At 33.9% G+C, this 144179-nt stretch overlaps 2 protein-coding genes across 2 annotated transcripts; one reads left to right on the forward strand and one right to left on the reverse strand.

Moving 5' to 3' along the window:
- The first annotated feature begins 4873 nt into the window (after positions 1-4873).
- LOC129222010 (techylectin-5A-like) lies at positions 4874-23522 on the forward strand. The gene is made up of 8 exons (XM_054856428.1): positions 4874-4995; positions 8127-8311; positions 13228-13278; positions 14324-14365; positions 15782-15978; positions 16800-16905; positions 17522-17686; positions 23063-23522. Exons 2-8 carry the CDS (start codon positions 8128-8130, stop codon positions 23368-23370), a joined length of 1053 nt encoding a protein of 350 aa, XP_054712403.1. The 5' UTR covers positions 4874-4995; position 8127; the 3' UTR covers positions 23371-23522.
- Positions 23523-59107: 35585 nt separating this feature from the next.
- On the reverse strand, positions 59108-73234 carry LOC129222284 (protein OPI10 homolog). Its single transcript, XM_054856770.1, has 4 exons — positions 73067-73234; positions 69785-69914; positions 67214-67321; positions 59108-60783 (listed from the first exon to the last, which is right to left on the reverse strand). The coding sequence occupies exons 1-4, from the start codon at positions 73109-73111 to the stop codon at positions 60464-60466; spliced, it is 603 nt and encodes a 200-aa protein (XP_054712745.1). The 5' UTR covers positions 73112-73234; the 3' UTR covers positions 59108-60463.
- Between the last annotated feature and the right edge of the window lie 70945 nt (positions 73235-144179).

The following is a 144179-nucleotide window of genomic DNA, read 5'->3' on the forward strand; positions in this document are numbered from 1 at the left end:
TCATCGGATTATTCAATATCCTTATATATTATTTCTGTAGCCTGTTTTTGTTTTCTACGCCAAATTTCCCTCAATTCTTGATCGATTTCTTTGATTTACGGCTTATTTTATAGCTTATGGTGCTGGCTACTGACGAAAAATAGACCCAAGGTCTGAAAATTGTTTCTTTTAGCCGAAAAACCTGTTTTAAAGAACCAGAATAAGGTTTTCGGTCAAACTTATAACTTTAATTTGCGCTATGATCGACAGAGCTGAGTAGCTTGATCGGCAGAGCGTTCTCTTCATAACCAGAAGATTACGTGTTCGGGCCCACGTCCGAACAATCTGCAACAAAAAAATTAGAGAAATATCGCGCATTACATGAACACTGAATTAAATGCATAATTACTATGAGGGAATAGAATAAATGAGAAGGAAATGCTCCTTTCTGATATGAAAACATTCAGTGATTTTGTGCTAAATTACTTCGAAATTTCACGTGTTTTTTTTTTTTTTTTTTGAAGCTTTGGCTCAGGAAAGAAAATTAAAGCATAATATAAGCGAAAATATAAGTAACAGGTTTAAGATTTCAGACTACAAAAGAATTGCTTTTTGTTCAGAAAAGAAATAATAAATCGTATATTGAAATACATATTCTTCTAATGAGTTTTTGACTCTTTGTACAAATAAATAAAATACTACCTCAATTTGAAGGGTAAAATATATATTTTTTCTTCTTTTTGCTAAAAAACAAATAGCTTATCACATTTTTACTACATTCTAAAGCATAGTTCAATTTATTTTGTATTTTAACCGTGCTGTTAAATGATGAACACGTGCTGCCATCTAAGTTATAACGGTTTAAGCAGCCTGCGATAACAAATTGTAAAAAATTTCAAAAATAAAAACATTTTTCTTTAATATCTTATCTTATATATTGATCCCCTCTCATTTTAAAACTTATCAGGCTGGCCAATGACGAAAAAAAGACTTACGGTCGAAAATTCAAGTTTTCGAAATCGCCTCTTGCTGTTTCAAAACCTTGATGCTGCCTGTAGTTCTTATGCATTTTTTAAAGCAAATTTCTAATGCAGTTTTCCATTTTTTACGTCGCTTTCGGCAAAAAAATAAAAGCCTTTGTGTGTGTTCATATTTTAATAAAGCTTAACAGCACTGGACTTAGTTGTTCGGTTTAATTGATAAGTTTTTTTCGGTAGAGCGTTCGGCTATAAACTATCTGAACTTCGGGCAAGCTTGGGCTGTCCGACATAATATCAAATTTATATTAGTATTACGCATTACATGTGCTCATAACATACACACCTAATAAAATAAATGCAGTGGGAATGCTACTTGGTGTTTCGACTCCTTTATGCAGGCTACAGTTATCATTCGGATAAGTTGATTGTTAATCGAACTGTGTTCTTTGACTACATCCAGACCACTCAACATAATGTAAGCATAAAAAAGTATTAGATTTACCTAAAGAAATCCTTTTTGTGCAGAAAAACATTTTTATTGTATGCTAAAATGTAGATGTTTCTAATAGCAGTGTTCGACCTTTTGTACAAATGAAAAAATACTACGCCCGATTAAAACTACGAGTTTCACTCAGTAAACCTTTAATTTTTTATTCGCGCGAATACGATATAAAGCATTAAAAGTATTATCAACTTCATTAGCAAGAAATTATTTTCTACTCCTCTGCTTTCTGCTGAAAAAAAAACATTTTGTCTACGTTCGAAAAATTACACTTAAGAACGGACTTAGTTCAACTGGTTTTGGTTTTGAATTTTAAGTGTTCGATTAAAAGAGAAACATGTGAGGGCATTTAAGCCGTAACGGTTAAAGCAACCTTCTATGTGAAATAGTTCAATATTCAAAGATAAAAACACTTATTTTCAATTAAATTTATTACTTCTCTAGAATGCTTATTTCAATCGCTACGTGAGATCTTCGTCATTCTTTAATCAAATTCCATGCTTTGAGAATAATTTTAAATCGTATCATGCTGGTTAATGACAAAACATAGAAGCATGATCTTATTATTATTATTATTATTATATTTTTTTTTTGGCAAAAAGCTTTTTTGCTGTTTTTTACTACGCATTCCTTCAATGAATAGCTTTCGAAAAGGAAGGCGCAATTGCTAGGTTTGTTGGGGTGTCGGGCTGTTAATCAGAATGGCGCCAATTCGAATCCGTGCCAATAAATATCTCTTTAATGTTTCTTTTTTCCCGTCAGATGCTCACATGGGCAGGACTGTATTTGCCACAACCTGTTTTTTTACATGCACTTTTATTGCTTTTTCACGAGTCACTACTCAGCCACTTTTAATGAGATTTATGTTTGAATTGAAAATATGTACGATTAAAAGGGGAGCTATGATCAAATTATCACAACGCTGTGTTTAACGAGGTTTTGTTACTGATGTCTTTAAATTACATGCCTTCTCTTCTGTGCTTACTTTATTTTCGGTTCTTCTTCATAATGTTCTTCCTTTGAAATTCTTAAAGAGCGAAAACCCTTATGAAACTATTCGAAGCACAGTGCGGAGTTCCGCACGGGTCGACTAGTTTAAATATGAAAGGAGGATGTAAAACCTCCACTATTCTCAAACCACCCATGTTTACCCTCTTAATAATTAAAACCTGGAAAGTTGTGTTCTAAAAATTATAAGAGTTTTACATTTCGAGAATCTGAAGTAATTTATATTTATAATTTCGCAAGAGCGGGAAGAAACTTTTTTTTGTGGCAAGAGAGCTATCTCACAAACGGTTTTTCTTTTTCTAATTTTATTTCTTTTCTTTTTTTATTGATCATGTGTAGAAAATTAAGTACTTTAATTTTATTTTATTCCCTCGGGATCTGCGCTTGATTGCCGATGTATTCAAAGACGTACTATAGTAATGAAGCTTTTTTGACACTGGGATAATTCCTTTTAAATATTTTCATCGTTCTTAGATCGAGCGTTTCTCAACCTTTTTTGATTCACGGACTGCCAAGAGCTTTTGCAAAAAAAAAAAAAAAAAAAAAATCGCGAACCGATACTGTTTTTTTCCTCCTTATTCTTTTCTTTTCTTTTTTACTTTTCATTTCTTCCTTTCTTTCTTTCTTTTTTTTTCAAAAAAGAAAAAAAAGAAACCTTGCATTTGCTGACCGTTAAAGGCACATAAATGTTTTTACGGACCGGTGAGGTTTCTTCTCTTTTTTCTTTCCTTTCTTTTTTTTTCTTTTCTCAAAAAAAAAAAAAAAAAAATCTCTCCTTGGGAGACCGTTAAACACATGTAAAAATTTTTACGAACGGGTGATTATTTTTTCCCCTTCTTTACAAAATAATAATTAAAAAAAATAATAAATGTATAAAAAAAACTTTACTTGGTGTTAAAGATCTATTACAAAATAAATAAATAAATCTTAAGAATAAGATAAGTATTTTCAGTACATAAGTTTTCAACAGTGCTGAAAAATCATAGAAACCAACGTAAATTAATCACAAAACTCACGAAAAAGATGTCGTAAAAGATGTTATTATTATTATTTATTACTAGCGGTACCCGCACGGCTTTGCCCGCAGTAGAAAATTAAAAGGTCATTTGGTTCGCCTGTATATTTACAAATAATGGATGATGAATTTCTCGCCAATTTGCTATGCTCATTTGCTCGCCCATGGTCGCATGTGGTAGTTTGCTCGTCCACGTTATGGTAATTTGCTAGTCCACGTTATGGTAATTTGCTAGTCCACGTTATGGTAATTTGTTCGTCCACGTTATGATAATTTGCTCAGTAAAATGTTTTTAAAATTGGAATAGGAAAAAAAAAACAAAATCGAATCTTTGAAAAATCGGTTCGAGGTGCTCCCTCCTATGCGAAGAACTAAATTTGTGCCGAATTTTATGAAAATCGGTCGAACGGTCTAGGCGCTATGCGCGTAACAGACATCCAGACATCCAGAGACACAGACATCTAGATACACAGATATCCAGAGACACTGACTTTCAGCTTTGTTATTAGTAAAGATTATGGTGTTTTTTTTTTTTTTTTGGTAAAGAAATTTTTTTTCAACATGCAGAGCAAAAATCTCTGTGGACCGTTCAAGTTTTGCTGCGGACCTGTCTCAGTTCGCCGGACCACCGGTAGAGAATCGTCGGTTCAGGTCCTTTTCTTTATTATCTGTTTCTCTTTTTCGGATTGACATGATTCATTTAAAACCCGTTCGAAGCAAGTGCGCCCCCATGCGAAATTTTAAGGGGGGGGGGAGGGCTCAAAAAATTTCCCCATGGTTTAGCAGAATATTTTCCCCATAGAAACCGATTTCAGAACAGATTAAAAATATTAAAAGTTGACATTTTTAATAACTTATTCATTAATGGCTGGAAATGAAATTTTTATACATTTTTGCGAAGAAAAAAACACTAAAAGCAAGGAAGTTCTCATTTATAAGGGAGGGGGGGGGGGCTTGAGCCCCCACTTACCCCCTTATATGGGCGCCCTTGGTTCAAAGGCGGGTTAAACCCGCGCAAACGCATCTGTTAGTTAAAAATATATTAAGGAAATTCACAAAATGAAACATAAAATCATTATGACACATTTATATTGTATTGACTCAAGATTATGATCTAACGAGATACAGATGGACACTGCGGAAGTTAAACCGAGAACTTCCGTCCACAAACTTACAATGACCGGAAGAGACGTTGATAGCTCTTCATTATGAGAGGAAATCTGCGCTGAGCTTGGTAAAGCGCTTGACTGATCGCATGAGAGTTCTAAATGAAGAACAATATTTGCACTTGGGGGAGGGGAGAGAAACTGGGCACCGAATTTGACAGCTGTGCTCACATAACTTTTTAATATATTTGCTGAGAAATTGCAAGGAAATTATTGGACCAGCTTGAGAATTCATTTATGATTTCATTTCGAATTTCAGACGTTATTAATTTTTCAGTCCAGGAGGGGGTTTTTATTCGAAGGTTTACCTCAGAAATAACTGTGCCGTGATATTTAAGTTCTTAGGTAAGTTCTATTTATTTTTTCTCAAAAATTTCAGAGTAATAAGCAAAAAAGGCATTCACTATCAGTATGCAGCAAGAGTATCTCGTGTGGTCTAGTTTTTATTGCAGCTGTCTTCTACGCAGATAATCGGCTTAGTCTCGATCGCACGCCATGGACCGTGGAAAGAGCCTTACAGTGATAAACGGAAACCTATCTTCTCGTTAAAAGATAGAGTGTTATTGGGGAAAAGTACATTGTGAAAAATTCAATAGATATCTTTGTACATTAAAAACATTAAAAAAGCACAAAATTTCAGTTTCGTGTTTCGGGGTTATTAGAAATTTTTTTCTCAGTGGAAAGAAATGAGTTCGTGGATAAAAAGACATCAAAAGAATTACTTGTCAGTCCTTTATGTCCAGAAATACATATCTGGAATATTATTTTGAAAATGTGTGCTTTTTTGAAGCAGTTGTTCATACTTTTATGGGTCATTCTTCAAAAAGTGTAACTTTTCAGTCACACGCCTTTTACAGTAAAAACTGTAAGGAACAATTCATTCAACAATGCTTTTTAATTTCATCCAAATTATATCTTTTTGAACCTGCCAACAATTGTTTAATGAAATTTTTTATTTTAGTATATTTTTGGTGATTTTTGGTGGTATGTGAATTTTCACCTCCGTGGCATGTCACACACCTTGTGTGACTGTTTATGTTGCTTAATAAATTGTTTAATTCAAAGTATATGCTTATTTATTTATTATTCCTTTCACAAGTGTCTCAAATATTAACTGTTTAAGTATATTTAATTTTTTAATATTGCGTTTTAGTTCGTTTTAGTAGAATAAGGAGTCATGTCACACAATAAATTCTCACCTCCGTTACCTAAACACAAAATGTCATTCCTCATTAACACGTGGCAGTAATGACATCAAATTTTATTTTCCATGATACATGGGAGCCCCGTTGTTTATTTTCAGGCATAAAGAAGTTGTGAGATTTTTGTCGAAAAACAAGAAGATAGATTTTGGTTTAAAAACTAAGTGTGGTCATTGTTACTTCTCGCCTCCGTGAACTTGAATTTCAGGGTTGTAAATTAATGTAAAAAAGAAGTGAACATGTTTTCATATGCTTAACTTGTGCAGATTGTAGCAACGAAGAAAAAAAATGTTCCCTGAAATATATTAAGCCTATATTAATGGAAAATTCCTCACCTCCGTGACAGACTTTATCAATGTCATTATTTCTGAGGCGAAAATAAATGATGGTGGGGAAATACATCAATCTTTGACATTCTAACAAAATTATGAATTGCCAGTATATTCTCAAATTTACTAAATACTATTTTTTAAACATACATTTGAACTAAAAGGATAACTACTAACTAAGCCGTACTTTAATCAAAAGAGCTTAGTATTGGATTCCCACTAATCATTAAAATAGCTCATTGTATGAACAATAAACAAAATTACCACTTTGATATTAAATTGTCCTCGAATGTAAAACAATAAAAGTTTTTTCCTTTTTTTTATTTCCGCGAACAAAGCATTTTTTTTTTATTATTTTTATTTATGAGTAAAATAGTCGGAACTTAGCTGAGCCATTGTTTAAGGTTACTTCTAGTAGGTAACACTTTCATGTAAGAATGAAAAAAAATAAATAAATAAAAGGCTTCGAAATTGAAAAATATTTGCTTTCAAAAGTTACGTTTTCTGGAGAATGACCATTATAGTATGTAACAGTTTTTATGAACTAGTCTCATCGACTTCGCAAGGCTGTTACTGGGAGGCCAGGGCCGTAATGGGCTAAACATGTACATGTTACTTTGTGACTTTCTTTGCTTAAAAAAAACATATATATATATATATATATATATATATATATATATATATATATATATATATATATATATATATATATATATATATATATATTTCTAAGTTTATGTTCTTAATTTATCTTAATTGTATAGCCTGCACCATTGGAAATATTTAAGAACAAATTTTTGTGAAAGACAAAAAATGGATTAAAAAGTTTGGTACACCAAAAACGAGAAAAATATTTAACATTCGTACACGTACCCCTTCGCATACTAGCCCCAGTCTCCCCTAAACATTGTAGCACAGTTAACTGTAGCATTGCATTTTGATTTGCTCAAACGTTAATATCACTATAATTTTCGTGGCTCTGAATTTCTTGTGATTAAATAAATTGCGTACCTTCAGATTATATGCTTGCAATATTACTATCGCAGTCAAATTTAAAAGTTTCATTGCTATCTAATCAAGATATCCCCATCAAAAGAGCGCGTGACACAAGGGCGTATCCAGCTCACCGTGAAAGGGAGGGCAGGCCCAGGGGAGCCCCGTTGGGGGGTCACGGGAGGTCACTGTGGCCTACCAAAATTTTCCTTACTCGGCAAATTGTTCAGACGATTCGGTAAAAATATCATCATTCGGCAAAGAGTGGAGACATATTCGGCAAAAGTTGGAGATATATTCGGCAAAACTATCATCATTCGGCTACAATTTGGAGTTCCATCCTGAAAATTGAGAGACTTCATTGATAAAATTTAGAAATTGAAGCAATGTGAAGTTTTTTTTGCGTTTTGGTTTTATTTTAAATATTTTTTACTCTGGAAGGGGGGAGGGCAGGTGCCCTCCCTTGCGCCCCTCTGGATCCTCCCATAACTTGAAAAAACACAGCGTCTAAAATGTCGCCATTGCAAAATATCAGTTTCAAATTGCGCCAGTGAAATATCGCCAATGTCCTGTGGTTGGTATTACTTCACTTTTTTTTCATTGCATGAAGCGTTTAGTCAATGAGTTTTTAATCAAAAATATATATCTTTTGCTAGTTTTAAAACTAATGAAATGAAATAAAAAAGAATATTGATTTTCAAAAGCTTTATTTTTTATGCTACAGTGGACGGCAGTTAATTGAATCTGTGGTAATTGAATCAACCAATTTAATGAATTAAATTGCCAAAAGCAGAAAAAAATCCAGCTTTATTGAATCAGACGCTTTATGGAATCAAAACTGTTTAGAACAAACGTGATTCATATAAACAGCGGACACTGTAGCTTCATTTTTTACTTGTCTTTATTAATAACTTGACTTTTTTATGACGTGTTATCTCTACATATTTTACAGGATGCTGTATAGTGTGCTTCCAGGTTTATCACTTTGCATGACGTTATTTGCAAACAGCACGAATGTTCCTCAAGTCAACGTTGCATTTGATACCAACAACGGAATTGAGATTCCACAATACAACAAATATTTAGATGCTGCTATGATACTAATAAGGGCAGCAAAAGAACTAAGAAATAAACAAGGTAAATCGAAAAATTACATACATTTCAGTCAAACTCATTGCATTGTGCGTTTGCCAGATGCAATACTTTCAAAACTAACTATAACCCATTATTCGTCGTTGAACTAATAATACAGTCGGACCCCGATTTAACGAACCTCTGTTAAACGAATTTCACGATTTAGCGAATTTTTCTTTTCCTCTGACAAAAATGAAGACAAAAACCCCTATTTACCCAGGGCCGGATCATGGAGTCGGAGGCCCTTAGGCATTAGAAGTGATGGGGCCCCCTAGAGCCATCGTGAGGTCAGAAAACAGGAGCGGGGATCGGTAGCGTCTAAATTTTTCACACCCAACGCGCAAGCACATATATTTTTATTGAATACAAACAAGGAAGGAACCAGCCCCCTCTTTTTTTTTTGAAGAAAATATACCCTTTTTTTTTGTATTTGCAACTTTGATATTTCTCCGGGGCCCCTAGGCTACTGCCGACAGTGCCTATTTTGCAATTCGGCCCTGTATTTACCGAATAATAAACCCCGAATTAACGAATTATTTGAACAGCCGATTTTTTTTTTTAAATTGTTAGTTTGAGTTAGAAATATTGGATTGTTTTTCAAATGATATTCAATCTTGTCCGAAGCAGAAAAAGACTTTTCTTGGTATCAGCGATTTTTGACGTGTGAGTGGGCAACCAATGAACAGCGATTCTGATGCAGAAAGAGAAAATTGAACTCCCATTTCAACTTACTTTTTCTAATGCTTTACATGGCCTGGAAACGAAAAACATCCCTCATGCAGCAGGGTATAAATGACCCAGTAATTTCTTCTCTCCATAAAGTTGAAAGTGAAATATTTTGACGCAATTACCAAGGAATTGTCAAACATGTATTACTCAGTACTTTAAAATTTCAAATTAACTGGTGTGTAATAAGTCGCGGAATGCTGAATAAAAAGAGTATAATTTCTAATTATGAATATATGTTTGTGCAGTTGCTTATTAAGACTTTTAGGTAAGGGAAGTGCAATTTTTTTATATACTTTTTTCGCACCCTGATGTTACGAATAACCCCGATATAACACATAAAAGTTTCGGTCCCGTTGAATTCGGTAAATCGGGGTCCATCATAGACGAGCGCTTTGAAATTTGCTTTATTCAACTTTGTCACTCCTGAGATTTAAATTTTATGTTAATTAACACGTGAAGTTACCGGCGGTGGGAAGCCTAGTGGTTAGGGTATTGGACTTGGGATTGCAGGATCCCGGGCTCGATGCCCGAGTATATAAAGACAACCCAAATACATGGAGGGGTACGTGCTCGAGAAATCTGTGGGCCGAAAAGTTCGGTATGTCGGTCGTTGAGCAGTTATCAAGGGTACGACAAACTGGAGAAAATTTAATTTATTTTCAGCTCGTGTTTAAATTATGGAAATGAAAATGACTGATGGATCCATTTCTTAATGATTAAGCTATTTATCATTCAGTCAGTTTGAATTCTAACCTTTCCACACAATCGCAGTGAACGCGACAAAAATAACAACAAGAAGAAGCTACTTCAATTTGAATGCTTGGATTAGTTATGTTTTTTATTTCAACAATGACCACTTTCATGCAGGATTTTCCGCATTTGGTTTATAATACTAATGATAATGAAAAAATACAAATTTGGTGGAATTTTGGCGATAACTATAAACTAAACAGGGCCAACATAAAAAAGGCTCGTAAGAATTGTGTTTCGGAATTCGTAAACATCATTTGGAAACCGGGAAATTTGGAAGAAAGTTAGACCTCTACCATCGATATCAGCGCCCTCGATGTATATAAGAACTAGTGATTGAAATACCGAATACCAGTATTTCAAGCTAGTTTGCAATTTTGTAATACCGGTATTTGCCGAGGCTAAATACCGGTGTTTTCGGTATTGGCTGAAAATAATAAACAATTTCAGTGAAAGAATCTTCAATTTAACTTTTTTTTTCTACTTGTATTTTAAATGTACATTTCTTTTTCCATTACGGAACCAAAATTAACCTATTGATGTAAAAATGTGGCTTCAAAAGCACGAACTAATAGAAAATCATTAAACAAAAGTAGCGGAAAGATTGCAAAATCATATTGTCATTACTAGGATCGCATTTTCGTGCGCTTTTGTTCACCATGTTTTTATTTTTTCCATTTTCCTGATCACTCACTTTCCCATTTGTGAAAGTTGATTTCGAGTGTAATTTTTAACGCATTTCTCCTATGAACAATTTATTCCAACCATCAATTGCAGTAATACTTTATGGTTTCTGTTTTAATTATTTGTCTCAACTGCACTAAATTTCGGTAAAACCTTTTTCTCATTAGCATAGCGAATGATAATTTGTTGTCATCAATACTGTTTTTTTTTTTTTTTTTGGATCCTGTGCCGCTAAACTTGTTTGGCTTTAAATTTGGCACGATACTATTTAGAAATTAGATAGTGCCTTGAACATTTGAATAGAGGTAAAGCATATTCAGTTGAAACATATTTTTAGATATTTACATAATTATAATTGTAAAGAATTTTGAAAAAAAAAAAAAAAAAAAAAAAGCGAAAACGAATAAGATAAACTAACAAGATCAAATTTAGTCAAGCTGATCGTAAATTTCAAACCAAAGGACACTAATAAAAAGCAAACACAAACCTCTCCCGCTCAAGAGAAAATAAAGTTAATATTGGAAAAGTATCGTCTCTCGGAAAGAAACTACAACTAGCTGTATAAATTTAAAATAGTAATAATAATAAAACACATAATACAAACGAAACACACACACACAAAAGGACCGAATTAACACGCAAAAGACCAAATTATTTGAAGATGAAGGACTTCTAGACAATTAGAGGAAGTGTTTCGCGCATTGTAAACAGTATCACCGATCTGCATGAATTCAGAAAGAGTATTTTGAACTGTAGGAAAGTTGAGCACTAAAATGAGTTCCAGGCTTAGAAACAATTCAAAAGATGCATTATGTTTTTTTACCATTATTTATTTTTAATTATGAAATTTGTTCCTTCAATTTATATTTGTTCACAATACGTTTCCAAGCATTTTGTTAAAAATTTTCAAATACTGGTATTAATACCGGTATTCCGGTATCACGTTTTAAAAATACCGAATATCGGTATTGAATTTTTGGTCCGGTATTACAACCCCTAATAAGAATTACGTATGTTTTCAACTTTCTTTTGGAAAAACAATTTTATACTGTCCAGTTAGTACCGTTGTTCGTCAGATCGGAAGTACTAGGTAGTACTGACTAGGGTTTCCAATCCCGATCCCGAATCCCGCATGATATTTAGAGGGATTAATCCCGCGGAATCGATAGCAAAATCGCACAGTTTTTTTCTATGCAAACGTTTTCCAACTCTTGCCGCTCATAAAAGGACTATTTTCACAATCATCATCTGAAGTTTGAACCACTTTCCTCGTATATCTGCAAGAAGAGCAAGAAAAATTTTGTGTCTCATATAATGAACGGTGGATTAACCATTTAATAGGAACACAGTAAAAATGGAGTATATTTTTCAGAGAATGAATTGGTACACTCATTCGGGGAGATTTCAGTTTTTCTACGTTCAGCAATTTAGAAAATGTGAATAATTTAAAAACATGTTCGAAAGCCATGACTAAAATTTAAAATCCAAAAAATTAAGCATTAGAAAAAATTGGGAAAGTGAATTACATATTGCAAAACCCACTGGAGTAGTCAGAATGCAATGTTGGAGCACTTCTGTAAACTTAAGGAATACAATCAAAACTTTTCACTTACAAAAAGGGCACACTTTATTTTTCTTCAAAGAAGAAAGCAATGTAAAACCTGACATTCGGTGCTACTCTAAAAGAGGCGAAAGAAACTTAGTTGAAACACAGGATGGCTGATGAAGTTAATGGGGGATATTTTGCAAAATGGTCCACAATTATTTAATCTCAGGAAATTAACTGCAGGTGAGCCACAGCACGTGTTTTCATAAAGCGCATAACTTTTTGAGCAAAAATCCTTTCTCATCCCATACGAGGGGTTTCTTTGTTCAGACGCATTAGACTCTTTTAGGGCGCACTTTTGCATACCAAATAATAATTGCTTATTGGGATCTGATTTATTAGTGCTCTACAATTAGTGTGCGAAATTCAAAAAACTACTAATTCAAGTAACAGAAGCAGTTCTTCCCAAAAAGCACAACTTTTTCTAATTTTAGAAAAATAAAGTCAATCCCGCGGGACTGAAATTGGCGTGGGAATGAAACCCTAGTCCTGACGCAAGGATTGAAAAATGAATGTTTCTTTTGGAAAATAATGATGTTCAAGTCCTCTGCCTACGTTAGAGAAATCAATGAATTTACGGATATATAATACATAAAAAATTTTAAACAATGAGTTCTTTAAATGAACCAATTAACTAACGTTTTGATGCACAAAAATTGCAAATTACTGCAGACCCGTGTTTTGGTGTTACAAGGAAGTAAAAAAGGTGTTTCTTTAAACCCCGAAACACGTGTCTGCAGTAATTTGCAACTTTTGTGCATCAAAACCTTGGTTAATTGATTCATTTAATTTTCAAACACAAAGGTAGTTATTCGTTATTCGTAAATGAGTTCTTATTTTAAAAGCCATCATTAGGGTAAATATTTAATTAAAACAGATTTAATGTCACAAGAAAAAAGCAAGGCCGGAACAGTGATTCAGTGCGTTCCACCGTCAATACATCCCTGAGATGTATTGGAGGTGGGATTGGTATGCTTCTGAACAAAACATTTGTTACATTTGAAGAGTTTATGAAAATAATGTTCCCTTCAGTTTAACTACTAGCATCAAGTTGTCTTAGTTTTTTTAGTTAAAGTATTCTTTATGTAATTTTTTCCTTTTGAAACTATATTTTCAGTTTAGTAAAATTTTTGTAAATGTTTTTTTCCAGAGAGCTCCTCTGAAGAATCAAATCAAGACCCTTTAGAAGAAACCGAATCTGGTTCGTAATCAAATTTGGGTTTTTCATGGGGATTTTTTAAGAATTGTTGAATTGTTTCAGAAATGAATTTTAAGAATTGTTTTGGTTCTTACTTTAAGACAGTGGTGCCCAACCTTTTTTTACTCGCGGGTCGCACCTTACACTAAGGTAAATCTCGCGGGCTAGAACACATACTGTCTGACCACGGATTGCATGGAAAGGCAAACATCCGGTTTACAGACGGAAATGGACGCATCTATTAGTTTTCAGGGATGTCAGCTTTTGCAGATGTATGCTAGCCTCTAAATTAAACAGAGCCTCATTCAAATGAGCGGAACACGAGCATCAAATGTTCTTTTCCCCCCTCATTCAGATAGACTCGTCTTAGCTGACCAATTCCATACAATTCGTGGTTAGACTGTAGGCATACAATTTATAATATATTTAAATTGTTTTAAATAACAATGTGAGAAAAAACTAAAAGGAAAGTAAATTACAAACTTAAATTTGCTGTTATCATACTACATACTTATTTTACTGGTGTGAAGTTTCCAACTGTATTTTAGAAACAAATTTCTAACTGTTTGGCATCAGATTTGCAACAATCATTCGTAATACCAAATTAAGATGACTGGTTGTTTTTCGATTTGTAACATTGATTGTGCCACATGGATCATCTTCGCGGGCTACATTACATTCTAGTTTCTAACACATTAAATTTTATTATTATCAAGAAGCAGAAGAAAATACTATTAATTGATATTGAGCCGTAAGAGCGTTAAACATTCTTGTTTTTACTTTTATTCAATTATAGTGGCAGTGTGTTTATACAGTAGAAAACAACAAACATGTTTTTTTCCTTCTTTTCAATGTCTAACAACAAATGTTAATGAACATTTTTAGTACTATTTTTGATGTTTAAAATGTTCAATCATAAAAATTAAAATTTTTAACTTTTGCCTCTGATTCATTTTTGAATTTTATGGAGTTTCATATTTGTAGAACATTTTTACTGTAAAACATTATCTATTTGCTGAAAATTTAAAAATTATTTTTTTAACTTCAGAAATTGCTGACAGGGCTGGAGATGATGCATCATCAGTTGTAGGTAATATAGTTTTCATTGAAAATCTTTTAGATTTTTCTTTAATTCATTTTCTTCATTTTATTATGTGTCAAGAAAGGGACTGTCCACAAATAATGTCACGCTTTGACGGGGGTGGGTGTTCGTGAAATTTTGACAGTTTGTGTCAAGAGGTGCGGTGTCAAGAAGTGTGACATTACGTATTTTTAATGAGAATATGCTTATAAAAAACAGTGAAACATGTGACAAGGGGAGGGGCTAAGGTGAAGTGCAACACTTTGTGACAAAAGGGGGCGTAGGTGTCGAAAAGTTGAAAAAAAAAAAAAAAAACTACATCATTTATGGCATTCCCAAACATTTACAAGTCAGTTGCGTGGTCTTCAGAAGCATTCAGAAAGTCTTTAGAAGTTTTCGAAAAGGTCTTACTGCACTGGGATAAAACATTTTCCAAATTTGTTGCAGAGTCATGTGTTTTTCTTCTGGATAGAAGTCAGGTATACGTTTTTCTGGCTAAAAAATATAAATCTACATGTATTCATAATTAATAATAAAAATAAAAAGGCGGAAAAGTCAATGTGAAAAAACCTTGAGATTGGCCTTTTTCAAAATTTGATTCACAATTGCATTCACACATTTCACAAATCGTAATAGTTCTATATTTCTATTCAAACACGATGACTACGTTTATGAGATCACAAAATACGGATTCATTTACCAATTCATTGTTGTTGTTTTTAAAGTTATTTTAAACCATACCATATAAACGAACGTCACAAACTTGTAACTTTTATCGTAAAATGACACGAGTAATAATGACAAAGTGAAAATGAAAAAATTAAAAGATAAAAATAAATAATACACTCAAAGTAGTTAATTATCTGTTTAGCTCATTCATCCTATAATAATCTGATTTCAAATTATAGTCCATTGTTAAAATGATTAATACATTTTTAATGATACACACAATTTGCCAATGATTGCAGCGGCCTGATTATTTTGTGGTCGCAATGAACCCCTTTTAAAGTGCAATTCCCGTGAGATTTTGGATCACCTGGCGAAAGCTACAAGATTGATAAAGCTGACTAAATGGGAACGAAATATTAACGAGAAAACAATGAGAGAATTAGAAGCCCAGATGAAATAACCCAATCAAAATGCAAGCGACGATCTATCGCTGTAGTTACCGAGTTATTCACCGATGCGCCACTAATGTAAGAAACGATGTCTGTTGTGACGTCTGTCACTACGTAAGGAGTCATGACATATCTTAGTCGCCTTTTCACAAAATAAATGGCTACAGCGGTAGATACCTACATTTATGCATGATATCACTCTCTCTAATAATAGCTCCTCTTATGATAATATTTTTTTCCGGCTCATGGTTATGAAATCCTTTACAATTTGTTCATGCATGTATTTTGATAAAGTTTTCTTACCTAGATAAAGATGACTCTACAAAGGAAATATTGAATAGATGTCCTCTGAAACCAATTGATTGCGAAGAAATCTTGATAGAGTGTGGATATAACGCGTCAGGTGTTTACAAAATTTATCCACGAAGCCGAATCGAAACATGGGGACATGGAGGTGGTTTTGACGTCTATTGTGATATGGTTACAGACGGAGGAGGATGGACGGTAAGTTCGTATTGCTTATCATTCCTGTGAATGAAATAGTCCGAACCGGTCAATGGCAACTAAAGATTTTCCCCAGTTTTACACTTTAATGACCGAATGCTCCCCACCTTCCACTAAGCAGGGACGCAGAGAGCCAAGGCGAGCCCGTTGTCAGTTATGTAGCCGGGCGCCCTTCTGCCCCCCCCCCTAAAAAACGAAAAAAGAAGAAGAAAAGGAAAAGGAAAGGGGGAAAAAAAGAAAAGGGTAAAAAGAAGAAAAAAGGGGGGGGGGGATCAAAACTGCTTACTACTAAACAATTAACTCTATTTCAAGTGCCACAACAGTAAGTACCAAAAGAGTAAATTTTACTTAACTTTTATGTTTCTCTTATTCGGAGTCTTCCCCCTTTTTCTTTCTTCCTTTCTTTTTTCTTCCTTCTCTTTCTTTCTTTTTTTGCGTCAGTGTCACCGCCCCCCCCCCAGGCCCGGGCCCCTAGTTTCCGACTAGGCTGACATGGCCTCTCGTCGGGCCTGTTACCAAGAGAACATTTTGATTGAGCTAGTGCTTGCGCCACGACGAAAATCTTAGCCAAAAAATATTATCTTCTGATTATTTTCATTTTCTGAAAAGCAATCCTTGAATTGCAAGTTTATCTATCACTTAAAGTAAAAGAGGACTGCAAATACGAAAAGAGAAGTGAAAATCGACTGTGATATTTCACATACTTTTGAAGTGTTCTTGCCGCCTTTATGCATACATTTCTGTGAACTAGAAGTACCTGTTATGATAATGAATTGTATACATAAAAGATCAAAGGTTTATTGTGTATATTTTACTTTCAGGTATTTCAACGCAGGGATGATTTTGGAACCAATTCAGATTTCTTTTACAAAGACTGGCAAAGTTACAAATTTGGGTTTGGCAACTTATACTATGACTTCTGGTTAGGTAAGGTACTTTTAAAATCAGTATTTTGTATTTAAAAAAATAAAGTACAAAATGTAGGTAATAATTGAAGGGCTGGGAGCAAGAATGTGATATGCCACATGATGTGAATTTTTCAGTAGGCCAACTTCCTATCCACAAAACAGTCCATATTCTTTAAAACACTTAAACCAGATATGTTTTTCTCCAAATGACCTAATCCATTGTCATGTTTATTTCAATTTTAGCAATGAGAAACAGAAGTTTTGATCGAAAAGTCACTCCTTGTGGCTTGTCACATTTTTGCCCCGAGCCCTTCAATTGTTCCTTAAAAACAAAAGTAGACATGGTACTGTAACTAACATGGTTAGAAGGAGGGGGGGGGGATATTCTAGATGCAAATGGAAGTCTAGGTTAGTCAACACAGATGAAACCAAATTAACCAGTGTAAATGCAAACCTTCTATCAGCAATTTTCCGCTTGTTTTCTGTGAAGGAATTTTTTGCTTTTAACTTGTAAGCATTCGACATGAGTAATGTGCATACACACTAACATACATTTATATATGCATTGCATACATATTATGTGCTTGCATACCTATGTATATGAAATGTATTATTATTTAATTTTCTTTTTGTAGGCAATGACAAAATCTTTGCTCTCAGCAGTCAAAGGGATTGCGAACTTCGATTCGATTTGTTGGATTTTGAAAATGTAGGCGGCTTTGCACTTTATGATCACTTTTACATAGATGACGAAAATGAAGGATACCGATTGCATCTAGGAGATTATAGAGGATCTATAGGTATGACCACTGGTTAAGTTTGTTTTGCCATATTTCTTCTCAGTTTCTTACACTGCAGACAGGACTGTTGAACTTAGGTTTTTTGGAGGGGGGAAATTTCAGGGGTGCTCACCTGGTGGGGGGGGGGGGGGTCATGGCGATGACTATGCCTTTGAAATTTTTAGAGGGGTTGATTTGAGGGGTATTTTTTTTCAATTTGGAGGAGTGGCTCTTATTTTTAGGGGGATCTTCGCGATATTTAGCGGGGTGCGCCCTTGCTCCTATGGGGTTGGGCACCCCTGGAAATTCTCAATTTATCGAATAAACTGATAGTTACCGAATAAATACGAACATGCACACATGCCTACACATTATGAAAATATACATTAGACATCATTAAAAATTGCAATACTGTCTTCAAATCTGTCGAATAAGGAAGTTTTTTGGGAAGTTGCAGTGACCTCCCGTGATCTGCCGTCGGGATGCCACTGACTGGAGAAGCACACTCAAATATATCGGTTTGGATTTTTTTTCCTGAACAAATCCATGTTTATTGCAACTCGTACGAAAATGAGAATTGTACTCTATTGAAAATGAGAGTTGTGCACAAATAACAAAAATTTAGTAGTTACTGATAAGAGTTACCGTTTATTATGTACTAATAAACATATGAATGCTGCTCGGTCATTGCATGTTAATTAATTAGTAACATTCATCGTAACACAAACATGTCACTTCACCCCAGGGATTTTCCATACCTACCATTGAGGTGGCTCTTAACCATATATTGACTCATAAGAAATCTGAAACTCAACTTCCAACCCTTCAATTAAAATGAAAAAAATTAAAAAAAAAAAAAAAGATTTGCAAGCATATACATATGCTTCCCAACAACACGCAGCAGGTACATGTGTCCAGGAGCGGCATTTCAAAATTTCATTTGGGGGGGGGGGGGTCAAGTTTCTCAAAAATGAGTTACTTCAGTGTGGAGCAAAACACATATTGGCTAGCGGGTTGGGATCATAAAATGAGCTTAATATTAATGAAAATTATTGTTTAAGAATAATTGAAACTTTTATGACAATTTTTTTTACTTATTTCAATATAAGTTATCATTCTAAAATATATTAATGCTACAAATTTTACCTTTTAGTAAAGTTTTAATGTATGATTTTTGGAATTCGGAAGAACACAAAATCCTGTTACTAATCCAACATGCCCGGTGTCGTGCTTTTTTCCCAGTACAGCTAAAAGAGAAAGCTTTTTTTTTTGTCCCTTGTACTTCGAATTTAATTCTCTAATCTCCTAAGATACGAAAATTAGCTTCATCTACTAGCCGAGTTGATTGGAATAGTTAAAAAATAATTGAAGTAATGAAGTTACGTAAGAAAACCTTTGACATCCTGCTCTTCAAAATCACCCAAGCAAACTTTTTATCATCAAATCGTGTGTTAATTTCATTCGAAACTGAATCTTATTTAATGCAAAATATTAAATCAATGTTTACTTAACATCATCATATAGATCAATATCACAACTACTAAATTTTTTTTTGCCTTTATAAATTGTTTAGGAGAACTTTTTTTTTTTTTTTTTTTGATAAGTACCATTCTTAGTTGAAATATACATCTGCACCACAACTATTTGGGGGCACGGCAGTGCCCCCGCCAAGTCGAGCGCGAAGCAAACACTGCCGTACAATCTTTTACTGGAACCATTTCGCCGCATTTTCAGGCCCCTATTTGAGAACCTTTTGATGAGACTAGAACGCAGAAATTTTCGTCATCCAGTAAGCTATAATCACATACTTAAAATCCGAAATTTCAAGTCTGTAGGTCATTTAGTTCCGAAGTTAAGCGAAAGCAAAGTTTCGCATTTATGACACTCACTCACTCAGGATCATCAAAATAGAACTAGTACTTCCCATAAACTCAGAGAGGTGAAATTTGGTACAGAGTTAGGGTTTGATGGCCACATAAAGGGAAAACTATGAAAACTAGGCTAATTGAAGATCTGGAGTGACCCTGATTAGAAAACACAAGAGCCCAACCAAACTATTAGAGATCGACATACAACCTTTACAAAAAATATTCAACTTGGCGGGCCGCTTCATTTGATGTCAAAAATCGAAAGCTGAAGTATCTAATGAAGAACCCTCAGGTGTATTAGAGATATGGTAATGCCCCCTTCTACTATTGGTACATAAAAAAATCGACTGTCATTTCAAAAGTCCAGCGTAGTGGGACACCATCTTCTAACTTAATCTAGCCTAACTTTAGTCTACTCGAACATTACACAAATTAAATGTTTCTACAAAAAGAAGTGAAATCCCACCAAAAACATTCTGTAAAAAACTAGCCAAGTCTCGATGGAGCTGCTTGTTTATCTCTAAAAAGTAGTGAAATCTAGACAAAGTCATGACAAGTCTAAGGTTCCTTACTGCGATTTCTTTATTATTATAGTTAATGTTGTGTGACTTGGCCGTTAAAGGGTACACAAGGGTGTACAAAACCAGGTGCTCCATGACACCATTGCACCAATCTTTCGCCGGAACCACTACCCATTGACGATGGAAAATTGCCAGTTGGAAAACGTGTAAACAAAATTGACCTGTACCCACTAAGGTATAAAGAATGTCTAACGGCCAAGTCACACAATATTAACAATAATAATAAAGAAATCGCAGTAAGGAACCTTAGACTTGTCATGACTTTGTCTAGATTTCACTACTTTTTAGAGATAAACAAGCAGCTCCATCGAGACTTGGCTAGTTTTTTACAGAATGTTTTTGGTGGGATTAATAGTTTCAGATGTAAATTGAACTAAAGCTTGAACATTCCGAAAATTAAGATTAGCTTATTGAAGATGTTTTAACAGAGCAAAGCATTTTTCAAAAACTCTCTACAATACACACAAAGTAAATAAAAATTTAAATCAAGTCCTGCATGTATAGGGCACCAGCCTTTACACCATTGAAAGAGTCGTTTCCCAAGGCGTCAAATCACTACTCTGAAATTTTAAGAAGGGTATTCATGATTTGAACTCTTGAAGACCATCTTTTGTCACTCCGAGATTTCATAAATAGCCCCAAAAAGCAGGGCCCGACTAACTAAAATTGATTTATTCAAATAGCCAAAAACACTTGTGCTCTTGTATGGAAATGTATCGAGTTTCATCAATTTGTTATGAGAATGATCGAGAATTTTTCTAATGAACATTAATTTGCGATTTACATAAATTGAATTAATCCATTTTTTACCATTCTGGTCAAAAAATTTGGGGGTGCGACCGCCCCCTCTCGCCAACGCACTATTTGCCGCCCCTGCATGTGTCTGCAGAAGAGTGCCACAGTCCCTAAAAAACGTGTTTGTGCTTTGTCGAAAGCAATATAACAGTGATAAAAAAGTACAAATATAAATGTAAAAATACATGCCTATTATCTATCAATATATCACTTATTTGGAAAAAGTGCCACAATACGAAGAAATAAAATTTTACAGGAGAAGCGTTTGAAGTTGAACTCCTTCAGGCAATTTGCATTAAGAAAAGAAAGGTTGCTGTGCTCTCTAGTGGTTAATATTAGAACAAAAAATATGTCATTATTTTCCAAAGAAGGTAAAGTCCTTTGAAGGCCTTTAAGCGAAAAAAAAATATATTAATTTGAATTTTTGGCATCTTGAATTCAAATTATGTTTTTCGCAATCACGAGCGTGTGTGTGTATGAATGCGCGTGTGTGTTTGTGTAGGCGGAAGTGTGTGTTTGTGTAGGCGGAAGTGTGTGTGTATGTATGAATGTGTGTGCTTGTTGTGTGTGCAGTGATGTGTGTGTACGCGCGCGTGTGTGTAGGCCTTCGTGTGTGTGTGTGTATGTAGGCCTTTATGTTTGTGTCTGTGCCCAGGCATGAGTGTGTATATGTGTATGTGTGTAGGATATGGACGCAACCTGGAGACGGTTTTCCCAAGCGGAGCGGCATCGTGAGGCCGGTCGACGCGACGGTGGTGCTGGCAGAGGGTGGTGGGAAAATAAAATGATAGGAATTCAAAACAGTCAAATGAGAACAATAAGCAATCGTGATTGCTCAAAAAGAAAATTAAAAATTTCGTGTTGTGGCACCCTTTTTCCAAACGAGCGATATAGATATGATTCTGCTCTCTCTCTCTTTCTCTGTCCCCTTCCAAATATTCCAAGGACGGATACAAGGGAGGGGCGATCGCCCCCTCCTTGAGCCAAGATACAGGAACGTTTTTGAGGTATATTTTCAATATTAAAGTTCCAAAACCGCAATTTATTAGAATCGATGGTGTTAGGAGAAAGGGAGCTCTTCGGATTTCTTCCGGAATTTAAGTCTTGAAAACGCAATCGTAGCCGATGTCTTATTACTCTGAGATAAGGACAGGAACTTTTACATTTTTTTTTTTTGAAATTGAAGTTTTAAAACCTTAATTTCACATAATCTTAGAAAGTATTAGAGAGGTTCAAGAGCTCCCCCTGGATATTTTTCGAAAGAAACACAAGTGTAGGACATATTTGATTACGCAAGGGAAAGTGATGGGGTTTAGTACACTCCTTCGAAAACCTTTAGAAATTGAAGTTCCAAAGAGTAAAGAGTAAAATACAATCGCCCCGTCCTTGAACATTTTCTGGATCCGCCCTTGGAATATTCCTATGTTTACATACAGTGTTCTAACTAATGTTTCGATTCACCTTCACGATGTCTTATGAATGTCTGGTTATATTCACCTAAATTTGCGACGGCTATAATTTTTAATTAACAAATCTCGAAAGAACGTCGCAATTGTAAAATGCTGGTTTTGTACAAGCCACGCCAAAATCTTAATCGCAGCGATTCTGCTCATGCGCACTGTATATTTGTAGCATTCGATGTCGGTCACCACCATGCAGTTTTGAAAATAACTCACACCTAGTTATTTTCAAAAAGGAATCGGTGCATCAAGCGCTGCAATTTACAACGAAAATATAAAAATGTCACAAGCCCAATGAATGTTCTATGTAATAACTTTATGTTACAAAAAAAAAGTAACTTGTGAGTTTTTTATATTTTAGACAATTTATTCTTAAGCTACAATCCCGACAAATTTAAATGCAATAACTGTGCGGAATTAGCTTACTATACGAAGATGTTATATATTTCAGGCGATTCATTCTCAAGTTATAACCTCAACAAACTTTATTGCGATATCTGTGCAGCTTTAGCCTTTTTAAAAAAGTCGTTATACATGTTTTTAAATTTCAAGCGATTCATTCTCAAGTCACAATTTCAAAACATTTTAATGTAATCACTGTACGAGGCGATTTATTTTCAAATCTCAATATCTGCAAATTTTGATGTAATAACTGAACGTCTTTTCTTTCTTTTTTTTTAAAAAATGTTTCAGGCGATTCATTCTCAGGTCACAATCGCAGCAAATTTTCTACAAAAGACAGAGATAACGACAACAACTCCGCCCGAAATTGCGCTCAAACCTACAAAGGAGGATGGTGGTACAACAACTGCCACACGGTCAACCTCAATGGGATGTACCACAAAGGAACTCACAACTCCTACGCAGACGGTATCAACTGGTACGGCTGGAGGGGCTTCAAGTACTCCCTCAAAATGACTGAGATGAAACTAAGGTCTGATACTTTTCGAAGGACTGTAAATTTCGCCGTTTCGGAAGAATCGGAAGATAGTTCTGAATAGAGCTCACTGACTTAATCATTGATGCATTTTTAACCTTCAATTTTAGCAAATATTTACTCCATTATCTTGTTTTTTGAGTGTTGGTGTCGTGTTCCTCTTGTTTTTGTATTCTTTATCTTTATTATTACTAATAATAAAGCTTAAAGTCTCTCTGTCTGGATCTCTGTGACGCGCATAGCGCCTAGACCGTTCTGCCGATTTTCATGAAATTTGGCACAGAATTAGTTTGTAGCATGGGGGTGTGTGCACCTCAAAGCAATTTTTCGAAAATTCGATTTTGTTCTTTTTCTATTCAAATTTTAAGAACATTTTCCCGAGCAAAATTATCATAAGATGGACGAGTAAATTACCAAGTTATTATAACGTGGAACCGTAACATGGGCAAGCCAACTGGCGAGAAATTCACCATACATGATTTGTAAATATTCAGGCGAATCAAAAGACTTTAATTTTCTACTACGAGCAAAGCCGTGCGGGTACCACAGTAGTTAATAAAGTTTTTTCTATTTGAACGATATTATCTATCAAATGAAATTTTAAATTGCTAAGGTTACTTCTTTTTCTTTTTTTAAAATTTGTCTGATTAAAATGTTAAAATGAGGATTTAGTATCAAAGCTAGCTCAGTCGTTTTCTTTTCAAATACAGGAGAGACAAAAAACATCTCCCGCTCTGTCCATTTATTTGGTTTATCCTGTTTCGCCGACATTTCAAATTTCGTTCCCCTTTAATGTACTAATAAAAGGTATGATTGAAACAGAAAAACAGGGGGTGGGGGGGGGGGGGGGGGTGATGAAATGTCGGCATAACTGGGGGGGGGGGGCACCATTTATTTCTTCCGGAGGAATTCATTTATCCTTTGAAAAACATTATGTATATGACTTGTTTGTTTTTGTTTTCTCTTTTTTAAAATTAGCAGTGTCGTCTAATTATTTACAGAGCAAAATAATTTGGATTGAGCTGGTTTCGGAATACACCGGCCTTTCTTTTCTCCATTTTCTATTCAAATTCTAATTAAATTCATGTTACTCAATTTTATTCCATGTACTAGCCTCTAAAATGAGCAAGTAATATAGATATAAAATTTTTTAAAATCAATTTCTACTTCGGTCAACAATATAAAGCCATATAAATCAGTGGAAAATATATTTATATTGCTTTAAAAGCTGGAGATATGCATATCTGGAAGCTTTAATACAAGAGTAAATAAAAGAACTGTTCAACAATGACGTTTAAAAATAATGAAATTCCAATTTAAGGCTTATTTAAATTTTAGCACGAAATTAGTTTAAAACAATTATAAGCCACGTTCTACATAGGAACATTGGAACAAATCTAATCTGATGCAGAAAAACCAGGGATTTCTAGAGATATTTCATTCTAATTTTTGAGACAATTTTTTCGTTCTCATATTAGAGTTGAGCATGTTTACATGAAAATTGACCAGCTTTTTTTTTTGCGAATTTCAAATTTTATCAGACGCCAACGAAAACATATCGTACTCCATCCTCATATTAGTTTTATAACTTAAAAAAAGGAAACATCCAGCGTCCATTTGAATTTTGACGCCTTGAATTCAAATTATGTTTTTTGCAATCAAGAATTGCGACAGTACCCTACTTGTTGGGTTTCTTGTTTCTACAAATGGAACGGAATGGAAATACACAAGAAATTTGTACCCGTCATATTATTTTCTAGAGTGGGTAATACAAGGCGTATCCATAAAAAAAAATGGTGAATAGGATACGGAAAGGGATAAAGATTTTATGGCCAATATCCACTTATTATGACACTTATCATGAAGATTATTTACAGCGTATAACGTTATGTATTTTTATTTCTTATCAATTTTAAATGATGGGAATCAGTTATCAGGAAATTTTATATTTAGAATGAAATTTTACTGCTTAGTTCATCTACATGGTTCTTTCATCCCGAAAAAACGAAATTAGGCACAAAAACCCTTTTTTTCAATGTGAAATCTGTTCGAGTTTAGCCCTGAAAAAAAAATTTATGAGTAAAATCAAACCGCAGACGATTTGTAACTATGACGACGAAATTTTCGCTCTCTAAATAATATTAAAAATAACCGTCGTCATGGTAATCTGAAAAATCAAAGCAACATCAACTCTGGTTAAGTGAGGATAGTAACCAAATCGTGATTGCTCAAAAGAAAAAAGCCCTAATGATTTTTTTTAGATCATTTACGATCGAGGCACTCGATCATCTATTACCCGATTGAGTGAGGATGACACAACATTGAAGTACCGATTTTCCACACTAATCATTGTTATAACCTATACGGAAATCCGGAACTTACTTAAATTAGCAAACAAAAGTCACAAAAACCTTAAAAATAAGAAGGGGGGGGGGAGTCCTTTTCGGTGCATTCCGTGGGCGGATAAAGGGCTGACTTGAAAATCCCATTTTATAAAAACAGCAACATGTACTCCAATAATATAAAGCTTACAACAGACATTTCAGTAGAGATGTGACATGGTTCTTTCTCCGGAGTTACAGAACTGTTTCATTATCGATATGTGTGTTTGGGAAGATACGTCACAAACTGAGCTGCTTAGATATCTTGAGAAATTCCGTTTACTTCCAACAAAGTGTGTTTACAAAGTTTCAAGACTGGTCTGAGACTGCAAAGTTTATTATAAATTTTTGTACAGCGAACTAAAAATCTTTGAAATCTGACCCTTGGGCAGCAACACGCCGATGCCAGCGCCTTTTCCACTGTTGATAGGCTCCCTAGAAGTCTTCGCGCATAAGGCTGTTAAGTGACTTCATCGAAGCTTGGACCCCTGAAATCGTGTCAAATCGCATCTCTTTCGGTTTTGGCTAAGTTCAACGTAGAAATACTGCCGCAAGCCCCCTACAGTCCCGACTTTGTTCCCAGCGACTTTTTTTCTTCCCCTGATTGAAGGCGGCCTGAAGGGAAAGCGATTCGACACGATTTCAACGCTCCAGCGCGCGAAGACTTCCAGGAAGCCTATTAACAATGGAAAAAAACGCTGGCAACCGTGTGTTGATGCCCAAGAGTCATATTTCGAAGACTTTTCGTTCGCTGTACAAAAATGTTTATTACATTTTGTATTCTTAGACCAGTCTTGAAACTTTGTGAACACATCCTGTATATGTCTGCTTGTGTAAATATGTCGCAAGCTATATGGCTAAAAGATCCTAAGAAAGTTCTTTCACTTTCTATGCGTAAGTTTATTTTCCAATTCATCACAAAAGTAATAATTTTCACATTTTTATCTCACACAGACTATACTTTAATGATTTAAAAAAGTAAATTTTTTATGCACAGCAAGACACTAAAACTGATAACCGTGAAGTGCAAAGGAAGAACTTCGATTCAATGCATTTCAGTACTTTTGCGCATGTGCAGAATTTCAACTAAATTGTTTTAACTCGGTGATTGTTTAGTATAGTGAGTGCAGTCGAGAATGCTTTTTCGAATAACATATGAAAGTGCTTTGGAATTTCGATATCCTTTTGTTGAAACTACTGGATATTTGGATTTGAGCGTAAGCAGATGTCTTCTGGAAGAACATTATGATTTTTTCCACACCATGATCAAAATGGCGCCACATGATTTCAATGCCATATCGCACCTAAATATCGAAGACTGCTTTTATATCATGCAAATTGGGCACCTAGTTCTAAACGATAGAACTTTTCAAGTCTGCAATAAAGGGATAGAAAGAGAATTCCGTCGGGAAATTGAAGACCGAATATTCGCCGCTTATGAGAACAAAATGTTTTCGAAGTTGAAAACCTCGGCTTCGATAGCTCACGCAAAAAGATATCTTAAATATTGCAGGACGACGAAGCGTTGCAATACGAGTTTAGAAGCTTCAAGGATCTTCAGTGTTTTGGTGAAACTGCTGATTCAACTCGAATGCCAGGATACTAAACTTGTTGTAGAAATTCTGAAAACGGTGTTTGTTTCACATACAATGAAAGCACACTTTTTTAGTGGACGTTACAGACAAATATACATGGAATATGTTCTGACGTTAGCGCTTCGAGCCAAATTTAACATGTGGGGCCTTTTACCAACCCATAATTTAAAGGACCAATGGTTAGCATCCGACTGTCCTATATTAGGATGTTTATTTAAGGGTAAAACGAATGAAATGACTGTGTTTCTGAAGTACGGATTTCAAAGGATGCATTCGAGCAACATTTTCACCTCTGGAAATTTCATTAATGACAGCGTGTAAGTATACAGTTTCACATAAACTCATAAATTCTTTTCGTAAAATTTACAATCTTTTGTAACACAAGTAGTGGGGTGTACGTAACCTTAACATATTTCTTGTGCAACAGCTGAAAACGCAGCATAAGGGACATGTATATTTGAAGCCATACCTGTAAACATTACATATGTTTAATACAAAGGGTATTCCTCTGAGGGTGTAAGATACAGCCCCCCCCCCAAACTCAACAGTTAAGGAAGCAGACACAAATAATTTTTTTTTTGATTTTCCATCTAAATTTTCAATTGTAAATGTTTTCTATAAAAATGCTTAAATTTTATGTTTTCTATGAGTAAATGAAACTCGCAGAAATTCATCTTTTTATTTGCAAAATGTCATTTGAAAATCTTATGAATTCTCACTTTATTGATCTTAGATATTCAAGAAGCCCGTCATTTAAAGGGGTCAGAATAGATCAATTGCCCCCGTCCGGGTTTTGGAAAATTGTGTTAAAATGTAAGTGGGCGATATTTTGTGATTTTATGGCATGATTTACGTTGAGCATACAACCTTTACCCCCCCTCCTCCCCTGGAAAGATTCGAAATATCGGTTCTTTTAGTCAATTAATCTTTTTTACAAAAAATCAAGTCGAGTTTCAGTTATAAAATATAATTTTATCGGATTCCATTGCTTTTAACTCTGTTAAGACAGATGTTTAACCCCAGAATGACTATATTAAGACATTAATTTATCGACTAAAATGCCTAAACTGCTGTGTTTTTGAAGCCCGAATTTCACAGGCTGCATTCAGGCAAAATTTTCGTCCCGAGCAATGTAACTAATGCCTATGTGTAAGCAAACATGAAAGCTCACAAATTCTGTGAAAACAATTGAAAGTTCCGGAAAGATTTTCACCTATACTCAGGCCCGTCATTTCAAATATTTTTAGGGTGGGGCAAAGGGTACATACACTCAATGCATGTTATATCAAGAAACAAAAACTAAGCCCAGATATCGCTGTTCCAGAAGAACAAGGACGTGTCGGTAAATTTTTGAGCAATTAAGTTTTAATGCTTAATGGTATAGATAAGGCTTCGTGATACCATTAAGCATTACACTTCAATTCCTGAAAAATCTTCCGTAATGTCATTGTTCTGCTGGAACAGCGATATGTGCAAATGCATTGATTTTTCAAAACTATGAGAGAGCAAGTACCCGCCCATCTCCCAAATGACGGCCCTCCCTATACTTCACCATAATTTCTATGAACTGTTCAAAATGCTTACTTGTCATTGTTTTTATGAATACAATTTTAATGGTAATCGAATGTTTTTCCTAAAAAGTGATTCGTTTGAAAAAGATGACATTTCACCCTACCAATTTTCTGTAATCAATTGAAATTCATTTCAGATAATTTTGTAAAATGTTTATGCATTAGTAGAACTAAAATTCCATTAAATATCATGCCATCGCATTCCATGGGTTTCAATTCTGTTAAGACGAATGTTTAACACTAAGCTGATCTACTTTAACCTTTTAAAAGGACCATAACCTTTGCGGTAAAGTGGAAATGTTTGATTCATACACAGAACAGTGGTGCCCAACCTAAGGCTCACGAGCCACACCCGGCCCGCGAAGTTGATCCATGCGGTCCGTAGTTTTGTTCAATGTTACAAATCGAAATGCACGATTTTTGACAACATTGCACATTTTGTAACATAATTCAGAAATTGGCTTCTGAAAAACAGAAGCATTTAAATAAAATGACAGTAATGATAACAATTATTCATTTTCAATTGATACAGCGGTTCTTTGATGTCCAGGAGTTCATATAAGGTAATTTTCATCTCACAAGGGGGGGAGGGGGGTAAAGCCGACCGAAGGGGGCTTAATGCAAATTCAGTTTTCGTCGGATCTTTGCCGTAATTGTCATTGAAGTTCTTTGCTGCTCAAGAATTGTCCAAAGAAGTCTAACAAAATCCAAAGAGGTCTAGATTTAACATTTGAATCATGAAATTGCTCTTTTCTATACGTTGAAGGGGAACTTTAATCCATTTTTTTCTTTTATAAACCTGATTGTTGAACATGCGTCACTGGACACAACTTTTATTTTCGAGGTAGACCGTTCAATACCGAGTAATGCAGCCAATCGCTATATTGTTTCACTGCAAGAACTCTATGAAGGACATAGATTACTTTTATGTATTGCAATTAAATTTGGTACGATCCCGCAAACAATATTTAACAAACTTCCTTTGCTCAGTAACGGAAGTATTTCATTCGATACGTTCATTATTGAGTCAAAAATGTTTCTGGAATTCTTCAAAATTCCATTACTCAGAGGTAAAGTCCATGTTCTTCACAAAGTTCATGCAACGTAGCGAGAATCTAACATGTTTGGAGTTTTTGTAGGATGTTTTGTTCAACAAATGATAAATTTATTGAAATGGAATAGCCTATTTACAAATTCAGAAACAGGCTGTATGTCCAAAGACTCTGGTTTTTGTCTTTTTATCAATCCCCAGTGAGGATCAAATGTTCTCTTGTAACTTTTCACCCTAATGAAAGTGGAACTTGCTTGAGGTAAACAATTACAAACCCAGTTAAAGTTATGGTAATTTTTCTTATAGTCGGAGAGTTGGTGACATATTTTTAGGCAAGTTGAACCTGGAAAAAATAGAGCAATTTGAATGTTAGAGATTCTGAAATCGACAGTCTGCCAGGCCGTATGCGGTCATTTTGCTACTGCGCAGCTAGTGACATTTTGCAAAAGGGTAATCAAAAAAATCCATCCTTTAGGCACCTTAGTTTTTGAGTTTGGTTCTTGCAGAATGCAGTGGATGTGTGAGGACTCACGCTCTGAAAAAATAACTTAAAATTAAAAAAAAGGGGGTGGGGTGGGGGCACTGAAGTCTTACAATACTTGTCGATTGTACTCACCAACGGTTTTGCGGAAAACTTAATGTAACTCTTTAAAGATGCAGCTATATCCATATTTCGAGACTCTGAAAATGTTCCACCGTGAATGAAAAAGGTGGGAAAGTTTTATTCTGATTCTCACAAACTTCCATTTTTGAAAATCAATTTTTAGAGAGGACGTTTTGTTGTCCCACCTTAAATCAGGTCGGACAATCAAAGCAAGATACTTACATTTCACAATCAAAGTGCCTTTCTATCTATTAACTGAAAGCAAATTACAGCAATTGCAATATAAAAGGCCATCAAACCAATTTAACATTTTTTTTTGCGAGTGTTGATTATTTATCTAATTTGATCTTAGGTGTACACAGGGTCGTCCGAAGAGCAGACGGCGCCCGGGGCGAAAGTTTCCTGCCCTCCCTATACACACAAAAACATAAAGTTCGTTATAACATCATGGCATAATAGATACTTATTTTTTTTACATATTAATGAACAGAATAATCAAAGGGCTATGCATAATACAAATTAAAACAGAAGTAATGAACCTGCTTCGAATATTTGTAAAACATTAATGCCCCAAAAACTTTTAGAAAAAAGGGAAATGTTGAAAATCCAAATATTTATCTAGTAAAATGTTATCCTACAAGATAAAAAAACAATCAAAACCGAGTTGGTTATTCATATTGATCAAACTAAGAACACGAATAAATAATTGGCTGATTATAAATAGAAAATGTATTTATCGAAGTAAGTTACATCAAAATTAAATTTCGATCTGGACTCATCCAGTGATTCTTTTCCAAGAGTTTTTTGGTTTTACTTGTACCAACTTAATACCAGCTTTCATATATGCTAAACAAAGCTGTTCTTCTTTTGCATCAAATACTTGCAAATTTTAGGGAGAAGCTCACAAATACTCAACATCAAAAATCGCTCAGAATAGCGTTTTTGAAACTCTAATTTCGAAAAATCACTGGCCCTAATGTTACAAAATATGGACTTACAAATTGCATTTTAAGACTTGAGTTTGAGAAAATATTCGTGCAAGGGTCCCCATGCCGCTTTCCTTTAATATCACAAGTTCATAAGCAATGGATTTTTTAAACACGACGCTTACAAAAAATTAAGTTGAACAGCCCCTGAATGTATAACATTGCTTTAATTTTTTGAACCATAATTTTGAACAATTTTACTGGGAAATGCTCCAGATCCTCCGATCCATAACATCTTCAAAGTTTTAAAGTTTTTTTTTGAAACTTCAATTTCGAAAACTTGCAGGGGAGAAGGAATTGATTTCAATCTATTAAAAAGAAATAATCAATCGGAAAGTCTGAGCCCTTACCGTAACGTCAATAAACGTGGCTTATAATCGCCTTTTTAAGGCAAAAATTGCGTTTTTAAAACTAAATGCTCAAAATTTTGACCCGAACAACTTTTGACCTTTTTTTCCTATCCGACCAAAAAGAATTGTTTTTTTGAATGTGTTCCCTTAAAACTTCTATGGTTACGTCACTGCAGGCAGGGGCAGAATTCAAGCAAATTTGGTGAGAACTAGACAAATTAGAAGTACCTTTTGTTTGATTCGAAACAGTTAATAATCTCAAATTGTATCTGCTTCAATGATACAAAGGAAACGAATGTTTTGAAGACTTAGAGGAATAATTTCGTACCCTAGGGAAAAAATAGAGAATCATTGCAATGATTCCCTATTTTGTGTGTCTATGACTGTGTATCTATGATACACGAAATGAGGGGGGACGTCGCAAGCCAACCCTACTTTTATATAATCTGGGCATTTTATACAATGAGGGGCACCGCAAAGCGCCCCTCGTGAAAATATTTTCGTGTAAATGTGTTCCGTCGAAACGAGGGGCGCTTTGCGGCGCCCCCTCATTTCATGCCGGGGCGATTGCCCCGCTCGCCCCCCCCCCCTTCCGTTGGGACGGCCCTGGGTGTACATATTTGTAGGGGTGGACTAACGTAAATTTTAAGAGTTTACTTTTTCTAATATCATAGTAACTTCTTATACACTTCACTTTTTATTCTATGCAAGAAAATTTTAACTCGCACAGAAAAACTAATAATTTCGCTAAAACGGTGTTAACCTATATTCAGAAAGGGCTGCAACAGTCTTCACCCAACATTTGTTTCAAATTATGGAACTATTGGGCAGGGCCGCCAGTTTGGTAGCTGAGTGCCCTTCCATCCCTAAAACTTCCCAAATCTATACTACTCGGATTCCAAGCCGGGGTCCCTCAAGGGTCGGGCCCCTAGTTTCAGACTTGGTTGAAATGGACTCTCGTCGCGACCCTGCTATTAGGTCTTCTTAAACATCTCATGCAAACACGCAAAAATTAATCCCCCCCCCCCTTAACTCGAATTTAGACCACCTGAAATTGCAGCTGACAAAAGCAACTAACAAAACTTTATTATCTTTCAGGTATTGCTTGTACATTACACAAGCAGCTCGAAGCAGAGGTTTAATTTTGGACATAATACCATTCGTTGCGAGAACCAATGCAACACACAGAGATCTTTTAGCTCTGGAGATATTATTCGCTGTCTCTCAGAAAGCCGATGCCTTTAAACCATACCCTGAAGCATGGACAGAGTGTTTGAGTTTGATTTGGAAATCCCTAGATGATCCTTACCTATCTCACACAGAGCTTTACAACCTGCTGCTCAAACATATTGCTCCTAACAACGAGGAAAGACTTGCAGAAATTTGTTTCAAGTACAAGGAAAAATTCCAATACGAAAGTACATCTCCAACTAAGCCACGGAGTTTGATGCATTTAGCTCGATGTACCATCAGGTCACGTTTGAGGAACAACTTCCAACTTCCGAGCGGTACACATAAATTAGGTTTACCTCAAAAGCTGGTTTGTTATTTAAACCTGAAATGTTAAATGCTAACTTTAACAAGATGCTTATTGCCATACTACATAATGACGAAACTTTCTGCATTTAGCTCGATTTAGCTGATGTTTAAAGAAGCAACTTTCAAATGACTCTTATATTAGGTCTTCCTCAAAGGTGATAGGTTATTTTAAACTTGTTTTAACACCATGCTTAATGAGCATGTGTCCACGATGCTTAATATAGCTCGATTTATTCTAAAATCATGCTAGAGTATTTTCTGAATGGAAAATTCAAATTTAAGTTTGTCTCAAACTGAATGGCTTTTCAATAGAAAAAAATTAACTGCTGTTTTTTTTTTCAATGTTGGTTTTACATTTTTTTGTTTTGTTTCGAGGCGAAGTGAGAGCTGATGACTGGTTACAAATTTTTAAATCCAAGAAATTGGCTTTAACTTAGATTTACTCCAAAGTATTTTATTTAAAACTCCTTACACAAATAATTTTGTTGACTTCAAGCACTTTTCTTGTGTTTCAAACGACGTATCTTCCGTTTTTTTAAAGAAAAAACTGCTAAATTTTGAATTTATACGAAACAAATATAAAAATGAAAGAAAATTTCGAACATTAACTTCTCAGTTACTCGATTTGACTCATTCAAGTTTATTTCGTAACTACCACCTACGATTGTTAGTTCACTGATAATTAGCATTGTTGTGCTTACAGCATTTTAATTTTCATGAGAAGATTCAGGATTATACTCATCGAAGTTTGGTTGAACAATTTAAATGTGAGGAAATACGTTAGTTTTGAAATTCTAAATCAACTTCATCGTACCAATTAACCTTAATCCCATTTTAAGTTTCATACAAATTCAGAAGTTCTAAAATTCAATTGCTTTCCAGAAATGAATCCTAGTTTGACTTCCATTTTGAGGATAGCTCATCCCTCATTGTGACTGCTATTTTAACCAGGATGACTTGTTTATTAAATGTAAAAAATGGTTTTAATTACTTTTAAGTCGAATTTGTTTTTGAAAAGGTTTTATGATTTAAGAGCTTCAAAACTTCTAAGTCGACATTTTTTTGCATGTTTTATATTTTGGTTTTGTTGAATAAAAATGTTTTTTCATTGCTTGGAAATTATTATTGAAGAAAAGACAGCTTTTTTTCTTTTAAATGTACAAATGGTACTCAAATAACTACTGATGCATGTTCTTCTAAAAGCCTAAATACGAAACGCAGCTTTTTAGGTTTTTCCCATTGGAAAGTAAAAATGTAGATAATTAGTATTCCCAGGGCCTGATTATCCAAAAGGCTCAGGAAGCTTGAGCTTCTCCTCGGAATTAACTGGAGGCCCAAAAATAACTTCAAAATTTCAGTTTGTTTTTGAATATATTTTTAAAGTATTCAAAAATTGGAGCTCGCTAAATGAAAATTTTGGAATAATTTTAAAAAGTGAGCACACAGTTCATAAAACGTGGTAGCACGCTATTTTCATCTGTAGAATTTGCCCCAACGTGCTACAATACTTTTATCACACTTAATAAATTTTATGAAGTGATAAATCTGAAACAACTAACCACCCTTATCTGCTGTGAATAGGAGTAGGAAAATATGTAATGTACAAAAGTTCAATATTTTTTTTTTTTGGGGGGGGGCAGGGAATAAACTTTACCGTAGAATTTTTAGAAAATATATACTGAAAACAAAAAGGGGGCTCTGAAATAAGATTTACCTTTACTTCAGAGGTTAATCGGGCCCTGAGTATTCCATAGTAATTTTTGCCACTTACATGATTTAGAGGGACAATTAACTATTCTCTCAACTGTTTAATACGGAAGAAAGCTATTGTTTCAAATTGCACATAAAGTGCAAAACTTAACCTTTGCAACGTTTATTGTGCAGCTCAGTGATTGACGGTTATCGATCACACAAAGATTTTTTTTCCCCAAAAGAGCGTTGCTATGACTCTTCAGTTCAGTGTTCGTTTATTTATTTTTCTGTTTCCTCTCGAAATAAAGTGTTAGGAGGTTCGAAAGAAAAGTGCTAATTTAAGTCCCAGATTAATTTCTCAAGCACTTCCAATTAATAAACAAAAAGGATTTTTTTTTTTTTTTCATGTAGTAAACTTCATCGCACATGCAATATCCATGACAAGATTTTGAGGTTTTACTTTAATATACAGGGTGTCCCTGAATGCAGTGTACAAACTTATGCCTGCTCCACACTCTCCCTGAAAAGCACGAGGTTTTTTTTTGCCGAGAGATCTGTGACGTCATGGCGAGGGAAGCGTTGAACGAGAGAGCCGTTCACACTCTCGGGCGAGGTGTTTGCGCACGCAGAAGCCGGTGATGTCACGAGCATTCGCGCGCGTTTCAACTGTCAATCCGCTTGTTTGTTTACAAAATGGACCACAAAGTAGATGCAGATTTTGCGATGTGCCTGTATTCTTTTTACATACAACTACCTACACATTTACAACACCAAGAAGGCAAAAAAGAAGTCGAGGAAGAAGAGATGGTGGTTGACAAATATGTTTATCCGCTATTTTTATGAAACTGTTTTATGACAACAAATGTGAATTTAAAAAATTAAGATTACAACCAAAAACGGCCACAATATTATACAATTTAGTTATAAAAATAAAATATAAAGATCTGTACTCATGATTTTCATAGCATTGAATTACACTGTGCGGCAAAAAAAAAAAAAAAAAAAAAAAAAAAAAAAAAACCCCTTCGAAATGCTTCTGACATTTTGTCGGCTGATTCTTATGTAAAATGACTCCCTGAATCCGAATATGACCTCCGTTTTCCTCCTATACGTCCCAATTTTATTAAAGTCCCCCCCCCCCCAAGTTTTTTAAAAATTTCCTTAGTTTTAGAGCAAGTATTTTTTTTTTTTTTTTTGGAAGTGAAAGGAGCTTTATATTAACTGCTAATAATAGTTTTGATGGGCAAGAGAAGTTCACAGTTCAAGATTATGGACACCGATCGCAAAAAGGGGGACTTGGGGTGTATACCCCCCCCCCCCCAATATTAGAAAAATAACGAAAAACGATCTTTTTATTCTGCTTTTTAAAAAAGATGTTTGTAAAAAAAATTTCGGTGCAGAATGAGAGTTATAAGACTCTTCTATGAATGACTCCTATATCCAAAAAAAATTTTCGCGATGTAAAAGAAATTTAAAAAAAAAAGTGTCTTGTGCATGTGGCACGTTGCATACGATTGAATCGCAGGTTTTCTTTCGAAAAGACATTCTTCTGGCTGATTCTAAGGTAAAATGACCCCTTGTTTCCAAATACGACCACTTTCCCCTCCATCTCGCCCCCCTTTTTAGAACTTCCCATACCCCTCCTCTAATTCAGAGCCATTTTTTTTTTAATTTGGAAGGGGAAAAGAGCATTATATTAACTATAAACATTAACCGTAAGAGATGTCCAAAGCTCAAAATCTTGTGCATATGTGGCAAAAAGGAAAACATGGGGGCACTTCTCCCCCCCCCCCCAAAACACACTGCGCAGCAAAAAAAAAATTTCAAATGATTCTGAGGCTATTCCGCCTGATTCTTCTGCTAATTGACTCCCTGAATCCAAATATGATCTCCGTTTTCCCTCCTACACGTACAGATTTTTGTAGAAAATCCCCCCTTTTTGAATTGGGGGGGGGGGGCAAGTTTTATTTGTTGCTACATATGCACAAAATTTTGAGCTTTGCACATCTCTAGTCATTCAGGGTAATGTTAACGGTTATTGTAATGCTCTTTTCCCACTCCAAGTTTTAAAAAAATGGCTCTGATTTAAAGAAGGGGGTGGGGGGGAAATCTAAAAGGGGGGCGAGATGGGGGAAAGGTGGTCGTATTTGGAAACAAGGAGTCATTTTACATAAGAAGCAACCAGAAAAAATGCGATTCCATGCATCAAACCTTTTGCTTATTTTTATGATCCGTGTGCTTTGCGTTCCAAATTATAGGTTCTGTTTGAAAAATTTCCAAAAATTTCAACTCCAAAGAGTTGTTCCAAACCTAATTATTAGACATGGCGAACTGCGATTTGCTTTCTGAAAACCAAAACAAAGCAAATTCCGCGCGACGGACAGATGGCGCTGCAGTAGCCTCTCGCGCTCCTTTGACTCGGGAACAATTTACCGACATTTACTGGAGGCAACGCGAGACATTCGCGAGAGATACCAAGAGGCGCCGAGTTCCCCATCCACACTCTACCCCTTGTCTTGTCTTGTGCTCTCGTTGGAGAGTGTAGAGCCGGCGCAGTTGAGGTAGAAAACACGATAACAAACAAGAATCACTCAGGAACGTAATTACGCAAACGCAATGCTGACGCACTACATGCACTCGAAGCCAGACACTTAAAGATGCGAAAAATGCAACAAATAGTGATAAATTACCACACAAATAAAATTTGACCCTAAATTTCAGTTATTGACAAGGGCTTGTTGTGATGTTGCGACTGCAGCTGTAGTATATGCGTCGCAATGACCAAGTACCGAGTGTCACAATTCCGAGCCATTTTGACAAGTTTTCCTCCATCGCAGCCTTGCCGCTGCGACGCGCACGTTAGAATTACTAGTGGCAATTTTAAACAACCGCTTTACACCATTCTTAAAATCTAAAATTTTGTGTAAAATCGTCTTTGTGTAGTAAATTTATGACCCGTTTTACATCAGTCAGTGGCTGGCTTTGTGTGCATGTAGTACGTTAGCGTTGCGTTTGCGACCATTTTGTCTCAAAGACATTCTTCCTTGTTATCGTGTTCTCTAACTCCAGTCCAAGTTTGTACACGGTATTCAGAGACACCTTGTATGACACTGAATGCCCCACATTCGAATCGCAAGTTTAAAAAAAGTTCCTGTATATTATAAAACATTGTAGCAGTAGCAGAAACAAATATAAAATGAAGTAACGTGTTTTATGTTTCTCTACGAGTATTGACTCTTGGAGTTAAAAAAAAAATGAATATATACATCGATAGAAAAAGCCTTGTCCCGAGTTTTCATATGTCTGGAGCGCAAACTTCCGGGATGGTTATTTCTAGTTAAAAAAAAAAAAAAAAAAAAAACATTTATTTGGCTCCAATGGATTGCGCGGGATGAAACTTTTTATGCGATGTATAAGTTCCAACCGAAAGTTTTCGCCTCATATTGTATAGAATTACAGGTAAGAATTTTCCAATCTTTAATTTCTGTTTCTACCAAATGAAGCGTCGTGTCGGTAGCGCAAATTAAAACGGAAAATAAATTTGATTCTCAAACTATTTTTGCAGAATTGAAAATAATTTTTCTGCTATGAAAATAATGCTTTTTAATTTTCGAATCTTTAATTAGCGACGTTCAGCGATCAAAAATTCGGCAAATTCGTCATGTCGTTAATAGTTATGTCGGGAGCACATTCGTAAAAACCATTTGTTACTGAACTGCTGCGTGCGTTGCCGATATTTTTCACAATTCTTTCTTTGTGTAATGAGTTTGTTGGCTATCTCATGATTGCAAAGTAGTTTAATTTCTTGAAATATGCTTCTGAAACATTTTCACCCCAAAATTTGAGATACCTAACAAAATTTTATCTTCGTTTTTTCACCCTCTTTTACATAAATATTCAGACCTTCGTTCGTAACTACTGCCCATAAAGACACAATTTTGTTTTAAAAAAGTAAATCTGTAAACTTGTGCAAATCTACATCCCCCTTTCAAACTCTGACTGTCTTGGAATATTTTCTTTTTCAAGCTTGTTTTAAGAATTCTTTTTTAATTCAAAAAACTATCAAATTGTGTGTTATTTTTACCTTAATCTATTAATAATTTGTTTCTAAAAATATAAAGTGAAATTTGCAACGAGAGATGTTATGAATGTATAATTCAATAGCTTTCAATATAAATTAAAAAACGACATATTGTTACGAGTTCAGTGCAACTTCAAACTTTTTTTAAATGACGACACAGCTCTTGAGAAAACACAGGAGATTTATTTACAACTATGTACAAGAAATATCCTTGCAACTGCTAAATTAATCATAGTAATTAAGCAAATATCAATTAATACCGTAAACTCAACGGTCAGACACGTAGTTACATCAAAATACGCAAAAACAAAGCGCAAAGGCTAATACACACTCCCAGTGGAACGCTGAAAACGAGACTCCACAGTTAAAAAGCAAACTAACTGACTCCCCTATTCACAAGAAGCCCGGCGTTTTATACCAGCAAAGAAAGATCTAGAAAATCCTACAACGTTTTACCTATTTCTCATATTTTCTTTTAATTCCATTCACAAATCTTATCATTTACCACAACTTCAATCGAATGTTAGGGGGTTTGTATTTGCATTACAAGAAACTATTTACAGGTTACGTTACTAAGATAATTTTAGATGAAAGATAATGAAATTTAGTCGGATTACAACAAATTAATCATAAAAATAATTACTTTTTACAGAATTTGTAACAATATATTTACTACACATTTATATTATACTAGCGGCTCGTCCCGAACTTGTTCGGGTTAAAAAGAGATCTCTTTAAAAAATATTATGCAAGTACTTTTAATTTAAAATTTAGTAGTAAGCAACGTTTTTTGTTTCGCTTTTAATGAGGTTTGAAAAAAAAATGATTCACTCATTTCATGATCAAGAGAGACCAGCACACATTTCCCACTGAGCAAATATAATCCAACTGATCTGCTGCAGGTGATGTAAGAACAACTCTCCAAGTCAAGTGTTCAGTAGTGATTTTAATTAGGGTTGAACTCCCCATTGCATAGGTTAGGCAAATTAAAGTTGCGCAATAAAATTATTATATGACTACAACTGTATTTTTGTCGAGGACTGCATGCTAAGTGCCTTGCTTCCATTCTTTTTTATACCGATAGATGGCAGCACCATCACCGGATCGAACAGTTAATGAGAATTTAGGACTAGACCAGGAGCTAATAGCTACCTGGTGCTAGCACCCCCAGAGGTATCGTTTCACTTGGAGGACATTGAGACCACGAGCATATTTAACGTCGCCCAGTCCCCTTTAATGACGACGGTGGGTCTTCGACCATCGAGGTTCGAACTCAGGACCCTCCGGCCCCGAATCCGACACTCTACCGATCGGGATACCACGGCCCAAATTATTATATTGCCTTTAAATTTAAAACCATGAAGAGAAGTCCTGGGGAGTTTAGGTAATTAAGGAATTTTTTTAAATGATGCACAGCGTCGGTGGCAAAAACTATAGCCCTCTGGCATATCCAATGTAATTTTTTTGAATCTTGGTTTCAGGATAAACAATGAGGATCGAATCATTCAGAGAGAATTTCCCAAATCATCTATTTTGATAATACACCCTTTTCTAGGTGTTTTTACTTACTTGTCATAAAAGTCTCTAGTAATGCTTACCACCATCTCCTAAAGGGGCTCTTATGGTTGTTCTTGAGATACAGAGATTATAAAGGGAACCACTTTCATCAGGCTTGAAGTATCTGCACGCGTTCCTCTAGCGTACAACAGGAAGAGTTTGGTGAAAGTCACCGTCAAATACGAAAGTGATAGGTGATACCTCTCATAATTTTGTCTCAATCTTTGTAACCCTTTAAGGTTGGATCTACGCCTTCTATAGCCAAACGGTGAGGTTCATCAAACATTTGTCCTAGAGACACCCTTTTGAAGAAATTCTCCCAATTGCTCGTTTTTTCCTGAGGAACATGCATATCTTCTTGAAGGAGATTTTCAAAGTAATTAAATGTGGAATGGTCAGTTTTTCCAACAAAGTGAATGCCTAGCAGTTCCGTGAAAAACTACCGCAAACGCTTATTGATCAAACTTTGGCTAACTTTGAATTTTTAAAGTTTTTTTCATTTCCACCGGGTATGCCGATAAACATTAATTTGCGTTTCTGATTTTCATGTAAATTTTTTTTAAAAATTGTTTTTGTTGATTACCTGCGGTAGGTCAAACAATAGCCTCTTACTGAGTTTCCGCTTCATTGACAATGTTTGCTTTTTATTTAAATTAGGCTTTGGTTTATATTGTTTGACATCAAACGACAATCATAATATTTCTGCTGACGCTTTCCTTGCAATATGTTGTCTTAGAGATATTTTCAAATGTTTGCCATAAAGCAATAGAATCTAAAAGTTGGCATAAAAGTTTAAATAGTTTTTAAACAATTCTCTGTGTTTTGGAGCGGAGTCAGAAAAGTTACAAGAATCAGATAAGGTTAGTTTCCAAAGTTTGTCGTTCTCTATAAGCCTCAGTTTCTATACATGCTGCTTGATAAGTTGGTAGGACCTTTAAATGTCAAAAGACTTTGGAAATATGTTAGACTAGAAAAATTTTCTAAATAAACTCTTAAATGATAAAATTCCAATCGGCTAGTAGGAAGAATATTGTAATTCTACTGAGAGGTCAGTCTTTCTCAATCCCGGGATACCTTGCAACCTCTTGTACTCATTTTCTTCGCGCCTCTCCTTTTTTTTCCTTGGCAATTTCTTTCTAATAGGATGTTTGTGACCAATATTGTTTAATTATATCGATTTAGATGTTTAAATGCTGTCATCATGAAGAATATTTCCCCAAATAATTTTTATATATTTTTTCCTCTTGTTCAATTTTTTCAGGGTTGCCACAGAAGTTCAAGAATGAAATTCCCTGACATTTCCAGGTTTTCCAGTCGATTTTAGGAAAAATTGCAGGATAATGTATGTCAACTTACGTTATTTAATATCAATATAATATAATTTTTACTGTAAATAAACCTAATTTATTAACCAAAAAATGCTTTAAAACATTATTGATAATTGTTATCAATATATGGGTGAAGTTTAGACAAACTTGAAATTTAACTACAAATGCTTTGAAAGACCAGATATTTCCAATTAATACTTTCATTTTTAAATCTCTGCAATTATGTTCTGCAAAAGTTTGTTTCCCTTTCAATGCAATTTTATTACTCAAAACTTTTTCTTAGCACTTTTTTTAAAACTCTTTTTCTTACTTTGCAACTTTTTCCTATTGCATAATAATATGTACTAGGTACCATTCTAGCATAACTGAGCATATTATAAAAAAATCTCATCTGATTTAAGTCTCTCTCCCTCCCGCACTACAGCATGAATAACAGCATTCCGGTAGTCCATAATGCTATAAGACTCTTCTTTCAAATTTTTGACCAACATGCCCTTGTTGATACTACACTCTCAACAAGTGGTATGACATATTTTTACAAAACATTGATGTTTAAAAAAAAAAGATGTTCAAAATTAAAACATTAATGTTTTAACAAAAAAACCACGATGGATGTTTCCAAAACATCGACATTGCCACTATTCTCGACTGTAACATAAACATGGGAAAAAAATTATCCGCATTGTGATAAAATCGTAACATCTTTCTTTGGCAAGCAAGGATCTATAAAAATAGTTCATTCTGTTTCAAAAATAACAATATATGCTATAAATATTCTCTGCAATGATGATTCAATTTAAAATTCACACTCTTAATACAAAAGAATATAGAAAATTATTACTCTATTCTTCTAAAATGGACTTTCATTTTTGTTTTCAAAAGATTTTTTACAAATCCTTAGCTTTAAAAGCGAATGAAGAACTAAAAAAATTAAATGCTCATTTTTTTTTACAATTCAGTATTTTTACAAAAAAAAACGTAATTGCTAATTAACTCAATAATACAGTAAAATCCCTCTAATGCGGACACTAACATGACAAATTTTTTTGCCCGCAATGGAGAGGTGTCCGCAGGACAGGGGTTAATAATGTTATTTACATTGGAACTGGGGTATTAAAAATTGTCCGCATAAGAGGGGTGTCCGTTAGGAGGGGTTTTAACTGTACATGAAATACACCTCCAGCTCAGTCAATTCCAGCCGAGGACTGCAGTTTCGTGCTTATTAGCACTCATCATCAGCCCGGCATAGGAGTGACTGAGCTGGAGGTGGAAAACCTCTTAAGGAAGCCAAGAGTGCCAAACTCAATAATGGTTAAAGTTTGCAAAAATAAATATATAAAGTCATTCTAATCCAGAATTAATTAAAATAACTTCCAACAATTGAAATGATGGAAAAATTTGAAGGATGCATATGGACTGAAATCTCAAACACGCTAAGCAATTTTTGGCGAAGTCACTTTCAATGTTGGCATGTTTCCAAAAAAAACAAGTTTTAACCTATAAAAGCTAAAATTTTAAGGCTTTAAATCTTTATGAACATTCAGTTCATGAAAAGAAAAAAGAACTAGAATGAAGGCTATTAAAATGTTAGTACGACCACACGCAGAGGCGTAGCTAGACCCGACTTTCGGGGGGGGGGGGGGTCTTCTTATATATATATATATATGTATATACAAGGGCGCACATATTCAAAATTTCAAGGGGTGCTCAAAAATTTTCCTCATGGTTTAGCAGGACATTTTACCCATAGAAACCGATTTCAGTACAGATGAGACATATTAAAATTTGATATTTTTAATAACTTACTCATTAATTGGCTGGAAAAGAGATTTTTTAAACCATTTTTGCAAAGAAAAAAGCACTAAAAGCAAGGAATTTCTCATTTCAAGGGGGGGGGCTTGATCCCCCCTATATGGACGTCCTTGTATATGTATGTAAATTTTTTTAGTATTAAAAAAAATAAGAGGGAGGTGAATCTTACATACTTTGGAATGGGGGTGCCCCAATTCCGATACTTGTGTCAAACAAAACAAAAGCAAAGAATTTTTTATTTTTTTAATGTTATGGAAAATTCAACATTTTTTTCTTTTCCCTCCATTTAATTTAAAGTGAAATTTTCTAGCAACGTCTTGTCAAAATCAGTCTATCCAAATCAGGGGGGAAATCAAACATCTGATGAGCGTGTTCCGTTCATTTCAGAGTGACTGCTTAATTTAGAGGCTAACACACACCTACAAAAACTGGCATCCCTGAAAGCTAATAGATACTTCCATTTCCGCCTGTAAACTGGAAGTTTGATTTTCAATCTCATCGGTGGTCAGACTATAAAGACTATTTTTACTAACTTGGTTTGCACTAAAAGTATGAAATAAAATAAAAAAAAGACTTCTTGAATTATAACCCGCAAAAAATGAAATTTCTTTTCATATCGTTATATTTATATGTTGCTTTTTATGTATTTACATTTATGCTAATTCTAAAGCAGTTAATAAAATTTGAATAAAAAAGTTAGGGAAGAAATATAGGCGGTAGAAAGTTATTTGCTCAAATGCATACCATCTGTTCTCCTCTGAAGTCTTTATTTTTAATTTTATTAGCTGCTTTAGAATTTACATAAATATCTATTTGAGAGAGCAACAGCAATTTTCGGGTATTATAAACAGAAGTCTTTTTTATTTTCTACTTTTTAATCCGAACCAAGCTAATAGAAATAATCTAGATTCATTTTGTTTTTAAATATTTTATTCATGTAATGCAATGCAGTTTTTCTTTTGAATAGGGAAGTTTTCGATTTTTCAATTTTATTTTTATATGATAGAGTAACATGTATGAACATCATAGGTGAAAAATTTTTTTCGATACGATAAGTAGTTTTTTTTTTAAATTAATTTTTAAAGTTCAAGCGCTTGTGACGTCAAATGGCATAGGAAGTGACGTCATGCACTCTTCTGATACGGGAGAAGCCGAAGGGCATGCATGCAGTTGGCTTCGAAGACGAAACATAAAAGGCTTATCTCCTCGCGTTTCTGGAACATTAGATCTCTCATCCTCTCGGAAATATTCGAATATCATCATTGATGTTACTTGAGGAAGATTATTCAGATTGTGCTTTAACGAATCCGGCCTCCATAGTGTGTTCAAAAGGATTATTGAATTTCTAAAAAATAAAAATATCAGCGCGCTCAAAATGTCCGTACGAAAACAAGGGATCTTCGGCGGAAGGCTGCCCATTAGGGTGGAACGAAAAAAAACAAAGTTTTTATTTCCGAATCGTAATAGTGCGGAAAAGTTGCGATTGGTGAAGACTTACAAAACAAAGCAAAGATTTTTAAAATCGGATAATATCTTCCGATCCCGCAACGAGTCTGAGTATTTGAAAAAATGGAAAATTTCGTGTTTTCTTAGTGATTTTTCAAAAATTTTGTTTTATGTTTCTTTTTAAGGCTCTAAGACGGAAAAGTTACGATTGGTGAAACCTTCAGAAATTAAAAAAAAAAAAAAATTGAAATCGAATAATACCTTCTGATCCAGAACCAAGCCTAAGAAATCGAAAAAGTTGAGAATTTCGGGATTTTTCCGAATTTTTAACATTTTTGGATCAATGTACTTTTTCAGGCTACAGAACGGAGAAGTTACGTTTAGTGAAGACTTCAAAGCGAAAAAAAAAAATATCTTTTTGAAATAAAACAACATCTTCCGATCGCGCAACGAACCTACATGTTTGAAAAAATGTAAACTTTAAGCCCTTTTTCAGCTTTTTTTTTCTTTTAGTTTAACGTTCCTCATAAGTTCGGTATGAAATACTAATGGAAGAACGTTTGTTTATAAAACAAATGTGATATTTTAGTACTAGAGCCTGCCTGTAAATTGTTCACATGGCCCTTTAATCCCGCAATACTCATATTTGTGTATGCCGCTTAGTACAGTGTATGCATCTAATACGCCCCATTAGCGAAATAAAGAACCGCAAAAATTTCAGACGGTGCCATTCATGTTTACAGAACAAATCAAATCTGTCGATACTTACCTGACAATCTAAAACAAGTTGTTTACCCTGTGATTGAAAGAAACTCTTTCTTTGCGCATCCCGAAAACTTATTAATGGCAATGGTGTTTGATGAAAGGAGACACATAAGAGAACTAGCGTTTAAAAACGTCTTAAAAGCCAGAGAATCTGTTTCTAAAGGCAAAAGCATTAGAAACTTTGTCATTCCATCTCTAAATTTCGAAGCAGAAGGATACACAGAGATTATTAATTGGAACATGACAAAGCTATCTTCTCCACGTTTTCTTCGAAAAGTTCCTAACAAAGACATTGAAAATTTTATTGTAACAGGCACTATACCCGACTGGGATATAAAATTATTCCCCTGCCATATGCAAGCTGTCGAAAGATGTGTGATGCTAGTGACGGAGGCTTCACTCAAAGTGTGTGGATTTAAATCAAGAGATGGCTACATAAGAGCAACATTGAAATCCAGATCAATTATGCCCGAATTTTCCAAAAAATCTGATTATAAATTAGCTTCAACAACTAACACTTAAAACAATAAGACGACTTGTATACTGGATTGTAAATTTGGTAAATATTTTATAACTTTCTATTATTTGAAAATGTTTCATTGTTGTAAAGAATGGTACACTTAAAAAATTTCCGGAAAATTTACGGTAATTGTTACTGGCATCCATATTGCCAGTAACTATTATCGTAAAAATCAAATGTTACTGTAAAATTTTACGGTTTCCTCGGTAGGCCACAGCAACCAATTGGAGCTGGGATCGCTTATTTTTCCGGCATAAATTACCGTAAAAATCAGCGATGCGTCAAGTCCGCCATTTTACAGTAGCAATTACCAGAAAATCTTCCTGAATTTTTAACAGTGTAGTTTTGCATGTTTCGATGATACCTTAAAAGTCAAGAAATAAAATTAATGTTTATGTGTAATATAGGGTTTTTTAAAAGGCTTTTCCCTGTAACACCGGGAAAAAACAACAACGAGAACAATTTTATTTTTAATCACTAAGAAAAGATGAAATTCTCCCTTTGTTTACTTTTCATGCTTGTTCCTGGATCAGAAGGTATTATTTGATTTCAATATGTTTTTTTAAATTTCTGAAGGCTTCACCAATCGTAACTTTTCCGTCTTAGAGCCTTAAAAAGAAACATAAAACAAAATTTTTGAAAAATCACTAAGAAAACACGAAATTTTCCATTTTTTCAAATATTCAGGCTTGTTGCGGGATCGGAAGATATTATCCGATTTTAAAAATCTTTGTTTTGTTTTGTAAGTCTTCACCAATCGCAACTTTTCTGCACTATTACAATTCGAAAATAAAAACTTTGTTTTTTTCGTTCCACCCTACTGCCCATTAGTGCCCTGTGACGTAAGCTCGTGACGTTTCAGAAAAGCGCACTTTTGCGAGTGGATTTTTAAAAATTCATTAAAAATCAATCACGGTGTTTTAAAATTCGGCGATGGTGAATTTTTTAGTTTTGAGGGTCAATTAACAATATCCAATACTCAAAATATAAACATTTAATAGGCTGCAACTTCCCTATTAAAATAAAATTACCTTCAGAAGGGTCCGATGGGACTAATGCTGCTTTGCAGACTGTACTTCGTTTTCTTCAGACGACGTTAACTTTCTCTTTTTAGAGCAATCCTTTTCGTCATTTTAATTTGTTTCTTTGGGTTTAAAAAAGCTTGTTATCGGTTTTGCTCGCTTCATTATGCAACACATGGCTGCTACACTTCCGTCCAAGGGACGGAATTCCGTCTTTTCAAAAGTTTCGGCCATCGGTTTTTTTCCATGTTCAAAATGATTTTTATAGATGAAACAAATCTTTATTTTTGAATCTCTCACTCTCAAAAAAGGTCTTATTCTTCTGGGGACAAAAAACCGGCCCATCTGCTAATGTTAAAAAGATAAGCTGTTTTTTTTTTCCAAAAAATAACTAAGATATTTTTCAAATGATATTTCTCTAAGATATTTCTCAATGTGTTGATTTCAACCATTCTTATCTTAATCTGGAAAGTTTCGTTAAAGTTTTTATCACAATGCATCTTATAGCCAAGAATCTCATACCAGAATGTTTTTTAATTACTTTTTTTGTATGAAATATGAACTATTTATGTAACATGAACTATACAATCTGAAGCTTTTTTTCTGCAGTAGCAAATAGTAAGTTTTTTTAATTGTATTTTATTATTAGGTTCTTTTTCTACTTTTTTACCTTCTAAAAATCTTGGAAAATGATATGTTATTTTTTTATTTAGGTTTTAATTTTTACTTAATCTTACAATTTGGTTTTACTATATAGTAGTTACAGCATCAAAAATTAGCATTATATATGTATAAAACATTAAACAAACTAAGCGCTAACATTTTGGTGGCGAAATGGAGCGCGCTTTTCAGTCCTAGCCAATTTTTAGAGTGGCACCCATGCTGCAACAACTTTCACTTAGAATGTACTATTTTAAACAAGAATGTACTATTTTAAACAGACTGTACGTTTCCAAAAGAATACGCAGTAAATACTGGCTGAAAAATCAATGTGATTGCAGTGGATACTCTGGTTAGCAAAGGTCGTTTTGACGATGACCTATGACACACACAAGACCAGACCAACAAAAACCTCTATCGTCTCGAATTCCGGTTATGCTATCATTTTCGGATTCGAAGCCCAATGATCTTTAATGCAGCAAACAAAAACATTTTCTTTAACTCAGAAGCAGAGGAATTGTCTTCAAGGGCTGAGGAGGCAGTGGAAAAAAGGGAGAAATGCGTTCCACGAATAGGCTTTCCAGGAAGATTAACCAAAGGACAGTCGTTTCGCGTACTTTCTTGGAAGAAAAGTAAAGGGGTGAAATTCACAGGTTTGACATGCAAGATGAACATTTCAAGTTCATGGTTAAAGGTCATTCAAGTTAAAAGCCATTTCACTGTTATCTGGATTAGTACTGTTCTTTGGTTGCTCTCTTTCTTAAAATTGTGATTCCTTAGAAAACCGAAATGATAAGAGTGAAAAAAAAGTATAAGTTTTTTTCAAGTGATGAAGAAAGGAAAATCGTAAAATACTGGCCAAGTTAGATTTGCAGCAATTGCTAACCTCAAAAAGATAAATAATGAATCCAAAAAAAAATCAGAGACCAAAAAGCAATGAAAGACTTTTTCTTGAAAAAGATATGCTTGAAGTTTCTTTTACTGTCAAAATGATTCCTTAAACTCGCAATAAAGCACTTAATAATGTAATAATAGAATAAATACCTAACAAAACTAATAAAGAAGAATTTTAATCAAGGGCCCATATTGTCTTTAGCATCGATTTCAAATTTTCACCATCATATTTCAAATTTCTATAAAAAGTTTCTTAAAGCCCCCGTATTTTAAAACCTCTTTATCTCGATTTTTTCTTTAATGTGAAATTCGAAATCTACAGATTCGACTGTATGCAATATTCCCACTGCGCGGCTCATAAATTTTAACATTTTTAACAATTTGCAGAATCTATGACAAAGAAAGGCTGCATATACGTGGATTTAACAAATCAATCTCATTTCTAAAGCAAAGTGCAAATTTCACTCAATTATCAAAAAATAGTCTCAACAGAGGGAGGCGTCTTTATGCTTGAGGGTCACACATAGAGCAGATTTTCAATGGCATTGGGGGGGGGGGGGGGGGGACAAAGTGAATTTTTGACCTTTTTTACTCAGAAAAAAGTCGTTTTGATTTTTTTTCTTATTTTTTTTTCTTTCTCTTCCCTCTTCTTCTTCTTTTTTTTTTGAGACCAACGTTTCGGGGGGGGGGGGTTGTCCCCAACCCCCCCCCCTTAGCTACGCCCCTGACCACACGTACTTTGCGAAAAATACTAGTAATGCATGGCTTGATTTTCTTTTCCAAAAGAAGCAAAATAAAATGTAATGATATAAATCAGAGCTTCATAATTTACGTATGGATTTTTAAAAAATTTATTTATTTATTTATTTTACTTATTACATTTAGTGATCAGATGCAAAACTTGAGAGAGATTCCCCAACATTTCTAGAATTTTCAATAATTTGGGACTTTCCCTGACCATTTAAGGTGTTTCATTTTCCCTGACAATTCCAGGTTTTCCATATTTTCCAGGTGCGTGGCAACCCTGTTTTTTTTTTTTTTTTTTTCCTGTCGAATGTTCTTTGTTCGTTATTGTTTGAACCAGTGGTTGGAAAAACTACATTTTTTTTTGCAGCGAACTACAACTACTTTGTTACAAATGTAGTTAACTACAGCTACAACTACTTTTTTTTAAATGTAACAACTACAAACTACTTTTGAAATGTAGTCGCTACTTCGCTACTTTCCAAAAAATAAGTAAATAAAAAGCATGCACAATAGGTTGTCCCTCAAAAAATGAAAGTCACTTTTTCAAGTCGCATACACTCTTGTTTTTTTCCTCTTGTGTCAAAACAATCGTGAAAAAAAGTTTCATATAATTTGCACAACAGCAACCCGTGCCGACTTGCACCTGAAAGTAAAACAGCACTTGTATGCTAGGCCAAATCGAAAAAAAAAAAAAAAACTTTTTTTAGAAACTCGAAATTTTTGTTAATAAAACGTTGCCTCTGTATCCAACACCCCACATGAACCACAAGAAGATTTATTCAAATTAAAATAACATTTAGATATGCCATACTTGACCTAAAATTTATAATTTTGTTTAAAAAATCGATTTTTTTTTCAGTTATCTTTTAAAAAATTACATATAAATTTAAATAGAATATCAAGTTAAAAAATTACTGGCGAACACATTTACAGATCAACAACAAACGAATAATAAAAAAATAATATATTTTAAATGAGAACTTTAACTCAACCTGGAAAAAATCCATATATTTGAGTACTAAGTGGGAGACTTAAAAAATGCAGGAAAACAAAAATTTCTATTTAATGCTAATTACCTACTTTTCTACTTTACTGTTTATATTTTTCAGCTGATAATTTCGTAAAATCTTACATTTCTGAAAATATGTATCAAAACTTATTTTTTTCAAGAAAATTATAAATGTTAGGCCACGTGTGGGATATCTAAATAGTTTTTAATTTGAATAAATGTTTTTGTGGTGCATATGTGGGGTATAGGAGCAGCGTTTTATGAACAGAAATTTTGAGTTTCTAAAAAAAACATTTTATTTTAATTTGGCTTAGCATTACACAAGCGCTGGTTCACACTTTCAGATATAATCGGCACTTGTTGCTGTTGTTCAAATTAAATAATTTTTTTTTTGACGAAAAAGGATAAAATGTAAGAGAGTGTGCGACTTGAAAATTCAACTTTCTATTTTTTGGGGTGAGTGGGAGGGGGGACACCTTAATACACACACACACCGTAAGAGGATTGAACAAAAAAAAAAAGATAAATTAGCTCATCAGAAGACACTAAGAAAAATATCCGTTATCATACTCTCAAACACTCTAATGCTCGTAAGTATTGTAAGTCGTCCAGAAAAGTTCAATTCCATCCTTTTCTATAACATTTTCAGTAGCTTCTTTTTATTTGGTGAATACTATCGAAAATTTAAGCCTCGCTAAAATATTTTTGTTTTTCAATCTTCTGTCTGTTCATATAAAATTCACCAAATTTTCAACTCGCAAAATCACCAATATCTCCTTTTTGCGAAAATAAATGCATTTTTTCAATATAAATATTGGTAAAATATGAAAATTACGACGGCAAACAAACTAATGGCGTCAAACAGATATAACGTATGATGTAAAAATGAAATGCCTGAGGTCAGCTCGTATTTTTATGAGTCTTGTTTCTCATTGCCTCCGCTGATGTACTAGTGTAAAATTTGTGCCAGTCAAATTCGTTTGAACCTTTATTATTTTTTTTAATTTATTTAAAAGTAGTTTCCAGAAATCGCTAAAAACTACTATTTTTTTTTGTAGTTAACTACTCACTACACTACTTTTTTAAAAAAGTAGTGCGCTACACTACAAACTACTCAAAAATGTAGCTACTACAGTTGCGTCGCTACTTGCAGCGCGCTACTTCCAACCACTGGTTTGAACTCATAACTTTGAATGCACGGTAATTATGTGCAGTTACTCCTTGAGTTGATAATTTTCAAAACTAAATGTACTTAAGTGAATTGATTAGCAGATGTTTCTCATTTCGTTTTTAGTATGAATAAAAACCTAAAAGAATAGCTCGAAATGCATGCAAAGCTACAACTTTTAGAAACACAGATTATTATTGTCTATCTGCACTACTTGAATTCATGAACTAATTTGTCGAAGCGAATCTCAGTTATTATTCGTTTTAACACAAATTTAGAAGTACAAACATTCTTTCACTCTAAATGGTTTGCAATATCCATGGCTAATAGAAAGTTATACATCGTATCCTCAACGGTTCATATGCCCATTGAGTTTTTTTAGGTCATGTGTTTCCTTCCCTCTGCATTTCGTTCACAGAAAACCTTTAACCACTATCAGGGTTCATACTCTATTTGGATGAAAAATTTCCATGACTTTTCCAAGACTTTTTCATGACTTCTTAAAAATTTTCATGACCTCGTTACACAAAAAGAATAGTACTATTTGCCAATTTTCTGCAATGGGTATTGGCAAAACTATTATGTGAATGCCACTACCTTATCAAAATATTTACTTGTGACTGAAAAAACATCTGCGCATAGTACAGAAACTAATAACTATTTCTTATTTTTCTTTTTAATTTGAGTAAGGTAAAAATAGCGAATGCAATCTATAGATGTTTAAATTAATAAATATTTAATAAACAGAGCATAATACTGTGAAACCTGAGTAAGTTAACCAACAGCGGTGCACTACTTTAGTGGTCAACTTACAGAGGTTGATTTATATAATAAGAGCAATTTCCGTGCCTGAAAAAGGTGTTCAACTTCGACAGGTTTTTCTGTAGTAATAAATGGGGCAGAATATTGATAAATTGGACAAAGGTTGAATGATTCATTACAAAGTTTTTAAAAATAAATTTACTTTATAAAAATACTGCCCTTTGGTGCCAACAGTGTATCTAATAATCTATGTAACTTGACAGTATTTTCGTTCATTGAAGTAAATCTTCATTTTTCAGTAATTTTTTTTTTTTTCAAGTATTAGAATTCCTTATTTCTTTGTTATATCGCCCGGTTAAACCTTTATAAACCTTAACCTCTAAAGCCTTCAACAAATCAAGAGAAACTCTGACAAGTTTAATAATGGTTTTGTATGAGTGGTTGAAACAAACTTGTATGCAATTGAATTATACTTTTTGAGTGGGTGTGGCAAATTCTATAACAAGCAAGTCCAGTTCTAAAAAAATATATTATGTGCTGAAAAAAATTGTGAATTCTAAATAAGCAGCAGTAAAACCACATAACAAAAAAAGGCGGACGGCTGTAACAGAAGCGGATGCAATAGGATTCCAAAACTCAGATTCGCTTTTTGGGATGGTTCAGTTTTCCAGTGTAAATAGCTTTTACATGCAATACTGTTAAATCACTGAAAAATTTCTAATGTTCTTTTAGCTTCTGTTACTTTCTTACTGCCCAAGAGATTTTTCCATGACTTGAAATAAATTTCCATGACTTTTAATGAAAATATTAATTTTCCATGACTTTTCCAGGTCTGAAATCTGTTTATTTTTTTTCCATGACTTTCCAGGATTTCCATGACCCGTACGAACCCTGCACTATTTTGTTACCAATGCGGGACAATTTGTGGTAGTTTTTATGTGTATAAGAATAAAGCAGTACAAAACATAAACTGGAGGCGAAGACAAACTATTGGTTTAAAAAATTAGTATTAGTAGTTCTGCGTTTGAATGTATTTTTAAAAGTATTTAAATATTAGAACTCGCTGAATAAAAATTTTGAAGAATTTTAAAAAGTGATGCCACAGTTTATAAAATGTGATAGCAAGTTATTTTCATCTATGGAACTTGCCCCAATGTGCTACAATATACTTTTATCACACTTGATAAATTTTATGAAGGGATGAATCTGAAACAACTAACCTCCCTTATCTGCTGCGAATGGGAGTACAAAAACACGTAATGTATAAAAGTTCAATGTATCTGGGGGGGGGGGGAACTTTACTTGGAAGTTTTCTTGGTCGTTTTTGGAAATAATATACATAGTATTAGTCAGTTTCATTTCAATGTGCATAGAAGTTTTAGAAAATGTATAGTGAAAACAAAATGTGGGGCATGGGCGCCAATATGCAACGTTGCAAGGGGGGACTCAAATATTTTCTCCAAGGTTTAACTCGATATTTTCCCCGTGGAAACTGATTTCAGGACAGATCAGGTCATTAAAATTTGGCATTTTTAATAACTATTTATTAATGGCTGGAGAAGTAATGTTTTTACATTTTTTTGCAAAGAAAGCTACTAAAAGCAAGGAAATTCTAATTTCAAAGGGGGGCTCGAGCCCCCTTGCCCCCCTATATGGTCGCCCTTGATGTAGAGGGCTCTGAAATGAGACTTAGCTTCCCCTAACTTCAGAGGTAAATCAGGCCCTGAGTGAGTAAATGGGTAAGAGAATTTATAGATGGCCGTGACAACATCCATGACGAGGAGAACTATGGTCGCCCTTCTTTGATTACAGACGATTTGATTCAGTGGCGTCAGTGGAAGTGAAATCATTGCAAATCTGTTGATGAATTTCTGACATCAGTAGACAGGTTCCTTGCTGACAAAAAGCGTACCACTGAGCGAACCTCACATGCGACGAGCAAGTTGATAGTCTTAAACATAGTGAAAGCATAGAACAGAACCATACCAGTTAGCTATAGAGCTGAAAATGAGCACAGTTGTTCCCGAGGCATGCCAGTACACGATGCATGTGTTTGTTGAGGTATTCACGCGAATTACTAGCGTCTAAAACAAAACGGACCTTAGTTAAAAAACCTCGTAGTTTCCCTTATAAGTGTGAGAAAATTTTATATGACAGCACTCTTCTAATCTACTAAATCACTAATTTGCATATTTAATTTATATGAAGAGGGTGTTTGAACAACCCCTAGAAATGGCAGTGTTTTGTTCATAACTGTTTTCTTTAATGATGAAGAGGTCAAGGGTGACTAAACGAACTTTTAATATCCATAAACATTAGATATTTTACGTGCAATGAAATTGAAGGTTATATTGATGAGTACATTTCATACTTCTGTTTCTTGAATACTGTTTTGTGAAAACAATTATGCAAAACCAGGTTTTCGCTCTGAAATGAGACTTTGAAATATTTGAGTAAGTGGTGAAATGCCATAAAAACCAACTTAGGAACAATAGTTTTTTTCACGAAGGAATAATAAAACTTTACTATTTATAGTACTTGAAAAAGTAATGAGTAGTGCTAAAAAGTAAAAAATTTGATCATTGCGTTTTGCTAGTTCATCATCAAACATAGAATACTTTACTATTCATTTTAAAAATGCCTGTTTGTACAAGATTACATTAAGTAATTGACTTGAACTTAAAAATAAATAAATAAAAAGGTAATAAGCTATCATACCATTTAGGAAACATACATGAAAAATTCAGAGAGGGGGGAAAATTTACTTATTTGAGGACATGTGCCATGCAAAAGCAGACAATTGCAAAAAAAAAAAAAAAAAAAAGTTGGATTTAGAATAGATTACTTTTTTTCGCATTTCAATCAACTGTCATCAGTTTCCTTAAAATACTTTACCATCATCCGATTCTTTCCACAGTCCATCTAACACTTTCTGGGTTTAGAAAACCAACTTTGTGTGTGAAAAAGCAAGTAACAATATTTTTACTGCTCATCTTGACCAGTCACATGACTTTCAGTATGAAATAGAACGTTTTGTTTTGGGATTGCAGTTGAAATAGAGAGTTCAAAGTCTAAAGCCTGCTTATTGCTATTGTATTTCAGTGTTTCAATTCACAAAAAGCACACAAGTAAAAAATGGAGACAGTTTCATAAGTGTGGAAGGAATACAAATATTACCCAGTGCGATCGAAAAGCAAAGTGTCCCCATTTTAATATCAAATATATTAAATACCAACTATTACACTCATACTAAAATGCTCTTTAAATGTTGGCATCATATGCAAAGAAAAGAAAAAAGGCAAATGTGAAACGTTACAAAGATTCAATGAGTTATTTGCCTTTTCTGATTTTATTACATTTTAAATTTTTTTATTGGTCTTGTTTGCTTTTACATGACACCTCATTATTAACTCTTAAGTTTCCCAACTTTTGAAAGTAAAAGTTGAACGTTCAAGTATTTTTGCATATAGTAAATAATAATAATATTTTGTATCAAAATTGAACTTTGAAACTTGTTTAATCCATTAAAAAAAATCCTTAACTGCTAATAAAGACATATCTTTATGTCATGCATAGGCGGATTTAGGCTGAAATATTTGGGGGTGCAACAATAACAGGGATCTGGGGGGGGGGGAGTATTCTCGGAATAACAAGGCAGTGGCGAAATCAGAAAATAATTTTAGGGCGGGACACACTTTTAAGTCTAAAAAACGAGATGTAAACCATATTTAGTAAGATTAGGGGGATGGGCAATTCTTAACATTTCAAACTGCAGAAAAAGTCTTAAACGAAAGTTGATATTAGAAGCAATAGGTGAATCCAGCTACTGGTTTGGAATGGGATTCACGCCCCAGAAAAAATTTGAAATAGTAGTTCTGAAAACACAGTTTTACAGTTCTTGCTGATATTTTAGAGGCTAAAAAAGTACGTGTGACTCCCAGGCTACTTTTAGAAATTTTAGTCTTATTAATGTGATTATAGTCCATATTTATAGTTTGGGTTAAGAATGAGACTCATAGACTGTCTCCAATCGAAGTTTTGAAAAGCAGAGAGAAATACTTCCCCTCCCCCACACTACCTCTTTAACATTTCATAATTGAAGTTCCGAAAATACTACGGAGGACAATTTTTGATGCTGTTACCGGACAGGGTGTTCTGGAGCTCTCCCCTGGAAAATTTTCAGAACTGAAGTCCTAAAAATGAAGTTCTTCTGCAATACTCCATGGTATTAAAAAAAAAAAAAAGGATTCTCCCACTTAAATATTTCGAAATAGTAGTTTTCAAAACCAAAATATTAACACTCTTTGATGATATTAAGGGGTCGGAGGCCCTTGTTCGAATATTTTCCAAAATTAAAGTCTCAAACACATGAGTGTAAAACCATAATTGGTAACGTTAGGGACACTGCAGTTTTTTCAAAACTGAAGCTCCAAAAACGCAATTTTAAATGATTTTTAATGTATTTAGGTGATTAGAAGATCTTCCTTGAAAATTTTGCGAAAGTGAAGCCCAAGAAACGAAATTTGAGGTACTCTGTAATAATTTTGGCTGGAGAAAGGGCTTTGGAGAAGAAAAATTTTGAGGACTAATAAAAAAAAGAAAACGAAATAGAAAAAACGAAAAAAAAAGGAAAGGGGGGGGGGGGAGATATGAAAGAAAGTGGATTGTGCGAGGAGGGGGGAGGAGGCACAGAATTCGCCGCCAATAATCTGAAGCTGTTGAAAAATTTAAATGTTAATATTTCTTTTTGAAAGAGAAATTAAGATTTTTTTCAAACATTTTTTTTTCTTAAAATACTGCATTTTCTCAAAATGAGATCTTTTCTTCTCTTCAATAATAAAGAACATTTTTTTTTAAACATCTACTCAGCATTTTGTATGGAGGGTCACCAGTCTTGTGCCCTCTCCCCCCTGGATGCACAACAGCAGCAAAATGTCCGGGATTCTCCCTTCAACAATTTTTGAAAATTTACCTTAAAATTGTTGGTTTTCGGTTGATTTCGGTGTAGATTTTATTGATCAAGTTTCTTGCAATAGCCATGTTTTTTTTTGGACTTTATTAGCCATTGTTGTTTCAAAATAGAAGAATTGGTATTGATATATGAATAAATACCCAGTTACAGAACATGCAATTATTCTGTGCAATAACACAGCACTGAACAATAAACTGTTTGAGAAGTTTCTGTATTTGCATGAAATTATTTATTAGGTTTCTTATTTTTCAAATGATAAAATTACTTTAATTCTTAATATGAGCACAGTTATGTTTTTCTTCCACTAGCGACATGTGGTGATACACTGGATTCAAGTAAATTTACTACTATGGCATCTATGAATTTTTTCCTCCGAACTAAGTTTCTGAGTGAAATATACTAAACTAATTTTTTTCAAAACCCAACCAAAAATTTTGAGGGTGCGGCGCATCCCGTGGCACCCCCATAAATCTGCCTATGATGTCATGCAATTTTGAAGAAAATAATCTGCGTCCAACCTGCAATTTTTTTGAGCCCGGGCAAATCTTGAAATTGCCGCCCTTATCTTTCTGCAAGTTCATGTATCAAGTTTCAAAAGAATCCCCCCAGAAATATGCTGAATTTTCCGCCCTCAGAAATTGCCCCCCAGGGCTAAGGCCCAGTCTTATTTCCCCTAAATCCAGCACTGAAAATAAGAAGTATATTTTATTAACATAGGCAACCATATGCAAAATTTTAAGGGGGGAGGGGGCTCATATATTTTCCATATGTTTTAGCAGGATATTTTCCTCATGGAAACCAACTTCAATACAGATTAGAGTTATTAAAAAATTCGACGTTTTTATTAACTTATTCATTAAAATGGCTGGAGAAGAAATGGTCTTACATTTTGCAAGAAAAATGTACTAAATGCAAAGAAGTTTTAATTTCAAAGGGGGGAGGGAGGCTTTAGCCCCTACTTGCCCCCCCCCCCATAGTCCTTGTTTATTAATCATCATATTTCAAAAATATGCAAGATTTTTTACTTATGTAATTAATATCTTGCTGCATTGTAAAGCAAAAAAAAAAAAAAAGGATGGACACATGCAGGTTAGGATACTTTCAAATTTAGTGAGCAAATTTAGCTGAATGTAATACAAGTGTAAATGCAATACAAAATAATGGCATAGATTTTTAAAAACAAATTTATAATTTGCACTTTGATGCTGTAAATATTTAAACAGAAATAATGGAATAGGACATGATGGTTTAAATGCTTGAGCAATGAGACACATTGCTTAAAATTTTGAAGTTTTTGCAAAATTCCTTTATTTTCAAGGTTTTTTTTCAATGCAAAACAAAAAATAATGTAAACATACTTTAATAACATTGTAGTGCAGAAAGTAATATACATTTTAGTCACTTCATTTTATAACAATGTAAGCTTTCTAAAAACTATTGAATAATATGAAATATTTTGTTCTTTAAAACTTTTTTTATATTAAAATGTTTCAGTACAATACAATATTTTATCAAAGAAATACAGTAGAGCCTCATTTTAGGCGCATTTGCTGATACATGATTTAAGATTTGACTTCTTTATTTTGTTTCAAGCAGATGAGTTTCGATTTTACATGGAAGATGCATTGCAAATAGAGATAACTTTTTCTTCCTTCAAAGTCGAAAATCCTGAGATTGCACATATCTTGCAATGAACTGCATTTTGGCATGCTAATAAACAAGCTTGGGTGACTGAAGACATTTTATGAAATTAGGAAGCTCCAGAAGTAAATTTATTAAGCTCACGGATTTCAGAGCTCACTGAATACAAGCTTTTAGAAGTGACAAGGGAGAGTAAACCAAAGAGGATCCAGATAACGATGAGAAACAACAAAAAGCTTTCATTGAAGTTTTGAGCCATTTCCTGATAATGGCAAATGATTTTTCTGATTTGTTGGTAAAGGAAAATCCCCACACATGAAAGTGACGCGAGAAATCATGGAAGAAAAAAAAAAGATTAATAATTGTCAACAGACTATCTTAACCAGCTTTTTTTAGAAACAGTAAGTTTATTACTGTTTTCTTTATACACGTCATGCATATGTATCAAAATAAGCACATTAATTTTATTACATACTAATCTATCTCTAGAACGAAGCATTTTTTTATCTATGGAATTTACCCCCTATTTTGACACAATTATTAAGTTCTAATTTGCTCAATTTGGATTTACGCAGCACTTTTGTGGAATGTATCCCTCGAGTAAAAGGAAGGTCTGCTGTAAACTGAAAATAATGCTTACAGCTATTACTAACATTGATTCTCCTCAAAAATGAAACCATGTTATCAAATAGGGATATTTTTTGCAAAGGTAATTAATACAAAAAAGAATATAACAGTCAAAAAATATATATATATATATATGAAAATGAATAACTTATGAGAAAATCAAGAGAGTGTCAAATATATTAAACATCACTCATTAAAAAGCACACGAGTTTGAAACATTTAAAAAAAAACTTTATAAAGGTTTAATATACAGGTCAAGAGATATCACTGTTTTGCATTTATCCAAGAACATTGCTTTCTTTGCATGTAAAAGCTTTAAAATCAGATAAGGTACAAAACATTGAAGCAAAAAAATCATTAGCACAAAAAAACAAAAATCAAGTTTTCCAAAAATTGGGATTCTGTTGCAACCTTCTTTGAAAATTGACATACCACTGTTGTACAGTGCTTAAAGGAACATAATTATCGGTCCTATTAGGCATGATCTGGTTTGGTAAAACAGCAAAAGAAGAAATGTAATTAATAAAATTTTCTAACATTTTGTTTGTGTACTCTACAAAGGAATCCACATTTGAAGGAGTACTGGAAGTAATTGGAGTTTGTAGTTCCAATTGCTGCAAAGGCTCAACCGATATGCCTATCTGCGCCACGTGAGATATTGGTTGTTCACCAAAAGGTGTAGAAAGAGTAGTTGTATCTGTAAATTAGAGAAATAAAATTATACAAAAGCATGTACAGTAAAGCATTGTTTATGGGTCGTTCAAGGGACTAGAGTGAAACGATGTATGAATGAAAACAAGGTGTAGTTGAAATATTGATTTTATTCATGCAAGTTCAACCCCAGTGATGCAATTTTATTCGAATACAACAGTTTGAGGTTCTTAAGTTTTTTTTTATGCAACTAGCAAAAATTATTCTGTAGTTGTTAAATAAGAAAAGCAATAATTCAATTCCGAAACAAAATAGTTATAAAAGTGAAGAAAATCATTTGTTTATTGTCCATCTTGAATACTTGGTTTAAAAAATATATATGCAGTGTTAATGTAACTATATTGTGCCGTTATAGTCTGACCACTGATGAGGTGGGAAAATTATGAATTAATAACTACATTTTACAACTTAAGCATATCCTTCAAATACAACAAAATTTTGGGCCGAAAAATGGGGAAAAAAAGTTTTAAATATTTGTTTTTGGAAATGATATACACAAAGCAGATGATAAAACATTACTCCATATTTATAGCAGTACACTAATTATGAACTCATACTTTCAACTGTATAAACAAAAGCAAAAAAAAAAAAAAAAGTTTTAAAAGCATAAAAGTGGAATGTATATGTTTTTACACATAAATGGAAAACAATTACACTGTGGTGTTTAAATTTTAAGAAATAAGGGATCAAATTTTGTAAAATTGGAACATATGCTTTCTTTCCCCTTTTTCTTCAGTGAACACTTACTACATTTTAACACAGAATATTATCCAGCAAATTATAAATACCTTTTAAAACTGATACTAGAAAATAATGATATTTTCGTTTTGCTTAGATTAAATTTTACTTTGTTAATTCAAGGAAAATTTGACTTCTATTGTCATTTTGAAGGAATTCAGCATTTTTTTAAAATATAAAAACAATTACAATAAGCCCTTGTTATATTATTTATTCTTTTACAATGCATTTTTTTCCTCTGTCTCCCATAAAGTTTAAAAAATAAAATCTTTGAATTCAAGATTAATGAAACAACAGTATTTTTCAGAAAAACATTTTTCCTAATTTTTTAAGTCAATGGAACTAGTCAGTTGCATTAGAATTTTCTGCAACTTGAATTGCCGTTTCCGGTCCCAATTTCCTCAAACAACACCAAAAAGAGTTTGAAATTTATAATCCATCTTAAAAAGCAATTGATAACAAATATAATATTTCCTCATCAATATCATACATAAGGTTGTTCTAACACAAATATAAATGTTTTTGTTGCTGTCATTTACTTTTAACTTTAGATGAATTGTAGATTTAAGTGACTTTGGTTATACAGCATTTTTGGACAGATTGCACTTTTTTGTTGGCTAATGTTAAGCATTTTAAACAGAGGCATGAAGTCTAAAAACTTGAAGTATTATAATGTATTAATAACATATGATCAGTCAGCAAAGTGCATCAGATAGCGCCAAAGGCTCTTTTGAGGGTAAAATTTACTAAATTAATTCAACAGTTTAACAAAAATCTATAAAGGAACGTTAGAAATTTTCTTCTATCATTCACAAAAGTTCTTGCCCCTTGATTTAAAATTTTGTTTTCAGGACATGGTGTTTCTTTCCTTATGTCTCCAAAATTTTTCCTGATCAAGAAGAAAATTCCCAAATTTTTCTTGGTTCTTCAAGAATCACCAAATTTTCTGGCTTGTCTAATTTTCATGGTTGCTTGCCACACTGATTGAAATACTAAGCTCTATGCTTCTTTCCCGTTTACTGCAATTGACAGCACTACACTCAGTGCTGTTGTCGAGTGACAGAAGAATATGAATGAGTTTGAGTTTAGATAGATACTGCATAGAGCCCAAGTGGGAGCTCTGTGCAAGCTATAAACTTTGTTATGTGAAGATAAGTTGATTATCTTGTAAATAATCCATTTGTATGTAAGTCTTCATAATAGTCTTGCATTTTGCTAGTCATCTTATTAATTTGAAAAAGCCATTGCTTATAGTATGATTTAATCTAGCCCTAAATTACAGAAATCCAGTTTGGATAATTTTGTTTTCACATTGAATAATTTTCCTGAATGATGCATTTTTTATTTAAATGTTCTAAAACTATTTTACTTAACCTTTTAAGTGCAAATGTTCCCAAATGAGAACTTCAACTTTTAAAAATTGTAAAAAATAAAGATTTGTTGGGGAGGACTAATTTTTTTTTCTATTTATTGCGAAAATTAGACATAAATTTTTGAAAGAAAAATTAGTTCTATTTTGAATTACTGTTTTGTAACAAAAATGTGCTTTTTTACTGAATTTCAGGGAGACAGATAAAAAAATTATAATTAAAAAAAATGCTTAATTGTTTAACTAATAAATTTTGCGTGAATAGTCCGATTCAAAGGATTTTTTTTTTGTTTGAAAGATCATGGAAAGGACACCTTATTACCATTTTTCATTTTTGGATTTGAAGTTTTCGCTCAATTTTGAACAGTTCACAAAAAAGGAACATTTGTGCCTACTAGGAAATTCAAGGCAAACATAAATCCCGAATTTAGAGGTGAATTTGCTTCCAACAAGTTTTGTAGAAAAAAAGCTATTGAAGAACATGTATAGAAAATATCTCTTTGATTTGAACAATTTTCTGTTCAGTTTTGAACAGTTCAAATGCCTTACCATTAGCATCTACGGGAAAAGTAAAAGTTAATATAGAGCCTGAACTTAACCGTTTACCTGCCAATGTTCCAAAAATGGAACATCATATTCAACTGAAAATTTTCCCATGAAATAAACAAGTTTTTTTTTTTTTTGAAACACAGTTTAGTCTTATTTCAAAGTATTTTTTGATTTCCTGCTTGATTGTTTATATATTTTCAATTATTTATTGCGATTTTTCAAAGATGAGTGTTTTTTTTTAGCTTTTTGCAACTTTTTCTTATAAAATTTACCAAAAATTGGCTTTTTCAGAAAATGTGATGATATTTATTATAGTTGTGAAAAATACTTCAATGTATGATTTTAAAATGCTTGTAGAAATGTACAATGATATTTCCAAAAGATGTACCCCTTCAAAATAGCATGTTCCAATTTTGGAACATTGGCGCTTTTAGGGAGTCAAATTTCCAAGAAGTAAATTGTTCGACTTCAAAGGGAAAATTTCATTTTTCGTAATATATGTTTCTTTTTTCTTCTCATTTTGAATGAACTCTGATGTAGATGTTGGCAAAACCAAGTAAGTTTATATTTTGAAAGGATATGACTAGCAAAGAAAATAATAACAGTCTACTGTTTGACGGACTCCGAATCCACACCTGCTCGGACAGCTGCATTGTCACGTGATAATAAAAAATAATATTAGTGAGCGTTTTATTCTTCATATTTTAAATGCAGTTCAATAATTTGCCAGCTTTGTTTTCGAGCGAAATGAAATTATGTTTGACGTATACCAACTGTTCATAAATGTTAAAAAATTTCTACAAGATTTCTTACTGTAAAACAAGCTGTGGCTTATTTAGAGACATTGTCAGATTCGGATTTGTCAGATGTAGATATATGCCAATTACCCCTGATGAACCAGGCAATATCACTGAGGAAGAAGACATTCAACGGACGAGTTACAATCTATTATACCAATTGATGTATGTGGACAGGTGGACATTTTTTCCGCGAACTCTCGTGAAAATTTAACAAAAAAATCGGAAGAAGAACAAAGTCTGAAATCATTAGATAATAAAAGTAAAAAGCGAATGAAAACGGAAAAAAAAAAAGAAAAAGTTGGAATTATCAGGAAATAAAAGTAGAAAAAGAATGAAAATGGATTTAACTTGGGAGAAGGAAGCTAATTTTCAGAAACTGATTTCCTCAGAAAGTATTGAACCGCTTCGACACGCATTTCCGAATATAGTGGATTTATCTCCAATTGATTTATTTTTAAAAATTTTACCTTTGCAGTATGTTGAACACTTAGCAAATATGACAAACTTGTATGCATTGCAAAAAGGAGAATCAATAGATGTTGACATAGATGAAATCCTACAATTTTTTGGTTTGCTGCTATTGAATGGGTACCATTCCGTTCCTTCTGAAGATATGTATTGGAGCAGTGCAGAAGATATATCTATGCCAATTGTACCAACAGTTATGCCTCGAAACCGTTTTCGAAAAATAAAAAACAACTTTCATTTGATGGACAACTATGAATTAAATCAAAATGACAAACTTGGAAAAGTATACCCTATTTACGAAGAATTGTGTTAAAACCTTCAACAATTTGGTGTATTTCATGAAAAATTAAGCACAGATGAATCTATGGTTCCCTACTACCGTCGGCATTCATGTAAAATGTTTATTAGAGGAAAACCAATAAGATTCGGCTTCAAAATTTGGATGCTGTGCTCTTCAAGTGGATTCCATATTCCATGGAGATTTATTCAGGCAAAAAAGAAGGATCCCCTGATGTGCAAATAGGATCCAGAGTTGTAAATGATCTATTATCAGTTTTGACTGACACGTCTAAGCATGAAGTATACTTTGATAACTTTTTTACATCATATGACTTAATTTCTCAGCTATCAAAAAAAGGTGTACAAGCAACTGGAAAAATTCGTGAAAACCGAACTGGCCATTGTCCACTGAAATCCAAAAAAGTCCTTTCTAAAGAAGATCGAGGAAATTTTGACCATCGATTTGATGGATCAGTGTACATGTGCAGCTAGAATGATAATGTAGTGGTTACAGTAGTATCTAATTGTTATACACATGAGCCACTTGCATCTGTAAAATGATACTCAAATGCGCAGAAATGCAAGATAGATGTGCCGCAACGTCATCTTATCAAGAGATACAATGAAGGAATGGGGGTGTGGACGTCTTGGTTAAACTTTTAGGGAGCTACAGACCTCATTTGAGGAGTAAAAAATGGTGTGGAATCTTTTTAGCAATGGTCTGAATATTTCAGTTGTAGTTGGTTACTTCATTGTGAGTTACACAAAGTCAAGATGAAGCATTTAGAGTTCCGAAGAGAAATAATAACTCACCTCCTAAGAAGAAAAGTACAAGTGGAAAGTCATACAGGGCCTTGTTGTCATTTACATACACAATCAAGAATGTCTGACGGACATTATATTGTATCTGCATCCCAAGGACGTTGTACGGTGTGCAAAAAAAATACGACAAAGAAATGTTTCCATTGCGACAAACAACTTCACCACCAATGCTTCCTTTCATATCATGGGCATTAGATATTTCTGCATTGGATTTTCTGAATTCTGGTATGTACATAAATGCAATTAGAAATATTATTTTTTCCGTAATAAAGTATGCTCAGATAAAAACCGCATTCAAAACCTCTTAGTTTAAAAAAATTCTCTGAAAAAAAAAAAACAAAAAAAACTTCATACAAAGCGCCAATGTTCCAAAAATGGAACACACTGAAAAACATAGTAAAGCAATTTTTTCTGGAAATTTAATTTTATTTCTGTATTTACTAGACATAAATAGACAGAATTTCAAAAAATTACTCAAATTTGATCTTCCGTCAATAATTCGGCGGTTTAAACGGTTAAAGGTGGGTTTACTTCGAACAAATTTTGTTGGAAATAGCTCTTGATGACTGACTCCCGACTCTGACTCCTAGAATTTTTGACAGATGACTCTGACTCCTAGAATTTTAAACAGTCGACTCCGACTCCTAGAATTTTAGACAGTCGACTCCGACGCCTGTACCTGAACATTGATCGGACTCCGACTCTGTAGCTTTGAAAAAAATTTAGACACAGAGTAAAATATGACTGTCTCCAACTCTTCGATTTCATGTAATCGGCTTCAAATTTTGAATGAATTTGTTTATAAATGCGTACTGGATTTTTGTTTCCTATGTTTATGTATTTTGAAATATTTAACATTTGCAATTGAAATGAATGTGGCAAATAGTATCATATCTGCATAAATACAAAACTGAAGCAATAGCAAGATTGAAGAATAATGGATTAAAAGCCTTAGTGGAAAAACTTAAAGTAACACGCCAATGTTCCCAAACGGGAACAAATTCAAAATTAGATTAAATATTTTTTTTTCAAAAATTTCTTCTTGCATTGTTTAAAGGGATGCCTAAGAGTCGTATTTTTATGAAGCAAATCAATATTTTACACTTGGAACATAGAGTGGTGTTTAAAGGGTTTAAGAAAAAACATATTTTTAGAATACTTTTAAAAGTAGTTATGGGTAAATCAAGTCGTAAAGTCGTCTCAAACACACTTATAACTGCGCAAACCCTGAGAGAAAAATAACATTTACAAGGGCATTCAGAAGTTAATTTGTAGATGTAAGAAAAAACAAAAGAAGTAGTCATAAAAATTTAAATACAAAAAAACATTACATTAAAGGAATTACTTGTAATTTCTATTTTACAATAAAAAATGACATGCAAAAGATTTACCTGGCTTAAGTTTTGAAATTTTGAAAATTGCACTTGGCTTAGCATTAGTGATGAACCCAAGTAATTGCCATGCAGGGGCAGCATTGGGATCTGGCCAGCTGAAATAAACTGATGAAACCATAGGATTAGAAAGACAAATTTAAAAATCCATTATAAAATTAAAGAATGAACAAAAATTCATTTTCAAGAAAAACCTGAATAAATATTAGTGCAAAAATATTTTTTTATGAATTAGATAAAGAGTCATTTTCTTGAAACAATTCTTTCAGAGTAAATGGAAACTCAATTTTAAGAGTGTTATTTATTGCTGGGAGTACGATTCTTGAAATTTAAAAGAGGACAGGCAGAAGAAAAATTCATTGGGGAAACATTTAGATAACTGGGTAGTGTTTTCAAAATTTAAAGTACAGTAAACTCCCGATTATCCGCGGAATAGAGTGGCACGGCAACCGCAGATAAGCAAAAACGCAGATTATCCGAATAATAGGTAAAAAGTGATACTTAGTGTATAAAGTCTAAAAATATTAATAACACTCACACATAAATTTAAATTGTAAGTAAAAGCATTGCTACATTGCATCTACTAACATTTAATGTAAAAAATATGTGTAAAATCTAAAAGCAAACAATGACAAAATTATAGGTTTAAAAAAAGGAAAAAAAAAAGACGTGAAAAGACGCGCGGATAATCTGAATCACAGATAATCCAACCGCAGTTAATCAGGAGCTCACTGTATAAAGAATGTTAGTGAACATAATTCTTTCCCATAATGAATGAGAGAAAGGGATTGTAAGATAGCATAAACCAAGATTAGTTAAAAACAAACATCATTCACTTACACTTTATGGACAGTAGGAGTTTTAAATTAATGGGGGGTTAAAAGTCTATCACAATGAATAATGTAACAAAACATCAGAACTCATCAGTGAATCGCAAAAAATAACGAGACATTGATGAGATAATCATATAATAAATTATACTAATAAAGTGAATTATTTATCATTTTCAGCCTCATTCATTTGATTGCTGATCAATATATGATGAAACTAAAATAAAATAAAACAACACAATGAGGCAAAAATTTGCAGGAAACTGCATACTTGAGTTTCAGGGTTACAAGGAATCCCTTTTCAATGCAAATGACATGAGTTTATGGATCAAAAGACATCTGACGGTACGCTTTTGTTGGACATCTTTTCTTTCATAAGTTCACTTCTTTTGTATTGAAAGAAGGATTTCGTGTAACCCAGAAACATGCATATAATTTCCTGCAAATTTGTGCCACATTACATTGTTTTATTTTCATTTGTTTTCAAGTACAAAGGTCACTCAATTCTTTTAACTGTTCTTCAAACCGTTTATCAATAATTTTGAACATGGTATTTTCAGGATTGTATATGAGAAAACAATGCAATGAGGTGATGCAAAATGCATTATGTAAAGCGTTAAATACTTTATTGTAGCTTTGCTTCATTCTACAGATGTAGGTTGTTTCAATTCAGAAAATTAGCTTTTGTAAAAGAAAAAAAATCTTTGTCTAGAAAGTGAAAAGTCTTCCAACTTCTGAATAAACAAGGGGGTTGAATGTTAAAATGTGTTTTAATTAACTCATATTGATACATTATAAATTGCAAAAAAGTCTTAGAATTCAAGGATGCACCGAATATTTGGCATAAAGCTTATTTGGTAAATAAACCAAATGCAAGGTTTGACAGAACACTTTAATATTCAGCAATCAAAGGGTAAACAAAGTTACATATTTGACAATTGATAAACAGACATATATACTTTATACTACATGAAAGCAAGGGGGGCAAGTGGGGGCTCAAGCCCCCTTCTCCTTTGAAATTAGAACTACCTTGCTTTTAGTACTTTTTTCTTTGCAAAAATGTAAAAATATTTCTTCTCCAGCAATTAATGAATAAGTTATTAAAAATGTTCAATTTTAATAACTCTAATCTGTACTGAAATTGGTTTCTATGGGGAAAATATCCTGCTAAACCATGAGGAAAATACCTGAGCCCCCCCTTAAAATTTTGCATATGGGCACCCTTGCATGAAAGTCATTGTATCAGACCATAAACTAATTCAAATTATAACTTGCTAATACAGAGAAACCTGTATAAGTTGACCACTTGCGGTGCACCACTTCAGTGGTCAACTTACAAAGGTTGGTTTATATGATAAGGCTAATTCCATGCCTGAAAAAAGTGGTCAACTTCACAGGTTTTACTGCACAAACATATTTTTTAAAAAGCTGATACTCCATATTATGAAACATAACAGTTTCTTAATATTCAAATATGTACGGTTAAAAATTCCGGAAATAAAGGGCAAATATATTCGTAAAAAAGTCACATTTGTGCAAATAGATTAAGCATAAATCAGTGTGGGAATCATCTTAAAAAGACTCATTGGTTAAACTGGATTAAAAATTACTATATTTTTCTTTCAGAATTATTGATTAATGTAGAAAATGTCAAGAGCAAACATAATAATATCAACTGCAAATACTATTAATTTTTAAACTAAAAAAGAAACCAAAATTTTATGAAGCCAAAGAAGCATACCAGAGCCACCAAGGCCTTCAGGAAACGGTTGTGCACCAGTTAAAAAGACAACTATATGATTAATATTATCAGCATCGACAATATTTGTTGCAAATTTTGTACTATCAATTGGTTGGAAATCAGTTTGTACCTGAAAGTAATAAATAGTGTAAGTATGCAATATTTTTGAAAATTTTCATGCAATATATGAATAACATTATATCTTATTTCAAATAGCATAATAATAATTATTGAAAAAGTGAGATTTCTTTTAAAAGTGCACAATTTTTGCCCTCTATCGAGAACCCTGCTTCAACATGATAATAAATAATGTTATTAAAATGGAACATATCATCACTTCAGAGCAATACTAAGACATTTTATCTAAGGAGTAACGCCAAGGTATCCTACTGTTGCTCTAAGGCGACAATATACAAAAGATTGCTTGTATCTATGTGTTTTGGGGGTCACAGTGGCAGTTGTTTTGATTGCAGAAACATGAGCTTGAGGATGAAAGAACATCAAAATGGTAGAAGTTGAATTTTGTCAGATGCTGTATCATTTAAACTTACTTGTTGTGTTTTGAAAATGATTTCGGGATTTTACTGTCCAACCATCACAAGAAAAGCCACTGCCGAAATGTCTGCGTCTGTCTACTGCTATAGTAATGAGGCGCATCTCATTTTTCCAAGGGAAGTTTAATGTTGGAAAAAACCGTACGGCTGCACAAAGGCGAGCAGAAGAGTGGCGAAATGGCGCCAAAAACCCTTCCTGTTAACCCTTGCAGAAAACGTTTCTATGGCAGTAGACGGGCTCAGACTAGACGGCAGGAGCTTTTCTCGTGAAAGACAGACAGTATCATACCCCGGAACATGCCAAATTAACAAAATAATTCCTCATTCCTGAAAAAGCCACTGCTGTTCTGCTCCTCCGAGTTAAATTTTCATTTTAACGGAAATTTTGATTTTCCCCACTAGCTAATGAGTTATTTCTATTTATTTTGGTGAATCATTTTTTATTATACAGTTGACTCCTGCTACAACGTGATTCAACTTACACAAAATGGCTATAACGCGAATTTTTCGAATTTATGGCTAACGCAAATTCTTCGTCCACAACACGAAATATTTTTGAAGGAAGTATCGGCTTCCTTATTGGCTCTTAAATACTGATTTCGTGAATATTATTACATGTGTTTAGCATCACTGACAGTGAAAGTTACCACACCAAACTAGTCTACACATCGCGCTGTTAGTGTATCAAATAAGAAATAACTACTCAGTATCTTTCATTCATCTTTTTTTCATTCTAAATATTAAAGTTAATTGCATATATCTAAATAATGGCATATAATATGGCATCTTAGTGCTTAAATAATGGCATCTTAGTGCGTTGTTTCATCAAAAGTTTGCGAAGATGGGAGGAAAAACAAAGTTTCTGACAAAAAAAACGGGTTAAGATTCTCTATATGTTTGAACAACTACCAATTGTCAATGGTAGCACGACACAAATATGAGTGAATCTTCCATACATACAATTAAAAAGTCGAAGCAAATCCATCGAAGATATCCATAAAAGTTCAGAACCTATAGTTTCAATATTGAAGCTTGCAGTGTAATGTTTAAGCAAAGTAAATATTATGAAAATGGAAGCCGCTCTTGTATTATGGTTTAAAGATATTAAGAAGATGGGCTGTTGCCATAAATGGAAACATTTTAAAGGAAGGGCAAAGCAACCATATTTTAAAATGTATTAGATAACAATCTGACAATGGAGCGTAAACATGGGCGCCCATATGCAAAATTCTAGGGGAGGGGGGGAGCTCAGAAATTTCGCCAATGGTTTAGCAGAACATTTTCCTCATGGAAACCGATTTCAATACAGATTAGAGACATTAAAATTTGACATTTTTAGTACTAACTTATTCATTAATGGATAGAAAAGAATTTTTTAAAACATTTTTGCAAAGAAAAAAGCACTAAAAGCAAGAAAGTTCTCATCTCAAAGGGGGGGGGGGGGGGGCTTGAGCTCCGCCTTGCCCCCTATATGGGCGCCCTTGAGCGTAAATCATTTCATTTTTTACTCATAAATATTATTACTGATCCACTGTACAATATATTCAGTAAATTACCACCCATTAGCCAGGGGTAAAGCAAAAATACGTGAAATACACCACTAGCACAGTCATTTCCAGCCGAGGACTGCAGTTTCGTGTTTATTAGCACTCATCAGCCAGGCCTCGCCTTAGCCATACCTTGCCTCGCGTTCAATCTTCGAGTTGAACCGAACCATTGCTTCGGTCACTCGTCTGGTCTGCTAATTCCATATTAGCTACCAGTTTGTTTCGCACTCTTGGCTTCCTTAAGAGGTTTTCCATCTCCAGCTCAGTCACTTTCCTATGCCGGGCTGATAAGTGCTAATAAGCACGAAACTGCAGTTCTCGGCTGGAAATGACTGAGCTGGTGGTGTATTTCACTGTACAGTACTGTTATAGTGCAGCATTTTATTATTACAACACACTGTGCATACCTTGTTGTTTTATTTAAGTCTTTGATCATTCATTTTGTGCAACTTAAAGTGTTTCATGTTGAATAAAAAGTTTTTTTTTATTTTTCAAATACAGTAAAAGTTTAGTTCTTTAAGTACGAAACTGTAATTTACAGTTGAGGAATGCTTTAAAGCAGTTTGAGGGGTGTTTATAAGTGTCTAAAGGAATTTGGCATGCTTCTAAAAAAATGTGTACCTACATTTCTCCACAACGTGAAATTTCGACTTAAGCGAGGAGTTTTGGAACGCATCCCTCCTGTAAGTCGGACTCGACTGTAATAGCTTAATTTCATTACTTGACGGCATTCTTTTCATTTCAGTGTAACCTTTTGTCTTGCTTAAAAGTGAATCATAGAATTTTAAATTCCAGTAGCATGGATTTTGGGAACGTTTGACGAAGCATGTATGTTTGTATTGCCTATTTTGAGGAAATATTTTAAAAACCCACTGTTTTATGTAATGATAACTCCCGTAAGGAGTTTAACCTTAAAACGTCACCTATCTGAATCCCTCCCCCTTCTTGTAACCCCCCAAAAATGTATACAATTGTTTCTAAATTTTGCGCATTGTCATCATTGAAAAATTTAATAACCAATTTCGAGTCCCCCGGGTACAGGTTAAGAGTGAAATGGTCCAGGTTAGGAAAGGGAAGTTACTGAACACATTCGAATGTTCAAAGAACAGTAGACTTAGCTTAAATTTGCTTTTGCATTTATCATATAAACACATCACGGGATTTGAAACAGTAATGCTCACCAATCTACCAGATACAATTACCGCAAACATAGGTGCAGACGCCATCACGTAATTTTTAATTGGAAGATAATGATTAAAATGTTGAGTGCAGAAGAGTTTTATTTAAATTCCTATATTATTCAGCACACATGTCAATATCTCAAAAAAATCAACAAACATTTAAATAAGGTACAGCTACAGTTAATTAGGAAGGTGCATGAGTGCAGGAAAGGTGCATGGAGTAACCGTCAGTATCTTCAGTCATGTGACTATTTCAGTGCCATGGGATATCTGTAATAAAGATCACCATTGAATCGGAAATATTTTCGTTTTGATTGCTGTCCCCCCCCCCGTTTTAACTAATATTCCAATTTTATCTAGCTTTTGCTATCACTTAAGAGTTTTTTGAATGGAATTATTGTTTGTTCTCAATTTTTTTCATGCCGTTTATTATTTAAACAAAGTGTTCTGCTAAACATTGCTGATTATATGAATAACAATTCCCGACAAGAGGAGCCATTTGGTAAGGGTCATTCAATTTTTATCTCTGTATAAAGCCTATTAAGAATAAATTTGTCGATGCTGCAATGTACAAGAGTACGTTGGTTCAGTTTTTAGACATTTTAGAGACTTCTTGCATCGCGAAGAGCTTCATTAGGGTGTTTTGATAACCTGCCGATACTTTGTTTCCTGTTATAAAACTACAACTTGAATGGGGTCGTTTCCAAAATTTTAAAAGTATTTTTTTCTGAAAGAGCATGCTTAAAAACATAGGATATGACCATTTTTTGATAAATTTGTTTATGTTTAGTATTTAAAAAAAAATACTTTAATCGGAGCGCTTTCAATGTTTACGGCTTCTGCCGATGACATCCCAAATGATGAAATGCCATTCAGTGTTGCCATTCACAGCGCAAAATATTTAATTCGCATCTTTTTTTCACTTGTATTGGCAACGATCTGTTTGATAGCAAGCGTAGAGGCGGGATTTTAATTCGCTGTTTGATTATCATAGCGTGGAAACGTAGTAGAAAGATGCGGCAAAGTGCATTATTTGTGACGTCATCAACACCACGCCTTGTTTGAAAAATCGGACATTTAAAAAAATTAATTAAAAAAAATTGTTGGGAAATGAAAATATTTTTTGGGTCCATGTTATGTTTTTTTTTTTTGCTCATTCTATCCATTTAAACGACTAAAAGCAGTACTTTTGACTGAAGAAACCACCCCATTGCTAATTCAACTATCGTAGTCCTTTCTAGTCTTCTTTGTTGAATTTATTTTTTGTTCAGACAAAAACGGACGCCTTTTGATGAAGTTTGATGCCCATGATTTCATAACTTCTAGACTTATTTTTGTTAAGTTTATTTTTTGAGCTTATTGGAACATTTAAAAATTATGGGGCATATTTATTAATGTGTATTAGTGTTTGTTAGTATCTTTTCATCCATATTTCTGTAAAGTTTATTTTTTGAGCTTATTGGAACATTTAAAAATGGTGAGGCATATTTATTAATGTGTATTAGTGTTTGCTGGGTATCTTTTCATCCATAAGCTGATTTCTTTTGCATTGAAAAGGCTTTCCTTGTAACCCCGAAACACGTTTCTGCAGTAATCTGCAATTCGTGCTATTTGACGATGTTATTTCTTACTTTACTTTTTATTCACAAAGGTAATTATTTAACTTAGCAAAATTGAGTTTTGGTTGCATACTGAGTATTTAATAGACTTAATTTTCAATTTGGTTCTAAGTATATGTTATCTTTTGTTACCATTTTAGTTAACTTATGAAAATTTATGATAATATTATTGCAAATAATAGTAATAAATACTTAAAAGCAGGTAATCGGCATTTTCCCACAAGCGCCAAGAAACACTCGTTGAGCAAAGTTATGTAAAAGTTGAAACAGTAGCCATAGGTCTGTTAACTGATTGTGTTTCTATGACAAGAAAGGCTTCTTCTCCAGGTAGTTTCATATCTTAAAAGAAATTAAGAAATTAATGACCTTAAAAGTCTGGTGATTTTGTGATTTCTGAAATTTTAGAGTCAAATATTTCAGTGCGCCAAAGATCAGCCACACAAATCTTTCTCCTTTTGGAAATTTTACTCTTTGGTATATATTTACTGAAATGTATACTATTATGGCTCACTGTTGGCGCAAGAAGATTTCGACGGTCAAAGTTGCAGAAAAAAGTTTCTTTTCTGGACAATTTTGAGTGACCCCTGACCTTTTGCGTAAGGAGTCCACCAAAACTAATTAAGTACTAACAGATATCGAGGATACAGTAGAACACAAAATAATTGCCAGTGCCACGATTTACTCATAAATTAAAAAGTATTGGCCTAAGAAAATTGGCATGTTTTTCTTGAAAAAGTGAACGAAGTCCAACTTTGACTTCAAAAAATTAAAGGATTTTTTTTTTTTTTTTGCAAAACTAAAAGAACACGTGTTTAATAGTTTTAAATAAGGGACATATCCTGAAAATTTTAGCAAAATCAAAAATGTCAATTATCCAGCCTGCCTGGTCCTGAAAAAAATTGGCTCTTAATCTAAAATAATGTCTGTTGCCAGGTTTAGGTTTTTATTCTCCCCTTTAACTATTTAATTCTCTACAAGAGCACGATGTATACCACAAGTAAAGACATTCTTTTCTAGTAATATCGTGCAATTAGTACCGTCAAAATAAATAATAAATGAATAATTCTTGAGCATTAATGCGTACCCTATTAATTTTCTCCCTTATAATTAAAGGAAGGAAAGTACGAAAAAATTATCAAATTAAAGGCAAGTTATTGAAAGACTTAGCTAATGACTAAGGAGCTGTTCATAAATAATGTTCCACTTTTTTCTATTTATTTGTCCCCTTCCCGACTTTGGTCCCAAAATGTCACACTTCACCATACCCTCTTCCCTTGTCACTTGTGACACTATATTGTACAACCTTATTACGATAAAAAAGGTTTTTATTTCTAACAAAATGCGTAATGTTACACTTCTCGTTACCCCCTTCCTACATCCCCTCTTGTCACAAATTGTCACAACTTCATGAATCCCTTTCAAAGCGTGACATCATTTGTGGCGACCCCTTGACATCAAAACCAAAAAGTATTAAAATTTGACAGTGAAAATCTCAATTTATTTTGGCTTTTAATGGATTAGCTTACTTGATCTTTCGTTATACCACATGATTAAAAGTTGCTGAACTTTATGTTTACTAACAACCTTAAAAGTTTTTTTTAGGGGGGGGAGGGGGGAGGCAAAGGGAAGAAACACTGGGTCCCATATTGGAAAGATCACAACACAGATTCCTTGATAAAGAAAAAGAACAACTATAATAAACTACCGAAGACAAATAATACTAGTTTGAGCACTGCTCAGCAGGCTTGCTGAGAATACTAAAAAGGTGGAAAAAGAAATAGCAAAATCCAAGAAGGGAAAAAATTGGTTGAAATAGCATACAAGCACGGTTATATTTCGTCCCCGGGGGGTACCCAATTTCACCCTTTTAAGTTTCTCTGGTTTGGCAATTGATGGCGCCACCAGTGATATTTTTTCTGGTTGTGGTTAAGAACACTATATGTGGAAGTTTAACAAGCCTAGTCCGTTCACTGCCGTTTATACAAATATAAATACAAAAGTGGCGACCAGCAACAGGCTCTGGGCCCAGCTAGACTGGTCCTAGTCAATTTACAATCCCCTGTGAAGATCAATGGCCCTCTTAAAACTATATACTCCCTTGCTCATTACCACCTCTTCCGGTAAGCTGTTCCAAGGTTCCACTACCCTGCTATGATAATAATTTTTCCTAATATCCATGTTAGCCTGCGATTTAAATAGCTTAAAACAATGACCCCTTGTCCTGTTTTCAGGGCTAAACTTCAGCCCCGTAACATCTTTCATTTTAATAAATTTACGCAACTGAATCATGTCCCCTGGGTCTCTTCTTTGCTCAAGACTGTACATTTTTAACCTTCTAAGCCTGGAATCATAGTCTAAATGAGAAAATCCATTTATTAGCCTTGTAGCCCGCCTTTGAACCCTTTCCAATACATTAGCTATAAACTGAATTGTCTGAGCGCTTTTCTACATTTAGGATCACTTCACATAGAGCAGGAATCCGCTATATTGGTGAATATGATGCTCCTATTTTCGTCCCCCCAAAAATTGGAGTAAAAACGTTGATGCAGAGTATTTTATGTGGCAAAAACGTTTTCATGACGATAAGCGAGAAATATAAGAAGTTGCCCTCAATGCACCTCTTGGCTAACACAAGATATGTTCCAAGGTGAAGAACAAAAAAAAAAAAAAAAAAAAAAAAAAAAAAAAAAAAAAAAAAAAAAAAAAAAAAAAAAAAAAAAAAAAAAAAAAACATTGTAAAGCTTTTTTTGGTGGATTGAAAATCAATTTTACATTTTTGTACAATTTTACATTTCTGAACCTCAGAACCAGAAGTAAGTGAGTCACATATTGATAATTTTACAGGAGAGAGGAAAAACTTTTTTTCTGGCGCATGCAAAAGATTGGATGCACGCTCTTTTAACTCTGGTAAAAAATTAAAAAGGATTCTTTTTTAAGAATCACGATCACATGGCTCAATGCGGAGTAGGATTCTACATACAATGCACTATTTATTTAGAAGCTAAACAGCTTCACATGCATCGAGGACTGCGTGTCAAGCGCCTTGCCTCCGGATACACACAGGAAAGACTTACAATACAGTTGAGGGAAAAAACACTGAGGGCACCGGCAGGGATCAAACCCACGACCGTGGCTCTGTGGTAGAATACGAGGCTTCTACCACAGAGCCACGGAGGTCCCTACAATGCACTAATAAACTGAAAATGTCTATTTCTGAACTTACGTCAGTCTGGCTCTGAGGTACATCGTTGCTAATTAAATATTTTGTAAAAAAAAGCACGATTTTGATGTTTTTCAAATTTTATTTAAATACAGTTGTTAACCCGTATTTATTATTATTATCAGGTTTTAAACCTATTATTATCGCAGAATAGGGTGGCACTGTAATCGCGGATAAGCGAAATCTCGGATAATCCGCAAATTCGGTAATAACGATGCTATTGCATGCAATAGCTTAAAAAGATCAACAACACTCGTAAAACATTAAAACTATAGCTAAAACCATAGCAGAGTATGTAAAATATACATGTAAAAACTAAAAAAGGATCGTTTATCATTGCAAACTGATTACACACATGCGCGACATCTTGCAAACAAATTAGTTGCAACAGATCATTGGTTAATCCAAAAACGCATAGGGGAGAAGAGGGGAATTCTTTCAAGATTGGCCCGGTCACTCGTTTACGCAAGTACGTAGAGTAGATTTAAAAATCAAGTTTCAATTTATCAGGTTTCGGTGACATTGGAAGGTTTGATGTCACTGAAAGGAAGGGGGAGAGAGAGATAGAAATGTCTAAAAGTATGTGTTGCATTTGTTAAGTCAAAATTTGCGCATTTGTCTACATTCAGTTAATCAAAGCCGAGAAACAATTTTTTTTTGAAAGTGTGAAAGGCAGCGGACAATTCGGAGTTTACTGTATTTAAAATTTTTTAATGACATTGATTTTCTTGTTTATACTCAATGCGTGTCGAAGGTATTACCCAGGGGCGTATTGGCTGACTTTGGCCCAGTCGGCAAAAGAGCATTTTGGCCCACCTCTGTAAATTGAAAAAGTTATATTAACCAGTACCGGATCTCGATTCTTTTGAGCCGATCAAAGACATTAAACTACCGCTATAGTTCCTATTTCCCTTTAAGTTTCTAAACCAAGTTTTAAAGTTCTAAAAAAAGAAAATTGTGAAAGGTAAAATAAAGGTAACACTGACACATTTTTAATGTGACTTGAAAGAAGGATACTAATGGTTACAAGTCTTAAAAGGCATATTTTTAGGCTTCTATACTTACAGCATAGGAAGGATACAAGGAAAGAGAAGAACCAGGTAAATTCCCCCCGGAAATTTTTCGAAATTGGTTGATCTGTATAGGCATAAGGAGAAAAGAATTGGGAGAAGGGGTTCTAGTTCCCTTCCAAGCGATATTTTCAAAGTTGATGTCAAAAAGCGTAATTTTACCATTTTCGGTAACGTTGAAGAAAGGAAAAAGAAAAGGTTCCCCCACGTTTTTTTTCTCTTAATTTCTTTTTTTTTCTTCAAAATTTAAGTCTATTTTTGGCTATTTTTGTTTACAATAGAATGTCGAGGGCTCTTCCCAAAAATTCTCCAAAATGAGAAGTTTTAGAAATACAATTTTAGGTTACCCTTGGTAAAATTAATGGAACAGGGAAGCATCGGGAGCTCTCTACGAAAACGTTTCAATTTTGAACTATTAAAAAAACTAAAAAACTATCATTGGTCAAGCTTGAGAGAGAAGGAGGCTCAGTGATCTCATTTGGAAGCATTTAAAAACTGAAATGTACTCTACCCAATTTTAAACTGCATTTAGTTAGTATAAGGAAAACGGCGACTCTCTTCTTAATTTTTTGACATTGGAATTTTAAAAACATAATCTTATAATGTGTTTGAAAACATTAAAAGGAAAGGGGACCGGTTTCTCGAGTGTTTCCTCCCAGATTTTTTAGGAGGACGCTGTGCCCTTCCGCTTTTAAGCTAACTTTTGAGCCTTAACTTGATCATCCCTCCTTGCCTCTTAAAAGTTTAGACAAAACTGCACAAAAGCTAAATTTTTTTCCAAAGGCAAAGATTCACATAAGCCTGTCCTTGAAATGTCACTCTTTCGTTTCAATCACTTACCCACAAGAATCTGATTAGAATATATCTGATTATTTTTGCATTACCTTTAAAACTAAACACCAAAAAACTTTTCAATATTTTAAAAATAATTACTACGGAAAACACTTGAACATTGTATGCACCTAGAAAACCAAAAAGTAAAAGAAGCACCTTTTGTGTTTTACAAAACTTTTCTAAACAGTACCCTTTTATCTGAAAGCGCACTGCCCTTTTATTGGTCTGGGGGAAACACTGGTTCCCTCAGGGCATTTTTTCTGAAACTGAAATCAATTTTTGGCTTTAGTGCTTTGAGCCTTAACTTGATCATCCCTCCTTGCCCCTTAAAAGCTTAGACAAAACTGCACAAAAGCTAAATTTTTTCCCAAAGGCAAAGATTCACATAAGCCTGTCCTTGAAATGTCACTCTTTCGTTTCAATCACTTACCCACAAGAATCTGATTAGAATATATCTGATTATTTTTGCATTACCTTTAAAATTAAACACCAAAAAAACTTTTCAATATTTTAAAAATAATTACTATGGAAAACACTTGAACATTGTATCTACCTAGAAAACCAAAAAGTAAAAGAAGCACCTTTTGTGTTTTACAAAACTTCTCTAAACAGTACCCTTTTATCTGAAAGCGCACTGCCCTTTTATTGGTCTGGGGGAAACACTGGTTCCCTCAGGGCATTTTTTCTGAAAGTGAAATCAATTTTTGGCTATAGTGCTTATAAAAGGGTTACGGAGCTCTCCCACGAAAATTTCAAAATGTGAAATTTTACGCTATCTTTAGTGACTTTAAGGGAACGGCGAAGGTTCGATGACTTTTGTCTTGAAATTTTTCGATATTTAAATCTGAAAAATACAATTGAGGGCCTTGATGCAAGAACCAAGAACTAAGTAAGTCCAGGCTCACTCATTTTAAGTAAGACCAACAAATAACATCAGTGTCCGGTAATAAGGCTAATATCTTTCCCACATTATTTACTAGAAAGCAGAGGTCTGATCTTACATTTGGTTCCCGTTGTAACACCAATCGAAATTTCTATACTATCGGCCACACGCAAAAATGAATTAAAAAAAAAACAGTTTGGACTGAACTGGTTCTTGCATCAAAGTCCTCAATTGTAGACTTAAGGCCAGTATCGTTGGTGACTTTTAGACTACAGAGGGACCTCATATCTGAAATACCTTAGGTACCCCGTTAAGCATAAATCTTGCCCTGATTACAACCGAAGACTAATTTATCAAAAGAGAACATATCCATTTTCCAATAATGCTCAGGAGGTTAGAAAAACGAATTAAGGTAAGAGCAAAATAGTTTTATCAACTTCTCTGGGTACAGAATTGAGCACAAAAGCACAGCAAATTAAAGGGCCAGAGTAAGAAATGTTTTTGTAAAAAAAAACAAGGAGATATCGCCATCTTAATTTTGGATATGTGCCCTTTTGAACAAGAACCTGAATGTTGAAAATTCCAATTTCAACAAAACTCTAATTTCACCTTCTCATATTCTCTTATCGAAGTGCACCAACCTAAAAGTAGTGGATTAAAATTTGAGGATTTTGGATATGTGTTCCTTTGGATCTAAAAGTCTTCGTACTGGAGATTCTTTCAGGATATGTCCCCTTTTGCTCAAAATAAAAGGTGCAGAGGACGGATTTGTTACCTTTTGATCAAAAAGTCACACAACACCCTTCAATAAAATAAGATTTTCCACGTTCGGTCTTCTTGAGAGTACGTGATTTGATAAAGATCGCCTGAAAGATTTAGGAAATATCATAAAATGAATTTTTCTAAAAATGGGGGGGACATGTTCCCTTTTGATAAATTACTCATCAACACCCCAAAGCATGATCCACACATTTATAGCTGTCAGGAGTGCCGGGGCCGCTTTGTCTAATTGTGCAGGTCCCTTAAATTTTTGTTAATAAACGTACAAATACGAGTTTTTAACCCGCTCTTTTCGTCCCGGGCGCTTTTCCAGGCCGCGTCGGACCCCAATTTCTCTGGCCCCCTTCCGTTTCCTAGATGGTGGGAGTCATGGCCCCCAGAGCTCAAAAAACTAGAGCGAAAGTTGATAAAAGAGAGGAAAGCATTCGTACGTGGTGAACTTCGGCTATTTACTTTGGTCCTTGCTTACGGAGGAAAAAAAATAAACCTGTTTCCAAACGCTTTTTTTGCATAAATTAAACGAATTACATGATTTTATTTATTTATTTTTTAATGACACTTTAAAAAAATGTTAGGTGTGAATTTAAATGTATTAAGCTCAATGAAAAAAAAATGCTTGAAGTGGCCCACTGGGCGGTTGGCCCAGTCGGGGATCCCCGACTAGCCGACCTGGCCAGTCCGCCCCTGGTATTACCTACTAGCGGTACTCGCACGGCTTTGCCCGTAGTATAAAATTTAAAGGTCATTTGGTTCGCCTATATATTTACAAATAATGGATGATGAATTTCTCGCCAATTTGTTACGTTAATTTGCTCGCCCATGTTACGGTTCCACGTTATGATAATTTGGTAATTTACTCGTCCATGTCATGATAATTTGCTCGGTATTAATGTTCTTAAAAGTCGAACAGAAAAAAAACAAAATCGAATTTTCGAAGAATCGCTTCGAGGTGCACACCCCCATGCTACAAACTAATTATGTGCCAAATTTCATGAAAATCGACCAAACGGTCAAGGCGCTATGCGCGTCAGAGACATCCAGACATCCCGACAGATATCTGGACAAAGATCCAGACATCCTGACAGATATCTGGACAGAGGTCCAGACATTCAGCTTTATTATTAGTAAAGGTTTCAATATGAATAATATTACCTTCATAGAAAGAAAGCTACAGCCAGACAGCGAGATTGTTAATCATCTGCACCAATAAATCACACAGTGCTTATGAAAGATTCCATTCATTGCTAATAACTCATGTAGTATGTGTGGAAGATGTTATTAACTCAATTTCTTCTTATAGTTCAAGAGAAGACGCTTGAGTCATAAAATAAGTACATGTGTGGCTCTCTTTGTCATACAAACATATTAATCATATCTACGATGATCTCTGTAAACATAACTTATTTATTTTTATATCTGCTCAACAAAAGCTTAGATCGAAAGATTAATACGTGCAACGGAAGACATTTCTTTGACGTCACCTGCAATTCTGTAGAAAACCTGAAATGCATATCAAATAGAGAAACACTTCTTTCATTCTAATCGTAGAAATATCACTCTGAACTGTTGGGGGAAGGGGGGGGGAGGGGAGTAGTTCGTTTCAGTAAATCATATAAATTAGTTACGCGGAATCTCTGGGTTGACCGTTAGGGTGTGTCGTAAAGACACACAATAAAAGTGACACATTTGGATCATTTGTCAACCACTTTTGAATAGCATAGATTGCAAAAACATTCATTTGTTAACATAAAATTATATGCATGTGTGCCACTGTGCATTATCTTCTGCGTTCTAAAGAAGATAACAATTAAGTTTTTTTTTGAAATGTTCAAAATTGAACAAAATACAGTTCAAATCATGAAAAGAAATATGAGAATAAAGTACCCTCGCGGAGAGTATTCGAAAAAAAGAAAAAAAAACGAGCTGATGTGTGCATAACATGACTTCTTTTTACTCCAATTTAATGTCATTTCCCCATTACTGGCAATTTCAATCTGATTCAATAATTTACTTTCTAAATATCACCAACAGTAGCCAAATTAAAACAGATTAAAAAAAAAAAAAAATCGCCAAATTTGTCGTTAAGTTGGCGACAAAAAATGGCGACCAAAAGACTGGCGATATATCGCGAAGTGTCCGCCAAATTATAACACTACTTGAGTTTACATCGAAATTAACAATGATTTCCCCCCATAAAGGGGCAAAAGACTCCTTTAGAAACACCCGAATGCAATCAAAAGGGGAGGTGCACAACTAGACCCCACTAGAAGTCCACGTACCAAATTTCAACTTTCTAGGACTTACCATTCTTGAGTTATGCGACATACATACGCATATACGCACATACGCACATACAAACATACGTACATACAGACGTCACGAGAAAATTCGTTGACTTAACTCGGAATTAACTCGGGAATCGTCATTATGGATATTTCGCGTGTCTAAACGTTCTTAGGCACTTATCCACGTGTAGTCGAGTTGAAAAAAAAAACTCAATATTCATTCGAGGGTGAGTAAAATGGAAATTAAGGTCGATTTTTGAGTGAAATTTTTTTCGTGAATACAATACTTCCTTTTTTGTAAAAGGAAGTAAAAAAGGGTATTTCGAATCAGATCATTCCTTAAACAGTTATTAAGGGGAAGGGATTGACAAACCGACAGTCCGACATGCACACATTCTCCCCATCTCAAAACCCCACTTTCGCATTTCGTAATTTCTGCAAAAAAATTATTTAATTATGTAATTTCTTTTTAACGTTTGTTTTTTTAACGATATTTTTACGATATATTGAAACATTACAAATATATGCCTTTTTTCATGTCTTTGTTCACTTTTAAGAAACTTTTTTTTAAAAGTAGACTAAAATTAATTCATAACTGAGCCTCAGATTGCTACTTGAAGAAATCAAAATACAATTGATAGAGCAGGCCCCCAAAGTCGGGAGACACTGTTCTGTAATCTTTTAAAATAATTTTATTACATGTATTGTTATGTCACAGAATTCATTTTCAGATTTCTATTATTATTCTTTGCATATATTGTTAAGTCACATTATTTATTTACTGACTGAAAATATTTTTCATTGCATGTGTTATTATGTCACATTTTTTTCTTTCATACTAATAATATTTTTACTACGTGTATTTTTGCGTCAGAGAATTAATTTCAAGACAATATTTCTCATTGGATGTATTCTTGTGCCACGTAATTTATTTATAAGCATGGCCCTTTCCGTTAAATTTTAAATTGATCAGTGATATAGATTCCAAATTTGCGCCTGCGGAACCGTTCAAAGATTGACGACGCATTTTAAAGAGCATTCGTTAAAGGCTTTCGTATAATGAAGTATTTTTATGGATCCTATGCTACAAAACATTTAAGGTATAGAATTCCCGCGAAGTATTTTTAAGCCTTCCAATATCACATTGACATTTTCCTTACATATTAGCATATTTTCTTTTAATAACATACCCCATTCATTTTGAAAATTAAACATCCAATTTTATCGAAAACCAAATATTTTCTTTTGAAACTTACGGAATCAAAATATTCTATAATTAAATCTTATCTTGGGTAGTAATATTCTACACTTAATTAAAATTGTCAGTAATCATGCATATGGCTTTAAATAGTGGGCTGAGTCGCAGGAGTTTTTAAATTCCAAGCAGAGTTTTATTGAAGCTAGTAATAACTTACACTCTTAATATCGTAATATCTAAGGCTGAAGAAAAGAGTCAGACCCCCCTCCCCTATCCAAAAAAATAAAATAAAATAAAAATAAAAATAAAAATAAATAAAAAAATAGAACCCGGGCCGTAGCATAAAATTTAAGTGAACGTAAGATGAAAAATCTTTTATATATCAATACCAGATTACTAAAACTCCTAGTAGAAAACTACCTCAATCTCTTCAGTTTGTGCTATAGTGGTGCTCTGATGAATTGAATCGTTTATTTCAAAAACCAGTCAAGCGACAAAATTGCTAATTTTAGGAAAACATCTACGTCACCATATTTATTTATTTAATGATGATTACAACATTGTTTATTGAAAGAAATATATCTAAATATGCTCCCTTTTTAACCGACTTCAAAAAGGAGGCGGTTATCAGTTCATACCGTATGTATGTTTTTTTTTTGTTTGTCCACTCATAGCGTCTCACCTAGTGAACCGATTTTGATGATTCTTTTTTTAATGGATAGGGGATGGCTCAACTTAGGTCCCATTACTATGTTTGACCATATTTGTTCTATAGAAAAAAAATTATGGGCAAAAAACAGTACATTTTATGCAATTTCCCTATTAAATGATTAAAATGATATTGTAGCGAAGTTCGCGATTTTCATCCGTGGATAACGGTGGCTTAGTGGTAGAATTCTCGCCTCCCACACGAGCGACCCGGGTTCAAATCCTGACTAGGACAAAGTGAGTTTTACTAAAATTTCGTTTCTACTGTTTCCCGTATTTTCTCGAATGTTCTATTAATTTCTGTATCTTTCCAAGTCTGGAAAATTTTAAGCACTTTCTCAAGTTGTATATAAGGAGATGTAACGTTTATTCGTGGTTCTGAATAAAGATCTCGGAGTTGAGACTAACGAGTATTCGCTTCATTTGGCTTTCACATTGTCTTCGCTATCTTCATCTACGCGACAATATGAAACTCATTGTTATAAAAGTTTGGTGCCATATAACATTAATAGTAATTGTAATGATAATTTTGAATAAAGGCTTTTTTCTAAAGCAATACAGTGATATAGAGACGAACTTCTTACTAGGTAACTTCTTACTTTTACTGAAATATCTACATTAACACTAAAAAGAATGAAATAAAAAAATTTTGAAAAAAAAAAAAAAAAAAAAAATAGAACCGACTTCAAAATTGCTCTAAAAAGTGAAAAATAATTTTATTCTGAAAACACCATCGATAATGCTTTTAAACATAATTTTTGAAGTTGGCGCAAAAACGATAGATAAAATCATTCACAGTCATAACTCAACTACAAATTTAACGAGGCCCAGTTTCTTCACTATCACATAAATTATGCATTGATGACAACATATTTAAAAAACGATATAAATGTTTCGTTCGTAACTTTGGATGCTTTTCTGAAAAAAATATGAACGAAGCATGGTTACACTGGATTTTACGTTTTGTTTTTGCGCCAACTTCAAAAATTATGTTTAAAAGCATTATCGATGGTGTTTTAAGAATAAAATTATTTTTCACTTTTTAGAGCAATTTTTAAGTCGGTTCTATTTTTTTTTTCAAAATTTTTTTAGTTTAAAACATTGTAAACCTTATAGAAAAATGTTAATACGAAGATAAAAATGATTTTTCGAAATTTTAGATTGTGTCGCTTGGCTGGTTTTTGAAATAAGCGGTTCAATTGAGGTTAACAATATTCACCTCTTTTTGGGGGCAATAGGGAAGGGTAATTGGCGTTGAGTTGGGTTACATTCGCAGTAGTTTTTCAAAAGTATTTCAACTCAAATGCAAGCCAGTAATACGTCCTTTTTTCATTGAACTCCTCAAAAAGAAGAAAACATTGTTCAACTTATCAGAGTTCCACTATAATGTCCCTAAACTAAGTATTCGGAGTCACGCGTTGAACTCTAATTTATTTGCATACTTTTGTGACACAAAGTTTCATCAATTATTCTTTCACGCTGGCTGCAAGACCGCCACGTTTTACATGATTCTTCCCAATTTTTTAGAACTGTTTTGGAGATTTATGTGCAAAAGGTTACCTTTTAAAAGAACTGGTAGACTCTCATTAGTTATTTAACTCATTTGGTTACTAAAGTTTATGTGAATAACTTGCAGTTTCAAGTTGTTACTTTAACATTTACGGAAACTATATCCACCCTCTTAGTTTTCTTGCACAAATTTTTTTCTGTTTGTGAATTTACTAATAAGATAAAAGCTGTGATGACGATTTGACATATGTTGTTTGGCCATTTAAATGCTATTCCCATAGAGGTTAAAATCAGACCTGACTGAAATCCCTACTTTAGATTAACAATTTAGTATGATAGCACTAAAGAATCGTGCGTCGTACATGCAGAAGAAAATCCGATTGAAATCTGCAGGTTCAATTTCATTACCGAATTTGCGAAAGGATGTTAATTGTCTTTTCCACTAATAGCTCCGTTAAGTATAGATCCAGACAAACGAGCTAGCTGACGGGGTACTTTTCTAAATTTCAAATTTGTTTTACCTCTCTTGACTCCTAACTTACTGACCGTTTTTGAAGAGATAGCGTTACATACGTACAAGCCATGCGAAATTTGAAATGATGGTTCTGAAAAAAAAGAGTGGATTTTTGATTTGAGGAGGGGGGAGGGGGGGGGGGGAGAGCATCTGTTCTAAATACTGACATATCTGTATATCTGTCTCAAACAATGAAAAATCTGTTTCAAAAACAGATTAGGATGTTTTCCTTATACTATCAAAATCCCCAATGTCTTTAAAGTTGTATTTGACTTATATGAATCAACGTATGAAAAATCTGCTATTAAAGAATCCCATTCTCTCCAATTAAAAGTATAGATAATTTTGGGTTCCTATTTTGCGTAAGAATGTTACTAGATTGGCCCTTTGTACCGTTTGAGAAAGTATATCATATGAATAGAAACTTCACTTGTTTTTATCCGACTGCGCGTGCCCGACGCAAAAGAGGGTAATGTGTTTATGAGTATATATATAATTGATCCCATGTGGCGTTGTAGAGGTTAAACACCTTGGCCAATTTTGATGATTCTTTCGTCAATCGATTTCTCTTAACTTTGGAAGCGTCACTAAATATATGACAGTAAATCAACATTCCCCATATCACCGACCAGTTCATACTGTCAGTTCAGGATTGTGTCGCAAGCTACCTGCGTGCGACAAATTCAGGTAGCGTTTTCATTGCCTGAATTTTTTTTTACTTTAAAATGCCTTCTTCAGTAAACCAAACCAAATAGAGATTTGTTCCAAATGTAGGGAAAAAAATTGAAGTTCATAAAATTTTAACGGAGAAATATGATGGCAGCGATCAGCGTAACTTTTTCCCGTCAGGTGAATTTTTTATCGATCACGTGACAATTCAGTACGCGTTGTTTTTAGAATTCGATGTATTTTAGAACGTTTTGAAGTGAAACTCGTTTTGCTTGGTTTTTGTGTGATTTGGTAAGCACGAGTAGTATATTGTATTGTCTGATTGTGTGGCTTTGGAACTATTCCTTGGAAGAGGTGTACGGAAGAAAACAAAAAAATCAGCAAGTGGTCAGCGGTACGAAAAACGGATGGGAACCTCTGATGTCAATTGTGAGTAAAAACAATTCTTGGCTTTTATATATGACAAGGTAAGAAACTTTCCCATAATTTGTATACGTTCACTGCAATTATCAACTTTTAGTCTAGTGTATAGTGTATGAAATACAAAATTTAGCTTGAGCGTGACAAAAAAAAGGGACAACTAATTAGATCTGTACAATTTCAAGCAACAAAGTCTAAGAAAATTTGGAGAGACCAAATTAAGAAACCGTAACACAAGTGACCATTTAGTATGTTCTTTCTTTTCTAGGTGTATGGTTCTTTCGAACCGTTAGTTATAAGAAAATAATATACTGTAGAAGCACTTATTTTCGCGAGGTTTTAATTTTCGCTAGCTTGTCGTAATCGCAAACATTTAAATCTTGCGAGATAGTTTTGAGGTAAAATATTTTCTGAATGCATAAAATTTGTGAAATTTTCAGCTCGCGAAATCACCGAAATCTTCATTTTCGCGAAAATTAGTGCTCACGAAAATAAGTGCTTTTAAAGTAAGTTCAAAGTTAAATGTGGATAAAACACTAATTTTCATGTTGGCTTCGTTTACCATTCAAGTTGGTCAGAAAAAGATAGGTGTTAATTCATTAATGTTAATCATTTTTAAAAACAGCTTCGAGTTTTATTGTATAGGACTCGATTTTTTTATAGAAATAGATTGCTTTCAAAAGAACAAGAACGATGTTTTATTAGGACAAAATGGATCATTTTTTGGACGTTACTGCATCACAAAATATTTAATATTACACCTTTTTTCAAACTGAATTTACTTTTAAATATACTTTTGAAGCGGGGGAAAAGGCAGGGGTGCCCACCTAGGGGAGAGAGGGCATAGCGCAGAATGCGCCATTGAAATTTTTAGGGGGGGGGGTGTTTTGAGGGGTATTTTTCTCTTTTGTGGGATCTTCGCGATATTTAGGAGGGGGGTGTTGTTCTTAGAGGGAGGGGGGTTAGGCACCCCTGGGAAAGGGCACATCTCACTAATTATATTGGAAAATAGATTTGAAGTTGGCGCAAAATTATTTGATTAAGAAATTTCGATCAATTAAGCAATTGGTGCAAATTTGAATTTTTCACATTTTATAGAAAATAATGTCGCGATCATTCCGATCATTTTTGAATTTTTAGCGTATCTAAACGTCTATTAATCAATCATACCTCATATAAGGAATTACGATCAATTTAGCAATTGGTGCAAGTTTGAATTTTTCACATTTTATAGAAGTTAGTGTCGTGATTGTTCCGATCATTTTTCAGCTTTTAACGTATCTAAACGTCTATTTCCCCACTTATTTACAAGGCTACTTATCAAATTATTTAACTTGATCTGATTTAAATTAATAGTTCTGGTGCATTTATGTATCTATCTATATGAACATGTATCTAGGAGTTAATGACCTGCCATTACTTTATAGCTTTTTAAAGAACATTTTCCTTTCTTTCCAATTTTTAATGGTTATTTTGCATTATTTACCATCTTCTAAGTATTTATTTTGCAATGAAGGTCGTTCATGATTGAATATGCTATTGTTTTTAATTAAAATAATAAATGTTGAAGATAAATACAAAATATTCTAGATATTCTTATAAGCGCTGAGTAAAAATTTAATGTGTAAATTTTTTCTCCAACATTTTACAAACTGGGACCAAAAGCAGTCTTTAGGATAGCTGAGAATTTTATTGAAATTGCATGATAGTCTGATTAAAAAAAAAACATACACACAAAGAAATAGACATTCAAAGGACACCTTTGAAATAGAAATTTAATGTTTGCATTGTTTTGTTTTAATGAAAAAGATGTCAGCCGAGTATATTTCAATTACTTTCCTCCCATAGCTACTTTTTAGCATAATTTTCTGTACAATTTAAAGAAAAAAAAAAGCATTACAGAAGGTTTAACGCTATGTTCAAAAATTAAATACTGGAAAGTAGAGTTGTGAAATGGGGAAATTTTTTTAACTAGTTTACTTACTTTTCCAACTTTTGCATGTTATGAAGCATAACTCATGTAAAGAATTACGATCAATTTAGCAATTGGTGCAAATTTGAATTTCCACATTTTATAGAAGTTAGTGTCGTGACTTCCTATCATTTTTCAACTTTCAACGTATCTAAACGTCTATTTCCCCGCTTATTTACAAGGCTACTTATAAAATTATTTAATTTCACCTGATTTTTATAGAAGTTAGTGTCGTGTCTGTTCCTATCATTTTTTAACTTTTAATGTATCTAAACGTCTATTTCCCCGCTTATTTACAAGACTACTTATCAAATTATATAATTTGACCTGATTTTTATTGAAGTTAGTGTCGTGACTGTTCCTATCATTTTTCAGCTTTCAACGTACCTAAACGTCTATTTCCCCGCTTATTTACAAGGCTACTTATCAAATTATTTTACTTGATCTGATTTAAAATAATAACTCTGGTGTATTTATGCATCTATCTATACATGTATCGGTAGGAAAATTATTTTTTCTTATTTGCCTATCAAAGCGAACAGTTGTGGTCCTAGTTCTTGTGGGGTCCTGGACATTTTGTTTTGCTGATCCTCTTTTCTATGAAAGGAAATAGGCAATGAAATTTTTGTTCTGAATGTATTAATGACAAAAACTGCATGTTTTGCTCCTGTAGCTGGGATTATGTTTTGAATTGTTATGACATACGATAAAGATTTTTTTTTAAATCTCCACCAAAAGTGGATTCAGGGATTCAGGGGATGGTCAAAGGGTCAGCTGACCCCTCTGTGATGAGACCTTTCCATAAGCTACGCAGAGATTAACAATACGTAGGAGAAAGCATAGTGTAAAAACGTTTCCGTAAAATAATTTATATTTTCCCCCTTATTTAGTATTATTATTGTTAAACTTCAATTTTTTAGAAAAAAAAAAAAAAAAAAGCTTTCGCGGAGATTGATTTTGCCGATCTAATTGATGAAAATAAAAATCGATTTAAAAGCTGAAAAGATGCCAGGAAAAAGGTAAGCTCAAATTTAGCTGGAAAATTTAAAGGGGTAAGAGCACATATATATATAAAAAAAAAGCGAATCTTTCTGTTAAAATGCCTGTTTTCCAAGGTTTCATATCTTATCACAACGTAAAACGATTCCTTTTACAAAGATAACTCTGAAGCGTGTGTCTACAATTTTTTGGATATTTGTACTGTTATGGTTACTGTTTCTTGTTTTCATAGAAACAAGAATTTTCTTGACACATTAAATGTAAAAAATGAATAATTTCATTTATTTGAAAAATTTTGTAATTTAAACATGAATAGCATGTTACACATTTAAATTTATAATTTTCCCGATGATAATTTTTATTAGCATACAATAATAGGTAATTTAATGACAAAAAAAAAAAAAAAAAAAAAAAAAAAATCGAAATGCAATATTTGAAGAAAGTTCAATTTATACTTTGTTTTTCTTCTACTTTACTGACCAGTGATACCTGCCCCCCCCCCCCCCTGTTACAAAATTTCTGGATTCGCCCCTGATCTCCACTGATAATAGGATTTTAAAATGGTTAAGATGACAATAAGTGATGAAAAAATAGCTTCTTTTGCATAATTTTCATTTTTATTGAAATCCTTTAACGAAAATATAGCAGCTCCAAATACTTAAGAAAAACAGTTATATAAATAATGCATTTGCAGTTTGCTTATTTGATTTTATTCGGACTTGATCTTGTTACTACAGACGCTTCAAAATTTTCCGCAGTTAAAACTTGGCTACCATCTTTTATGCGATTTCTATGTAAAGTATTACTTCATAAAAATCAATTGACAACTACAAAAAACGCAATAAAAAGCGCACATAAAATAGAATTGCTTTAGAAATTTTGACACAGAACCTGGCACAGTAACGCATAATTACAAAAATTGAAAGTTGTTATTTGCATAACTTAAATCAGTTGTTTTTAATCTGGGGGGGGGGGGAGGGCACCTGCCTAGGGAGGCACAGTATTATTGCAAGGGGGCAGGCAGCTGTTAAAAGATGTCTTGAAAAAAAAAGTCCAATTAGTGTCGGAAAATAAGAAGCAGCTGACTGGTTGAGCCATTTGGGTTTGAGCACCCAAACTAAGAACTGTGCTATCTTTTCAATGACATCACTATTCCAGAAAATTTGCTTTCAATAACAAGCCCACCCATTGCATTGACATTGCATTAATATTTCACTAATGTTGTATGCATTTCAAACATCTATTTTTCTGTAATTTTGTACGATTTGCTCGAATGAAGGAAAACTAGCAATTCCTATACTGCCGTGGGAAGATGTAGCAGAATATTTGCAGAAATAAGTTTATGAGATAGTTGTTAGAAACGCGTTTTGGATTCCGTACTAACAATAGGGAAATATTGGAGTTTGACGCTTTTTTCGAACTTTATTTTCAGCGTGACCTAAAAAGGCAAGCCTGTACAATAAAGCTCAAGGACAAAAGATCATCAAAAAAAAAAAAAAAAAAAAATATTTTAAAGAAACTATGGTATTATTTTTCTAACCCATTGAATAAATTGTAGCACTAAGATAACATTTATCAAATCAGATTTTTACAAAAGTTGAAAGGAGGGGAAGCAAGGACGGATTCAAGGAGGGGCGATGGGGGCGACCGCTCCCTCCTTGAATCGAGATGTAGGAACTCTGCTTCGGCTTATTTTCGGTATTTAAGCTCCAAAAACGTAATTTAAGACTATCTTCAATAATGTTACGAAAAATAGTGCTCTCCCTCGGAACTTTTTCAGAATTGTAGTCTTGAAAACGTAATTGTTTAACATCTCTTAACACTCAAGGATCGGAACTTTGTACTGGAAGATTTTCGAAGTTTCCAAAGCTCAATTTTAGACGTTCTTAGATGGGTTTCGGGAGCTTTCATTTGTAAAGTTTTTAAAATTGAAATACAAAATCAGTAATTATAGGACACATTTGATGACAATAAGCTAAAGGATGGGGTTCAGTATACACTCATCCGGGATTTTTTAGAAATGAAAATGAAAAAAAAAGATAAAAGCTTTTCATAATGTCAGGGGGCGGAGGTTTGGAAATTTACAAAAGGGGTAAATTTCCGAAGCCAGTCGCCCCTCCTTGAATACTTTCTGGATCCGTCCTTGAGGGAAAGAGAATACTTTTTGTATGGGAAAAACGGTGGGACCGCGGTATAAATAGTTTGGAAACTACTGTCCTAACGAGTCGAATTCGCTTATTAGAATATCGGCTAAAAGAATATCCCGCTTAATATAATACATTTTCACTGTACCAAACCAATATAATGTGTTCTTTTTAGCACGGTTAAAGGAATATCCCACTTATTAGAATATTTTTTTGTGGCAAAATGGCTATTCTATTAGGCGGATTCGACTGTATTTCGAAATAAATAAAAAACGGTCATTGGTTACAATTTATTTAACCGTGCAAATATTATTTAGAACGTGATGGATAATTTAACATAAAATAATAAAAACGAAAGGTTGATTATTCAAAAAAAAGTCCTACCTTATTTTTGTTTGTGGTAGCTTTGATTGTAAAATTTTATTTTCAGAATCAAATCTCACCGTTGGTCGACAAAATGTGGGATTTTTTTTACCACAACACAAACACCTTTTTTTTTTTTAAATCATAAAATGGCGGGAGTCAGATGCAAATAATTAAAATCTGCAAATACCATAATAAAATTGGAATTCGGGTAAAAATGGTAAATCAAGCGGAAATCGTGTAAAAATTGCTATAGAAGCGGCGTGCAAGTAAAAGCACACGCCCACATTTGTTTGTGGTAGCTTTGATTGTAAAATTTTATTTTTAAAATCAAATCTCACCTTTGGTCGGCAAAATATGGGATTTTTTTACCACGACACATATACCTTTTTTTTTAAATCATAGGGCAAAAATCGCAGCAAAGTGAAGGTTTTTCAACACTGCATAACACGCAAGATTTAATCTTTCGCCAAACAGTACTTTTACTCTTTTCCAAAGAAATACTTAAAGATTAAAAAAAGAAAAGAAAATCCTAACATTCTTTTAGCAACTCATAACTGTACCCGGGAAGTCGTAAAACCTTATCTCTCCAATAAATGTTGCCATCAAAACCGCATATCGCAATTGTATTAACTAGTATTTCATCTCGTTTGGAGTAACTAAAGCGGTCATAGATTACTTAAGTCAATGACCCTATTTATGGACATTGTAATTTGAAGCTGAAAAAAATTACATGTAGATTGAAAGAATTCATCTGGTAAACGGGTAATAAATAAAGTCTTATAAATGAAGTTTTAACACAAAGTAAGGTTATGAGTCTTCTTACGGATATCTTAGATGAATTAATTTTATGGAAAGTGCTGTAATGACGTCATTATAGCACTATAGTCATAAATTACTTCTTTGAGTTAAATGACCCGCCGTTACTTTATAGCTTTTTCGAGAATATTTTCCTTTCTTTCCAATTTCTTCTGATTATTTTGCATTATTCTCCATCTTCTAAGTATTTATTTTGAAATGAATGTCGTTCATGATTGAATATGCTGTAATTTGTTTTATTAAAATGATAAATATTGAAGAGAAATACAAAATATTCTTGATACTCATATAGGCGCTTAATAAAAATTTAATCTGTGAATGCTTTTCTGTTTTGCAAACAAAGACCAAAAGCAGTCTTTAGGATAGTCAAGTATTTTTTGCACGATAGTCTGATTTTATAAACACGCACACACATAACCACACACACACACGCACAAAAAAAAAAAAAAAAAAAAAAAAAAAGGAAATTCAAAGGAGACATTTATAAAAATTTAATTGTTTGCATTGTTTTGTTTTAATGAAAAAGATGCCAACCAAAGATATTTAAATTATCTTCCCTCCCATAACCACTTTTTAGGATACTTTCCCGTAAAAGTTAAAGACAGAAAAAGAATGCATGACAGAAGGTTTAACGCTATATTGAAAAATTAAAAACTAGAAAGTACGGTTTTGAAATGGGTAGAACATGTGTCTGTCGGTCGGTCCGTCGGTCTGACTTTAGGTTAGTTAGGTTAGTTCGAAAAAGTTAACATTTGCTCCTATGGGGAAATAAAAGGCAGATTTCCACCTCAAATTTAAAGACAGATTTGCTGCTAACAAACTTTATTGTTTTTCGTTCAGTTACAAACAGTTCAAAATTTTTTAACATAACAGACAACGCGGAAAGCTGTTTTTGTTCCCCCTCCCCCCCCAAAAAAATTGAAAAATTTGTGCAGATTCTGAATACATTTTAAGTGTTGGGTTTCTCAAGAAGCATAAAATAAGTCGCTATAAAAAAAAACGAAATGCCATATCGTGTTGACATAACATTGACACAACCGGGGATTAATAAGAGTGAATAAAAATGAAATGAATTCATAGCACAAATGTTTTTTTCCAGGGCTGCGGAGTCGGGGGGAAAAGATTAAACTCCCGACTCTGACTCCTATATAAATAGTTTTAGCTCGTCGGCTCCGACTTTGAATCTTGCACCCCAAAGTCAGTCGGACTCAGACTCCAAGTTTCAGATTTTGACTCCGCAGCCTTGGCAGAAATACATATTCAGAGGGAAAATGACCGACTCCGACTCTTGGAAGTTTAAAGTCTAAAACTCCCAACTCCAACTCCGTCAAACCAAAATCAGTCCGACTCTTCAGCCCTGGTTTTTACGAGAGCTGCGGAGTCGGAGGGAAATCGACTGACTCCGGCTGTCACTCCAACTCCGAGAATTTTAAAGCCCTCCGTTCCGACTCCTTTACCCCAAAATCAGTCTGACTCCGACTCGGCAACTACTGACAGAGTTGCGGACTTTGAGGGTAATTGATCGACTCCAACACCTTAATCCAAAAAAATCTCGTATATGACACCACGACTCCGACTCTGACGCTAAGGTTTTTCCTGTTATTTGATGATTGCTGATATGATTTTATTTGGAAACGAATGCGTGTTTTACCGTTGTGTTTACGGTGTTTGATTAATTGCTGTGATTATTTTACAGATTGGGAAATTGTGCAGCTATTTTTAATAAGTACGATGGAAAAACTACATCGGTCAGTTTTTTCGAAGGAATGGAATAATTCTGCCATTTAGTGGCATCTGAAGTATATTTTTCGAATACTCTGAAAAGAAATTTTCTTCATTACGCCTTTTTACATAGCAAAACATACATTTTTACTTCCTTTTACAAAAAAGGAAGTATTATATTCGCGACAATATTTTCACTCAAAATTCGACCTTAATTTCCATTTTGCTCACCCCTGAATGAATGTCGAGTTTTTTTTTCAACCCGACCACACGCGGATAAGTGCCTAAGAACGTACCAAAACCCGAAATATCCATTTTGACATTCCCCGAGTTAATAACAACGACTTTTCTCGTGACGTCCGTATGTACGTATGTATGTATGTCGCATAACTCAAGAACGGTATGCCCTAAAAAGTTGAAATTTGGTACGTAGACTCCTAGTAGGGTCTAGTTGTGCACCTCCCCTTTTGGTTGCATTCGGGTGTCTCTAATGGGGTTTTTTGCCCCTTTTTGTGGGGAAATCATTGTTAATTTCGATGTATACTCAAGTGGTGTTATAATTTGACGGACACTTGGCGATATATCGCCAGTCTTTTGGTCGCCAGGTTTTGTCGCCGTTAGAGACAAATTTGGCGATTTTTTAAAAAAATCTTGTTTTAATTTGGCCACTGGTGGTGATATTTAGAGAGTAAACTATTAAATCACATTGAAATTGCCAATAATGGGAATATTACATTAACATTGGAGTAAAAGAAAGTCATATGATGCACACATCAGCTCGTTTTACATTGTAATAACGAAACATTTTTGCTATTAGTTACAGAAAGTTAGAAAAATAAACAAACTAGCGGGCCGGCGCTGGTAGCAATTACCGAAAGCTCGAAAAATAACCAGGCCAGCTGGCTGGCAATGGCTGTTATTTCTTTTTAAATTAGTAGCCCTTTTTTGCATGTAATCGAACAAATTGATTTGTTTTTAGTGATTCCGACTTCTTTTCCCTAAAATCGGCTCAACTGCTAATCCGATTCTGCAGCCCTTTGATAATCTCGCCGGAATAAAAGGAGCTGGCAAGACAGGGAAAAGTGCTAGCTGTTCGATTTTTGGCAGCTGAAATTGTAATGATGAAATTAAGAATTAAATTTTTGATAGTTTACCCACTATTCAAAGAATAAATTGTTGGGAAATTGTTTTCCTGAAATAAGTAAAACAATGACTAGACTAGAGGTACGAAAGGAGTGGATTGTGGGGATAAAAGGTCCTGAACTCAGGATCGGAGGGTTCCGGGTTCGGAATCACGCCACCAAGTACCCGCTGAGTATACGCGAAGTACGTACTTGTAAAATCCGTAGGTCAGAAAGCTGAGGTCGGTCGTTAGCAGTTACCTTGGGTGCAGGGTATTGGAGATCTTTTCTCTCCTTCAGATTCATGCTAAAATTGTGGAGGCCTCAGTGAACCACTTAGGAATTTAAACCAGAAAAACCAATTAAATTCAGAACTGCGGGATTCGCTTGCTTTTAAAGGGTTTGGAATGCTGTAGAAGTGCTTAAAGAAAGATTCCAAGGCTCGCGGAAAGGCCAAAAATGCGCATTGAGAGAGTAACACGGCGCTCACGGAAGGACTATTGGGAACAATAAAAATCGCATGAAAAAGACGACAGTGTTCAAGTTCCTACCAGAAAAGTTGACAGTCGTCACTAGTTATTCTGTATTTGATAATCGCCCGTGAAGGTGTGACGGGTGATAATTACTTCCACATTTGAACGAAACACTTGCCTGTTTGGTGATAATTTGATAGTTGAAATTTTAACCCTAACTCCAATGGATTAGCCCTAAACTCCAGTCGATAGCATTCATTGTAGACCACCGTTTCGTTTGACTGTCTAACCAGTTAAACAGTTAAGTTACCGGAGCCAGTTCAGCCTTGTCAAAATAAAGCATTTTCCTGCATGTCAACATTACCAAAAATAATTCGCGAGTTTCGTCGTTGGTGACGTCAGCGTTACAGTGAATTTGCTATTATATAAATGAGCATTGCATTGAATTTAAAATAGAATAAAAGAAGCATTGTTTAATTTATATGTCTAAGGTAGTAATAACATACCTTTCTAGTTTAACTGACGACATTAAAAAAAAATTAATCTTTTTAAATAATACATATACTCTTATGCACATATTCTACCCTACTGAAAAAGTAATAGATAAGAAAGCGGAATTTCCTGAATTTTCTTTTTTCTTTTAAAGGCAAATATGGTAATTTTGTGACAAGAAAAAACGCTGTTAGACAAATACTAAATGAGAATGTTTATCTTTTTAAGTAATATTTTAAACGAACTGTTAGACTGTACCAAAGTAATTTGCACACCAAAATTTAATAAAAGCATAGTGCCTTGTTAAAGAACTGATTTTTAAAATATTTTAAACTGAAACTTCATGCAGCAGATTGTTGAAAAAAATCTCTAAATAAACAAGTCAAGCTTTACAGAGGATTGAATATATGCGTAGTTTGTGTAGTTAAGACGAAAAATAACGTTGGTTACAAAAGTTATTTCATACCAAGATAAAAGAAACTTTCTCTCAACTCTGAACAATTTCTCTCTCTTTCAGAGTAAAAAAATTCCTTTCTCCCTAAAGTTTTGAAATTCTGCGAAGGCACATTCGCTTCCCATTTACCTTCTATTTTCAGTGACATTATGACATGGTAATGCACTCACTGGGAAGATGAAGTTGTTACGCGTTTTAAAAGAATGAAAAAGTGACATTTTGCTTTAACAAGCTTGACTAAGAGATGAGAAAAAGTTTCTTTTAACAAAAACGTTATGGTATTTATTTGAACACTCTTAGAAGCAGTTTTTGATAAAAGTTCTGCTAATAATTTTGTCTGAAATGTATGTTATATGGTTATCTTATACAGTCAGTGTCATTGTTGTTACAATGGAGGTGTTTCCTTCAGTCAGAAGTACTACTTTTAGTCACTAAAAATTATAGATTAAGCAAAAGAGGAAAAAAAAACATGTATATATAATGTTTTTTTAAATATCTGATTTCTAAGACAAAATGTTTCATCGTGTGACGTCACAAGTGAAGAAAGCCATCGGATTGAGTGGTTATCAATTCTGGCAAGATATTGCCTTTTAGTAGTTTTTCACTGTGAGCAATTAATGACAGAAAGAAAATTGTTAGTTAAGTAAAATATTCATTTGGCGAAGTTTGGCAGTGTCCTGAAACTTTGTTCCGTAACCCTAGTGACTTGTTCACTTGTGACGTCAGCAGCGAAAGTGAAAGCAGCGGCTGAGCATCATGTAAGATTATTTTTTTTTAAGAGAGAAAATGAGTCGAAATTAAATAAAAAAGTAAGTCACCCCATGTTTTCGACCATGCACTTTCGGAAAAAGACATTTTTGAAAAATGGGAAACATTATCGGCGCTTTCGAGGGGGGGGGGGGCTGTCCATAATTAATGTCTAACAAATTTGATCACTCCCCTCTTTGTCATAAAGTTTCACGATTCAACTTACCGCCTGTCCTCCTCTTGTCACATGCCATACAGTTTTTCATAAGCATATTGCTAGAAAAATATGTGATGTCACATTTTTTGTTATTCATTCCCTCCTCTCTGTCCCAATTTCATGAACAACCCTTCTTCTCTTAAAACGTGACATCAATTGCGGACGTCCCTATAGGGAAAGAGTGACAACGTTCGAAAAAAAAAAAAAAAAAAACCTGAAAAAGTTTGGCTGATTGCGGTAATCAAATAGAATTTGCAGTTACTGTAAAATCACTTATTTTCGCGGGCTGTAATTTTCGGGCAAATCAAGAAATCTGTGATTTCGCGAGCGGAAAATTTCACGTATTTTCAATGAACGTATCCCAATTTTTTTTTTTTTTTTGAAAGTAATAAATTATTTTCTGTGCACAAAATGAAATTTTTACGGTTTCATTTAACTGTCGTAGAGGGTGTTTAGTGATTAAATCGTACAAATCAAAATACCGTGTTCCAGTGGCGGACTGGCTAACTTTGGCCCAGTCGGCAAAAGCATATTCTGCCCCACCATTGTAAACTAAGAAATTTAAATTGTGTCGGATCCTCATTTTTTTCTACACGGAGGAAAGACACGGAGCTGCGACCCTTGCCTGTTTTTTCAAGTTTCTATATCCAGTTTGAATTAAAAAAAGAAAAACAGAAATAGGTTGAATTTATAAAGCGTAAGATAAGAAAAATACTGAATTTTTTAAAGTGCTATTATAGCTTTGATAGGAATATTAACTTCTATGGTTACAATACAGGGAAGAGTGGGGGAGGGGGTTCAAAATTGTAAGCTAGCTGTGGGGAATGAATTGGTGATGTTTGGTGAAAATGGTGATGTCTCGAGGACTCTCTCTGAAAAATTTTCATAGTTTAATTCTTAAAAAAAACGCAATTTCAGTCAACCTTTGGTAACATTAATGAATTAGGAAGAATTCTTGAACTCTTTCTTTAAATTTTTCGACATTAAAGATTGAAAAACAGAAGCAGTCTTGAGGGAAGTCATCCTGCCTCCAGAAGTAAACAGAAGCCTCAGGATTTTCTCTTCACAAAATTTTTCAAATTTGGGGTAAAGTTATTTAAAATGATGCTTTCGGGGGAATTCCCCGAATGCACCCAATAAACTTTTTAAAATTGGAGTCTTAAAAGTGTAACTTTTGGGCTAGCTTAGAGACGCTAACTGAGAGGAAAAGGGAAAATTTGAGGATATCCCTCGAAGTTTTTTGAAACCAGAATCTTAAAGATGCAATTTCAGGTCATCTTGAGTAGTAACATTGATGGGTAGAGGTTTTGGGACACGAACACGTTCCCTAAAATGTTCGTAATTGAAAAGCGAAAAACGCGTCTCAGGCTATCCTGAATGATGTTAGAAGAAAGATCAGGATTCGGAGACTGTTCCTAGAAATTTTTTGACATTGCAGTTTTGAAAACGCAAATTTAGGCAACGTACGAAAATCCATCGTTTAACTATCGAACATCTATCGTTTAAAAAATGGAAAAGGAAAAAATATCAATTGAATAAATGAAAATCTCACCCTTAATGTAAAATAATCATTTTCTTCAACTAAAATGCTTAAACACCCTTTAAAAAACCTATAAACAATTCTTTTCAATAAAAAATATTTCACCAAATAAACAGAAATGACATTGAAGTATGTCAACAGTAGCTTTAAATATAAAATAATCCCGCAACACTATTGTTTATCGCTAAACTGCTACGCAACCGTAACCCAGTTGAATAGCAAGCGAAGCGAACTCCCATCGATTAGCAGTTCGATCTTTTGAACGAAAGCGTTTAAACGATAATCCCGCTCTCTGGCTGAGGATTGGTTTCATTAACTATTTTTCCAAGCGTACATGATTTGTTCTTTTAGTCAAGGATAAAAATCATCTACTGATCTTTTGTGTACATCCAGTTGTGATTTATCCGGACGGAGATAATAATTGTCTCTTATCCAAATTCGACCATCTTTTCCTTTAATAATCTATCTACTGATTAGTTTTAGTTAGTAATAATGTACTGTTTTACTGATTAGTAGATAATGTACTGATTTAGACACGTTTTACGTGGACCTAGCAATAAACCGATTTCTTTTCCACTATAAAATATTTCAAGTGAATTGAGATCGTTGCTTCAAGAAATGAAAGCTTTACTCATTCGTCTTTTATCCCTTCTCAATTAATGAATCAAAGCAGGAAATTTTCACCACAGAAAGCAGAGTTGAATTTCATATTGTCCTTTGGGCGACGGGTAAAGTATTTATTTCAGTTCTCGCTTAACATGGGCTAAAATTTACATAATTAAATACTAAAAACTGCTAAAAAGCACATAAAACATTAAATAACTTTTTCAGGAATAAATTATTGTCTATGTAACTTCTTCATAATGCAGCTTTCTATATAGAAAAAATGGTTCAGATAGGTCCAGTAGTTTTGGAGCCTATTCGATACAAACGAACAAAATATCTTTCATCTTTATAATAGTAGCATAGATAATTGAGAAAACTATAAAACCCACTCATACTGAGTCAATTCTTCGTCCAATAAACACGTTAATCAATCAATTTTATCACTTTTTGATCTATCGTTAATTTTAAACATAAAAAAAGTGAAGAGGGGGTAATCCCTTCCTGTAGCTTTTCAACACTTCTTAAGCTGGGGTGTCTAATTGGGGATTTCAATTCATTTCCCCTTTTTGTCTGTAAGAAGTTGACTGTTTGACGAAAATCGCTTGAGAACAGGGAGAGAAGTTTTGCTCATTTCAGGCAGTTTTTTGATATTCAAAGGATTCTCATTTACAGGGGCGTGCATAGAAATTTTTGGGGCCCGTCACAAATGACTTTTACCATGGCCCCCTCCATATTGTTTACCCCCACGTCCCTACATATATTTCACTCCTCATTTAAAAATCTCGGGCCCCCTTCAGGCTCAGAACCGGGCCAACAGGTGTCCCTTCTGCCCCCCCCCCCTTGTGCACGCCCCAGCTCATATATAAACACCCAGAAGTATGGCCCGCGCATTTATAGCAGGGCCGGAGCTGCTTTGTCTGATGCCACAGACCCTTTCAATTTTTGTAAATAGACGTACAAATATAAGTTTTTAACGTGCATTTTTCGTCCCTGCCCCTCTTTCAGGCCGCGTCCGACCCCAATTTCTCTGGGCCCTTCCCGTTTCCCCAATGTGGGAGCCTTGGCCTCCAGGGCTCTAAAAACTAGAGAGAACGTTGATATGAGAGGAAAGCAATCGCATATGTGGATTTCGGCTCTTTACGTTGTCCCTGCTTAGGATGGAAAAAATATAATCCTGTTTCCAAACGCTTCTTTCACATAGAGTAAGCAAATTACATGTTTGTTTTTAAATTATTTAAAACTTTAATAAATGTTAGGCGTGAATTTAAATGTATTAAGTTAATTTAAAAAAAAATGCTCGAAGTGGCCCACTCGGCGGTTGGCCCAGTCGGGGATCCTCGACTAGCCGACCTGGCCAGTCCGCCCCTGCCGTGTTCCTTGAAGAGCAGACTTTCCCCCCCCAATAAAAGTTGCGTATATTCGAAGCTCCTTTTTTTTTCCACTTTTTGTGAGTTAACGTAATGGCATCGTGTTGATACAGTACATATAATAATTTAACTCGCAAATTTTTAAAAGTTTTTAAAAATTTTGCCTACCTTTCCGTAAAAATAGGAGATAAGAAAAAAGTATGATAACAGGCTTAATCCATTAACTAAAAATATCGCTGAATTAAAAATAAAAATAAAATAAAAATAAACTAAACAAAATAGTTAAACAAATATTGAAGAATTGAAAATTCGGAAGAAGGGTTTTGAGATAAGGAAAATGTGTGTCTGTCGGTTTGTCTGTCTGTTTCACCTCCCCTAATATCTTTTCAGTAAATAGTTTGATTCGAACAAACATTTTTTGTTTAAGGGAACCGGGACGTTCCATACGTTCAAAAAATCGATTTTTCAATTTTAGCTGCATAAAATAAGGGACACTTCCCTGATTCCAAAAATTTTGTGTGGGTATCAAATTCTGAAAGCTAATTAATTTACTTTTTCAAATGTAAACAAAAAAGCCACGCCCTTTTTAAAGGGACGGTATCTAGATTGAATGTTGACAAACCACTGTTTTCTTTCATCAAATATTTCATGATTCACAGTTACTTTTACTCTTTTTTTTCTATTTACATAATGTAAACTTAGAAAATGCCTCGTCGTCAGCAGTTTGGGAAGCGTATCGCATGCTTACTAGCATTGTCAAGGGCAACACGTTTTCCCGTTATTCAGAAAACACATTTTTTTGAACTTTAGGTACGCTTAGATAAAATTCATATCAATGTATGATTATGAAACTTTGTATTGTAACATATACAAGCATTTTGCATTTGTTAAACATATTTTTGCTTTTGTTTAGGTATTATTGTATTTTTAGGAGGTTAATTTTAGTGAAAAATATCGTACTTTTTCGGGATTTTATGAAATACTATATTTTTACATTTTCTGTGGTTTTTTAATTTGAAGGTTATTGAAAAATAAGACTCACTGTAATTTGTGAGCATTTGGCTGTATAGTATTGAAGTTTAGAGTGATTTAATTCAGAATTGTATGTGCTAAGCGTACTTATTTGCAGTCATAAATTTTCAAATTATCGTGCAACTATATATTTTCTATTTGCTATTCAAAAAAATATTTTTTAAGGAAAAAAAAATATTTTTACTGGTTTATAATGAGAAGATTACTTTCTTTCTATACACAATCGTTTTTAAGTCACACTTGATTTTAAAACGAATAAACACCTCGTGATTTGCAACTAAAAATTTGACTCTTCGTTGCCGAGAACGCTCATTCCTATAGTTCACTTTTTGATCTGAACAATTTTTCGGAGTGCTTTATTTTTCATCAGAAAGAAAGAGCTGTGCAAATGAATTTATTTTTGAAGAAGATTGTTTATTTAGCAGAACTTTTTATTTTTTAGTTATTTATTTTCTGAAGTATATTTATTTATTTAGTTTATCGTGAGGAGGAAAAATAACATCCGAGGTGCTTTATTTTGACACAAAAAAAGTTGTGAAAACGATTTTTTTTGTGGATGAAATGTATTTATTTTGATGCGCTTTCAATTTTAATTTTGTTTTTGCCCCCCGAAATGGGAAAGAACTTTTTCACGGAAGCTGCTTTGTTTTAAAGGTGTCACTACCTTACTTGTAAACAAATTTGTTTTTTTTATGAATTTGTTTAATCAGATAATTGGCATAAGTTGTATTTTCGGCTAATTAAGGGACTATTGATCAGATGCTGGAACTTCGTGTTTAGAAATGCTTAGAAATGACCAAATAACACAAAGGGAGGCTCTAAAACACTTGAAAGATCGTATTTTGGAGAAAACAGCCACAGTTATGTTCGTCTTAACTGTAAATTATATTTATGTTTGTCAATTAACTCGAACACTTCAAACATTTTGCGAGAGTCTTTTTTAAAAACAACTCTTAAAAATTTCATTTCGATGCTTATTACGTCTCCATAACAGCTTAATCATTTGTGTATCAACTTGACTCACATTGGGTACAGTTGATAAATTTCGAATTTTCTTTAAAGAAAAAAAACATCGTACTGTTTGACCACAGTTTGTATGAAATTCGCAAACGTTCAGTTGAGACGAATCTATCTTAATGAGGAGGAAAAGTAAAAATTTGATTCGCGTATTCCGCTCATTTAAATGAGACTCTGCTTACTTTAGAGGCTTACATATATCTACAAATGCTGACATCCCTAAAAACAAATAGATGCTTCCGTTTCCGCCTGTAAACCGGATGTTTGCCTTTCCATACAATCCGTGGTCAGACAGTATTTGCTACACGACAGTGAAAACATTTTTTAAAACATACAATTAGTTGAAAGAAAAAAAAAACTGGTATAGGATTGTAATGTAGTGCAGCAACCCTGTAAATGAACTCGCTCAACCATAATTGGGGCAAACCTAACCTGAGCAGCATTATGAAGGCTACGCAAATCAAAATTATAGCTTTACGACGCCGCCAGGTTAGGTTTGCCCCAACTATAGTAGACGAACACAAAGTTTTCCACTAGTGAAGACTACACAGATACTGATTATAGCATTAAAACGCTGCCACGTAAGGTTTTCTCCATATGTAGCAAAGCTCCTCCCCCAATACTACATGCCTGTCGTTATTTGCATCAAAATGTAAACTCCCATGTATGGTGTGGCATAGTACGCTTTCTATCAACGAATGCTACTGTTTCCCACACTTTTTACTCATTCCCACGCTTTGAAGCCAGCTGCATCGAATTCTTTCAAATCCATAAAATACTATGTTCCGCCCCCAAGCTGATCTTTGGCCGTTTTGGCTCAAGTTTAACATTCCGTTCCCAGGATGGCCACCTGCATCCATGGACCAGCTGCATCCTGGGGAAAGGAGAGAGAGAATCCCCGTTTATTTTCCAAGAAAAAGGGGAGATGAATTTTGCGGGGGCTGGGGCGCGGCCGACTCGGAAAACGAGGAGAACGATCAAAAACTTTGGAGAGGGCAGTCATGATGTCTGACTCTCCAGATATCTGTCTAACTACGAATCAATAGTATTTGTCTAAATCTTGTAAATAGCTGTGTAAATAAAAAAAATGTTAAGTTTACCCCTGGTAACTTCTTGCTTTACCACTCAGCATGCCACACGTACTACCAAAATGCCACAATGGTAATAATTCCGAAAACGGCATACCCTGCGGTCATCCAACGAAAGCGTGGCAATGGCAATTGATCCAAATAATTCAAATTAAATTGTTAATTGGATAATTTCTAAATTTAAATTTAGAAATTAACCAAGCCTTTTATTTTGTAATATCTCCGATAGATGGCAGTAATATATGAAAAGTTTTTAGTTCGTTCTTATAAGCGAGAAAGAGAGAAGCATTTTGTACTACGGAGGCGCTGATTATAGTTATTTTATTTTTGGGATTGCATGGAAAGAAGTTACTGTTGCCAACTTATCTAAAGAAAAACGTTCGAAACCTTGTTTAATTTTTTTTCAAACTACAATATATTTTCATTCACTGGGAGGTGTTTATTCTTTGGTTGGTCTACCTTGTAGTTTGGGATTTTTACAAAAAGCCGAATGCTGTATTAAAATAAAAATATTGTATAAACATTTGACAACCTTTATTTCTTAGTCGCATAAAACTTTTAGAGAGAAAACTCTTAATATTTTTTTCTTTAACAAGAAAGCAATAAATGAAAAAACTGTTTCAATAAACAAGTGAACTTTTTTTTTTTTTTTAAATTTCGAAATCAGCAATTATAACTGAGATAATGAACTTAAACAAATGGAAAGCGAAATGTTGTGACGAAAAAGCAAACTCATTACTAAATAGTCATTAAAGTCGTAAAACTATTGAAGGAAAAGATGGTAATTGAAACATACATCATTAATCACATAGGAAGTACAAATGAAGACGGATGCATTAATGATTTTAAAAACCAATTACCGTTTTCAAAATCAAACTTTCACAAAGGCACAGAAGCATTTGACTGCCTCTGAATGAAACTTTCCTACGCATTGTGTTTTAATGATTTGGTTGGTAAAGTTATTCAAAAATTAGCTGTCTTCTTACTATTGTTTTAAACGCTATTCTGTATCTAAAATTTGACGTTTTGCATGATAATTAAACTTTCAAATTTTATTGAAAATGGAAAAAAAAATCATATTACTTTCAAACCTTTTACTGTGTGAGGGTAGAAACCGCATAAAAGCACACGGCAAAAAATGTCTGAAATTTCAGCTGTAGATTTTTGAAAAAGCCAAGTCACGTTCTTTTACAATTATATACAAGTAGCATTTGATGCACTAATTAAATATTCAAGGCAACAACTTTATTACACAAAATTGAACAAAAATTGTGAAAATCAAAAAGACGATTTCTATGCATGAGGGGCAGCAAGATTTTTTCCAATACTAGGGGGCGTCGTCCCCTGCTCGCTGACGCTCACCAACAACCGAAGATTGCTTCACAATCTTATTTGATTTGCAAACATTTAAATCGCCCTTTAGAAAAATTAGATCAAAAGGCGCGTTATGAGTCCCGTTTTGAACAAGATGAAAGGGGGTGCAACTTCACCCTCTCGCAGAGAAATGGCGCACCCTCTCAAATGTTACGGAGCACCCGTCTAGAAAAAGGGCTCCCCTCTCCTCCCGAAAATTAGATTAAAAGACCTATACTCAAAAAGCAGTCCCTGTGGTGTAATCCACATTCATTCTGTTTCATTTGTTTCGATTTCCGGCGAGTCAGTTTTTTTTATCGACTGAGAGCCGTTGTGGAATCCTTTCCCTTCGCGATCATGAAACTTTCTGATGACGTCATTGATTCGCATTTCTGAGGTCACTGAACTTTGAGCCAACCGCAAGAAAGTTTTGGTTTAGAATTGATTGTATTGGACGCGGAACCGCTCTGAGTCGGATTTTGGATGATGTAATATTTGTTCTAGAAACTTCCGTGAAAAAGTTGATAAAAAGGCGACGTAACGTTTTCTAAGGGGAGATCATATTTTTGCGTGCATCGGAACGCCGTGTTGAAGAGCGAAGGGTTCTTGGCCCGATTCGCTCGGCCGAGTATGGCTCCAAAGCGGTCATTTAGTTTTGTGTGTATGAATTACATGAGTGACTGCCTCTCATTGTGATTTACTGCTGTGCCACGATATTCTGATATGATGTAGCCACACGTTTGTCCTGCCGCCGTTTTGCACGGTAATGTAAACCTTGCTCCCCGTTTGTAATGTGAAAAAGTTGGGACAATAAATCGGTTATGTTCACGAACTCTCTTGGATTATTCTTCGTTTTTACTTTCAGCCCTTCGTTACCCGGCGCCTTGAGAACTTCAAATGTACGTGAGTACCCTTCGTAAAATATTCGGTCTCAGTTCCTATTGTAATGCCAACTTCACAATTTAAGTATTTGGTTTCATTATGTATGTTCTGAGTTAGAGTTCTCCCATAACAATAAGATCGTATGATCAAACAATCAAAACAAACTATTTGTGGATTCACTTTGTCGCGGGGTGAATTCACCGTTCTTGGGTTTATTTTGAAATGTCTTTTGTTTATTTAAACGCTCACCACTATACGGATTCACGGGCCGAACACAAGTTTACATCGTCTTTTTCCAACTCTGTAAATGAGTGCCCTAATTCCTTTATGGTCATTTATGTGAAGTGGAGTATAATTACTTTGTCATTTACTCTGTGCATAGAAGTACGTCTTATTCTTGCCCCAAATCATCAAATTCATTTCTACTTCTTTAAATGATTTTCATAGCCCGTTGCTCTTCCCCCGACTACGCGATATTTTTGGTGCGTGACCAGTCCCATCTTTGGCGTTGTGCCAGTTCTTTTTCTTGTGAAACCGAGCTCAAAAAAAAAAAAAAAAAATGTAACACTTGATATCATGGGAATGAACTCTAACGCTCAGTGGAAATTGTTTGCTTGTAAATGTACTGTTGAAAAATTGTTTCTTGTTGAAATTTTTGTCATTCTAAGTCAAGTGAAATTTCTGGTTGTGTATTAATTTTTCTTTGACCATGCCTGCTAAAAGGAAAACCCGTCAGGTTGACCCAACTTTGTCAGCCGTGTCCAACACTGTTGTTAATGTTAGTGTGACACAAACCCTTCAAAATGCTGCATCTTGTAGAACTTACAGTTCTGGCAGATCCCCATTCATGCTCAATGTTGCTAATTTTAGTGGAGATCCCACTGAAACACAATATTTTGTAGAGCAGGTTAAAGATATAATTAGTGTTAATTCGTGGTCTGAAAAAAAAGGTGTCTTGTACATTAAAAGTAAATTGTCAGGAGCAGCATTTAAATATATTTTAGATACACCAGATCTAAGGTATTCTGATTCGGTTACAAAAGTAACTGATGCATTGTTATCATTTTTTAAGCCGGTGGCTAATACTTATTCTATGAAGGACTTTCACTTCATTAACATAGAACAATCAGAGTCAATTTTGAATTTGGCTCATAGAATAAAATTAATTACCACTAGTGTTTTCAAAATTAAGAATCCTGAATTTCAAAATGAAATAATGTACCAAAAATTGTTGTCTACCATTTCGTCAGACTTTAGAGTCAAAATTTTAGAACTTGACATAAAATCTTTTGGCTTGGCTGTAACAAAAATTGAGGAATTGCAAAAATTGAAAGATGATGTTAAATCTTATGAGAATCCTAAATTTTCTGATGAACATGTTTTGGCACTACAGGAAAAAATTGTTTCGCTAGAACTGCAACTGGATCAAAATAAAAGGGGTGTTCAGTCTAAAGCTAAACAAAATGATCCAAAACAAAAATTGTTAGCTTCTCAGGAGCATTTGGACACTATTCCTAGTAATTCTGCTTGTGAATCTAAACAATTTGAGGTGTCGTCAAGACAATTTCCTCAAAACCGTCAATTCGGAAAACTTTTGTGCAGATTTTGTGGTAAAGCTGGTCATGTGCAAGAAAGATGTTTTGTGTATTTAAAACAAATGAACAACAATGCTCGATTTCAAAATCGACGACTTAGGTCTAATATTTCTCGTGGTCGAAACAATTTTTTCAGCCAATCTCATAATTCAAATTTTGAGCCCTTGGGCCGTTCTGATTATTTTGAAAGACCTGTGTCGGGAAATTTTTCTAATACTGATAATCAATCGAATTCTAGAGCCATTAGATATAATTTCAGAAATGATAATTATCGTCAAAATCAGAGGTTTAATAACAGGTCCAGAAATCATCAGGTGAACTGTCTGAGTTTTTCGAGAATTATAAAAGATAAAATTCAATACAATGATATGGGTACACAGTATTCTCCCATTAAGTGTGTTAATGCTTCCCAAACATCTTTTGTGTATTCAAACAATGAATCTGACCCACAGGCATCAGAAATTTTTTTGTCTTTTCAAAATCGTGCACCAGTGGTAACCTCTGATCATCAAATTCAAAATAGAAGTCTGTTGGTACAAAACCCAGAGCCCAGATTTCACTTTCCACAGCCAGTTCACCATACTGCAGAGTTTTTGCCTAATTACAGTTATAATTTCTGTCCAAACAAAGACAAAAATGTTGTTAATTCTTGTCCAGGTGGTAATTCAAATGTTCGTATGGTACATGATGCAAAGGACATGAGTTCCTTGTGTACTGTAAATCAAAGCAATGTCATAAATGCCACACAAAATGCTACCATGAACTCTAATGATCAGTATCATAATTGTGGTGTTGATTTTCCTGTACCTCCTCCACCTGGTTTTCATAATTTTTCTCAAAATAATGTGTCTTTTACACCTCATAATAATCACTTTGTACCACAACCACCTATTTTCAATAACTCGGTGCCAAATTTTCATAATGTAAATCCTTCTGGGAAAAATAATTCTACTCGTGGTGGTAATATGTCAGATCTGACTCGCTCTAGTGGTTATACTTACTCGAGACCTGTTCAAAAATCCACCGGTGTCATTAAAATTGGCAAAACTCTTGCAACCAAACTTCTCCTGTGAAAAATAAGTCATCATTGTCGGTTGAAGCTCAGGAATTTATTCCTGCAGCTCTGGTAAATGTAAGATTACAAAGTTCGCATCATGAGGACTTGTCAAATAAGTTGCCATTAGTCAAAGTTCAAATTTCTAAATTGTTTTTTCCTTTTTTAATTGATTCTGGAGCTAGTCTTAGCATTTTGAGTGATGATGTTGTCCAGAAAATTAAACAAATTGTCAAAATCAAAAATTTAGGAAGACGAATAACTGTATCCACTGTGAATTCCAGTGTAGATTTTATTTCATGTGTAGAATTCTCATTTAAAATTCAAAGTAATTTCTTTCGTCATTCTTTCTACACTATGAATATCAGAGATAATTCTCCATTTGTGGGAATTCTTGGTTATGATTTCTTAACTAAACATAACATGTATATTCTCCCTAAAGAGAATGTATTATTTTATGACGGTAACAAATTTCCTTTGTTGAGGAGCCCTCATGAACTTGACAACAATGTGAACGTGTGTAATAATTGTAGTGCTTACACATCTCCCAGTTTGGAAGCAATGAATAGAGTTCAGGTTTTTTCTAAACAGTTTGTTGAACCAAAACAAACTGCTCTTATTAAAGTTTTTGCTCATGGGAAGTTAGACAACAAATCACATTTTTTGTTTACAATTTGTGATTCGGTAAATTCAGTTAAAATTGAAGACTCAATAATTGCTATTGATGAGGACTCGAATGGGCAGTTGTGCAAAAAAAAAATCTTTTTATCTATATGTTGAGAATCATTCTTCCCAAAAAGTTCATCTCAATAAAAACATGACTTTGGGGCATTTGAGTCAAATTGACCATATTCAGGAGATTGAGAATAAAAATAATGAGCATTCACTGAACTTTATTCAGGCGTCTAATGAAGTTGTGCAACTCAGGGAAAAGGAATTTAACTTGGAAAATTTTAATTTGGCTCATTTAAAGGATAATCAACTGTCTGACATGCAAAATCTGCTGAAAGAAAATACACAGTGTTTTTTAAGTTCTTTGAACTCTCTCGGTCATTCAGACAGAATCAGAGTTGATTTTCAATTCACTCATGATTATCCAATTAAGGCGCTTCCTTTCCCCATACCTCAGAGTCTTCAAGAAGAAGCTAAAAATCAATTAAATCAATTACAAGAGGCTGGCGTGATTTCTAGAAATTTATCTAACTATGGTTGCCCCTGTCTCCTGGTGAAGAAAAAAGATGATGGATCAGGTATACAAAAGTACAGATTGGCCTTAGACTTAAGACTTTTAAATGCCATAATTGTTCATTCATCTTACCCGCTTCCGAACATTCATTCCCTGATCAATTCATTGTCGGAATACAAATATTTTTCAACTTTGGACTTACATGCTGCCTATCATCAAATTGATTTACCAGAAGAGTACCGAGACAAATTCTCCTTCACAACACCTTGGGGTACTTATGCTTTTCACAGAATTCCTTTTGGCGTGGCCAGTGGAGCGAGCATACAACAACATTATTCTGACACTGTTTGTGAACAAACAAGCATGGATGGAATTTTTAGTTATCAAGATGATTTGATTGTAGGTTCTAGAACCTTTGATGAGAAGTCTAAGCTTCAGAAACTGTTTTCAGTCCTTAAAGACTTTAACTTGACTCTGTCACCAAAGAAATGTCATTTTTTCACGGACAAAATAGATTATCTGGGATTCCAGATTTCCCAACATAAAGTCTTGCCAATCTCGTCAAATATTGTGAAAATTACTTCCTTTCCTCCGCCAAAAACAAAGAAGCAGCTGAAGCGTTTCATTGGTATTTGCTCATATTACAGAACACTTATATACAAATTTTCTGATTTGATTCATCCACTGAATCAGTTGACCCATCCTAAAGCAGTTTTTAAATGGACAGATGAAGTAAATGAGTGTTTTCAAAAATTGCAAGAAGTGTTTTTCAAAAATCCATATATTGTTCAACCGAATTGGAATGAGAAATTCTATGTGAACACAGATGCAAGTGGACTGGCAGTAAGTGGTGTGCTCTTGCAAAAGAGGGATGGTTTGTTTATCCCAATTTCTTTCTTCTCGAAATTGCTTTCTCCAGCTGAAACAAGGTATCCTGCTATAAAGCTAGAATTGATGGCAATTGTGAAGACTCTCGAAGCATTCAAGTCATACATATTTAATCGCCACATCTTTTTATTATGTGATGCCAAAAGTCTGAAATTTTACAGTAAAAACTCGTCTCCTGCATCTTTAACTACTCGGTGGCTAATGCCTTTATCTGAATACAATTATTCCTTCTTACATTTGGCTGGTGAAAAAAATTTATTTGCTGACATGCTCTCTCGCACAGACCTTACAAATCATCAAGTTGATATAGTATCAGATCCTTCTTTGTTATGTGATAATCGAATTAACCCTGTGGTTGACACAACTTTCGATAAGGGGGAAGTTTTACCGGAAATTGTTCAAGTGTATGAGGATAATACTGGGAAAGGTGTAAACACTGATGGTTCTGATTAAAATGTTAATTTTGTTGATAATGTACAGAATTCTGGTACACTTTTACAACATTGTGTTAATGTTTTGAGTTTAATTGATGTTGGAGAAAAGGAGAAAGATCCTTTGTTGCAAGTAACTCAGTCGACAATTTTAAAAGAGCAATTAAAAGATCCTAAATTATCTGTCATTTATAATAATATTCTTAATAGAGTTGCTCTTGAAAAACATAACAAATTTTGTATTCATCCTGAAACTTTGGTTTTAATGATGTGCAAAAGTAATTCATCTAATGATGATCAGGAAAATTTGAAAATTGTCATTCCTGATTCTTTAAAAGCTAAAGTTTTAAGTATTGCTCATCATTCACATCTTGGCATAAATAAGACTTATGCATTTTTAACTAAAAATGTTTATTGGGAGAGAATGTATGCTGACTGCTTAAATTACTGTGCTAGTTGTACTAAGTGCATTCAGGCAAAGCCTCATCCTATAAACAAAGCACCCTTTCAGGAAACCTTTTCACCTGTTAAATGTAATCAATTAGTGACCCTCGACATTGTTGGACCTCTTGGCAATAACAAATATATCTTAACTGTCGTTGATGCCTTTTCGAGACACTTAGAGTTGTATATTTTGAATAATATAACTGCTGTGTGTGTTGCTAAGTCTTTCTTTAAATACGTCACTTTGTTTGGCAGACCTGAATTAGTTTTGATAGATCTTGGTCGTCAGTTCAATTGTGAACTATTTGCTAAATTTAATCAGCTTTTTAATATTCAGTTAAGGCACACTACGTCGGCTAATGCCCAAGCTAACACTCTGAGTGAGAGAGTGAATCTATCCATTAACTTCATTAAAGCTTTGCTAGCATCAGGTCTTGATTTTGATTATGCTGTTGATGTTCATGAAGCCTGTTATAACGCGTCCACACATTCAACTACTGAATTCTCTCCTAATCTAGTTCATTTCGGTCGAGAATTATCATTAATTACAGACATTGTTAATTTTAATATTAATCCATCTTTGGATTCGGCATTTGAATTGCACAAACTTTTAGAGCAATTGCAATTTTTTTATCGGGAGGTTTACCAGAATTCTGTAAGTAAGAAGTTGGCACAAAAAGAGACCCAAAATTCCAATTGTAAATCTCGAAAGATCAACGCAGGCGACTGGCTGTATCTTAAGTCGAAAAATAAGTTTCGTCCATCCTTTAGTGGACCTTTCTTTTGTGAACGTATAGTATCTCCTGTTCTTGTGCTCATTCAAGAACTGAATAATAAAGCGGCACCTCTGAAAAAGATACACATCAACCGATTGATCAAGGTTCAGAAACGTCTTCCTTATCTTCAAGAAAATCAGTTGCCAAACGGTGATGTTGTTCAGCGTCCTGATTCGCCTCAACCGTATCAACTCCCTGTTCCTGATGAGCCTGTTGACATACCCGTGTTGCGACCACCGTCACCTGAAGTGAGTGTCGATCGACTGGATGCTGAGCCGCCTGTCCTGTCGCCCCATCAGAGTCCGAATGCTGATGCTGTCCCTCCTGCTTGCTTTTCCCGAGATGCCAGTCCCTGTGGTGATGCTCCGGTGCCTTCTGTGCCTCCCAGCCCTCGAGCTTCAATTCCTGATCCGAACATTAGATGTCCCTATTCGTTGAGAAATCGCCGATAGTGCCTCTTCTTGTGCCCATGCGTGCTCCTGTCTTGATGGGGTCTGCTGCCTGCCTGATATCATGGCTGACCTGCCCTTCAGACGTGATCGCCTGCTCCCAATGATGTGTTTGACCGTCTCCGAACCAGCTGCTGATGAGCCTTTGGTGTCCTCCTGTCACCTGATGTTGTGCCATGCCTGTTTGATGTCCTCATGTGGTAGCTGACGACATTCGTTTGGTGTAACACTCTCACGAACTTTTTTTTCTTTTTCAGCAAGAACTTTTAAATTCAAAATTCAAGAAAGTGAACAGAAAAAATGAAGAAAATTTGGACTGGTCTCCTGAAAGTTCAAGTAAAATTTTTGTTCTTCTGGAACTTTCTTCAATTTACTCTCACGGTCAAGTATTTGTAATTTTTTTTTGGTCAAAATTTATTCTTTTGCATTGCAGTACTTTCTTGGTAGGTTTGGAGTTCCATGTGCATGATGAGTTGACCTATGCTGTGGCATAAAATTCATTTTGGCTGCTTGTTGAAATTGTAAAATTATTTTTGTATGTGATTCATGGTTAGGATAATTCTTTACACAAACAAATATTGGTTAGGGAAAATATTTTTTTTTTGTTTCAGTTTGTTTTCTTTTAACAAAGAAAAAAGTATCAAGGTGTTTTTTTTGTAAAACACAAAATTTTTTCCTTTTGATTTTGAAAGTTGTTTTGTCCCTTTTAAAATTTTTTCAGAAGTTAGTTTGTTGCTTTCAGTACAAAGAGTACCTCTTCTTGTGATGCAAATAGTATGCGGGCTGGATGAGATCATTTCTGATCATTTCGTCATGCATGGTTGGACTGCTGTGCAGCCTCAGAATCGTCTCGAGAGGTCAAAATTGTCATTGCAAATGGTAGTTTTCGATTGTGCATGCAGTTGTGTTTGGTTTTGGTTTTCTTGAAAGCTCTGCTTGTCCATCGCGGTCGTACATTTTCTTTTAATTTTGTGAGCCTCTTTTTTTCATTGGAACCGGCACTAGTCCCCGCATCTCAAGAATTTTTCTTTCTGCTTTGTGCAGCTTTCACCAACGTCTTCTGATTTGTTTTTTGACAAAGAAATTTTTTTTGTTTCATTTTTGCAAAAATAAGTTGATTTTTGCAATGACTGGACTGTGAATTTGTGCTGGGAAGAATGAAACAAGTTGTCATAGTGATTGTTTTTTTTTGAGCATATGTTTTTCATTCAAAATTTTCATTTGTTTTTGATTTTTGTTTCTTGTGTCAAGATAGTGTATGGAGTATTATGAAATTTGACAGCCATGTGGGGTTATATATATAACAAGAGTGATTGAATTGATTTCAAGTGCTGTACATGCTGTTCTTGATGCATTGATGTAAATATTTGACTTTTGTATTGTCACTTTTGTTTGCCCTTTTTGCAGGTTGACTGGTTGGAATGATTTGCTGAATGTGAAAGGTTCATTTGATGGTACTTCTTGGTTTGGTTGAGCCCTGCTGAAATTGGTGCACCTAATGATGATGTTTCCCTGTTTTCCCCGTTTTGGTTTGTGTTGTAGAGGTACATTTTTGGTTATCAAAATTTGTTCAGTACTGACTTTTTTTTCGTTTCGACCTCAAAATTTTACTCATTTGGAATTTTTTTTTACAAAAATGATTTGTTATAATGTGAAGGAAAAATCTTTCTTCGTGCCTCATTCTAAACTGTAACCTTCCTTGAGTACCAATTGAATGATGTGTGACAACTTGAAATGAATGATTTGAATGATGGGCATTCTGCGTCAACATGTACATTTGCTTTGTTTGTTTGTGAAATTCCATGTTTTTTTTTTAAAGTTAATTTAGAGCATGCATTTTTTTTTTTTGAGATAGTTGAATAGTTAACATCTCTGATCAGAGTTGATGCTGTTAATGTTTTTTTAATTGAAGTAATGCTGTTGATGCAGTGTGTACACACATTTTGATTTTGAGATCCACTAGTGGTTGTAAATATTGCAGAACTGAAATATGGCCATTTTGTATATTTTTTTTTAATTGGAATGAAAAGTTTTGTGCATTTCACAAGTGTAAAATTTTTTTTGATTTTGATTGAAAGTTTGATGCACCCATGTTCTGTGTTAGCTGAAACACTGTATGTATAAAGTGAATTGCATTTGAATTATTTTGATGGCATGATGTGTAAATATTTTGAAATAATTTTAAGAAAATTTTTGAAATTGAAGCAAAGGTTTTTTTTTTGGAAATAAGTTTTGAATTTGATATTGTGAAATGAAATGTCAAAAATTTAATGCATCAAATTTTTGTTGTTTAATGCTGGTTTGAAAAATGTTGTGTATCCTTGTACATATGGAGATGAATGAAAGTGAAAAATTTTTTCTATTTGGATACAATTGAGAGCCTTTGCAAAATTTTTTTTGGCCTTTTCGTGGAACCTTTGAAAACGAAATTTTTTTTAAACTTTGAAATTGTTTGGCCATGTTGATCTCTGTTTGTTTGTATGGCATTTTGAAAATTTCTAGGGTTGGCCATGCTTGATGCCATTGTACATATTTGATGTAAAAAGAAAATTTGTGGCAACTTTGAAATTTGAAGAGTTTTGTTTACTGATGCTCTCTTGGGAAGTTTTCAGGCTCAATTGGAATTAGTGAAGTTTGAAGCTGCTTTTACCATGTTGCAAAATTTTTGAAAATCTGAGCCTTTGTAAATATTTGTTTTCCCAATGATTGTCCCTTTTGTGTGGCATTTTTTTTTTTGGAATTTGAACATTTTGGGTTATGATGACTTTGATGCACATTAATTTTTCTGATCTCCATCTTCAGGCAATTTTTTTTTTTTTTTTTACACCTGCTCTCAAAGGCAACTTTACAGCGTCTGCTGTGTGCCTGTGTCTATTTGTACTGGTTGTACTAGCAGTTTTTTTTGGCTGCCCGGATTTTTTTTTTCAAAACTTTGTCAAGGGGGGGAAATGTGGTGTAATCCACATTCATTCTGTTTCATTTGTTTCGATTTCCGGCCTGTCAGTTTTTTTTATCGACTGAGAGTCGTTGTGGAATCTTTTCCCTTCGCGATCATGAAACTTTCTGATGACGTCATTGATACGCATTTCTGAGGTCACTGAACTTTTAGCCAACCGCAAGAAAGTTTTGGTTTAGAATTGATTGTATTGGACGCGGAACCGCTCTGAGTCGGATTTTGGATGATGTAATATTTGTTCTAGAAACTTCCATGGAAAAGTTGATAAAAAGGCGACGTAACGTTTTTTAAGGGGAGATCATATTTTTGCGTGCATCGGAACGCCGTGTTGAAGAGCGAAGGGTTCTTGGCCCGATTCGCTCGGCCGAGTATGGCTCCAAAACGGTCATTTAGTTTTGTGTGTATGAATTACATGAGTCATTGCCTCTCATTGTGATTTACTGCTGTGCCACGATATTCTGATATGATGTAGCCACACGTTTGTACTGCCACCGTTTTGCACGGTAATGTTAACCTTGCTCCCCGTTTGTAATGTGAAAAAGTTGGGACAATAAATCGGTTATGTTCACGAATTCTCTTGGATTATTCTTCGTTTGGACTTTCAGCCCTTCGTTACCCGTCGTCTTGAGAACTTCAAATGTTACGTGAGTACCCCTTCGTAAAATATTCGGTCTCAGTTCCTATTGTAATGCCAACTTCACAATTTACGTATTTGGTTTCATTATGTATGTTCATAATATTTCTGAGTTAGAGTTCTCTCATAACAATAAGATCGTATGATCAAACAATCAAAACAAACTATTTGTGGATTTACTTTGTCGCGGGGTGAATTCACCGTTCTTGGGTTTATTTTGAAATGTCTTTTGTTTATTTAAACGCTCACCACTATACGGATTCACGGGCCGAACACAAGTTTACATCGTCTTTTTCCAACTCTGTAAATGAGTGCTAACTCCCTAATTCCTTTATGGTCATTTATGTGAAGTGGAGCATAATTACTTTCTCATTTACTCTGTGCATACGTCTTATTCTTGCTCCCAATCATCAAATTCATTTCTACTTCTTTGAATGATTTTCATAGCCCGTTCCTCTTCCCCCGACTACGCGACAGTCCCTAAAAAAATTATTGGCGCAGGCTGCGCCATAGAAACCCCCATTTATAGTGAGGACCCCTGAAGAAGTGCAATCACGTCTGAAAAAGCTCAGAAAAAGTACTAATCGAGTGCTCGATTCAAGCATCTCAAAATCTCGATTTGAAACATTTCGAGAACTAGACTCAAAGTAATAGCGAAGTCAATTGCTCGAAATCTGGATTCAAAATGTCTCGAGTAGTCAATCGTTTGATTTTTCTATTTCGAATAGTCAATAGCTCGAGTGCTCGATTTTAATAGATGTCGATTATCAGAGGAACACGATTCCACTCCCTCGATTGCCAAAAGTTCTCGATTATGCCCATCACTACTTAGGGTACTTTAATTTTCCCCTTCCTGTAACCATGCTGTGGATCAAGCAACATCCTGGATTATCAGTGACAAAGAGGACATACTAAAAGTTGCTATTCACTCAACGTGCCCACTATTATATATGAGGTCACGGCAGTGCCTCCTTCAAGTCGAGCAAAATCAAGCCAACTCCAGTACAGGTTCATAAAAAATCTATTGCTCAAGCAAACAAGCTTTGAATTTTTAATACATTAAGTATTGGGCATTCAATGGAAGGAAACGTTGAAACATTCCGAAATTTCAGTCACGTAATGTAGTTTTACAGCTGCTTTCTATGATCGTCAATAAGTTATCCGACCGATGGTGCTTAGCATTGTTACAACTAAAAACAAGTACAAGATGTACAGAAAATGGCGACGCCGTAGAAGTTGACGAATGTACCGATTTTTAAACTATCGAGATGAACTGTTATGAAGTTATTTTGGCTTTTCCAAGATGCGGGAATATTTCGATCACTATCTGCAAAAAAAAAAAAAAAAAAAAAAAAAAAAAAAATCCTACCAAAAAGATAAATTACAAAAATTCAAGTCTGGCCTGCGCAGTAAAATGTTTTGAGACCGCATGTAAAATCAAGTCCTTTCTTTTATTTAATATCTTGGGAGGTAACTATTTAACAACTTAGTAACAAACTGTTTTCTACTTAGTTACCTTGCAGTGCATATGGGCACAATAATAACCTTCGACATCTTTATTTCTCTAATTAACACTTGGCAATCGCATGGCAAAATACTAACATAGAATTAAATGGTACTTATCTGTTTCACTGGTGCAGGCGACTAATTCGCCAAATTTGATGCAACCTGCAACAAACGGAATATCCGTTCTATTAACCTTTTAAATAAAGTTTTTTAAATTAATGTTTTTGTGCATATCCGGAATATTGTCAAGAATAAAATCGGCTTCACGAGATTTATTTACCTGAAATGGAAAGATTCATAAGAATTTAGTGTACTCCTAATATAATATATAGGACTAGTAGAACTAGATTACGCAATACGTTCGAAAGCAAAAAGCACAAATAAAGCGTTCAAATCGCTGTTATCAGATGTATGCTATTATGATGGCATGCGATTGCCAAGTCACTATTTGTTGTAGAAATAACGATGTCGAATATTAATATTGTTATAGAAATAACGATATCGAATACTAATACGGTCATTGATCACTATAAAAATTGCAAGACACATAATTAGGAAAAAATTATGGCAAAGTTGTTTAATAGATGCTTTCCAAGATTCTAATCAAAACAACTTACTTAATTTTACATGAGATATCACAACTTTTTACGGTGAAAGCGAGACTTATAATTTCGTACATTTTATGTTTTTGGCGACTTAAAACTTTTATAGTACAAGCTGTACGAGACAAAATATGCAGTTTCACCTCAAGTTTCCTCAAATCTAAAAAAACAGCTAATCGCTGTCGAGTACCTGACTTCAATCTTTATTTTATGAACTCGGTAAATCCTTTTTCTCTCATATTTTTGCACATTTTATGTTTTTGGTGGGATATTCTTATTTCGGTCTACAGTCGCGAAAAATTCCAAATTTTAAAGCATTGAAATAGTAAGGATCTGCTTCCAAAATTGCATTTAAGGGGGTCCGGACACAAAATCCTCAAATTTTGCAATTTTTTTTTTATAATTTGAAAAATTGCTCCGTTTTTTTCTGCTTAAGAGGACGTTTGAATCTTGTTTCTACCTTAAATATAACGAAAGTTATAGTTATTTTTGTTGCATGCATCTAACGAATGTGTACATAAGTTTAAAACTTTAAACGCGTTTTTCTCCATGATGCAATTTTTCCCGATTTCTTGCATTCAAACTCTTATAAGTCAGGAACCGATAGAGATAAAGTAATGAAACTTGGAGCATATCTTTTTCAAGCAATTTACTTTAACTTTTATTCGGCGAATTTGAAAAAAACGTTTACTTCAAAAATTATGATTTTTTTAAAAAAAAGTATCTTCGAATTTTTCGAAATTTTTCTTCAAATATTTTTTATTTTTTATTGAATCAATATTTTTAAAATCGCCGAATAAAAATTAAAGCTTAGATATATGTGCATACTTTTTTGAAAAAAAATTGAAAATTGACCAACAATATTTTGAGTTATAGCAATTTAAAGCAACCCCATTTTTTTGAAAAAAACTAATTAAATTTAAAGAAAAAAATAATTTTTTTTCATATTTATGTTATGATTTTGTTTATTAAATAAATGATGAATCAGTTCAAAAAATTTCAAAACTCTAAAGTACATAATAAAAAAATTTTCAAAATGTGTCCCGGACCCCCTTAACTGATAATTCGAGGATTTCTGAAATATGAATCAAATAAAAAACACGCAGAATTTTCAGTATGGCATATAGTGAAAAACATATTTTTTCCGAGAATATGCTCACCCGAAAGAAAATACATTATTCTCTGATAAGCAAAATTAACTTAAAAAATAAATGTTTTTAAGTAAGACCAAAATGCTGTATTCTAAAAAGAAAAATTTTGAAGCTCGAAGCTTAAAAAAATACTGTGGGTTATTGCTCGTCTGATGTTGGACAAATTAAAAATATTATATTCTAAAAGAGGCTACAAAAAAAAAAAGCATTTAAACAGGGCGGTGAGAACAAGAAGCTAGCCTCGAAATCCCTTGTGAGGCGTCTGTTTCCTCACTGAGAGTTAAATATAAGTAAAAGAGAAAGATGAGTGTACACAAAACATCTGTATCCTAAATGGTATAGTAAGGTATTTGCATGATTATTTATACTTCATTTTTTTAAATAAAAATTATTTACTTTCCTGCCGGCAGTCAATTGCTATTCCCAATTCTGCAGCTTCAAAATTTCTAGAATGTGATGCTTCAATTGTATTCAGTGATAGTTCATGGTTTCGTGAAATATATATATATATATATATATATATATATATATATATATATATATATATATATATATACCAGCAGAGTTTTTAGTAGGGAATCATACTGAAAACATAAACATTTCTCAAATTCACGATTGCCTGTATTAGAAATGTTTTTAATAACGAAAAAACATCTTTTTGTCTTTGAAATGTCGTTTCCTTAAAATGGTGGTAAAAAAAGGTTCAGGCTTTTTTTGTGTAATATAAGACAAGTTAAAAAATATAGTGTTCTGAAAAGAGATTAAAAGAAAATGAAATGTAACAATTGCAATAAATGCAGCGCCTCAAGAATACATACTGTTCTACAATGTGTTGCGGTAGTATGTTGTTTTTCGGCCTTTAAGCGTCTTTTCTTGAAAAAAAACAAAAACAAATTAAGAGATTTTTTGCTGTTGTGTTGGAAAATTTGAAAATACTGTAATCTGAATAGAGATTTAAAAACATTAAAAGGAGCTATTGCTTTATATGCGGTTTTTAAACAGAGCTTCAGTTGAAGCATGAAACTTGCCTAGCAATCGCTTGTGAGACGTTTTACTGCGATAAGCGTGGAGCTTGCGATAGGTAAGGTCTGTTTTCTGACTGAAAATTAAATATAAGCAAAATAGAAAGATGAGGCTGCTTAAAACATGTGTATTCTAAACTGTATAGTAAGGCGTTTGCATAATTATTTATTCGTCGTTTTTTTCAAATAAAAATAGATCAATTTCCTGCCGGCAGTCATGTGTTGTTCCAAAGTCTTTAGTTTCAAAATTTCTAGAATATGTTTTTATCAATTGTACTCATTGATAGTTCATGGTTTCGTGAAATATCAATGACATAACATACATTTGAAGAGTTTTTTAGTAGGGAAACATATTAAAATCAGAAGGATTTTGTCAATTCACGATTGCCTGATGGAAGAGAATTATTTTCTAATTTTTAAACTTAATATTTCTGCAATAGAAATGTTTTGAAAAACGAAGAATTTTTTTTTTTTGGCTTCGGAATGTCCTTTCTTAAAAGAAATGGTGGTAAAAAAAGTTCAAGCATTTTTTTTTTTAATGTAATGTAACACAAGTTCAAAAAAAAAAAAGTGTTCTGAATAGAGATTTGAAGAAAATGAAATGCCAGTATTGCAATAGATGCAGCGCCTCAGCAATCCATACAATGTGTTGCGGTTACTTTATGTCAACAATGCTTACAGTAGCGAAAGAAACTATTTTTCGGTCTCTAAACGTCTTTTCTTTAAAAAAACAAATGAAGAGATTTTTTTCTGTTGTGTTGGAAAATTTGAAAATATTGTATTCTGAATAGAGATTTAAAAACATAATAAGTGGAGCTACTGCTGTTTTTGCAGCTTTTAAACAGAGCTTCAGTTTGAAGCATGAAACTTGCATAGCAATCCCTTGTGAGACGTCTTACTGCGATAAACGTGGAACTTGGGATAGGTAATGTCTGTTTTCCGACTCCGAATTAAATATAAGTAAATGAGAAAGATGATTCTGCGTAAAGCATTTTTATCCTAAACTGTATAGTAAGACGTTTGCATGGTTATTTATTCTTGGTTTTTTGCAAATTAAAATAGTTCAATTTCCTTCCGACAGTCATGTGCTATTCCAAATTGTTTAGCTTCAAAATTTCTAGAATGTGTTTTTATCTGTTGTACTCATTGATAGTTCATGGTTTTGTGAAATATCAATGACATAACATACATTTGAAGAGTTTTTTAGTAGGGAAACATATTAAAATCAGAAGCATTTTGTCAATTCAAGATTGCCTGATGGAAGGGAATTATTTTCTAATTTTTAAACTTAATATTTCTCCAATAGAAATGTTTTGAGAAACGAAGAAAAATTTTTTTGGCTTCGAAATGTCCTTTCTTAAAAGAAATGGTGGTAAAAAAAGTTCAGGCATTTTTTTTGTGTAATGTAACACAAGTTCAAAAAAAGAGTGTTCTGAATAGAGATTTAAAGAAAATGAAATGCCACTATTGCAGCAGATGCAGTGCCTCAGCACTACATACGGTTCTACAATGTGTTGCGGTTACTTTATGTCAATAATGCTTACAGTAGCGAAAGAAACTGTTTTTCCGTCTCTAAACGTCTTTTCTTTAAAAAAACAAATGAAGAGATTTTTTCTGTTGTGTTGGAAAATTTGAAAATATTGTATTCTCAATAGAGATTTAAAAACATTAAACGGAGCTATTGCTGTGTATGCGGTTTTTAGACAAAGCTTCAGTTGAAGCATGAAACTAGCCTAGCAATCCCTTGTGAGACGTCTTACTGCGATAAGCGTGGAACTTGGGATAGGCAATGTCTGTTTTCTGACTCCGAATTAAATATAAGTAAAAGAGAAAGATGAGGCTGCGTAAAGCATTTTTGTCCTAAACTGTATAGTAAGACGTTTGCATAGTTATTTATTCTTAGTTTTTTTCAAATTAAAATCGTTCAATTTCCTTCCGGCAGTCATGTGCTATTCCAAATTCTTTAGTTTCAAAATTTCTGGAATATGTTTTTATCTGTTGTACTCACTGATAGTTCATGGTTTCGTGAAATATCAATGTCATAACATACATTTGAAGAGTTTTGTAGTAGGGAAATATATTAAAATCAGAAGCATTTTGTCAATTCACGATTGCCTGATGGAAGAGAATTATTTTCTAATTTTTAAACTTAATATTTGTCTAATAGATATGTTTTGAATAACGAAGAAATTTTTTTTTTGGCTTCGAAATGTCCTTTCTTAAAAAAAATGGTGGTAAAAAAAGTTCAGGCATTTTTTTTTTTGTGTAATGTAACACAAGTTCAAAAAAAAAAAAAAAACATAGTGTTCTGAATAGAGATTTGAAGAAAATGAAATGCCAGTATTGCAATAGATGCAGCGCCTGAGCAATACATACAATGTGTTGCGGTTACTTTATGTCAACAATGCTTACAGTAGCGAAAGAAACTATTTTTCGGTCTCTAAGTGTGTTTTCTTTAAAAAAACAAATGAAGAGATTTTTTTTTGTTGTGTTGGAAAATTTGAAAATATTGTATTCTGAATAGAGATTTGAAAGCATAATAAGTGGAGCTATTGCTGTGTATGCAGCTTTTAAACAGAGCTTCAGTTTGAAGCATGAAACCTGCCTAGCAATCCCTTGTGAGACGTCTTACTGCGATAAGCGTGGAACTTGGGATAGGTAATGTCTGTTTTCTGACTTCGAATTAAATATAAGTGAAAGGGAAAGATGAGGCTGCGTAAAGCATTTTTATCCTAAACTGTACAGTAAGACATTTGCATTATTATTCATGCTTCGTTTTTTTTTTAAATAAAAATGATTCACTTTCCTGCCGGCTGTCATGTGGTATTCCATATACTGTAACTTCAAAATCTTCGGAATGCGTAATTTCTGTTGTACTTATTGATAGTTAATGGCTGCGTGAAATATCAATTAAATAATATATATTAACTGATTTTTTATTACTTAATCCTTTTAAAATAATAAGCACATCTCGAAGGTCACGGTTGCCTGATGGAAGATAATTAGTTTCTAATTGATAAACTTAATATTTCGTTTATAGAAATATTGTGTTCTGAATAGAGTTCATAGAAACTGTTGTGTTCTTAATAGAGATTCGAATAATGTGAAATATTACTATTGCAATGGCTGTAGCCTAGGGTGGTTCAAAAAAACTTTTTTTGCTAGAGTCAAGGACACCCCCAATTTTTTTAGACTTACTTATAGTATTATGCTGTAAAAGTTTTAGCTTCTTACTCAATTTTTAAGACGGTGCTCAGTGACCCCTTAATTTAATATTAGCTGTTGCATAGAAACTGCCACAAATTTAGAAACATTTAATTTTCCCAGCTGTTTTTTTGTAAATAATTATTTTTTTGCAATGTTTATGCATATTACTAGTGTATATTATAATATGTAGCATTGTTTTTTTCAGTTCAATGTATTTTTTTAACCCCCCTCCCCATACTTATGAAGTTTAAGGGAGGGGGTTGAGCACCTTCTTTTAGTTGAAATAGGAAGCTTAAACTCTTCCAGTATATCACTACCCACAAGTCTAAAAATAGTTAGGGGTGTCCTGTTATCTAGGAGAAACTTTTTTTACATGTATTTTTGAACCTCCCTTACAAATGTTTACAGTGCTACAATGCGTTGCTCTGAATGTGTTGCTACAAGTTTTTTTTTTTTTTTTGGCCTGATACACTAGCAGAGTTTTTAGTAGGGAATCCTCTTAAAACAAATTTAGCGAATTGTGCTCGAAATGCTTTCGTAACTGGGAAAAGCCAAAATATCTTTATACTAACTTCAAAACAGTCTACTTCGATAATTTACAATTCGGTGCAGTCGAGACATTTTTCCGCGTCGTCATTTTTGTAAATCTTGTATTTGAAATTAAATGTAACAACAGCGACTGACTAAAATTAGGGATTTCCTATTTGATAGAGAAGAATATTTGAGAGATTGCTATCTGCTTTAAAACTAATTTACTTTAATGAAAAGCAGCTCTTAAGTTATGTTGTGTGAGGTAAGTCTCGGAATGTTTCAATTTTTCCTTCCATTATATGCTAAATACAAACTGTATTAAAGATGTCACCTTGTGTTACTGCCAGAAGTGCCTTAGATTTTCTGATGATCTAACAGTGACAAATTCTAGAACTTCAACAGCAGGGCTTCGTATACTATTAGCCATAAAACGAAATTATCTAATAGTTCGCTATTACATGCTCCCTTAGTCACTAAAAATTGAGACTTCTAGCTTTATGCACAATAAAGTTAGAGGGATCAAAAGAGCCAGGAATTTCTTCTAGAGAAGGACGAAGGAAAATTGCGACGAATCCTAGTTATTGAAATCTGCTCATTCAAAGATTTGGAGAGCCAAAATATCTTCATAATAACTTCAAACTTGAACTTCAGACGAATTCGCTTCAAACAAGCTTCGTTGGAAAAAACTCTTGACAAAGTACATGCATAGAAAATATCTCTCTGATTTGAACAATTTTCCGTTCAATTTTGAACAGTTCAAAAAAGAAAAAAAAAAAAAAACCTTAACATTAGCGCCTACGTGGAAATTTAAGGCAAATATAAATACTAGCTTTATACAGACGGAATTGCTTCAAGCAAACTAGGTTGGAAAAAGCATTTGATGAAGAACATGTAAGAAAAAAATGTTTTTCATTTGATTAATTTATCGTTCGGTTTTGAACAGTTCAAATCCTTTAACATTAGCGGCTAGGGGGAAACTGAAAGTCGGTATAGATTCCGACCCCTGGATTCGCCACTGATCGTTCGGGTAAAATCGACACAAAAAAGTGTTAAAACCGGAAGATTCTGTAACCGGATATATGTAACCGGGAGATTTTTCAAAATCTTTCGTCTGTTACAATCCAAAACATCTCTTTTCAAGTTACGCATATTGTAAATAAACATTCTGAAAAGAAAGAAAACAAATCACAACGAGTAGATCGTTCTGATAGTGAAAAAAAGGGGAGGGGGGAGGAGGATAATTTTTTTCCCTTTGTTATAGCTTTTAATTTGTTAAAATATTAATCGTTTATTAAAGTATTGCAGCTGAATGCATTGCTCGTTCAGCCTACATTTTAATTAATATATTTGCTCTAATGGTTTTCAGTTCAAAAAACTCGTTTTAGACACATTTTTAGCATCTCAGATACAGCTTTGCTACTTGTATTTAATGCACAATGTTTTATTTTTCTTTGCATTCGTTGTTCTCTTTATTTTCACTTCTAAACTATTAAAAAAAAAGTCTTAAGTTTTTGTTTTAAGATTTTATAAAATGTCTTGTTACTATATAAAGTCTTCCAAAAACGGTGGAGGGGGGAATAATACCCTACTGTGCCCTCCACAAATCCACCTCATGACTATTGTTAAGAATTACTTCGCGGAGATCTTACAGAGAAAATAATAATAATGAGTTTAGCGATTTTTTTTAACCAGACGTGAACAGTGTGTTTTCAATGAACTTTAATTTCAATTCACGATCTGAAAAGAGACGTCAATAATTCTTCCTTCAGCGTACGGCTGGAAGAAATGGTCGGATATCTTATTTAACCAACACGTTCAGTATTTGATAATGAAAAATATGTTTCAAAATTTTGTTGCACTGTTGTCAAATGTCTCAATATTACAGTGTCTTTTCTGGTTTTTAAAAAAAGTCGTTTCCAAAGTACTTTGGCTTCTTTTCCTTTTTTTTTCTGAAAATATTTTTTCCGCCGATGAAAAAATGCTTTACACCTGTTTGCATGAAAGATACACATTCATAGTTAATGTCCTTAAGAGAGCAATGAAATCTGTAAATTCTTCTTTTCATCTATCTAATGGAGGGCTCCTCCACTGCGGTGAGTGACAGTTGATGACTTTAATGCTTTTTTTTCCACTCATATCTCCAACCCCTAAGGTTTAGAGGGCTTAATGACTTTCCCTGGATGTCCTATATCCAACGGTACTAGATTTGACCCTGTAGACATTGACCGTCCAGAAGAGTTTGAGTTACAGACACACACACGCTGACGAGCACAGGTTGTAATATTGTAGTTTAAGCTAGAAAAATAGTATTTGAGACTGAATAAGAGTACAATGGCGTCGAAACTTTGATTGACATCCAGAACACACAATCAGTGGGCTATAAATGTCCCTATGCCCGAACAGGAGGAAAGGTGGCTTATATGCTACCAGGTCAATACTGGTACCATTGTTAACAGGACATCCAGATTAAAACATTTCGCCCTGGCTCTCCCATCTAAACCTTAAGGGGTCGGAGATCTCAATTGATAAAAATAGCATTAAAATGATCAATTGAGGCAGTGAGAAGCAAAAGGATGTACGTGGGCATTTTCATCAAGTTTCGAGTAAAACGCGTTTAAACAAAACTTCCTAGGTAGGCTTTCATTGATTTTTTTTCTAAATTATACTGTACTACAGCAACTACTAGGGCTACTAGTACCATCTCTTGCCCCAAGACAGAGGAGAGGTTCATCTACCACGTGTACTGGTTATCTCCAAATTTTTAATTTTGCCACTTACATCCCTTTGCTTCTCACTGCCTCAATTGTTACCCGCCGCTGGTGGCGAATGGAGGTTAGCTAGCGAAACGAGCAGGGGGGGGGGGCCCCCCTAGTCTTATGTTAGGAGAATTAACCATAGAACTTGCTTCAAAGTTTAGTCTAATTTTTTAAGGCTTATCTTTACGACAAATACGTCACAGTGCAAGAAACAGTAGTAAAGAAATGTTAAATTTGCATTGATTGTTTCCACTACTGTCACAAACCATTTAATGACTTCGTCATATATGTTGCTCCGTCAGTACAAATACCGATGCCCCGCGATAATTTTAGCGTATTTTCAAATAAATTCTGAGTTCTAAAATTATTTTTGCAGCAGAAAAAGTGATCTATTTTATGTTTATACATAAATTGGTACGAAAGTTTAGAGTAGCGCTTTACCATTTATATATCTGATATCTACCTGATACCTTTGTACATGAATAACTTGAACACGAATAAAAGATCTACCAATGCACTACCCATTTAGACAATATCCACGACACTGTCACCATCTGAATACATAATCTGAATACGTCTGTAATCCGGAGATTTTTGTTGCCTCACTGTACATTAACAATGCATAAACACATAAGCTTTGCAATTTACACTAGGTGGCGCCTGTAGCGCTATATTTTTGACCGCTTCTTTAGGTTTTAAGAATTTGCGGGAAGGAAAAGGGCTGCGAAAGTTTAAACCAAAGTAGGCATATGGAAGATTCCCAGATAGGAAGTAATGCTAACTGTTTGTGTGTTTATTTTTTACGAAACAGATGTGGATAAGAGATTCAGGTCTATCAAGTTTCATGTGTTTGCATTGTGTGAGAAAAATTACATTACTATTTATTCAAAGGTGAAAGTGACTCTCGAATGCATTGCACAAAGTTTTATGTGTCTATCTAAGAAATATGGAAGGGTATAATGAAATTTTGTTTCGAATAAAGTCATTTGTAACTCAAGTATTTTATGTATAGTATCATATATTTTCTTTCATAATTTCATTTACAATTATACTTAATGCCTCCAGAAAAGCTCTTTCGATGAACATTGCGATGAGAGTAATAAAAATAAACATAACACTTGTCCTTTTGAAAGAAGACTCTTCTTTCTTCAATAAAAATGACTTCCCTACGAGCTGCAATTACTTTATTCATAGCTACCAAAAAAATCCTCTGCATGCCATTGCAGATCGATTCTTCCCGTAGGGAAAAGAGATATAAAACTTCAGGTAAACAGATCGATAAAAGTTCCGTATGCATGTCTTTTGAAATTTAAGAAAAGATAACGCATCCGCAAGATTGAATAAAGTATTCATGTTCGTATTCCTATGACTTGTAATGCTGCAGAAGCAACGGAATAGTTCTTGGTGTAAGAAAAGTCTGCTTGGAATATTCCTCGCAGTTTTCGAACTTTAGAAAGGTTTATATATCTCTTTGAACTGCAAGGGAAAAAATTACATTCAGTTTGAGGATCATTATGTGTTGTAAACTTGCATAAAAAGTTTGCTTCCTTGTTAGAAAATCCATAGCTTTTTGACATTTTATTTCTATTCTTTGATCCATTTCATTAAAAAGTGAATCAAATGTTACCGCTACGTACCAATACTTGTTTAATAGTACACATTACTTCCTCTCTACAAAATTAGTAGCTGCATACAAGTATTTTGTACTGGTTATTGATACGAATGATTTTATGATTTGATTTGAATACGCTTTAGAGATTTCGGGGTGTAATGGTATCGGATAGCAACAATTACTTTCCAGGTATTTCCTCCATAAATTAGTACCAATTGAAATTCAAAAATCCGATACTTATATGCGACGCCCCATTTTGTAAGGACTCTGCCACCAGTGCACCAGAAAGTTTGTTTTCTAATGGACTCACGATTCATTAGCTTGAAGGTAATTTCACGCTGAGACTGGTGAAATGAGACGATGCTTAAGAGTGAATCCAGGATTTTCGAAACGTTTCTGGTACTGATTTGGTACTGGAAGGAAGATAGGACTGTTTAGTAAATTAATGCTTAATACTTACTAAGCCGCGTCCCATTTTGTAAGGACTCCAACACCAGTGTACCAGAAAGATCAGTTTGCTTTTTAATGAGTTCACGATTTATTAACTAGCAGATAGTTTTATGCGATGACTGATGAAAGAGCATCTACAAAATACGGCGGAGTTTAAAAGTGCGTGAACTCAGGAATTTCCAAACGTTTTCGGTAATGATTTGGTACTAGAAGGAAGGGGGCGATTGCTTAGTAAGAGTAAATGCCAACTACTTACTGAGCTGCGTCTCATTTTCTAAGGACCCTACCACCAGTGCACCAGAAAAATCAGTTTGCTTTCTAACGAACTCACGATTCATTAGCTAGATGATGGTTTTATGCAATGATTGGTGGAATAACTCCTACAAAATTGGGCGTGGTTTAAAGGTGTGTGGACCCCAGGCTTTGGATACGTTTTTAATATTTATTTTGTACTGGAGGAAAGGAGGGATTGTTAAGCAAGTGAATGCTGTTGATTGATTGCATAGAAACCTGAAATCTCTAAGAAAATGTTTAAATGCAATCATTTAATCATTTTCAATATTTAGTACATGCGTATTCAAATCTTGAACGAATTTGTTACAACTTTAAATATAAATGTAGGACCACTTTGGGATGGAGGAATATTAATTTTATGCGTAGAATTGAAGCTTAGTTTTCATTATAAAGGACATTTTGGCTTTTTGGATTTTTTGGTTTTTAATATTTGCAATTTTAGTAACCTGTACTATTTTCACAAGTTGTTTAAGATAAAACATGGTGAAAACAATCGGAGAAATTGTTTTCATGTTCATAAATATTTCTCAGATTTTAAAACTTTTTATTAATTAATAATAAAACTATCATTTTGATGAAAGAAAATTTATCAAGAAAAAAGTTCAGTAATAATAATTAGCTGTGTCTAGAATTAAATCCTTCAATTAAATTAACCTAATAAAGTTACAGGATAATTAATTTCGAAAAAAAAAATCTTTTGGTGTTTCATTCTTAGTTTCTCTTTTCTTCTCTTGCTTTTTTTGTTTGAGATGAAATATCATTAAAGGAAGGTAATATTTTTCAAACCCGCTCTCTGCGCTTAATTAAAAAAAAGCTAATTATTCAGAAAAAACCCCTCCTTCTGAACATGAGGTTTTTGTCAAGTTAGTTTTAAGGCTTTATCTCTTGTAATAAATATTTTAATGCATTATTCAAAAACATTAATAATGCAAAAAAACGAATAAGACATAACATATGTTAATAACTCATAAATTTGTCCGACTTAAAAAGGGCGTTCCCTAATGAACCATAAGTTTCGTTATATATTACTAGCAAAAAAAAAAAAAAAAACCCGTTTTTATACATTTTAATTTTTTGAAACTAAAAGATATCTAAATGTATAGACATTAGGTAAAACGGGGGAAGTCGTGACATTTAAGGATTTTCTATTAACACATAGAAATTTAAATTAACAAAATCATGGGAAAAATACATTTTATTTTTCAATTTTTTATTAATTATGTATACAAATTAATTTTCCCCTTAGTATGAAAGTAAATAAGAACTTTAATGTTAAAGAAAATCATTTAACTGTGGCATGTTCCTCCAATTATGTGGGGAAGATGTAACAACACCACAGTAAACTAAAATTAAAAAGAAGACAGACATTGGAAAATTGAATGTGAATCAACAAAAATAACTATAAAAGGAACAAAACGAAATAAATTCTTTCATAATTAGTTCGCTAAAAATAACAGCTCAGGTTCGAATGACAGCAGTCTTCGTGTTGCGCTCGATGCACTGAATCCAGTCACACTTGCAAACTTTTTTAGCATAAAAGTACCCTTTACTTACACCACAAAAATAAAGAACAGCTTGATCTTTATTTTGTCCTTATCCGCATTTTCTAGCTTTCCTGGGGCCTTTTCCCGCACAGTTACTCTCCTCTCTGATACAGTCAAGAGTTCTGATTTTCGCTTTTGTACGCCGAAGCTTTTGTACTGAAGTTTCGCTTTTGTGTATGTTTAACATTAGAATTACGGGAGGGGTCATTTTGATCGCAATCAAACTCTTTTTGCTAACTGTTAATCTGTATTTTCATAAAAAGCTCAATCCATCCTTGACTTTTCGTAAGCCATTGTGCTGTGTAATAATAAAAAGTGTTCAAGAAAATTGTAATGCTTTTAAACCCAAACTAAAAGGGTTACAATTAAAATTGCGAGCAGATGTGTCATTTGGACCCTTTTGAGAAAAAATAACTTCGAATACACTTGCTGTTGCTGAAACAGAGCAGAAACTCAAAAATGTCTTTTAGAACATATCATTTTAAGAACTTGAAGCATTTATAATGTTTTTGTACATAAAAGGAAACAGCCGCTAGCTTCTGAAATGCAACTGAAACAGCGCTGTTTTTCTGAAGGGTATTTTAAACTATTTTATTAATATTTCATTATGTACGCTGAGAATCTCTAATTTTTTAATAAACTTCATTTTATTATAAATACGGTAACTTTAAAATAATTTTTACAAATATTTAACATTCTGTAGGGAACTATGCAGATTTCTTCTCAGGGGTCAAAATGACCCCCACCGTATTTCTAGGTATAAAAAGATCGCCGTAATTCTAGTGTTAAGTTTTCTGATCTCTGGAATAGGGCTAACTGCTTCTAGACAGGAAATCCCGCGTTCCGTACTGGTGGAGGCAACCGATGTTGATAGTCCACTTCTACTAGGTCTGCTGTTGAAAACCATGGTCTTCAGAAAGAAACAACTGTTGGTGCAGGCATGCTGTCAGTTCATTTAATTTATTTCTGACATTGGTGTCTTTCCCCAAGAATAGGGGGAACATGCCACACAAGTTTATTTACTTATAGCTACAGTATTATGGTCACTTCTGAATGCCTCGTTAGTGTAACATGATTCTTAAACTCACTTATGCTGCTAATATCTTATTTAAAATCCCTAGTACGTGTATGAACATCAACTATGAAGACGGAATAATTTGAAAGTTGTACTCAACCCGTTAAATGTGCACGAGACACAAAAATAACGTCAATTCAAGACAATTAATTCAAATAAATTCACAAGCAACTCTCAATGTCGGATCAGACTCTTTACCCATGTGGCTCAGTATTGCTATCTATCAAAAAAATAAAAATATTATTAACAAACTTGCGTTCCCCCAACTTGAGGTTTTTCCTCGAATTATTTTACATATAAAACCTGTGAATTAGAATAAGGTTTATAAAATTTAGTGGTATCCGCACGACGTTGTCAGAAGTAGAATATTAAAAGGTCATTTGGTTCGCCTGTATACTTTCAGTTAACATCTACTACGTGTTATCTTTTTTTCAAGAGCTCTTCATATTTTTGCAAGGTTTAAAAAATTAACATGGCTTAACAGAAACCAGCAGAAGCCTTGGACATGTTTTAAAAGAAGAAAGAAGTTGACCCTTTCTTGCTCAAAACACAAAATAACACATTTTTCCAAAACTAAACACTATAGAAAGAACGTTGCAATAGCAATATTTTAATAATTTACTAAACATAATTCCGTAAAAACTAAGAAAATAAAAGCGGACGACTCTTTCCTAACAGTAAAACTATTTGAATTTAAACCTTTTTCAGTAAAAGAAAAGAATGTTGATAACAAAAATAATCACGTTTTAAAAAATGTTAAAAAAAAAAAAAAAAAAACCCCGCAGTGAAACAATGGGGTTGTTTCCGAAATTTTGAAAGTATTTTTTTCTCTTGTTCATGCTTAAAAACATAGGATTTGACCGTTTAAAAAATAATTGGACAAAGATTAATATTTTAACAATTATTTTAATCGGTGCGCTGATTCAATATCATTTTTACACTTCTGCACATGACATCACAAGTAATGAAAAGCCATTCACTGATGCTATTAGCGCAGAGCGCAACATTTAATTCGCTTCTTTACTGACACGTACTGGCAACGATATGGTCGATAACAAGCGTAGAGAGCATAATTTAATTCGTTTCTTGATTATCATATCGTGGAAATGCGATAGACAGCAAGCGTAAGCATTGAGCGCGCCAGTGGAATAATGCGCCGAAGTTCATCATTTGTGACGTCATCAAGACCAAAACTTGTTTGAAAAATCGGACATTTTAAAAAATTAATTCAAAATTAAGCGTTTTTAAAATAAAAGTTTTTCTTTGCTCCATGTATTTTTCTTGCCTTATTATGTAAACTTCAGTTACTAAAAGTAGCACTTTTGACTGATTGAAAACCCCCCATTAAAGCGAGTAAAAGATGTTACCATGGGAACATACAAAAGTTAATTTTCGTTTCGAAAGTAATTTTCATTTCTCTTTGAAATTTTATTTTATTCTCGAACTTAGTCATTTAGAATCGTTTGGCTTGCCGAAGGTAAGCCTTGGACTTTCGTTTTCTTTAAAATTCCTATAGCTCTCCTAGTTCTTATTTCTTTAACCGATTCTTACAGCTGTCCTAATTCTCATTTCTTTAAGCGATTCCTACAGCTTTCCTAATTCTCATTTCTTTAAGCGATTCCTACAGCTTTCCTAATTCTCATTGAAACTTCGAACAGACTTCTTGCTCAGAAAATTCCAAGTTTTCGAATAACCTGAAACTTAAAAATATGAATGAAATATTTCTCCCTTATATTATCAAATTTATGTGAAAAATATGCTTTAAATTGAAATGGAAAAAGAACGATACTAAATTTTCAAAAAATCGATTCAAGGTGCACACCTCTATGCTACAAACTAATTTTGTGCTAAATTTCATGAAAATCAGCAGAACGATCTATCTTGGTGCTATGAGCGTAACAGGCATGCAGATAGAGATACAGAAGATGAGATTGGAATTTATCGCCCATTCGGAAGAATGACAGGTCGTCAAAGTAAGAAAAACAATGTATTTATAATTTTCATTGCTATTGAAAAACAAATCAAATTTTATGCCGTGATACGCAAAAACTCACTTCAAATCCTCGAACAATTTGAAAAACCACACTTTATACACACATACAACTGCTATATTTTCACCCAAAAGGTGCTATTGATGGCTAGTGAAAAGTGGTGTAAGTCACAAAACGCTGTTTCATATCTCGGTGAATATTGGTCGTATTAATTTCAAACTTTTTGTGTTGGCATTATTTTTCAATGGAGATTATTTTACTAAATGTAAATTGGACCTGGGACCGTATAAAAAGTTAAATTCTGTATTTTTTGACTTATTTTTATTATTACTTTAAACTTTCAGTATCTTAATTCTGCATCTGATTTTGAACATTTTTGCAATTGGAAGTATACATCTTTGACTAATGTTGCGAAAATAAGGGTCTTGCAGGTTAAAACGGAACACCCTGTAAGAGCGAATTCCCTAATCGAGTCACTCCTGTCGTTATCAACAATGAAACTCGCGCCACGGCATCTAATTGGATAATATTTTTGGTAATGTTTGAAATGCAGGGATATGCTTTATTTTTACAAGACTGAACTGGATCCGGTAACTGAACTGTTTTACTGGTAAGACTGTCATTTCAGGGAAATGAAGAAAGGAAAAAATGGTCAACAATAAGCACTATCTGCTGGAGTTTAGGGTTAATCCACTGTTGTTAGGGTTAAAATTTCAACTATCAAAGTATCACCAAACAGGCAATTGCTTCGTTAAACGTAGAAACAATTTTCCACCGTCATACTATTACGGGCGATTTTCTATTTTATAAAGAAAAGGAAGTTAATCTGAAATTTTATTACTGTCTCTTGAACCAAAACCTATATTTTGGAAATTGCCATTCTGAGGCCGAGCATAGGAGGACTGCAGTTGTTTGATTTTTTTTAAAGAATAAAAAATGATGTGGTATTAACAATGTAGTTCAAACACAACTGGAGAAGCTATGTTTATCTAGATCCCACCCATCATATTTGGTGTATACTTCTAACATTTTATTACACTTCAGATTTTTGTGATAAGTTTACGCAATTATGGGATGAAAATTCTTTCTCGAATAGTTAAGAATTTTCTGTTGATTAAATATTTATCCTACTAATATCTACGCGTGTCTGTCGGCGATTTCAACTTGAGGACATCAGCTAGTTAAAGGGTCAAACCAGGTATCAAAAAATTCAAAAACATATGGGCCTGGTCTCATATTTATACCATTTTAATTAGGAGAGATATCAATTAAAAAGTTAAATTTTTTCAGCGACCCATTACGGAGCTGATACTGCATTTTTCGCCAGTTAATAATGCCTGGTTTGAGCAGAAGTGGATTAAGTAATACGCGTATTAGAATCGAAGAGTTGGCCGCTTGCTTGTAATTCCTGGTTTGAGCGGAAGTAGATTAAGTTATATGCGCATCTGAAATTATCCATTACCGTTTCCATCTTTTCCTTTAACGGAATGTTATTTATGTTTCGACTTTATACGAATTTAGTTTGTAAGAGATATTAGTTGAAACGTCAATTAATGTTTTTTGCTAACTTATGCCACCAAAATGGTGACAGTAAGGGTACACAGCTCCCGAAGTACACCACAGAAGTCGGGTACTTCAGTGGAAGGGAGATGTACACCAACCCATCTCAGGAGGCTAGTAATTCAATATTTGTCAAAAAATCTTTAGGCGTTACTCATAATGACCAATTAACCATTCTTTTACGTTATGTGAGCAAAAGAGAGTAGTAATGAAACATTTTTAGTAGTCATTTTTAACCATCTTCAAAAATGCGTAGCACACTGCCGCAAACCTGGTTAGCAAAACGTTGACTAGGACAAAAAGTATGAATATAGAGGTATTTTTTTTCTTGAAGGTTACAACGGTTAATACATGTAAGGAGTGTAGGCTAGAACTAGGGCAGCTAGTCATCTATTTATATTCCTTGTGGTGAATATTCAACAAGTCTAAGTATTTCTCACGCAGCAATTTTGTAGGAATTCCGTAGCATTTTTTCAGGTTTTTGCAGAACATTAAAATATTTCACTAGTTCGATCCTAAGATATAGTTTGCTTTCTTCATGGTTTGGTTCACGCAGCTAAGTATGGAGACATTAAATCAGACTCATTAGAGTACAGGAGGAAGAGAGTATAAAACTTCTTTAGCTTGTATTCTTGAACTTTGTGCTGTTTTTGGAAGACATCACCTAAAAATGTTTGAACGAACGGCAAAGCAAAATTATGTTTGAGCAAATAGGTCTGTCAGGATTATGTTTTGATTGTTATGTCATAATTGATTGTTATGTGAGATTCTCTAGCTCATGTCTTGCAAGAAGGCTTCTCTTGGGATTTCAAAAGCTTCGTCACGCATCGTTGGACGTCAGGAATATCGTCAAATCTCTTTACTTTCAAAACGAGTTTGAGCAGTGGGAATAGGAAGAAGTCTGGAGTATTGCGATCTATCGAGTATGGTGGATAATCAATTTGCTCCACCGCCTTTGTTACCAAAAACTGTTTAGACAGACTCTAAATTGATCTTTTATTCATTCATTTGACTGTTCTCAGGTTAGAACCAACGCACTGCACAAGCTCTTAATAAAATAAGTCTTACATGGAACGCAAACGATTCTCAACTGAATAACGTTGTGGGAGATGATCAATACCTGCCTCTACGCAGGTGCAGCGTCTTGTTTCGCCAGTATCGCTAGTTCGATGGTTCTGACTTCATTCACTGAAGTTTATTTTCAGAGGTTATATAACAAAGTAAATAAATATTTCTTTCTGGCATCTTTTATTTGCTTACTGACTATGTTTCGAAACTTAGCGTAATTACTGAAATTATAATTAAATGACTCGTAACTATTAACAAAACATGCCTTCATGCGTCAGATGTGTTCCTGGTTCGAGCGAAAGTGGAGTAAGTAAGACGCGCAATTGAAACGATGCGTTACAGGTTTTCATCTTTTCCTTTGAAGGGATGTAACGTTATGTCTCTCTTTATGTGACCTTACTTTGTAGAGATATTAGTGAAAACATAACAAATCATTTGAAACTCAAAAGATCGAAATAAAATTAATTGCTAATTACATTTTTTAATGAAAAGAGCACTCATTTCAAATTCAGTTCTGAATTCCCTTTTAATTAATTTTTTTGCAGTTCCAAAAGAAGAAAAGAGACTGATGAATCTAAAAATTTAAAAAATGATAGTAATAATTACAAAATATATTTTGAAAATATTTTATATACAATACTACTGCGCCATATTACTAAGCCGATATAAATTGCAGAACGAAAAGCTACCAGAAAAGTTCATTAAATCCCAAATGATCGTCAAAAATGTAAAAACATTGTTAGGATAAAAAAAAAAGCTCAGTATAGCGTAGAAGTGTATGTTTGTACTTTTCGAAAAACGAAGTCATTACTTTGTTCTCAATTACACGTATTTTTATTGTATTCGGTTAACAATCGCAGGGAGCAATAACGGGAGTGTACTTAAAAGAAGAAACCTTTCTTTACAAAGCGAAAGACAACTAAATATTCTATAGAAATGGGCTCGGATCTTTCCGGAAGATCATTATCACAATGTTTGGCTCTCGAAATTTGATTGAATTTCCTGATTTTATTTCGCTTGCTTGAAACATGGATGTTTCTCCTCCATTGTAGTTAATGAAATTGAATTAGTTTCACATCTTTCTCAGCCTAGAGCTTGCATTTAATTTCTCTCACGAGCAGAAGGAATATAAAAGCGAAAGTGTTCTTAACTTTGCTTCTTGTTTATGTGCCTAAATTATGCAGATGTTACAGTTCAAATCGATTCATGTAATTATGAAAAATAGCCAGTACACACTTAAAAATACTGAATCTAATAAATCAAAACTTAATTTAAGATTCATCTTTCGAAAAACAATCAATAAAAATAAATACTGCTTTTTGTACATGTGAAAAAAACAGACAATAATATAAAATTAGTTGCGTCGCCCACCTTTGCACGGTCTACCTCGAAAAGTGACGCGTGCTCAACAATCAGGTTTGAAAAAAAGAATCAGTAAAATTTTGCGGCAAATTTCGAAAAAATAACAAAAAAGAAAAAAATTTAAATCCCCCGATTACAGGAAAAGCCTCAAAACAAAAGCCAAAGTTTCATTTGTTCATATTGGTGAAAAAAAAAGGCAGTAGATCTTTCATTTAATGATATTCTTCACGCTACAAATTTTAATAAAAGCATTGTTACGGAAAGTTGAGATAAGGCACTGAATAATAATTTGAATAGAGGAAAGCCTTCGAAAAATAGGGATTTTTATGTCGAATCTATGTCGTCTTTATAATTAATTGTTACTTCCTTTTACGAAGTGAAGGAAGTATTGTATTCGCGAAAAAATTTTCACTCAAAAATCGACCTTAGTTTCCATTTTGCTCGCCCCCGAATGAATATTGAATTTTTTTTTTCAACCCGACCACACATGGAAATATGCCCAAGAACTTATAAACACCCGAAATTTTTGATTAAGATTAAGTCGAAGAATAAGAACGGCTTCTCGACACATTCGAAGAGATGGGTTGAATTAAAAGCATTCAAATGTGACAAACAATTCAGAACTTCAAAGGAGTGAAATTTGTTCAATACGTTGGATGGAGGAAAAACATGGCCCACACATTTGCTTCGACTGGTCAATTAGGAGCTCCAAAAATTGTTACAAGGTCCCCCTAGATGTGCAAAGGCTGTTTATATGAGCCAGGGCATGATTATCTTGCCGCATACCTCCACTGTATCGGTGTCCTGGCATCACCAAATTTCCAGTTATGCGGCTACGGAACCATGAACACTTGATCTGCTCTGGATCATAGTAAAAAAATACCAGGCAACCCTTTCAGGGCGGCCCGTCCCTACTGGTCAGGATGTTAGCTAATGATTCAACAGCCAAGGGTGGACGTTGGCTAAGAAAATGAAGATTATTTGAAGTTTTTAATGAAATGGCACCTTTTCTTCGAAAAAATTCACAAGAAAAAACTATAATGGGATTGTCTCTGAAATTTTAAAAGTATGTTTTCGCAAAGAGCATGCTTAAAAGCATAGGATCTGACCCTTTTTTTTTAAATAATTTGACAAATTTTAATATTAGAAAAACTATTTTAATCGGTGCGCAGATTCAATTTTATTTTTTTCCTTTTTGCACATGACATCACACGTGATGAAGTGCCATTCACTGATGCCATTAGCGCAGAGCGCAAAAGAAATTTGCATTTTTACTCACATGTGTTGGTAACGATATGGTTGATAGCAAGCGTAGAACGCAATATCTGATTCGATTCAGAATTATCATAATTTGGAAACGCGGTAGACAGTAAGCGTAAGCATTCAGCACGACAGTGGAATACCCGCCAAAATTTATCACTGGTGACGTCATCAAGACCACGCCTTACCTAAAAAATCGGACATTTAAAAAAAATAATTAAAAATTAATCGTTTTGAAAATAAAACATTTTCCTCGCCCTCGCTCCAGGTTTTTTTCTTTTTTTGCTTCTTCTACCAACTTCAATGGCTTAAAAGAAGTACTTTTAAATTAAAAACAACCCCATTGAGGGAAATCCTGATTTTTTTTTCTTTGTTATACCTTTAGACTTCGTTTAAATATGCAGCATTCACTGATAACAATTTGTCAAAATGACTTTTCCGTTGATTTTCGGTCAATATTTTGTGGTGTGGTCAGAGAGCGCGGACAGCTGTAGCAAATGTGAGAGTAGTTCATTAGAGCTATTGTGAAAGGAAGCAAGTCTCATTCGTGTGAGTTTTGTAAGAAGCGGTGAGCTCTAGGTGGCGCAATGAGTGTGCCCACGAGGGAGAGCATGAAAGGCCCCACCTCCCACCCCCAGCAAAACTTTCAGTTTGTCTTTAGGAAACAAGAAGTTCCTTCCAGAACTAAACGGCCTACATTCCCATATACCAATATCCACTTTCTGGTATCTGACCAATAATTTCAAAATTAGCCAAAATCGAAAATTTCTCAATCGTAATTTTTTAACATTTTAACCTAATTTTTAGGATTAGAATATGCCTTGCTCATCTGAAGAAATAGATGAACAAAAAATAAATAAACAAACAAATAAAGTAGTAGCACGTTTTAAACAAAAGCAGCTAATGTATTTGTTCCATAAAAAAAAATCTTGAATCGCTTTCGAAAAGAAAAAAAAAAAGGATGAGACACAATGAGCTCATTAAAATTTATACACTATAGGGTGAAAGCTCCAGTAGTCGGTAGTAATCAATACAAAAAAAAAAAAAAAAAAAAAAAAAAAAAACATTGTAAGGCTTTAGGTTATACCTTTCTGACAATGATTCACTCAATTGTTTCAGAAATAAAAACATTTTTATTTCAAAAACTAAACTATTGTCAACACGAGAAAATGCTCTAGTAGTCGGTCATAGAAATCCAGTGCTCGGTTATGTATGAGTCCAATAGTCGGCCATTCCATTTTCATTACTCTTATGGGGCATGAGTGAATAAATTTAAACAAAATTTAATGCGAAACTTACAGCACAGCATTGTACTTACAAAATTAATTATTCAAATAATTACGAAAGAATTCTGCATTTTTGATGTCTTATTAAAATCTATGTTTATATTATTTTTTAATTTGCAACCAGTTTGGATATTCATCACATGCAATAAATTTTTAATTATTTATCTTCTACATCACTTACTAAATTGTATCATATACTCCGAAAATAGAAATTAAAGAATGGACAAGATTAGAGTTTTTTGGGAAAGGAATTTTGAAAACATGAGAACGTAGATTCTCCTCCTCCCCCCACCCCGCACCTTCCGC

Source organism: Uloborus diversus, chromosome 5 (assembly GCF_026930045.1).
Source record: "Uloborus diversus isolate 005 chromosome 5, Udiv.v.3.1, whole genome shotgun sequence".
Classification (NCBI taxonomy): domain Eukaryota; kingdom Metazoa; phylum Arthropoda; class Arachnida; order Araneae; family Uloboridae; genus Uloborus; species Uloborus diversus.

What these genes read in the sequence shown, in the direction of transcription:
- LOC129222010 (XM_054856428.1), top strand. Translation starts at nt 8,128, where the DNA reads ATGCTGTATAGTGTGCTTCCAGGTTTATCACTTTGCATGACGTTATTT. An exon ending in AGAACTAAGAAATAAACAAG is followed by an intron (nt 8,312 to 13,227) that starts GTAAATCGAAAA and finishes GTTTTTTTCCAG; the next exon opens with AGAGCTCCTCTGAAGAATCA. An exon ending in AGATTATAGAGGATCTATAG is followed by an intron (nt 17,687 to 23,062) that starts GTATGACCACTG and finishes AAAATGTTTCAG; the next exon opens with GCGATTCATTCTCAGGTCAC.
- LOC129222284 (XM_054856770.1), bottom strand. Translation starts at nt 73,111, where the DNA reads ATGGCGTCTGCACCTATGTTTGCGGTAATTGTATCTGGTAGATTG. An exon ending in TAATTGTATCTGGTAGATTG is followed by an intron (nt 69,915 to 73,066) that starts GTGAGCATTACT and finishes TATTACTTTCAG; the next exon opens with GTACAAACTGATTTCCAACC. An exon ending in AATTTCAAAACTTAAGCCAG is followed by an intron (nt 60,784 to 67,213) that starts GTAAATCTTTTG and finishes TCTAATTTACAG; the next exon opens with ATACAACTACTCTTTCTACA.